This window comes from Mustela nigripes, chromosome 14 (assembly GCF_022355385.1).
Source record: "Mustela nigripes isolate SB6536 chromosome 14, MUSNIG.SB6536, whole genome shotgun sequence".
NCBI lineage: Eukaryota > Metazoa > Chordata > Mammalia > Carnivora > Mustelidae > Mustela > Mustela nigripes.
Genome location: NC_081570.1, coordinates 21,613,060 through 21,725,183, shown reverse-complemented (window position 1 = coordinate 21,725,183; position 112,124 = coordinate 21,613,060). Strand labels below are relative to the sequence as shown.

The window sequence follows — 112,124 nt, the reverse complement described above, 5'->3', positions numbered from 1 at the left end:
TTTTTTTTTTTTTTTTTCTTTTTTCTCTCTTCCTTTTTGAACCTCTTTTTATCCCCTTTCTCCCCACTCACGATTTTGGATCTCTTCTAATTTGGTTAAAGCATATTTTCCTGGGGTTGTTGCCACCCTTTTAGTATTTTACTTGCCCCTTCATTTACTCTTATCTGGACAAAATGACAAGACGTAAAAATTCAACACAAAAAAAAGAACAAGAGGCAGTACCGAAGGCTAGGGACCTAATCAATACAGACATCGGTAATATGTCAGATCTAGAGTTCAGAATGACAATTCTCAAGGTTCTAGCCGGGCTCGAAAAAGGCATGGAAGATATTAGAGAAACCCTCTCGAGAGATATAAAAGCCCTCTCTGGAGAAATAAAAGAACTAAAATCTAACCAAGTTGAAATCAAAAAAGCTATTAATGAGGTACAGTAAAAAATGGAGGCTCTCACTGCTAGGATAAATGAGGCAGAAGAAAGAATTAGTGATATAGAAGACCAAATGACAGAGAATAAAGAAGCTGATCAAAAGAGGGACAAACAGCTACTGGACCACGAGGGGAGAATTCGAGAGATAAGTGACACCATAAGACGAAACAACATTAGAATAATTGGGATTCCAGAAGAAGAAGAAAGTGAGAGGGGAGCAGAAGGTATACTGGAGAGAATTATTGGGGAGAATTTCCCCAATATGGCAAAGGGAACGAGCATCAAAATTCAGGAGGTTCAGAGAATGCCCCTCAAAATCAATAAGAATAGGCCCACACCCCGTCACCTAATAGTAAAATTTACAAGTCTCAATGACAAAGAGAAAATCCTGAAAGCAGCCCGGGAAAAGAAGTCTGTAACATACAATGGTAAAAATATTAGATTGGCAGCTGACTTATCCACAGAGACCTGGCAGGCCAGAAAGAGCTGGCATGATATTTTCAGAGCACTAAACGAGAAAAACATGCAGCCAAGAATACTATATCCAGCTAGGCTATCACTGAAAATAGAAGGAGAGATTAAAAGCTTCCAGGACAAACAACAACTGAAAGAATTTGCAAATACCAAACCAGCTCTACAGGAAATCTTGAAAGGGGTCCTCTAAGCAAAGAGAGAGCCTACAAGTGGTAGATCAGAAAGGAACAGAGACCATATACAGTAACAGTCACCTTACAGGCAATACAATGGCACTAAATTCATATCTCTCAATAGTTACCCTGAATGTGAATGGGCTAAATGCCCCTGTCAAAAGACACAGGGTATCAGAATGGATAAAAAAACAAACCCCATCTATATGTTGCCTCCAAGAAACACATTTTAAGCCCGAAGACACCTCCAGATTTAAAGTGAGGGGGTGGAAAAGAATTTACCATGCTAATGGACATCAGAAGAAAGCAGGAGTGGCAATCCTTATATCAGATCAATTAGATTTTAAGCCAAAGACTATAATAAGAGATGAGGAAGGACACTATATCATACTCAAAGGGTCTGTCCAACAAGAAGATTTAACAATTTTAAATATCTATGCCCCCAATGTGGGAGCAGCCAACTATATAAACCAATTAATAACAAAATCAAAGAAACACATCAACAATAATACAATGATAGTAGGGGACTTTAACACTCCCCTCACTGAAATGGACAGGTCATCCAAGCAAAAGATCAGCAAGGATATAAAGGCCTTAAATGACACACTGGACCAGATGGACATCACAGATATATTCAGAATATTTCATCCCAAAGCAACAGAATACACATTCTTCTCTAGTGCACATGGAACATTCTCCAGAATAGATCACATCCTCGGTCCTAAATCAGGACTCAACCGGTATCAAAAGATTGGGATCATTCCCTGCATATTTTCAGACCACAATGCTCTAAAGCTAGAACTCAACCACAAAAGGAAGTTTGGAAAGAACCCAAATACATGGAGACTAAACAGTATCCTTCTAAAGAATGAATGGGTCAACCGGGAAATTAAAGAAGAATTGAAAAAAATCATGGAAACAAATGATAATGAAAACACAACGGTTCAAAATCTGTGGGACACAACAAAGGCAGTCCTGAGAGGAAAATATATAGCGGTACAAGCCTTTCTCAAGAAACAAGAAAGGTCTCAGGTACACAACCTAACCCTACACCTAAAGGAGCTGGAGAAAGAACAAGAAAGAAACCCTAAGCCCAGCAGGAGAAGAGAAATCATAAAGATCAGAGCAGAAATCAATGAAATAGAAACCAAAAAAACAATAGAACAAATCAACGAAACTAGGAGCTGGTTCTTTGAAAGAATTAATAAAATTGATAAACCCCTGGCCCGACTTATCAAAAAGAAAAGAGAAAGGACCCAAATAAATAAAATCATGAATGAAAGAGGAGAGATCACAACTAACACCAAAGAAATACAAACTATTATAAGAACATACTATGAGCAACTCTACGGCAATAAATTTGACAATCTGGAAGAAATGGATGCATTCCTAGAAACATATAAACTACCACAACTGAACCAGGAAGAAATAGAAAGCCTGAACAGACCCATAACCAGTAAGGAGATTGAAACAGTCATTAAAAATCTCCAAACAAACAAAAGCCCAGGGCCAGACGGCTTCCCGGGGGAATTCTACCAAACATTTAAAGAAGAACTAATTCCTATTCTCCTGAAACTGTTCCAAAAAATAGAAATGGAAGGAAAACTTCCAAACTCATTTTATGAGGCCAGCATCACCTTGATCCCAAAACCAGACAAGGATCCCACCAAAAAAGAGAGCTATAGACCGATATCCTTGATGAACACAGATGCGAAAATACTCAACAAAATACTAGCCAATAGGATTCAACAGTACATTAAAAAGATTATTCACCACGACCAAGTGGGATTTATTCCAGGGCTGCAAGGTTGGTTCAACATCCGCAAATCAGTCAATGTGATACAACACATCAATAAAAGTAAGAACAAGAACCATATGATACTCTCAATAGATGCTGAAAAAGCATTTGACAAAGTACAACATCCCTTCCTGATCAAAACTCTTCAAAGTGTAGGGATAGAGGGCACATACCTCAATATCATCAAAGCCATCTATGAAAAACCCACCGCAAATATCATTCTCAATGGAGAAAAACTGAAAGCTTTTCCGCTAAGGTCAGGAACACGGCAGGGATGTCCATTATCACCACTGCTATTCAACATCGTACTAGAGGTCCTAGCCTCAGCAATCAGACAACAAAAGGAAATTAAAGGCATCCAAATCGGCAAAGAAGAAGTCAAATTATCACTCTTCGCAGATGATATGATACTATATGTGGAAAACCCAAAAGAATGCACTCCAAAACTGCTAGAACTTATACAGGAATTCAGTAAAGTGTCAGGATATAAAATCAATGCACAGAAATCAGTTGCATTTCTCTACACCAACAGCAAGACAGAAGAAAGAGATATTAAGGAGTCAATCCCATTTACAATTGCATCCAAAACCATAAGATACCTAGGAATAAACCTAACCAAAGAGACACAGAATCTATACTCAGAAAACTATAAAGTACTCATGAAAGAAATTGAGGAAGACACAAAGAAATGGAAAAATGTTCCATGCTCCTGGATTGGAAGAATAAATATTGTGAAAATGTCTATGCTACCTAAAGCAATCTACACATTTAATGCAATTCCTATCAAAGTACCATCCATCTTTTTCAAAGAAATGGAACAAATAATTCTAAAATTTATATGGAACCAGAAAAGACCTCGAATAGCCAAAGGGATATTGAAAAAGAAAGCCAACGTTGGTGGCATCACAATTCCGGACTTCAAGCTCTATTACAAAGCTGTCATCATCAAGACAGCATGGTACTGGCACAAAAACAGACACATAGATCAATGGAACAGAATAGAGAGCCCAGAAATAGACCCTCAAATCTATGGTCAACTAATCTTCGACAAAGCAGGAAAGAATGTCCAATGGAAAAAAGACAGCCTTTTCAATAAATGGTGCTGGGAAAATTGGACAGCCACATGCAGAAAAATGAAATTGGACCATTTCCTTACACCACACACAAAAATAGACTCAAAATGGATGAAGGACCTCAATGTACGAAAGGAATCCATCAAAATCCTTGAGAACACGGGCAGCAACCTCTTCGACCTCTGCCGCAGCAACATCTTCCTAGGAACAACGCAAAAGGCAAGGGAAGCAAGGGAAAAAATGAACTACTGGGATTTCATCAAGATCAAAAGCTTTTGCACAGCAAAGGAAACAGTTAACAAAATCAAAAGACAACTGACAGAATGGGAGAAGATATTTGCAAACGACATATCAGATAAAGGACTAGTGTCCAGAATCTATAAAGAACTTAGCAAACTCAACACCCAAAGAACAAATAATCCAATCAAGAAATGGGCAGAAGACATGAACAGACATTTCTGCAAAGAAGACATCCAGATGGCCAACAGACACATGAAAAAGTGCTCCATATCACTCGGCATCAGGGAAATACAAATCAAAACCACAATGAGATATCACCTCACACCAGTCAGAATGGCTAAAATCAACAAGTCAGGAAATGACAGATGCTGGCGAGGATGCGGAGAAAGGGGAACCCTCCTACACTGTTGGTGGGAATGCAAGCTGGTGCAGCCACTCTGGAAAACAGCATGGAGGTTCCTCAAAATGTTGAAAATAGAACTGCCCTATGACCCAGCAATTGCACTATTGGGTATTTACCCTAAAGATACAAATGTAGTGATCCAAAGGGACACATGCACCCGAATGTTTATAGCAGCAATGTCCACAATAGCCAAACTATGGAAAGAACCTAGATGTCCATCAACAGATGAATGGATCAAGAAGATGTGGTATATATACACAATGGAATACTATGCAGCCATCAAAAGAAATGAAATCTTGCCATTTGCGACAACATGGATGGAACTAGAGCGTATCATGCTTAGCGAAATAAGTCAAGCAGAGAAAGACAACTATCATATGATCTCCCTGATATGAGGAAGTGGTGATGCAACATGGAGGCTTAAGTGGGTAGAAGAATAAATGAAACAAGATGGGATTGGGAGGGAGACAAACCATAAGTGACTCTTAATCTCACAAAACAAACTGAGGGTTGCCGGGGGGAGGGGGTTTGGGAGAAGGGGGTGGGATTATGGACATTGGGGAGGGTATGTGCTTTGGTGAGTGCTGTGAAGTGTGTAAACCTGGTGATTCACAGACCTGTACCCCTGGGGATAAAAATATATGTTTATAAAAATAAAAAATTTAAAAAAAAAAAAAAAGAGTGAACATTAGACAGTGGAGGACAATGATCCCTGAAAGATGAGGCACAAAACAGTGAGACCAGGGAATCCCCAGCTTCCCACCTAAAGAGAATTCTAGGCCATAATGGAGGGAAAGGAAGCAGGTAGAGCTAAGTTGAAGAGACAGAGCTAAGAAAATAGGAAGAACAAACAAGACAGAGTTCATTGGACAGAGTGGCAAGAGGAAAGAGAGGAAAACAGAAAGAACTCTGAAGATCTGCAGAGGGCCCCTCTCAAGTATTCAGCTGAATGCCCCCATTTCAGGAAACTGTCAAATACTGGGGAAAGAACAACTTAAAAGGATGAAGTGTAAGAATGCCAACACTCACACAGTGCTGGAAATAGAACCTGTTCCCACTAGCCAGACTGGAAAACTTCATGGTTCACAGGGATTTGAGAAAAGTACACAGAAGCATCTTTGCCTAGACAGTGGGCAGTGAATAGCCTTAGATTAAGGACTATTTCAGTTCCTTCTTGCTTTGGGGAATTAAAATTTAATTCCTAAAAGCAAGACTGAAAAGATCAAACTGTTAACGAGTAATGACGCCCCAAAATATAGCTTGAGAAATTTTATAGAAATACAAAACCGTCCAGTATCCAGCAAGGTAGATTCATGATGCCTTGGACTCAAATAAAAATCAGCAGGCATTCAAAGAAGTGGGGAAAAGTAACCCATAATGAGGAGATAAATGAATCAATCAAAACCAACTCAGAAGTGACACCAATAATAGAATTCGCTGACAAGGACTTTAGAAGTTATTATAATTGTATTCCATATGTTTGCAAAATGAAGTAGAGACATGGAAGATATTAAAAAGATCAAGTGGAACATTGAGAGGTGAAAACTACAATGTGTGAAATGAAATATACACTACATGGAATTGATAGCAGATTAGAAATTGCAGAAGAAAAGATTAATGAACTTGACACCACAGTGGTAGAAACTGTTCACACTGAAGCAGAGAAAAAAAGAATTTTTCTAAAATGAACAGAGCAGCAGTGAGTTGTAGAAATAATTCAAACTATCTAATGTACGCATAGAATTGGGTCCCCAAAGGAGGGCAGGGGAAGAAAATATTTGAAAGAATAATAGCAGAAAATTTTCCAAATTTAATGAGAACTATGATCCCACAGATCAAAGGAGCTAAGCACCAGAATTATGAAGAAAGCTATAGGCTTTTATAGAAATTGACAAATTGATTCTAAAATTCATAGGGAAATAAAAAGGAATTGCAGTAACTAAAACAACCTTGGGGGAAAAAAAAGAACAAAGTTAGAGGATTAACACTCCGTGATGTCAAGACTTATCATAAAACTACAGTAATTAGGACAATGTGGGGTTGGCATAAAAGGAAGTAAAAAATAAATCAGTGGAACAGAATTTAAAGTCCAGAAACAGACCCACAAACAGATAAAGACAATTGATTTTTGACAAAAGAGCAAAAGCAATTCAATGGAGAATGGATAGTCTTTTCATCAGATAGTGCTGAAACAACTCAATGTCCATACACACACAAGAATGAACTTCAATCCATATCTTATACCATACATAAAAATTAACTTTAAGTGAATCATAGACCTAAACATAAAACCCAAAACTATAAAACTTCTATAAGAAAACATAGGAGAAAACGTCCATGATCTTGGCTTAGGCAAATATTTCTCAAATGTGACATCAAAAGCAAGATCTATCAAAGAACTAATTGACAAGTTGACCATCAACATTACACACTTCTGCTTTTCAAAAGACACTAGTAAGAGAATAAAAGGACAAGCCACTTCCGGAAGAGAATATTTTTAAAATCATAATCTGATAAAGATTATATAGAACTCTTATAACTCAATAATAATCTTCAAATTGTTCACTATTAACAACTGGTTCAAAATTTTTAAAAGGCCACACTGGATGCCCTTAAGGTGAGCCCAAATTCAGTGAAAAGATGAGGCATCTCGAGGAAAGATGGGCAGGGGTGGGGAGAACCAACCCCACCATACCCCTGTGGACACCCACACTGTTTTGAGAATGGGTGCATGGCCTGGTTCGGGGCGCCTCCTTGTACTTCATTAGTGGGATGATCCTGGAAAAGTCCTGGTCCCAGTGAGTCACAGAGTTGAGCGAGAGGTGTGTGTGCGCAAATGGTCAAGAGAAATGCCTGGATGGTGACCATTGTCAGCACAGCAACCAGACACCTGACCTGGTGTTGATTTGTGCCCAGCTTTGTCCTAAGCCCTTTACCTACACTATCTCACTTATTCCTCACAAAGACATTATGAGAAAGATATATTATTATCTTATTTTACAGATGAGAAAACTGAGGCAGGGAAAGATGAGGCCCCTTACTGAAATCTCAGCACTGGTACAGCCCAGACAGGGGTTGAGGCCAGCGGATGGACTCCCAGGTCCACACCAGCCCCCCTTCTGTGGAGTGGAATATGGCTGCACCCTCATCATGGCTGTCCTCCATGAATAACATCTGTAGTCATGTTACTTACTCTGCACACCCAAGTGAGGAGGAATCCCTACTTTCATTTTACAGCACCCTCCCCTTCCTGACACTGTACCCTGAAGGCTGCAATAGCAACTTTGAGAATAGAAGCATTGTTTGGAGGTCCCTGGAGATCCCTTCAGAGCGAGTGGACCTACCTTCCCATCCACCCCCTCCAGGGGTCCAACCCATCAGACCCTGGGGCCTCGGCCCTAATAAGGTCAATGCCACTGCTCTCTCCCTCCTGCTTAGAATTCAGACTGGCTGAAGAATTCTGCTGACCCCTTAGATCAGCAGAACTTTGGGCCCCAGAGGCCCCTTATTCTGCCAAGGGCCTTCTCCAGACAAGAGTTATTAACTCATTAACAAGCAAACAGCCGCACTGCTAATAATCCCAGGACATTTGAATCATCTGCGCCTGGCACCCTGGCACGGGGCCACTCAGTCCTGCCAACAGAACCATACCCTTCTCTTTTCTGAGCCACAAGGAGGCAGAAGCTGCCAAACCATCAGGGCTTGCTCTCCCTGAGGGCTCAGTCCAGTGTCATGGGGAATTGGAAGAAATCTGGATGGAAGACCCTGAGAAAGTGATCTAGGCAGGGATAAGGGAAACCTCAAATGGGCCAGAGGGGAGAATTCAACTTTTCTGAATACCTACTATGTGCCAGGCACTTATCTACACCATCTCACCCAAACCTCATCACCTTGGGGGCAGATGTTGTCACCAACCCTATTATGTGATTACACCCATTTTGCAGATTAAAAAAATTGAGGCCCAGAGAGCTTAAGTGACCTGGCCAAGACACACAGCTTGACCATGGAGAGACAGCCTCCCTGTAACCCCTAAGTCCATCTTCTCTCTCCCAACCACACTGTTTGCTCCTCACTGCACAGGTGTCCCCTTAGCTCCTCCACCTCTGTTGCCTCACCAAAGCCACCTGGCCACCTTCTGGGAAGAAGCCTCAGCAAATCCCAGCCTTCAATGAGGAGGGGCCCAGAGGATCCCTCCTGAGAAGCAAACACTTCCCAGCAGAGTAAATCACCAGAAGTGGCAGCCACCCTCCCTCCCCAGCAAGTTTGTAAATCAAACCTTAGACCTGGGTTTGCAGCATCTGCTTCTGGGAAGTGAGGCAGGAAGCAGGGAGAAATGCAGAGAAAAGAATAGGGTCCCTGCACCCAGGTCCTGGGTGGCTTCTGGGCTGGAGGGGAGAGGCGCAGTGTGGCCACTGAGGGACAATTGTCCCCATCTGTGCCCCTAGGGGGGATGGACCAGACACTTCCTGGGGCCCCTGCCAGCCGGACATTCTGTAGGTCTCTGACCCCTTGTCAGGGGAGCTGGAGCAAAGGGTCTGGGCTCAGGGATGAAGCTGAGCAGGAGATATGGGGTCCAACAGCATCACTGAGCTAAGCCCTGGGTGGGGGTTTTTAGGAAGAAAGGGCTGGTGGCCGCTGAGGATAGGCCCGGGGTCGGTGTGCCAGCTGGGGGCCTGGGCCAGGGCAGCAGGAAGGAAGCCAGAGGGGCAGTACTCCACACCCTGGGCTGGGAGACAGAGCCTGAGTCTTTCCTGGTTCTGAGGCTGACCCGCTGTGTGAACTTGGGCAGGTCACGTGGCCTTTCTGGGCCTCACTGCCTCATCTGCACAATAGAGATGTCCTCCTCTCCCTACTTCTTCATCAGTCCTGTGACTTTGGGCAAGTCCTTCGAGTCTCTGAGTCTCAGCCTCCTCCTCTCTTGAATGGGAATACGCATGCCCATCTCATGGATCTGTCCTATTCATGGATACAGCCCTGTGGTCCTTAAACACATGTTTCTTGGGGGCCTCCTGGGTGCTAGACCCTGTTCTGGGTGCTGAGGACAGGGAGATGGGCAGTGGAGACGAGGCTCTGCTCTCTATGAGCTTCCATCGGTGGGTTGGCAGGTGGCCATGGGGAGGAGCTGGCCAGGAAAGCATAGGTGGCCTAGAGTCGGGGCCATGCCGAGTAGGAGGGTGACACACCCAAAGTCATAGGGTGGGTCATGGGCAGAACCCAGGCCAGGCTGGCAGCAGAGCAGACAGGTGATTTATCCCCACCAGGGGATCCATGGGTGGATTTCCTGACCCACAACCCCGTGAGGATGCCCCCTCGTGCAGGGACAGCTGGGTCCCATGGCATCAGCTCAGGGTGGAGGCTGAGAGGCCTGGGTGCCCTTATTTCCTTGGGCCCAGACACAGACTCTCGGGCCATACCTGGGATGTTTGTCTGGTCATGTGGGTCCCTCTGGAAGAATGACCCACAGCTTCCCCTTCCTGAACTTGCTGTCACCCTAGCCAGTAGCACCGAATGTCCAGCAGTCTCATCTTGAAATTTGAGGAGGTTTGGAACTGGATCTTATCATCAGAACATTCTGCCAGATGATCAAGCTGCAGCTGGCTGTGCGGGCAGCCCCTTCCCCCCACCAACGACAACAGATGTTTTAATTATTATAATTATCCCTTGAAATATTGCTTTGTTGGCACTGATAAGTGAAATGAAATTTGGCTCCTCTGCCTCTCTCTTCCTCTTTAAAGCTGATGGCGAGTTTCGTAACAAACCCAGAAACGGGGGTTGGTAAGAGGAGGTTCCTGAGGGGACTTCATGCAGGAAGAAGTCTGGGGTTAATGGGTGTGAATGTGGACATGGAGACGCCTCTGGTGGGGGAGGGGGGGCTCATGCATGCGTGAGCCTGCACGAGTGTATGTGCAAGCACGTGCCTGTGGGTACGGGCACTGAGGGAGGTGCTCACAGAGGGCAGGGGGACCCTCCTTGAGGACAGGGTGTGGGGGCAGGGTCAGCTGAAGATACCTGGGGAGCAGGTAGTGGGACAGGTGGAAGTCTGTTCCTGGGGGTGACAGCTGGAGCCCTGGAAGCAGGTGGGCCTGTGTGCCTGCTCTCTTATTGCTCCCCACCTTTCCTCATCTCCAGCCAGGCACAGAGCCGGTTCCTCCCACACTGGACCATTAGCTGTCAAATTAAGTGTGAGTCGAGCCTGGGTGACTCAGCTGGTTAAGCTCTTGATCTCAGCTCAAGTCTTGATCTCAGGGTCATGAGCTCCACATTGGGCTCTGTGCTGGGAGTAGAGCCTACTTAAATAATAAAGAATTAAGTGTGATGGGCCATGAACTCAGCAGGCACAGGGTGAGCGCTCAGGGGGGTTAGTTGTGTTTTAGGCGGGGTGCGGGGGTAGTGTGGTGACCGCATGGGTGACAGAGCACAGCTGTGGGTGATGAGGACTCTGGTTCAAGGGTCCAGGCAGCGGGGCCCAGGCAGCAGGTTTGCCTTGGCTGGAGGCCCTGCTGCCCTCTCTAGAGAGACCTTTCCATCCTCCCAAGAGGTGGCTGGTGGACTATGGCGGTTTGCAGCCCAGCTTCTTCTCCTGTCCCAGCATCCCCCCAGTGAGAGCTTAACACCCCATAGACGGTACTAAGAGACCCCAGTGTTGGGCTCTACCAGAGCCTCAATCTCAAGGGGGGGATGGGAAGGCACAGCCATCCCTGAGGACCTACTATGTGCTAAACACCTGTGCCTGCCTCGGCCTCCATCTTCCTGACAAGCTGCCACTGCCCCCATTTTACAGAGGAAGAAACGGAGGCTCAGAGCACCTGAGAGACAGACCCAGGGCCACAAGCCACTGAGTGGCCAAGGAGGAACATGAGCCTAGGTCTGTCAGAGAACAGGAACCCACTACTCTCCCAGGGCTCCTCCATGGACTACTCACTTGGGGTGGAACCCTGAGCATCCTCTTCTTCTAGGGTTGGAGTGATAGAGAGCATGTGAAGAGGGCAGGTGCCCCCTCCCCCATCCAGGGGACTTTCCAGCGTGACCTGGGGCAGGTCTCTCCCCTCCTCCCCTCCTCCCTTCCTCTTAGCCTCAGTCTCCTCACCTGTCCGTCGAGGAAGAGGACCCCCACTTTGGGAGACAGATAGGGCTCCTCAGAGATGGTGCTGTACCCAGTGCTTATACCCAATAGCCTGGGTCCAGAGCTGGCTCTCAGCACCCGGGGGCTGCCTGGCTTTGAGTAAGTTGCTTGACCACACACTTATCTTACCCATAGAGTAGGAGGATCATAATAAAACCATAGCTGTCTTGCAGAGGTGTCACGAGGATCCAAGAATTCGGGGACAAGGTGGAAACAGTGGCGCCAAGTGCAAGGTGGAAATGCAGTGATTTGACGCTGGGTGATAGCCCACATTAAGCATAATGGTAACGGCAAACCCGTAAAGAGTGTCTGGAAAAAGATAGGATGTTGGTGAGCATTTTATTCAGGACGAACTCCATGAATGTCACTGTCCCCGTCACTCCCCACCCACCTCTGCCCACCTCTCCAGGCCTCAGCACAGCCCCCCGCCCTCAACCCCAACCAAGCTCCTGTCACCGGATCCCATTCACATGCCCAGGGTCAAGCTCCATGTGCCTCCTCCGGGGCCCCACACTCTGAACTCCAGAAACAAGAAGGACCTTTCAGTCTAATGTGCTCTCTAGCCCCACGTGCGTCCCAGAAGTCGAATGACTCAGACCTTCAGGGTCCTTGCCACCCTGAGCAGCATCTCTGCAGCATCTCTGAGCCCCATGGCCCAGAGGCTAAGGGCTGAGCTTCCTCTCCTGGGCTGACTCCTCTCCCACCGCAAAGTCCCCATCAAGAGAGGGAGGGGGCGACGGCAGGCCCTGGCTCCCAGAGGTGGGATCTTTGCTTTAGAATGAAGCATTTAGATGATTGAATTCAGAGTCCCCCCCACTCTCCTTTCCATTTACAGATGGGGAAACTGAGGCCCAGAGAGGGCCAGAAACTCCCCACTATAAATCAGCTGAAAGCAGAAATCAGAACTCAGGTTCTCTCTCCAGCTGGGCTCTTCAGATCACTGTAAGAAGGATTAAAATAACTTGAAGTCTTGCTTAAGGGAGAACAAACAGATCAGTTTGCTGCTGTGTGGGAAAAACAAATAAGAAGGGGGCTTCTAATCTGACATTTGTCAAGATGAAGACATCAGACTAGATTATGTAGGCAACAGGGAGCCCTGGATGGTTCTTGAGCAGGATAGTGACACAGTCAGAGCAGGCTTTAGGGAGCCTGCTCTGGAAGGCTCTGGAAGCCCCATGGGGGCACCATCAGAGATGATGAGAGCAGAGGCAGGGAGGCTGGCGAAGAGCTTGGAATGATGTCAGAAGAGTAGTGACATGGTGTGACCACAGAATAGTGATGTCACAAGAGTGACCATGTATTGAACACTTGCGGGTCCCAGAAAATGTACATGCTCCATCTTATTGAATCTTCAAAACTGTCCCATTGAAGATTCCACTTTTCAGAACTTGAAGCTCAGAGAGGTTAGACTAGTCCCCAAGAGTCACACATCGACAAAGTGATGGAGTGCAGGTTTGAGTCCAGCACCACTGGCTCCGCACAAGGCTGACATATCTTGGACTATGTTGGTGGGTGTGGGGAGGAGAAACACTCACACAGAGATTGGAGATGACGAACTGACAGGGGAGGGAGGCAGCCAGGTTGGATGAGGGTTGGAGAATCAGCCTGGGAGTTTGAGCTCTTGAGGGGATATTGGGGAGGAGCCTGAGTTTGGGGAAAAGGTAGAGAGCCTGTTGGATTATGGGTAGCATGAAGCAGAGACCTTGAGGGCTGTGGATCTCCCTACTCTCTCTCCCAGTGTCTTCTAATCTAAAGGGGTTTTCAGTCAATGGCTGATGACCCCCCAGAATCACATGAGCTCTTCTCTGAGTTCCAGAATCTGACCTTTGTATCCATCAGGTTAGGTGAGGCTCTGCTGTGTAACAGACATCCCCCTGAATCTCGGGCCCTTCTTCCTCACTCGTGCCACCTGTCCTTCTTGTAGGCTGGGCCCTCTGATCCACATTATTCTGTCTCCAAGCTTCAGGCTGCTGGGTCTTAATGGGGTCTGGTGGGTCTGGTCATTCGGGCAGAGAGAAAAAGGAACACAGGGAATCGTGCCCAGATTCTTAAGTTTTAGTCTGCACAGGCTGCTTCAATTCACACTTCACTGAGCAAAGCAAGTTTCTTGCGTGGGCAGAGAAGTGCAATCCACCACAGGTCTGGGAAGAAAAAAGGAAATTTTGGTGCACAGTACAAGTGTCACTGGCATGTCCAATATCCCCAGCTGTGCACCCAAGAGGCAGCTCAAACTTAGCATATCCAGAGAACTTCCTCTCCTTCAAACCTACCTGCTCCAAGCCTTTCCTGTCCCTACAAATGGCACCTCTGTCCACCTGGTCAATCAGTCTGAGCACATGAGAGAGCCATTCTTGACTCTCCCCTTTTCCCACCACCCACATCAAAGCCATCACCAAGTTCTGTTGATTCCGTCACCACAGTGTGTCTGCCTTTCATCTGCTTCTTTCCACCTGCCCTGCCCGCACCCTGGTCCTGGCCACCAGCTCTCCCCTGGACACCTGAAGTGGCTCCTGCCAGGTCCCTCTGCTCCTTCTTGCCCCCTCCGCACTCCAGTGTCCACAGCAGCAAACATGACCTTTAAAAGCATACACAATGGCCGTTTCCCTGGGACTCCCGCTGCTCCCAGAATAAGCTGCAGAGTCCTCACCATGGCCACGAGGTTGTGTGTGACCCAACAGCTGTCTTCAGCCACTTCTATAGCCTCCTCTTATCCCAGAGTCCCTTGGGTCCCCCAGCTCAGCCCTCCAGCACTTTCAGACGCCTCTAGAGGGTGCCAAGGAGTTTGTATTCACCATCCCAATGCCTGGGAAGACCATCTCATCCACAGACCTCAGCCTGGAGTCAAAGCCTTCCCAGAACCCCTAGCAGAAGGACCCAAGCCCAGGGACCCTTTGCCCAATGATCTTGCTTTATCTCCATCACAGCATCAGCTTTGGAAATGATCCCTTCACTGGTGTGTTCTGTACAGCTCCCTCACAAGGCTGCAAGTTCCATGGGGCAGGGACCTTGTCTGTGTTGTGCCCTGCTGCATCCCCAGTTCCCTGCATGGGGACAGGCTGGTGCTCACCGGACACGTGTTGAATGAATGAATGCATGGATGGGTGCATGGATGGATGGATGGATGCATGCATGGATGGATGCATGGACGGATGCATGGATGGATGGGTGGGTGCATGGACAGACGGTTGGATGGATGCCTGGATGGATGCATGGATGGATGGGTGGATGGATGGATGGATGGATGGATGGATGGATGGATGGATGGATGCCTGGATGGATGCATGGATGGATGGGTGGGTGGATGGATGGACTGACGGACGGACGGATGGATGGATGGATGGATAGATGGAGGGATGAGCTGGACTGAAGAACAGACCTCCTGCCTCCAGGGCTGGGCTCTCCCTGATCCACAGTTATCAGGAAGAAGGGGTTTAAGCATCGTCAGGGGCCATCTGGCCCTGCCTGGTTCCTCCTAGGCTGGATGACACAGTGGTGGCCTGTCCACATGATCCCTGAACCTTAGTCCTCCTGACAAAGACCTTCCCCTGTATCCAAAGGGTTTGAGAGGCAGCATGCGGCTTCCCCTCCATTTCCAGCTTCCTGCTTATGCTCTGTCTGCAGAGCCAGCCTGCCCACTGGGACTTCCACAGACTCTGCCCACTCTAGCCTTGTTAAGAGGGCTGAGGAGAGGATGTCTAATGGGGGAGGCCTCAGGATGGTAAGGAGAAGAGACGGCTCTTCTCCATCCTAATTTTAGGAGATCCTAGTCTAAGGAGGAGACACACAATTCTTAGAAGCCACCACCTTGGAAGAAGATTCAGAGTCCCCAGTCAAGTGAGGGAGAGCCCTGCCTTCAGTCCTACCCCAACATTCTGTCAAATGGGAGAGTCCTAGTTCTGATTAGGAACAAGAACTCTCCCACAAGGGAGACCCCAGTCTCACAGAGGCATGAGCTCACATTGTATTGACAGACAGCATTGGTAAGGTGGCCCCCTCATAGGTAGACACCCCACCCCATCCAGAGGCAGAGGAATAGCCTGGGGGCAGATAGAGGAGCAAACCCTGGGGCAGAGCTGATAAGAGCATCCCTCTCCTGGGAGACAAAACTCCCCATGTCCCCTAGCCTGGGGGAGGGAGGAGGGAGCCCAGACCGAAGTCACACTGTGCCCCATCCTGTGTCATCATGGACTGGTCCCTGCCCTCTCCAGGCCCACCTTCTCCCCTGGGGCTGGGCTGGGTGACACCAGACGCTGCCCCCACCTCCATGCCGGAATCTCTCTCCTCTCCTCATTTCACGTCTCACATCCCCTTGCCCCCAACCCTCTCACCCATCTCCCCCGGTTCCTGATCCTACAGTTGTGGGGGATCACAACCTGGTTAATTTCTGGGGCCCATAAATCGTCCAACGGGGAAGCCACATAGGCGGCCCCACTTCCGGTCCATTACCCAACCTAATGCATCATCTGACACTTTCAATTTATTTTTTAATTCCTTTACCATCAGAAATGACGATTGAATTTCCAGCGTAAATACTGCTTTACCAAACTGAATTAATCACGGGTGAGGAGGGGCTGACTGGCCCTAGCAGCCAGCAGAGCATCGCAGACATTAACTCTTCGGTCCTCACCGTGGCCCCCCAGGGAGGGCAGAGGCTGCTACGCAGACTCTCACTGGGGGTCACCTGACCTGGACCCCTCTACCCTCCTGCCTCCGGTCTCTTGCAGGCAATCTATGAAAAGAGTTTTGTCCAAGGTCACTTTCCCTGTCAGGGCAGAGTCAGGGACGCCCGTCCCTCATCCCCCAGACCAGCTCCTTCCTGCCCTGCATCCAGCCTGACCCAGATGGGGGCCGCCCAGCTGAGAGAGAGGGAATGATGTGGGGAGGGTCCGGGGCTTGGGGTTATCCACGCCATCTGTGAGGCCGGGGCTCCTGAGGGCATGAGGGTGGGGTCCCCAGAGGATCACAGGACCTGGACTGACAGGGGTCATGGAGGGGCAGAGATGGGGGCCTCTTCCCCATCATCTGGTGATGATACTAATAAAGAAGACGCTAGTCCTGATCCCTGGCTCTGTCAGGCACTGTTTTAGGCATGAACTTTGCTCTTGCCCCCTCCATTGTAGCCATAGATATCAGCCCAGCCAACAGCTGCATTGACATCTGTCTCCCCCTGCCCTCTATCTCCCTGACCCCGACCACAGGCTCCTCACTGATCTCTCTACTTCCATGCCTGCCCCCCAGTCATTCCCCATCCATGGGCAGAGTCATGATCTCCCAGTGCAAATGTTGCCCCATCATTTTCTGACTCAGAGCTCTTCCTCACTTTCCTCTGCTCACAGATCAGGTCCCCACCCTCCGTGGCCACTGGGACCACAGGGACCAGGCTGTGACCCCATTAGTGGTCCTCCCACCTGAAGGGTCCCCTCTTTTCCAGACACCAAATTTGATGTCATTACCTCAGATAACCCTCTCTGACCATCACCCCCCAATCCAAATTAGTTTCTACCTCCTAAGATTTTTTTCTTGAGGTTTCTATTTCCTTTACTTCAGAGCACTTAACACAAATGATAATTATGTACTTATTTGTGGTTTATTTGTTTAATAGGCTCTTTGGTGAAAGGATTCTGTCTGACTCACTCAGTGGTGCAGCTGAAGCCCCAAGAACAGGACCTGGAATGTTGCAGATGCTTGGTGCAGACTTCTGCATGAATGAATGAATGAATGAATGTTAAATACCTCCTGTTAGCAGGCTGAGCTCTGATGCTGAAATGGGCATAACCTCAGCACTCACACTCCTCACTGTCTTAAAGGATGCCAAGCACATAATGACAGCCCAGCCCCGAGGCCGCTGATGAGGGCTTCAAAGAGGATCTAAAATCCAGCTGGGTTCTGAGGGATGAGTAGGAGTTTGCTTATCACTGAGGTCATGGAAGGGCATTTCTAGTAGAGGAAACAGAAGACACAAAGGGCAGGATTATTTGGAGAATAACAGGTTGGGTGAAACTGAACCTTAGGTGGGGTGGCAGGGTAGGGGGACAAAGGGTGGTCCCCTCCATGATGCTAGAGAGACTGCAGGGGCTGGACCTAGAGGAACCCTAAGCACCTAAGCACCAAGCTGAGGTATGCAGATTTTACCCTGAGGGTGAGGGAAGGAGAGAGGTTCTTGGGACAATTTTCAACTGGGAAGTGCTCAGACAGCAGAGGTGCAATGAATCGTTGTAATATTCAAGACTATAGAGGCAAATGTCTAACATAGTGCCTGACGGAGCAGGGGATGGAGGATTAGTGGCTTCTTTACTAGTATCATCACTAAATGATGAGGAAGAGGTCATACTGGCAATTCTCGGACCCTTGGACCGACCCTTGGACTCTGCCCCACCTCAGGGCCTTTGCACATGCAGTTCCCTCTACCTGGAATGCTCCTTCCTCCTTGTAGCCTTGCTAATGTCTTCACATCTTTCAGGTCCCAGCTCAGCCATCATCTCCCCCAGAGAAATCTCTCCTCGTTCCCTCCTCCCTGTGACCCCTCTCACTGCACCCTCTCTATTCGCTGGTGGGCAATGATTTTCTTGGGTGATTATTTCTTTCACATCCATTCCCTGCTGGTTTCTGACCTCCAGGAAGGCAGCAATGGAGTCAGCTTTGCTGTCCACAGTAATCCAGCACCCAGCACAGTGCCAGGAACATGGAGAAAAGGTCGCATGAATGGAGCAAAGAGATCAAGAAGCTCGTTAGAGAAAGTGAGTTTTCCAAAAGGCATTGACGTACATCCTGCCCCAGCCCAGGCAGTGAGCAGACCCCGACTCCTGGTCTTGTTGGCATTGTCTCCCGCTCCCCACTTGCCTGCATGTGGCACTTCTCAGTGACCAGCTGGCGCAGAAGGAGTTAATGGCCCAAGTCACCAGATGGATTCCATGGGGCCTGCCTGGTGGGCTGAGTCTTGTAATTCAGCCCCACACTCTGAGCATCCTGCAGAGAGCAAAAGCGAGCCCCCTCCTGGAGCCCCAGCACTGGCTCCTTCTTCCTTGCCTCCTTGGAGGGGGCTCTCCTGTGTTTACACACACAGGCAGGTCCAGGGAGGGGAGGTCACAGGCTGGAGGTCCTGCAGCTGCTTGGTGGAGGAGCTGGGACCAAGATCCCCTTCTCTGAGCCATGCTGCGGCCTTCGTCTTCCACCTGCCCCCAGCAAGGCCGCCGATGGCTGAACACGGTGATTTCAAGCACTTCCCCCGCCCTCCCACCTCCCTCCGGGACACTCTGCCTGCCTGTCCCCCAGTCTGCCTCCCAGACCGAACTGCTCAGCCCCAGGCCCCAGTTCCCCACTCTGAAGATTCCCCTAAGAGCTGTCACCGCAACAAAACCCCTAGAGAGGAGTCGTAGCTCCTAGTTCAGTTCCTCCATTCGGTAACTTTCATTAATTCGTTCGCATCATGCCGATCCACCCTCCCAAACTCCCGCCCTCCCATCATTTGATGAGCAGCTATTCCAGACGCTGCCCGAAGCACGGGAGGGGGCAGGCAGGGGACAGAAGACACCCAGTCCCTCCTCCCAGCCCATGCAGTCATGGGAAGTGGTGACAGACACACCAACAACTGACCGGCTCCGTGACAGGCCTGCTGGTGCGGATCATGCAGGGAGGACTCTGAGGGAGACAAGAAGAGCCCCGTGGACAGGACGGGGACATGAACAATGTGAGGGTCACTGGGTGACCGGAGGGGCCATGACCTCAGGGAGAGGTCAGGGGGGACCCAGGGAGGGCCACTGAGCTGAGATGGGAAGTGGAGGAGGCAACATGCCCAGGGGCCCGGGAGCAGGAGAAGGTGGAGTGATTGTCCAAGCCCCTGACTCCCCGAAGTGTTCCAGGTGTGACATAGGTCGGGAAGTCGCCTCTGCCATAGGGTTAGCCGAGCTCATGTGCACAAAGCTGACCCCAGGGTGGCCCGTAGTCCGTAGTCTGTTGGCACCAGGACAGGAGAGCTGTGACGTTCTCACCGCTGTCACCACACACTTTGTTTCCTTCCATCGGAACTCTCAGGCTTCCCAGCCACCTGCTGTTTCGAAGTCTCAGAAACCGGCAAGGAGGGGTATTTGGGGTGAGCACTGCATCCCCTGGACACCCCCCACCCAGGGCTGTAGGGGGAGCCTGAGTGCCCGGAGTTCCCACCCACAGGGGTGCTCCCAGGTGCACAGGGTCAACCCGTCCCTGTCCCCACAGACCAGGGTGGTGGCTTGTGCTGACAGACCATCCTGTCAGAAATGTGGGGAGGGCCTAATTAATTATGATCATTGACACCTTCGCCAGATGCTACCATGGGATGTCTGATCTGATGGTAAAAGGCTCAGGTAATTCTGCTGGAATAGCACTTTCCAAGCAATGTGCTTTTATCTGGCTCATTAGGAAGCTAGGTTTATTTTGGTCCACCAAAATAAACCTAGCTTCCTAATGAGCCAGATTTTCATCCGCCAAAATAAACCTAGTGGTCCCAGCCGGTGCTTGCTCACCTCCTAGCAGGGTCAGAGGGTGCCTGGGCATCAGTCTGTCTCACTCCGGCACAGCGATGTCTGCTGGGAGAAGGACATTCTTCCTGGGACCTCAGCGCAGTTCAGCTCAGGAACTCTCCCATCTCCCCTCTGCTTTGTTGTCCTGTGGTCTGCAAAGTCACCTAACTATGGGGGGACCTCGCCAGCTTTCAGTCCCTTTCCTCCCGCCCTTGCCCCTCATCACATGGATCTGGGTCTGTTTTGTTCCTGATGTGCCCCGAGCTCCTGGAACAGTGTGTGGCACACAGTAGGTGCTCAATCAATGAACACATCTTTAATAATGACAGAACAGGTGCCAAAGTCTTGCTAAGTGATTAATCAGAGTTACGTGCTGGCACCATTCTAAGCACTTCCAAGGGACTGACTTCCTAATCCTCACAAAGCCCCCTGGGAAGGGTACTATGATCCACTTCCATTTTAAAGTGACTTAAGTCCTTTGACAAAAGCCACATGGCTGCAGTGTGGCAGAGCTGAACCTTGAACCTGGGTGTCCTCCAGGCGCCAGAGTCTGCCTCTGACCAGTTGAGCCCACAACTCAGCGCTCTGATTCTCTACCGTTGTGAAATGAACCACTCTAAAACTTGGTGGCCATAAAGAGCCCCCATTATATTTTGCTCATAATTTTCAGAGCGAGGATTTGGGCACCTGGAGGACAGTTTGTGTCTGCTCCGCAGGTACAGGCCTTTGCAGGGTGGCCCACAAGACTCTCACAGCGATGGCACAATGGGGCCTCTTACTTGGGTCTTAGCGCTGGCTGTTGGCTGGCTCCTCAGTCTTTCCCCCACCACACCGGCCAGGGCTGTGACGTCTGTCACATGCAGCCACCTGGCCTGGCTCGTTAGCCACCATGGGGTCACTGGGCATCTCTGTCCCCGTAACATCTTGGCTTCCTCGAGGCCAGTCGCACCTGTTCTACTGGCCTCCCCACAACAACTGGAAGGCGGAGCTGCCAGTTGTTTAAGTCCCACTCCCAGAAAGCAGCACAGCATCCCTGCTGCCATAGTCTACTGGTCACAGCCAAAGACCACAGGGGGACAAACCACACAGGACTACAGCCATGGAAACATGCACCCTGAAGTCCATGTGAATTCTGAAGGACAGACAGAGGCAGGTCCCATGTGTCCCCAGAGTCTTGAACACCCATGCTGTCCCATCTGTCTTTCCAATAAAGCACTCTTCTCCCCACTCCGTGAGACTTCCACACCTTCACCGGTTCCCTGCCTTGGCCCTTGGCTGCTCTGTGTCCTCCAATTCCAGCCCTAGGCCTGAGACAACCCCTAGGGGCCCCCAAAGTGTGGCTGACCACCTCCTGAATGGGGGAGGGTCTTGTTAACATGCTGACCCACAGGACCCTCCCCAGACCCCAGAACTAGTACACTGGGGTGGGGGGCAGGAGATCTGTATTCAACATCCCCACCCTGGGCAAGTCTGGCACTCTCCAGCATCTAGGAATCACTGTCAGAGTTTATGCCTCCTTGCCCACCACCCCCAGACCCCCGCATCTGTGCCAGGACCAGGCTGACCTCTGCCCCACGCCACCCCCCACCCCAGCAGCACTGGGCCCAAACCGTCACTGCTCTTGCATGAGGTGTCAGATGGGGCTCAGGACAGAAGGACCTGTCTAGTCTCTGCCCTTGGCTCCAGCCGCATCACACTGCCCCTCCCCCTAGGACCCCAAACCCCAGGCCCGAGGGCACAGATGGGTGCAGCCTCTGGGGGGCCCTGGATGGGGAGGCCCTGCCAGCTTTCACACTGGCTCCTCAGGAGGGACTGAGGGGCTGGGCTTCGAGTGCCCAGGCCAGGACCCTCAGTCCTGGAGTAGCAGGAAGGAATCCAGAAGCCCCCCATGTATCTATAACTGAAATGACCCCGCAGTGAGTCACCTGCCCATCCACAGCCCCTCTCCATCCACACCAGGCCCCAGTCCAGCCATAGGGCTGCACCCCCCAGCAGACCTGTGGGAGCTCCCACAATCAGAGCCCACCCGGTGCCTCGCAGGCTCCAGGTGGGCAGCTCAGTGAGAGACAAATTCAACTGTCCTATTTGTCTCCAGACTGTCTGCTGTCAGGAGCCTGGGGCGTGATGGAAAGTTCTGGAACCCCTGAGTTTGAGATCCCTGAGAGCTGGCTTTGTGCCAGCACACAGACTTCCTCTGCCTCCCCTCACCCAAGCATCACAACAGCCCCCGCCCATTGCTACCAGCCCATACCATGGATGAGGAAGCTGAAGCAGGAGAGATCCAGAGCCTGGCACCCCACCAGCAGGCCGAAGCTCCGACCTCCCACCCCCCAGTGCCGCCCCAGTGCCACCAGCTCTGTGGGCCTGGAGCCATCACCAACCCTGGGGCAATGACTTCGGGGCTCCACCACCAGCACTCCTCGGAACCAGAGGTCATGTCCAATGGCCCCACAGACACATCTATACCTGGGGTCCAGGCACCGTGTGAGCTCGGGTGAAAGTCATTTCCAACGGAGCCACTAACCAGGACCTACGGGCGCCAGTCCGAACCCATAACTAACTCTAAGTTTGCGTCCAGCCCATGCTGTGCTCTGTGAATGCTGAGTGGCCTTTGGCCAAAAGCAACAAAATTCTGACCTAGAAACGTGAAAAGGACTTTGAAGTTATGAGCCCCGAGCCCTGGCCTGCAGTCTGGCTGAGGACACGAAAGGAGAAAAGCAGAGCAGCCACTTCCCCTGTGCTCCTCCCTCCAGGCCTCCAGGAACCTCTGGGATGGAGAATAAAGGAGAAGGAGGTGCCCAGCACAGGGAGGGGCCCTGGCAGGGTCACCTTGCCCTTGAGGACTTCCAACCATCTCCAGCGGAGCAGCCCAGGGAGGAGGAACAAAGGGGTGGCTGAGACCCTGCCAAGGTCACTGTGTCTCCCTCTACACTTAGGGATAGAATTATCTAGCTTAGGCTCAAAGCTTAGATGGGGCCTCTTACTCCAGTCTGATATGAGTTTTGAGATCGGTTCACCTCTGGCTGACCATAGGAGGAAAGAATTTCAAGAAGGGAAGCAGAGAGCCATAGGGCTAAGCTTGCAATCTCTGACCTAACTTACCCACGCAGTGGTTTCTGGGACAAAGTGGAAGAGTAGAGGCAGGTCCCGTCTGCATGCGCTCACAATGCTGAAGATGCTGGGGTTCGGATCCCGTGGCCAAGAAAGAATTCTGGAGATGTCTTCTTTGCAAAAACATGGTTTTATTAAAGCATGGGGACAGGACCCTTGGGCAGAAAGGGCTTCACTTGTGTTGTGACGGTAACTGATTCTATACTTTCAAGTTGGGAGGGGGTTAGGGACAGCACATGCCTCCCAGGTATTTTGGAAACAAGGTTTCCAGGCCCCTGAGGGGGCTAGCTGTTGTTAGAGAAAGGTCATTCATTACTGTCTAGTCCAACCCTAGTCACAAGACCCCTCAGCTGCATATCGGTGGGCCCTATGCTTGGAGGATGACTGCCAGGATGTATCTTGGGGGGTAGATAAAGGATGTTTCCGAAGCAATCTTTATACATTAAAGATGACTTCCGAGATCCTGGAGGTCAAGATAATGTTAAGCTAAGGTTGCCTTCAGCCTTTAGTTAAGTATTAACTCAGAGGCAGTTGAGTTCCTACAAGAATGTCACTCCGCCTGTTTCAAGGACTTGTCAGTGGCTGTGAGTAGTAAGGAAATTCAATTTTTTCTTTTGCTTTTGTTTCCCAAGTCACTGACCACATATCAGTGGCAAGAAGCACAGGAAAAAACCTGCATGGGCTCCGGCCTTACAGCACAGTGACCTTGGCCCCAGTAACCATGGCTCTGATAAATTAGATCAGAGCTCCTCCTCCTTTGTGGGTTGGGAGTGGCCAGGGAGGCAGAGGTGGGCAAGGCAGGAATGAAGGAGAAGGCCCACTCCCCCTCCGTCAATCATACACTGTGGCCAATGCTGTCCACATCCCAGGCAGAGCCCCCCTCAACACGCCCCATCCCAGATCTTACCACTAGAGCATTCCAGCAAGTGCCCATGAGTCTCCATTTGAGGCCTCCTCTCGGGCGCATGCCAGGCAGACAGCCTTCTGCCAATGACAGGGAAGGACCCAGTAAGGACCTGGAGGACACCCCCCGTGGCTCCCTGACCCATTGGTGGGATAGCTGGGAGGGGTGTTCTACAAAGTCTCCTAGCATTCCCCGCTGGGAGTGAGCCCCAGTTGCCCTCAGTGGTAAGTGTTCAAAAAATGGACTTTGGCGTGCTGACGTTGAACCCTACCTAGCGGTGTGGCCTTAGGTACGTCATCGCAAGTGCCAACTGCAATATCCTCCTCTGTGAGAATGCTCACCGCCCCCGCACGTTGCTGGGGAGATTTGTGATCACTGGTGCCAAATGCTTGAACCAGCTTCTGTGTGCAGCTGGTGCTTCATCCAGTGTGTGTACCCTGGGTGGGGGGGGACATCCGTACTTTGCCTCCCCAGTACTCATGTCCTCTTATTTCAACAACAGCCCTTGATTTGGGAAAGGATCAAAGAAGGATACCCCCAGTTCTTCGACCCTTTGTCTGTGGTTCTGGGTGAGGCTTCCCCCCAGGCCCCAGCTAGCCAGGCCATGACATTAACTTGGCCATGGTAATTGGCTCAGGAATGGTCACATGGCCTAGAAAGAGCCAACAAGGTACAACAAAACAGTGGCGAGGAAAGCTGGGACAGAGGTGTGTGGTCTTTGCTTCCAGAATTGAACCTGAGGGGACAGAAAGCCTGCTGGTAACCTCCTGCCAGCACACAGTATCTGAGAATGGAGGCAATGGGACAGAACCAAGGCAAAGAGTGAGAGAGACTCAGAATCAGGGACATTGTCTTAGCTCCTTCCTGATTAAGCCATTCCTGAAGCCCCACTCTTCCACGTTTCACTCACCTATGTTAATACCTCCCCTTTGTGCTGAAGCCACGTGGATGTGGATTTTCTTCTTATCATCTGCAACCAGATGTACTGACACAGACACTTATTATTACTAATATTGTGGTTGTTGCTATTATTTACCATCAGTCTTGTTTCCCGATCTGTGTGAACGGGCTGAGCCTGATGGATTCCTAGAGTCCAGCTCCAACATGCTGGGATTCTAAGGAACCTGAGGGCCTGATGAGGCTTGGAGCTCCCAGAGGCATGAATGGATTTTCCTTGCTCAGTCCACGGGGAGGGCAGCAAGCAGTGGGAGGGATATTGATAAAGACAAGTCAATCACAGCTTTCACTTACTCTCCTGCTGGGGGATTTGGTTCAAGAAAAGTGGTGTCAGGGGAGGGAAGAAGAACACCTTGCTGGGTCCCAGGATTGCTAGAAAATAAGAGGAGGTCCTGGTGACAATGAAACCCACAGGCTCATGACCGTCTCCCCCAACTCTCGGGTTTGTAAAATGTATTCTTAACCATTTGAACCTTCTCATTGCATCAGAGCCCAGGAGAAAAAGGCAGCTCAGAGATGTTAAGTGGCTTGCCCAAGGTTGTACATCCCTCAGAGAGCTAAGCCAGCACTTGCCACCTGCCCAGTCCTCAGTCTCCTCAGATGGCTCTACAGCCTCCTGTCTCAGGTGTCCAAGGGCAGCTGAGCTGATGATGGACACTTCTGGCTGACCACACACGGCTGCTAGGTGGAAACTTCCTGCTATCAATTTGACCTCCCAGGGGCTTGTTAAGTGGGAAGAGGGCAGGAAGAGAGTAAGGGGGGGTGTCTGTTGTGTGCAACAGCACTGTGGCGTCCTGAAGCTAAGAACTTATGCACTGGAGCCCCGGAGATCCTGGCTCCGCCACTCAGATCAGTGGGACCTGGGACCCGTGACTTAACCTCTCTGTACCTTATTCCCTCCCCTGTAAAATGGGCACTAAAACAGTCCCTACCTAACTAGTCGGTCACCTAGTATTTACAGAGCTTCTCAGGGGTGCCAGGCCCACAGTGGGTGCTACATAAGGGTCCATGAGTAACCTATTTGTAGAGAGAACATGCTCCAGGATAGATAAGTCCCCTTGGGTCTCAGACGTCCTCTAAAACCTTGGCCCTGACTCTGAAGCCTTCACCACCACCCCCCCACCCTCCCCTCTTGACTATTCTGCACAATCCAAATGGCAAACAGCCCTCTTTTCTCTTGGGCTTTGTGCCTGAGCTCATCTCAGCCCTCGGGTCTGGCCTCCTTTCTCACCAAGCCTCATCCTTTTGGTCCTCTTAACCCAGCCGCTGAGGCTGCCTCTTTCAGGAAACCCTCCCTGATTCACCCTTGAGCCTGCATTCCTTCCTTCAGCTTCTCTCCAGTGTTCCTGAGCTCTGAGGCCAAGCCTTCAGTCCTGCCTCCACCCCTAGACACACACACACACACACACACACACCCTGACTGGCTCCAGTCAAATCACTGCCTCTCCCTGGGACTCAGTTTCCTCATCTGACCAGTGATGATGATCATGCTTGCCTGATGCATTTTACAGGATTTGGATGAAGAACAAATGGATGAGCGGCTAGGTCAGAAAGTGCTCTGAAATGCCAGGAACAATGCGGGGGCTGTGGTTGCGGTAGAGCTCTTATGGGGCTGAGGGTCCTGGCCACAGGTCCTGGGAGCTGACAGCTCCATGGTCAAGCCTGGGGGAGCTGCAGGCTGGTCTGGCGTGCATCTGGGCTCTGGTGCTAGGAGACTGGGTGAGTCACATCCTTTGCCTCTGGTTGGTTATTTCTCATCTCTGCAAGGGGGAGACCTTTTGCCTGCCTCCCAGGGGAGGCATAGCGGGTGGCGGCCAGGGAGGATGAGGGAAAGTCACGGACTGGGACAGGGAAGAGCCTAGGCGGAGCAGCATGGGAAGTGTCTGGTTGCACTGTGGGAAGAGAAGTGGGGCCAGGCAGGAAGGTTTAAGTCTGGTTACTTAAGGCGCTGGGGCCTGTGGCAGGAAACAGAGAGCCTGGGAAGGCAGCTTTCTGAAACGTTCACCCCGTATTCCACCCTGTCTTTCCTCTCTGTCTAAGGTGGGGGAAGCAAAACTGAGGTTAGGGGCTAGTGCAATGCAAACTAGCCATCAACTAGCCATCTTGCACCCTTGTCTCTGTGCAAAAGTGATGTGGCTGTTAAGAAGGTGATCCCAGGAATGCCGAGGGGAAATGTGTTTCTCCCCACATTCCTGCTTCTCAGGGCAAGGCAGCCCCAACTTCCCTCTTCCATGGCCTGGGAGGGAAGAGGGGCCAGGAGCCGGGCTGCCTGGACTGAATGTACCAGGGAACACACGAAAAGGCATAGGGACGCGTTAGAACCAGCCAAGTGCCGCTGCACCTCAGCCTCTCCCCCCCCATTTCCCTCAACGCCTCCAGCTTCCTCTCCAGCCTCCCACCTCCTTCTTCCACCAGGTGGCCAGGGCAATGTCTGAAAAAGTAGATTAGATCACATCCCTCCAGGCTCAAAATCCTTCCAGTGGCTTCTAGCAGCACTTGGGGGAAAACTTGCCATGACCTCCTGTCCACCCACAGTCTGGAATGCCTTTCCCCAGCTCTCCCTGCCCCCCCTCCCCAGCTTCTCCCATGTCTTTGATGTCTCCCCTGAACCAGATTCAGCCCCCACTATGTACCTATCATTCTCCATCCGGGCCCCTGGGATCTGGCTCCTCAGCACCCTGGCACCCTGGGGGGACAGGGGCTCTGTCTACCACTGAAACTCCAGTGCCCACCACAGGGCCTAGTAGGTGTTTGATAAAGTTTCATTTAATATGCAAGTGAAGGAATGAGTCAAGAGATTCATGTAATAGCGCATTCCTGTTTTACAGAGCAAGTCTTACTGGGTCACGGTACTGGGACTCAAATTCTTGTCTCCCAGGCCAGCCTCTGACTTACAGTTGCTCCTAATTTCACTAGGAACCCTGGGGAGAAGGTGGTGAGAAAGAGAGGGGCCAGAGGAGAAACACCAAATCCATTTATCTCTTCCTAGGTGAAGCTCCCCCAGCCCAGCTCTCCCCAGCATAAGAAGAGTTGGAGGACATCAGACAGGGGTGGGAGACAGGCTGAGGATCTTGGTCTTTGCTAAGTAAGTCCACAGCCTCTGGAGCCAGACTGACCATATTCAAATTCTTCATCTTCATCCCTGCAACCCTCTGATGCCATCCTATATTTTTAGCAAAGATAGTCCCCAAAACCCCACATTTGTCAAAATCCAGATTGGAGTCCATTGAGCAAGGCAATCTGAGATCTGACTGATACCACTGAGATAATTGAAAAGTAATGAATTTTAATTTTGTAAAAATGAATTTTAGTTTTGTAAAAAATGGCAAATGTATAGTGTAAAATATTCAAGGAATGCTGAATGTTACCAAGAAAAAGCTCAATATTTGCTGAATCTCATTCTAGGCACTTCTCCATGCACATATGCAGCATAGAAGGAAAGATGGATGAGGAAAAATGAAATTGTACATACTATTTTTAATTAAAAAGTACTGGAAGTAATTTTACTTAAATTTAACAGAAGGATTAAAAATTACAGTGAAATAAAATATTAACTTCAGATAAATGTTGCTTATACAAGAGATTTTTTTCCTTAAATATAGTTAAGAAGAAAACATAAAATATTAAGATGTTGTGGACATGCTTAAAAAACTGTTTTTATTATTACACTTTAATTTTAAATTGAATGTATTGAATCCTTGGTAATAAGGTTAGGAAATTAGCACACTTACACTGTTCCTTAAAACATTATTATTACCTTGACAGGATTCATAACATTTCATGCTGTTCTGGAAGCACAATTATCATGGCAACTTAGAGTGAGTTCTGCATTTAATGAGAATCCATTCTCACCCCTAGTCATCCCTTTCTTCCTTTTTTATCTTAACTTTTAACCCTACCTTTACCTTTCCTTTTTTCTATTTTCATTTCAAATTTTTGTTAATAGATTTTTTTTTCCCCAAAGACTCATGAATGTTGTTTCCTGAGCTCTGCACCGTTGTGAATGTCTCTATTGCCTTTTCACTAGAAAGACAACTTGGCTGGGTATAAAATTTAGGGTTGTACTTTCTTTCCCTTGGAACTTTGCAGACATTATTCCACTGTCTTCGAGCATTACCATGAAAATGAAGATATTTGTACCAGCCTGATTTTCTATGTTCTGATTTCAACTTTTTTACCTGAACAACCAAATGAATCTTTTCTTTTTGAAGCCCAGTGATTTCATTCAGACTTGTCTCAGAGATGATATTTCTTTGGCAATTTTTCCTTCAAGACTACGTGCACTTTAGATCTGGAAATTCCTATTTTTATATCAAGGCTACTGTCTTAGTATGTCTTTGAATATTTTTATACCATTTGTCCCAAGCAAGGCTGTCTTGTTGGATAACCTTTGTTTTTCTTTTATGCTTCTCATCATTCCAATCTTTGATCAAAAAAAGCTCTTCTTTTCTATGTAATGTTGTATCTCTTTCTCTAGCTTATCCACAATGTTCCCTATTGTAGCTTTAGCCATACTCATTTTGTTTCTAATGTGGTTTTCATCTCTTCTGTTTTTTTCCTCTCTCTCTCTGTTTCATTCTTAAGAATAGCCAGCTTGATATTCATCTCATGATGGCATTTTATAATCACTTTTTTCATTCCTCTTATTTCTTATTTGAGTCTTTCTAAAGAGACACTGTGTCCTTTGAAATTAAAGAACAAAGAATTTTTCCCCATTTCTTTGGGCAATTCCTCTTGTGATATATTTTCTCATCTGTCTTTGCTTATGTTCCCTTTCTCCTTTCTGGCAACATCCATACACATTCCTGTGTTGGTTTCTTATCAGCTTGTTTTGGATGGGACCAGCTTTCTGTAGAAGTGTAGCATGGAAAGGAGTGGGAGGACAGCCTCAGGAAGACTACAGCTTCCCTTTGGGTTTGTCATCTTGGACTCTCCCTTACAGAAGCCTGTGTCATGGGAACACAGCTTGGTGTTTGACACCCAGCAGTCAGCGTGAACCCAACAAAGTCCCTGGGGCATCTCAGTACTCTAAGCTAAGGATTTCTGGATAAAGTTCTCAGGTCTGGAATACTTCCTCTGGGATGTGTCCCATAAAGCCTCAACTTTTCCAGTCCACAAAACATATGGGGAATATTTGTGTGGATTCTCAGTTTCTTCTGTGTGCTGGTCTAGATTTCACAGTTTGGGGGCAGAAAGGCTTCAGGATTTGTGTTTCGGCGCTGTGACAATTTCTGATTTCAATAAAAATTCATGAAAAAAAATTTTCCCCTATCTACCATTTGTTGTCAATGACTTTCATCAATTTCAAGAGAGAAACAGGATTCAAATGTCCTTGGGCCATCATTTCTACCTGAAAATTAATATTTTTTCATCCTTTCTCTCTCAATTCTGACACCATCCCTAAGAGGGTCACTCTGGGCTGGATAGTGATGGCAGCAGGACTGATAGCTAGAGGACTGAGGGCTTGACTATAAAGCCAGCACACTTGGTCATTTTAGGTTAAGAGCAGGAGGTGCTCACAATCACCCTGCTCTGCGTTGGTGACAAATCCTGATATGTTTGTCAAAATTCTCTCATACTTTAGGTTTTGGTAGACTCAAGACCTACATGGTAAATGAGTAGCACTTACTATGCTGCTCCCACACTCACCACTGGTGGCAGACATCACTAATCAACCACAGTACTCTTTATTGTTCCTCTGCATCTTTCAACACTACCTTACAAGCAGACATTATCAAATGAAATAAAACCTAGTTGCCACTCCCATATTAGAAATTCTTCAGTCACATTAAACATTGACAGAAAAGTCATAAAGACCTGGATTGAATATTAGCTCTGTGACCTAAGCAAAGTGACCTCAAGCAAGTCTTTACTTTTCTGAGTCACAGATTTTTCATCTGCAATATCACATATTGTTATCACATATTATTATTGAAGTGGGAGCACCTGGGTGGCTCAGTCAGTTGAGCACCCAACTCTTGGTTTCTGCTCAAGTCATGATTTCATGGGTTAAGGGATCGAGTCCCACATCAAGTTCCATGCTCAGTGTGGAGTCTGCTTGATATTCTCTCTCTCTCTGCTCCTTCCCAATAAAATAAATAAATAAATCTTTTTAAAAATAGTTTAAGGGAATACATTAGCTATATTAGTCATGCCTACATTTAAAAAAATAAAACCTCCAAAACCTAGCAACTTAAAATAATACTCACTTATTTAGTTCATGAATCTGCAGCATGACTAGAGGATTCTTCAGGTCTGCACAGGCTTGGTGCATCTCACCTAGATTAACTCACCTGTCTGTGGTCAGCTGTCAAGTCAGCTGGAGTTGGTTAATCTTTGATGTCTTTACTCAATGAATGACAGTTATCTGGCTGTCACCTGGGGTGATGAGGGTGATTACACTATAGGGTCTCTCATCCTCCATCAGGCTAGCCCAGGCTTATTCCCATAGTGGTGATAGTATTCCAAGGGATCCCAATAGAAGAATTCAGGGTCTCTTGGGGCCCAGGCTCTACATTGTCATACTATTATTTCCATCCTGTTCTACTGGACAAAGGAAGTCAAAAAGCCAGCCCAGGTAAGGGAGGTAAGGGACAGGAAACAAATTTCACCACTTAATGAAAAGAGCTACAAAGTCACATCAAGGACTTGATTACCGGACGTGGGGAAGATTGTGGCCATTCTTGCCATGAGTCTATTGTGATGTTTTTACACACTAACAGCCATAGCTGATACCTAATAAGGGGTTTTAGGAAAAAATTAAAAGTCACAAATTGCCTACTTTTTCTCTTGGGGAATAGAGCTTATATAGTCTAGGTATGGCAAATAGATTATATCTCATTAATTAACTCCAGTATTGAAAGAGATTGCAAGGCCCACCTTTGGTGGGAACAGTGATGAAACCAATCCAGTCTTCATCAGTCTGTGACAGGGTGTGGTGTGAAGTGTGCCACCATGTGTGTGCTGGACAGTGAGACATGAACTTAGAGGAGTCAGGCCCTACTTCATCATGCCCTCCCCACTGTTTCTCATGGATCACACAGCAATGAAAAGAAAGATCTTCTTTTGACAACAGAGAACTTTTTGATAACCCTATGACAGTATGGTTGTCCACATTTTTTTCACCAAAGCTGATAAGGACCAGGATTAATTCATGCAAGAGGAGGTCATTGGACATAGCACCAGAAAGCCTGGATTCTGATCCTAGGTTCCTGTGGAGTAGCTATGTGATGTCAGGCAAGTTTCTTCCTTCCTGGGAGTAGAAGGTAGTAGGGAAGGGATGGTGGAGGAGAAGGAATTTTTTCTGGCCTGGAAAATGGGGTTCACCCAGATGAACTCTGAAATGTATAGAATCAGTTTGTCAAAGAGAAGCTGTCACTGAATCACCACACATAGCCTTTACTCCTACCTCCACCTTCTTCCTGGTTTCCTAAACAAACCCCAGAAGATTACTGTCTGTCCCCATGAAATTAATGGGCATGGATCTGTCTCCTCATTTCATGCAAATCCCAGCCTACCTTATCATGAGGGAGGGTTTGTTCATCTGTACTTTTGGTGACACAATCCATCCCTGTCTCCAGCTGAGTCTTTAATCCCTGCAATTTCCATAGTGCTAGTAATTAGGGGAAAAAGTTTGAAACACAAAATTTTTCACCGTCTATGAGATTACACACTTTAATGGAGTTTATTAAATTTATTTTGCAGTTACTGAGGAGATTAGATTAAGCTCACTTTGCAGCTCCAGAGGGCAAAACAAGGACCGTTGGGAGAATCTTCTAGGAGGTAGACTGGAATTCAAAGAGAAGAAGCACTTTCTGATGTCAGAGCCAGTTGGCAGCAAGTGAGTCACCCCTGGAAGACAAGGAACCAAACCAGTAGGGTAGAGAACTTGGTATGGTCACTGAGGGGGGTGGTGAAGAATAAGATCAGTGGGTCATATCTGGGTCTATTTCCCAACTTGCACCTCTCAAGGGTCTGGACCAAAGTTACTTTTCTAAGCTCCTGGCTCCCCAGTTTCCTCCTATGAGCTGGTGACAGCAGTGCCCAGCACAGAGCAATGCTTGGCATGTGGGCATTCTCTGATTTCGTTATTTAGAGTTGGAAGGGATCTTCTTTCCACTCCAGGTTTCCCCAATAACAGTTGTGGAAATGGAAGCAGAGAGAGGTTAGGTAAATTATCAAAGGTCATACAGCCAATAAGTGGTGGAACAGGGATTTGAACCAGGGCACTCAGGTTCTGGAAACTTTAGTGTCCTTAGCCACTAGACTGTTCTTCAGCAACAGAGGGGTGAATCACTTGATTCTTGAAAGAGTCCTCTACTGACTAGTCTGGAAGTTAATTTGGAAACACAAAATATGAGTCCTGTGATAGATTTAGAAACACAAGACAATCATCTTATGAAGAATGACCCAATGACACGTCGCATTTACTGGATTGGGGCTAGCTGTGGAGCATTTGCTTGGCACCATCTCTGGACTCACATCGATGTATCAAATTTCCATACTGGCCTTAGACCAAACTACTGGGGAAAATGGCATGGGAATTCCCCAAGCCAGTGGTTAGTGACAGGTATGTCACCGGGAGCAAATGTGCTCCTTGGGACCACTGTTGACAAAGACTCGGATTTAGGGCAAACACCAGAAAGGCCTATGTTATAGGGAACTGACATGAGGAGACAGAGTAGTGTGACCAGAAGCATCAGGGACTCTCAGAAGCAAGGACACATGAAACTTAGCCAGGCAAGAAGAAAGATAACAGAGACCTTCCTTGGAGGAAAATGTGGATAAAGTATTTTCACTGGTTGCCTAGGGAGGGAACATCAGAAATTCAGAGACTTTGTTCAGCCATTCATCAGTGAATTTTTTAGCAGCATCTACATCTGCCTTATGTGCTGGTACCACTGGGATGAACACGACAAGACCTTGCCCATGGGGCTTACATTGTCCAGAGCTTCCATCCCTCACAATAATGAATGCTGACCACTGCCATAGACACACCCCAAAATCTCAATGGCTTAAGACAGTAAAAACTTTGTTCTTATTCACATCACAGTCTGACGTGGGACTTTTGTGCTTCTTCATCTTATATATACACTGTCTGAAACAGGTGGACCCTGAGGTTTCCTGAGTGGGAAGAGAGAGATGGAGAAGTCACATTAGCTCTTTGTCCCTCAGTGACACCTGTTACTTCTGCTTGCAGACCATTGGTCAGAATAAGTCACATGGTGTGACCTCAACCACATGGGAGGCTGGGAAATGTAGGGCATATAGGCTATTAGGTGAATAAGGTCTTGGCCATGGGCTCCACTGAGATCGTTCAAGTTACATTTAGTCTTAAATTACCTGTACAATTATTGTCAACAGCTCTCTTCTCAGAGGTTGATAAGAAGGAATGTTCTCAAGGAAATATCCATTCAACATCCTAAAGCCATAAGTGTAGGAGCTCCTAAAGGCAATTTCACACACAGTCCAGTGGATGGGGACAGACCCACAGAAACATTCAAATGCCAAACCAGAAAGACAGCCCCTTAGAGAATTTCCCCTTGGCCAGGCTTAGCGTGTCCTCCGGCTGACAAGAAACTTGAATGCCACCTTTCTTTGGGATGTGACAGGAAGGGGAAGAGAAACAAGATTGAGGTGAAGGCTAAAGTCCCCAAGAAGAGCCTCACTAGTGGAAAGGATCCAGGGGCCGGCTCTGAGTGGGGTGTTCGATGACAGTGACCAAAGCGCTAGACTCGAAGCCCGATTCAAATGTGACAGCAAACAAACCAGGAGACATGGTCCATTCATCATGTCCCTTGATGTGAGGAGTGTTAATGTTTCTGAATGACCAGGGCCACTTTCCCAGGAGGCTTCTGGAGCCAGGAAAGCGAAAGGCACAGAGTCATGGGTGGCCTGTCTGGGCTGCCTCATCTCAATGACAACCTCCAACTGTGCAGTGTTCTCACATTCATTACATCAAGAATCTATGTTGAGAACAAGAGTTGGCGGTGGTGGGGTGAGGGGTAGGGTTAGTCCTTGTTATCCATACATATCAGAAGCAAAAACTGAGCCACAGAAATGGCAGTGCTGAGTCTCAAACCACGCAGCTGGTGTGTGAAGGAATGGGCTGAGGAAATGTGTTCTGTGGTCCTCCACATTGCCATATTCCTCTCCAAGAACCAGAGAAGTGACCAGGCCTGAATTCAAACAACAACTGCTATTTGGAGGTTGATACAGAGAAGAAGGTCTGAGCCCTCAAGTTATCAAACACAAACCCAGCATAGACACTTCTCCAGAGTACAAGGCCAGGCCAGGCCCACTGTTCATAGCCCTCTAGTGCCTGTCTCCCAGGCTGGTGGCCTGTGGGACCAGGCCATTCTGAACACACTCATTAACAAAGATCTAAAGAGAAAACGTGCAAAGACAAGCCTTGGGACACTGCTAAAGCCAAGTGCAGACAATGACCCAAGAAAACACAGGGAGTGGTCTAGGTAGGGCAGCAGACTCAGGGAATGTTCACCAGGATTCATCAGAATAGCCAGAGCAATTGATAAAATCCAGAAACTTATCTTTATTTGTTGGTGTAGTATGCCAACCTGAGCTCCGGGTGTTTCCATACTGTGCCAGTTCCTCTCCCGGTACCCTCCCACTTCCTTACTGACCAACCCAGCAGGGGCCTCTGGGGCTCTGGCCATCTCTAACCTGAATGGTCAGCACCCTTGGTGTACTGGTTGGTAAATATTTTCAGTCCTACCCTTGCTCAAAAGACTATTTTTGCCTGTTTGAAACCTACTAGAAACTCACTAGAATACCATCTCTTCTATTTTTCTTTGAGAACCCATCACCTCCTCCTCCTAGGTCCTCAGTGCTTTGGGTTCCAGAAGATGGACTCATAACGTTGGCCTGGCTGATTAGTAATTGGAAATGTTGAACATAATGTCTGGTCATAGTAACTGGCTAAAGGATAGGCACATGACTCAGAACTGACCAATGAAACTCTATCCTGAGACTTTTTCTGGAGTTGCTGGACTAGTGAAGCTGTTCCATCCGCTGGAACTTCTAGGGGCCTCCAAGAAGAAAGAAGCTATGAGGTAGAGAAGTGAGGAGAAAAACAAAAGCCATATTAGAGGGAGAGATGGATTCCTGGAGATCTCATCTGATCACCTGGATCCAGCCATACCTGAAATTCTCCCAGACTTTTCATAAAAAAACCTAAATTCCCTCTTTTGCATTCCTTTCCCTTATAATAAAAATTGTCCTGACTAACATAATTATTATCCCAATGAAATATTATTCCCATAAATTAACTTATCTAGTCACACACCTGGTCAAGCACAGGGATTCAAGCCTCAATCCAGTTGTCTCTAACAGTAAAGATCTTTCCTCAAAGCGTTAAGACTGGAAACCAAGGGAAGCAAAGTAACAAGCCCTGCTCAGGATGCAATTTGCAGAGTCTGAAACCACTCAGCAAGGCAATCTAATTTGAGGTGGTCCAAATTGCAGACAATCTCCACAATTTCCTGGAATCCTCGCCGCTTACCTCCTAGGGCCAGGCTATCCACGGACCATGACAGTTCTGTTATCAGGCTTGGCAGGACACAAGCTGTTGCTGTGACTGCCAGTCCAAAAAGGTAGTGAGGTGCAGTAGAAGGTAATTTTCCTTCCTCTCACTTGCTGGGGAGCAGCTCCCCAGCAGCCATTAAGATAGTCTGGTGGGGGGTGCGAGAGTCTCCAGGAGACCAAGAGCTCAAATGAACCTTGACAGGTAATCATTCCCCAGAGTAGCAAGTGAATTGTGATTAGCACTCCTGACAAGAGAAAAAAGTGGCCTTGTCTCCACCAACTCCCTAGGACTCCAGCCAAGAAGTTGTTCAAACCAGTGCAGCTTGAAGCCTCCAGGTGCTATGGGATCCTCTTTCTGTTACAGTTCAATATCCACAACCCAAAAAGCCCTTCTAGATTGTTCTCTCCTTGTGTATTGGGGCCTAAAAGTCAAATGAAGCACAGACCACGATCCCTGAATGGTCCCATCATCTGCCTCTCCTATACAGTGATGCCCTTGAAGATGGGAAAGGTCCCATGCCGCTGTTGGCTCATCAAGCCCTGGCAGAGTGCCAGCACTTTAGATGGTTTCGTTATCTATTTGTTGAATGGTCGAAGAAATGAAAACCTAACAGAACCAAACCGAGCTTCACAGGTGGGGGAACAGAGAACCCATAGTTCATTTGTGGTCTGGACTTTGGAGCAACCACCACCAGCTAGGAAACAAGTGGGTTGGGTCACTCTATGACCCACTTTGCCCAGGACAGTAGGGTTTATGCCCATTTCCCTGGTAACATCACTAATAGCACTTCCTCTCACTCTCAGAAGTGTCCCCATTTGGATGATTTTTCAGGGTTACCAGGGGGTCGGTCTCTGGAGAGAAGGTGGAACCATTATCAACTAGTAACCAAGAAACATGGATGGGGTTCACCTTCATTCAGTTAGTCCTCACAACCAGCATCCATTCTCTGTGGCTCTCTCCACAATGTGAGCTTTCAGGTGTTAATAGAGGCTCCATGATGAAGATGTCCTATGACCACATAATTTTTGGAAAGCCTGAGTTAAACGACAATAAACTGGTTTACACCACAGCATTTGTCATGCCCTTGCTACACTAATAAGAGCAGCAGCAAGAAAGAAAAGTCTTTCCCAACACCAGGACTCCAAAAAGGAACTGGGGTGGGATAAGTCTTTTTACTTTTCCCCTCTAGTTTATTCCTTTACCCAGACACATTACTGTGCTTCAGAGTGTTATTGAGTTAACAGGAAGGAAAAACACACACACAAGTATTTTATGATGCTAAAGAGAAGCTCAGAATGATGCGTTTTGCTCAGTCAAGCAAGGCAAGGGGTTTTTATTATGCAAACATGAGCTCTAAGCTTAGTGTGCAGTGAAATGGAGAGGAGAATGGACATAGGAAGGAGATGGATAAAATTTAGCAGGAGAAGGAAACAAAGAGAAGCAGCAATCAGGAGACCCTAAGCCCTGGGGAATTTGTGGACCTCTTAGGGATTCCTCTGGGCTTTGCACAAGGCATGGGATGGGGCTCCATCCAGTTTACAAGACACTAAATGAGAGGGTGACACTAGTTATCTGGAGGACTTGGGCCAATCCAGCTGGTGCTGTATGAGGTGTGGGTATTGTGTGATTCTGAGTCTGCAGTGTTACAATGGTAGGTTGGATTTTGGTTCCCAATTCTTCACTCCCTTCTGCCTCTGCCATGTGGCCTTACAGTGCAATGGAGCAGAGAGAATGTATTTGCCAGCTTCACTGGTCTTGGGCTTGCTCATATGACTTGCTTTGGCCAATGGAACCAGGGTGGAAGTGAAAGTGGCAGCTCCAAACTGAAACCTTAGGAAGTAAGGGGGCTCCTTCAGAGTCAGAGTGTATGGGAGAAAAGCAGAGGGAAAGGGGAGCTTGAGCCATTCAACAAAGCTATGTATGAAGTCCTGGACCTATCCCCAAGCTGTGTATATAGGACACTGACCCAAAACAACATACTAAAAGGCTTTGAGAACTGCATAACAGTGGTGTGTATCCTCTGGGATACACACACATGGGGAATATTCTAATAGGACTGCAAAGTCTTTGAAAATTTAACTGAAACTGAAACCACAATCCACAGGAGATGGATGAACACTTGTGGCCCAGACCTTACCAAGCTGACTGTTTACTTGAAGGGGAAAAAAATTCTGAAAAAAAAATTTTGAAAGAACCCGAAGTTTCAAAACATCCGGCATATAATCCAAAATTACTCAATATACAAAGAGTCAGGAAAATCTCAACAACTTGCAAGAGAAGAGATTATCAGTAGATGACAATTCCAAGATGACAGATATGTTGAAATTATCAAAGATTTTTAAAGCAGCTATGGTAACAATGTCCCATGAAATAAGGGAAAATCATCTTAAAACAAATGGAAAGACAGTGGGGTACCTGGGTGGCTCAGTCAGTTAAGGGTCTGCCTTCTGCTCATGTCATAATTCTGAGGTCCTGGGATTGAGCCCCACATTGGGCTCCCTACTCTACGGGGAGTCTGCCTCTCCCTCTCCTTCTGCCTGCTGCTCCCCCTGCTTGTGCTCTCTATCTGTGTCAATAAATAAAATGTGTTTTAAAAATGGAAAAACCAAAATTCTCAGCAGAGGAATAGAAGCTATAAAAAAGAACCAAGTTATATTGGTCCTAAAAAGGAAGAAAATTCTGACTTATCTATAGCATGAATGGACCTTAAGGACTTAGGCTAAATGAGATAAAACAATCACAAAGAGACAAATACTGTCAATCCACTTACAGGAGGTACTTAGAGTAGTCGATATCATAGAGACAGAAAGTAAAATGCTGGTTGCCAGGGCCAGGAAGAGGTAGAAATGAGCATTATTATGTAATGTACAGAGTTTTACTAGATGAAAACCGTTAGAGATGAGTGGCTGGGGTGGTTCCACAACATTGTAAATATATTTAATTCCACTAATGTACATTTTTAAATTGTTAAGAGGGTAAATATTATGTTATGTATACTGTACAATAAGAAAAATGGGGATAAACATAACCAAAGGGGAATTTTAGGGAAAAGGGACAGGACACAAATTACTGACAATAAATGAAAGCAGGGGCTTCACTATTGGAATAAACAAATACTACAAACAACTCTATGCCCATAGATGAAATGGACCAATTTCTGAAAAGATACAAACTATGGAAGCTGACTCAAGAGGAAATCAACAACCTGAGTAGCCCTATATCAATTAAGAAATGAAATTTGTAGTCAGAAAACCTTCCAAAAAGGAAAATTCCAGGCACAGATGGTTTCACTAGCAAAACCTACCAAGGTTTAAGGGACATAATAATATCACTTCTATACAATCTTTTCCACAACATAGAATAAGACAGAAAGCTTCCCAACATACTTTATGAGGTTGGCATTGATGTGATAACAGAACCAGATAAAGACCATATAAGGAAGCAGAAGTTTAATATTCCTTGTGAATATAGATGTAAAAATCCTGCACAACTCAAACCCAAACATATATAATAAAAATAGTTCATCATGTCCCTTTTTTTTAATTCCAGGCATGTAAGACTGACTGAAATTTGAGGATCAATCAATGTAATGTACTATATCAACAGACTGAAGAAAGAAAAACAATATGATCGTATCAATCAATACAGAAAAGACATTTCATAAAATTCAGTATCTGCTCATGTTTAAAAAGAAAAACTGTTGACAAACTAGGAATAAAAAGGAACTTCCCTAACCTGGTAAAAAGACATCTACAGAAAATGTACAAACTAACATCATACTTGATGGTCAAACACTGATGGCATTTCTCCTGACTTTGGTCAGGAGACTTTGGTCTTATTCAGTAGCATACCAAAAGCCCTAGCCAGAGCAGTAAGAAAAATGAAAGACATAAATTGCATAATTTAACTAGGTATTCATATATCAAAACTTCAGGCAGTACATTTAAATTTACATAATTTCTGTTTGCCAATTATACCTTAATAAAGCATTAAAAAGGAAATAAAATTATCCTATCACAGGTGACATTATCTATGTAGAAAAATCCCAAAAAACCTATAAAACCTGGCTCCCAAAACTAACAAGTTCTGTGAAAATCATAGGATTAAAGTCAACATATACAAATCTCTACAAATTACCATGAACAGCTAGAAATCAAAATTTTAAAACCAGTAAATAATAAAATTCGCAATAGCTCAAAAAATTTTAAAATACTTAAGTATAAATGTAACAGAGTATATATAGGATCTACATGTTGAAAACTACCCCCTCCAAAAAAAAAGAACAATGAAAGAAATCAAAGAAGACTTAACTAAATGGAGAGACAAATTATACTCATGAATGGGAAGGCACTCTACGGTTAACATGTTGATTCTCCCCAAATTAATCTATAGATTTAACACAACTACAATGAGAATTGTAACAAAATATTTTGTTATATATAGACAAGTCAATTCTCAAATTTACATGAAGAGACAAAGGCACTGGAGTAGTCAAAACAATTTTAAAAAATAAGAACAAAATTCTTAAGGATCCAACCTTGCTGATTTTAAGACTTACTATAAAAATACAATAATCAATCCTGTGCTCTTGGTGAGAGGATAAGCATCAGATCAATGGAACAGAATAGAGTCCAAAAATACACCCACACAAATATGGTCAATTGATTTTTTTGACAAAAGTGCAAAAGCAATTCAGTGGATAAAGGATCTTTTTTTTAATAAATGATGCTGGAACAATTGGCCATCGTTTGCAGGAAAAAAAAACCTTTAAAAGTTATCTCACACTTTACATAAAAATTAACTCAAAATGCATCATAGACTTACATGTGAAATGTAAACCTATAAACTTTAGAAAACGTAAGAGAAAATCTTTGTAAACTTGAATTAGGCAGAGTTCTTAGATGTAACATCAAAAGCACAGTCCATCAAAGAAAAAGTTGATAAACTGGACATCATCGGATGAAAAACTTCATCATCGGATGAAAAATTTCATCATCGGATGAAAATCTTTCGCTCCACAAAAGACATGGGCGAGAGAACTCGTCATCAGAACAGATGAAGAACTCTCCAAAGACAACAATGTGAAAACAAACAACCCAAAGAAAAAACAGTCAAAAAATTTTAATTGAAGCTTCTCCAAGGCAAGTGTAGGAGTGGAAAAGGAGCACATGGGAAGATACACAACATCCTTAGTCCTTTATTGTAGTGTCATTAGGGAAATGCATACAAAAACACAATAGACAGCACCATCCATCTATCAGAATGGCTGTTGGTTTCTTAAGTCATGGTACTGTTGAGCGCTGACAAGCACGGAGAGCAACTGGGCCTCCCCTACAATTCGAGTTGGAACATAAAGCAATAAAATGCAAAATGGTTGGAATGGAAGGGGGGAAAGAGCTATGCAGTTTCTTCTGAAGTTGAACATACACTTAGCATGTGACCCAGCAATGCTAATCCTAGGTCTTTATGCTGGCGAAGTTAAAAACTTGGCTTCATACAATAATCTTTCTATGAATGTTCACAGCAGTGTGATTTACAATCACCCCAAACTGGACACAACTCAAATGTCCTTCAACAGGTGAATGGATAGAAATCCCAGTACAACCTGTCAGTGGAACAGCGCTCGGGGGGACCAGACCCCTGACACATGCTCATCATGGATACCTGTCGGACGAAGCCAGAAGCAAAGGGCTTCCTGCTATATATCTCCATGTGAATGACATTCTGGAAAAGGCACAGCTTTTACACACAGCAGGCCAGTGGTTGGCAGGCTTAGAACTGGGGCAAGGGTGTGGCCACAAATGGGTAAGTAGGGAATTTGGGGGTGATGGGAGTGTTCCATCCGAACCTGACAGGAATCACAACTCGGAAACCTGTACACCACAAAAAGGTGGATTTTACTGTATGAAATTTTTAAGTGTTTAAGACAAAGTGATATTTAAAGCAGAGTCATTGAGAGTTCCTCTTATGGTCTTGTCCTTGGTCATAGAAGAACATGCTTAGGGGAGCTACTGTCTCAAGGAGAGACCTGAGGACAGACCCGGCGCACACCCCACCCTGAAGAAGAGCTCCCTCACCTGCCATGAGCAAGAAAAATATGTTTCTTATTATAATGAGTTTGAGTTTGAGATGACTAATTATGTAGCAAAAAAAACCTGACTAATACAGTTATACAATTTGATTTGATTATGGAAAACACCTGTTAGCATCTCCCAGCACCCCACGTCCCTTGGAACTGGCTGCTCAGCGAAGGGGACATTATTCTCCTGGAATCAGAACATCTCACAGCAAGACATGAGGAGGCCAGTTTAACGTCAGACATCCCTTCACCCACCTGATGAGCCCTGACCCTCACTCCCTGCTCAGGTCCCTCTCATTATCTGTGAGCGGCCAGGGTGCGGAACACACACTCAGGCCTCCATCCACCCTCAGCCACCCACACTGCCCTCTCCGTGGACCGCCAACCCCTCCAAGCCTTCGAAGTGGCCTGCCACCCCCGCCACCAGTGCCCAGGGTTCTCCCTGTCAGAGGGCCAGTGAGCTCAGAAGGCCCTATCTCCGCCCTGGATGTGACCTGGGTACCCTCGCAGCAGTGTAGGGGTGCTGGGCCTCATGCAGCATCTCCTGACACAGCCAGACTCCAGGCCTCACCCCTTTGCCTGGGGGGATGGGAACCCTGTCCAGGGAACCGGAAAGGAAAGAACACAAGGCATACATCCCTGCCACCTCTGTTCCCTCTTTCTGCCCAGGCACCTGCCTCCTGAAATAAACCCCTCCCTCTGTTCATCCTAAGCATTTAACTCAGACCAACAAATACTCAGGATGATACCTAACTGCACACCAGAAGAACCAGGGCCCTGTTCCTATCCACCCAGAGCACCTCTGCCCATTTAACAGATGGAGAAACTGATGCCCACGGAGGCACCACGAGTTGCCCAAGGCCACAGAGCTGCTGAGGGGTAGGGATGGGGTGAGCCCCAGCTCCTGCACTTCCAAAGATCTTTTCCATGTGGGAAAGTCCAGAGGGGTGAGGTCGAGAGGTGGGGGCAGAGCCCAGTGAATCAGGGATAAGTGGAAAGTCCTTTGAACACTGGTGTTTATCCTAAAAATGCTTGTGACTCCATGATATCTCTATCTTGGTTTTAACAAAAAAGTATTTTGTATTTGCCATAGGGATAAGGTAGGGTTTATATCTGCTTATTCGTGTTCCTCCCTTGTGGTGCAGATCCTCAGGGGGGGAAGCCTCCCTAAAAGGGGGGAGCCTCCCCAAAGTACGTACCCGACACCCTACCATTCCCTTCTGGGATTGAGGGAGAATGTGTCAGGGGCAGGGAGTGGGGGGCAGGGGAGCAACCCACCTGCTGTTAGAGACTCAGGAGGATTAGGCTTAGGGGGACGAGGGAGGTTCGGGGTATCACCTGCCATCACCAGGGACAGAGACCGAGATAGTCAACATAGAAAACCAAGGAATGTGTCCTGGATTCTAACGCCTCCATTCTCTAGCTGGGGAAACGGAGGCTGAAGTGGGGGGCGGTGACCTGCTTAGTCACCCAGAGAAGTGGCAGCTGAACATGGGCCAGAACTGGGTCTTCTCATGCCCTGTCCAGGAATCCTGAGTCCATAGAGTCCAGAGCATGGAGGCCTCCCTCGCTTGACCCCCCAGTCCCCGCCCTGTGCCTCAGTGGCCTTGCTGGTGCTGGTATTAACCAGAGGTGGGTGGGTACAAGCTCTGTTCTCCAGGAGGGGAAGAAGGGGACCCAGCCACCTGGCCAGGCCCTGCTCAGCCACCTCCAGGCTGTGTGACCTTGGGCAGCAATGACCTCTCTGAGCCTGGGTTGCATCAGCTCTGAAACAGGGACAGTAATAGATGTGTATGTGTAGGATCGAGTGAGATGAGCCAGACGGACACTGACCATGGTGCCCAACGGAGGGACCACTCTGCCTACGTCACCCTTTATTTTCCTTCTGAACGTGACTTTTGGCATCATGGCCATTCCTGGAGCTAAAATCAGGCTGTGGGATGTCCTGGACAGAGCTTCAGAATCAGGCAAGTTCGCCTGGTAGGGGTCTGGGGGCTGCATCTGAGGCAGGTCCCAAGGCACTCGAGGCAGGAACAGAATCTCAGTGCCAAGGGCAGAGGAGCCCAGCATAGGCTCTGAGTGTGGCAGGCCGGGGACAGGCACAGCCAGGGAACTGAAAAAGATGCCCACGTGACCCGGCACAGATACCATCCAGTACCTGTCATGTGTAGACCATGATCCCGCTCCCTGCTCAGAGCAGCTCCTAGAAGCAAGCATCCCATGTAGGGAAACTGAAGCTCTAAGTGGAGAAGTCCATGTATAAGCTCAAGCTTGCATCTGTTTGCCTCCAGATCTTGGCCCTCTCTCTTTGCCCAGAGATTGCAGATCAGCAGCCTCAAACAGAATCCTGCTCCCAGATGGAATTTGTTTGACACCTACAGTGTAACAAAAATCTGGAAATTTCATAGAAAAAGGAAATCTCTGATTTTTCTTGAAAAATCAGGAAATCAGGACACTGCATCCCAAAGTCCCAGATGGCAACCATTACCAGGAGCCAAGCTCATCTTCAAGAATAGCTCAGGCTTTGAGCCAAAGTCCTGAGTGGCCTTGAGCAAGTGACATATAACCCAAGGCCCCAGCTGCATCATCCATGCGATGGGTGTTTCCCTAGCACCTACCTCGAGGGTCGCAGCAAGCAATAGATGAGTTTGACAGACATCAAGTTCATACAGCCGCCAGCAAGGGTTACCACTGTGTTCGCTCAGTTCTCCTCAGGTGGCAAGGAGACTCCCAGGGAATAGTCCCTGGAGGACCCACCAGTACCCTGGGGTGACATCAACGTGACCACAAGGACAAAGTCATGTCACTACCCATGTGTTCCCAACTGAGTGCCCCTGGGGCCCCTGGCTGCTCTAGCCAAGCGATAGCCAGGCCTTCCCTGAGCTCCCAGCAGGAGCTCCAGGCCAGGAGAGGAAGACGACCCCCAGCTCCACTGTCCTAAAAAACACCTGTCACCCCCGACAGGACGGCGTGAACTGTCCATCAGCTCCCATGGACACTGTCAGTGGAGCCAAGCAGGTCGCCTGGGTGAACTTGAAGGAGAGAAAAAGATTGATTTTCAGATTATCTCCCAATCCATAGTTGTCAAGGAAGAAAAAAGACCTAAACAATCGTGAAATTAAATCAAATGAGTTTCTGGAATCTCTTGCCCGCCCACAGACGCCTTCTACATGTCCCCAGGGAGGAGATGATGAACGGGTTCACTCTGTGTTCAATCCCCCACCAGTCCCTCTGTCATTCCAGGTGTCTCTGCAGTCAGCAAAGGCTTCTTGTGCTCCCGCTGTGTGTCCAGCCCAGCACTTGGTGCCAAGAATCTGGGGATGAATGGGCCAACAGAACCCCTTCCTCATGGATCTGCCGACCAGGGAACAGTCAGACCCTCAAGGAGCAGTTATCATCCAGGACTAAGGCTGTGCTCAGGGAAGTACAGGGCTTCTTGGGAACACTCCAAACTGGCAGGGTTGCGGGGTTTGGTGCTGAGGGAAGGGGTGGGGAAAAATGGAAAGGCCAGGAGGACTTCCTGGAGGAGGCTGAGCTCCACACTTTGAATGGCAGCAAGCTGGTCAAGGCAGGGCCAGATAATAGGCGGCTCCAAGTAGCAATTTATCAAGACTTCGTTCTGAGGGCAGTGGAGGATCGTGGGAGGTTTTAATCAGCAAAGTGACACCTGAGCAGATTCGTGGCAAATCTTCACTCAGGCTGCTGTGAAGAGAATGGATTGGAGGGGAGCCGTGCTGGGAGGTGGGAAGGACGGACAGGAGAGTCTGCATACTTCAGCTGAGAGGAGATGGAGGCCCAGATTCACGTTGCAGCAAAGCATCACCACGGAGCCAAAAGCACTCCCTCTCTTCCTATGAGTCTGCCCACCAGCCTCCTCGATGAGCCCGCCCTCACCACCCCACTTCAAACTGCCCCCTGCCCCAGGCTCTTCCAACCCTCCCCTTTATCCCACTCTTATCATCTTTGAACATATAGTCTCATTCACTTATTTGCTAATGGTTTGTTTTCTGTAACACACACACACACACACACAAATGTAAATTCCAGGGCAACAGTCTTTGCCGTGACTTCTTGGATGCATCACCTGCACTTACAATGATGTCTGGCACATAGTAGGTCTTTGATAAATGCTTGTTGAATGAATAAATGATCACCAACCTAGTCCCCATTATTGTCTCCTGCCAGCAGCATGGCAGCTCTGAGACCAGGGGCCTGCGCTCAGTCCAGAAGTGGGTGTCACCTTTCTCAGATGCCACCGGGGGGGTCAGTGGTGTACGGAATTTGCAGCTGCAGAGGGTAGCAGAGGGCTGGGGGCAGAGAGGGTTAGGGCGGTGATACCATTGGGAGGGGACTCTTGGATTAGAGGAGGAGGGAGTTTCGGGGCGCACGCAGGGGAAGGGGCGTGAGAATGTGGGACTGACAGGTAACAGTGGGTTCAGGGAGGTGCTAGGTCTCAGCAGTTCTGGGCTAGGAGGTGAGGAGTGAGGGCCGGTCCAGGCCAGGGCAGAGATGGGGCCAGTAGAAACACTCTGCTCCCCTGTGAGGTCCTCTCTCACCCTGTACCACAATATGGGGTGAAGAACTGCTCCCCACTCCTGTCATCCCCCTCCCTTGGGATGGTCTGCACCTGACAGCCAGCCAAGGGCAGCAGGTCCATCACCTAGCTTCAGATCCCCAGACGGCTGGGGTGAGCCAGGCACCAGGGAAACCCTCATCTACACACCACTGCGCCCATGGAAACCTGGAGCTCCAGCAATGGTGGGAAATACCCTGGGTCATTTGCCTCCCTTTCTTTTTTTCCTGCCTTGGTAGAGTGGTAGGGCCCAGGATGGGAGGACAAGAGGCCTAGACACTCTTCTTGCCCTACTTATCCCCTGTCCCTGCACCATTAGGCAAATCATTACACTGGCCTCAATCTCCCCCTCTGCAAACTGAAAGCAAAAGGCAATGTCTTACTCCTTGGAACAGTCACAAAGCTGCACCCTCCAACTTCTACTCACACCAGGCAATAATATGTCTTTTAAACCGAACAGAATAAGCCTTCTGTTTTCCCCCTTGCTGGAGGAGACAGAAACTCAGATGGACTGAGGAACTCCTACCTGCCAGACTCATTCACATAAGTTCTCTTACCTACTACAACCGTCCTGGGAAGTTTCCCATTTTATGGATGGGGAAACTGAGGCTCAGAGATACGAAGCCACTTACCCAGCAACACAGAGCCAAGAGGATGGGCCCACCTCCTTACTGCCTCCCACTCCATTCCCAGAGTGAGAGTTGAACTCCCTGTCTGGCTCCCCCTGGTCCCGCTTGGCTGGCTAGGGGGGCTCCTCCCCATGGGAAGCATTTCCTCCCTGTGACTGAGTCCTCGAGGCTTGCAGGGCCCTTACAAACAGCTCAGAAATCTGCAATGTGGGATTCCCTTGCTCCAAACTCTGGCCTCTGTTTGAAAAACATGGATAAGGAGCATCCTATTATGGCCACACTGGGATTCAGTAGGGACTCTTCAGCCGTCAAACCCCAGCTTCTGCTCTGGCCTGGCTCTGGGAGGGCTGAGGGGTGCAGGGGTGTTCCCTGCCCATCAAGGATGCTTCATTCTGCCCTCCTGCCCACGGCATCCCCTCAGAAGAGAAGAACTCTGATTTCAGAGTTCGAATCCTGCCTCCAGCACACAGTGTAAAGGTCATCTTGGGCAAGGCAGGTTAATTCCCTGGTCTCACTTTTCTTACCTGTGAAATAGGGGTTCATGATAGGAATCATGTGGCAGCACTGGAGGCGGGTTGTACAAGACACTGCAGAGAATGTTTCTGATTCCATTGTTTCTTCATTCAAATAGTCGTTGAGTATCTACTCTGAGCCAGGTCCCATCCGGGCCCTGGGAACAGGATCCTGAGCAAAACAGACCTCGTGGGTCTCTGCAGAGAGACAGATGATGTCTGTGTGATTCATAGGATGCCAGGAGCTGTGACACAATGACGCGCGCTCCGAAGAACTACCTTTGCCACTCACAGGCCTGGGCGAACCACCCTCTGAACTTGACACTCGGTCTCCCCATCTGAGGATGGGGGCACCTAACACAGCGCTGGTCCCCAGGGCTCCCCAGGCAGCCCACAGCTGACCTCACAAGGGCCCCTTTGCTGTAGACCCAGGCCAGAGCCTGTCCTCCCCAGGGCCCAGAGCCATCACACCAGGTGTGGGCCACAGGGATTTGGAGGGTAGCAACTGGTGGAGAGACCTGGTGACAGGAGGTATTGAAGGAGCCAAGGGACCAGAGAACAGGTCTCCTAAACCAGCCACAGGCAGCAGCCCCAGAGGCCCCATGGGGGCCGCCACCTTCTGGGCTGGGGTAAAAAGCCAGATCCCCCACTCAGTCACCCAGAAGGCACCCCCAGCATGGAGCTGCAGCCCTGCACCAGGCATCTCTCTTTCCTGGCTTCTTCCAAAGAAGAAATCCCTCACTGTTATTGCTCTGATGACCCCGCTTGCTCAGGCCAGCTCCTGGCAAAACCAAACTCCGGAGGCAGAGTCTGACACTCAGGGGACCCACATCCCAGTCTCCTGCCCCTGAAATGGGGCAGCACAGACACTACTCCCTGGGTTCCAGTACCGCTTGCCACAAGCATTCTTGGGCCTCCATTTCCTAATCCATAAAATGGTATGATAACAATAGAACTCACCTTAAAAGGCCATTGAGAAGGCTAAATGACTTAACATGCCTGGAATAATATACGGGAAAGTTCAACAAATATTAGCTAGAAACGAAAGTATTCAGTCTCTATAGAATGGAATAAAGAAAAGACACTAGCATTCTCTCGTGACCCTACTACCGGGGAATGGCTCCTGTGACATCCACATTTGGGGACATAGCCTGCCTTTCTCCTGTGTATGGAAATATGCCTATTATCTATTTCTTTAACATAAAAGGGGATCATACAGTAAGTATTGTTTTGAAACCTGTCCTCTCCATTTCACAATATACAGCTTTACACAATCTCCTTAATTGGTTTCTTCTCCTGCAATTTTAGCTAAAGACCTACTGTGTGGCGGGCCCTCCACTAGGTGTGGGCCCTGCCCCGGAAGTGTTGTCGGTGTTGTCGGTGCTGTCTGAAGGGCTTCTCTTGTCCATGACTGGAAAATGTTCATAAACCGTTAGCAGATCCCCGCATGGCCACGTTTGGGCCCATCTTCCCTGTCTACACAGGATAAACCCACCAGATGGAATTTAATTTCTGGGCCAATGCATGGGCACATTTCTAAGGTTCTTGATACATGGAGTCAAACTGCACTGGGAAGACTCTGCCTATTTATCCTTGCAACCACCGGGTAGAGTCTTAAAGGACCACCTGAGCTTCAGGCTCGCAGGGGCTGTGGGCATGGTGGACCAGCTTCAGGATACCCAAGAGCCATGCACAGGCTCCCAAGACTCCCCTGGAACATCTTCACCTCTGTTGACATCCCCTGAGAGGACTCAGACTCTGTGCTAAAGGTAGGACCCCAAACACTAGGAAAACAAGGCAGATTTGTCAAGACTTGACCTTCACTCCACCTACCGTCACTGCCCTGGCCTTTGCACTAGCCACAGCTGCCACCCCAGGACTGGACAGTTCCAGAACTGGGCAAGACAAAGGCTGGGGCCCAAGGGGTCACGTGGTGCAGTGGTTCCCTGCTTGGACTCGGAGTTCACTGATCCAACATTGGAGTCCCTACCTCAGAACTCTGAGATGAATATTTTATACAGTGTTTAGCTTATATTATACAGTAAACTTGACTTTTTTGGCACCCAGTTCTATGAATTCTAGCAAATTCTAAATTTGTGTGACCACACCCACAATCTAGTTACAAAACAAACCCATAACCCCAGGAAGTCTTTCCGTGGTCCCAAAGCTCAGCAAATACTGATCTGTTCCCTGTCACTGGATAGACTGGAGCCAAAACCAAGAGTCAGACACCTAAATGACTTCAAAAATGTCATAGGGGGTGCCTGGGTGGCACAGTCAGTTAGGTGTCTGACTCTTGGTTTCGGGTCCAGTCGTAAGCTCAGGGCTCATGAGATCGAGCTCCAGTATGCAGTCTGTTTGAGCTTCTCTTGCCCTCTCCTTCTGCTCCTGCACCCTCCTCCCAAGTAGACAAATAAATCTTTTTTAAAATATCATATCAAGGAAATCATGCTGTAAGTAATGTTTTGAAGTTGGCTCTTTCCCACAACATAATGTCTTTGGGATTCGTCCTGGCTGTTGCATGAATAAATAGTTCATTCCCATTGCTGAGCAGTATTCCATGGTGTGGATATACCTGCCTTTGTTCCAAACAAACCTTTGACTTAAAGGCTATTTAAATTGTTTGAATGGTTGATGATTATGAACAGGGCTGCAACAAACATTCATGTACAAGGGTGGGGTTGCTGGTTCTGATGATAAGTACGTGTCTAATGTTTAAAAAAAAACTACCAAGGTGTTTTCCAGAGTGGTTACACCATTTTGCATTCCCACCAAGTGTAGAAGAGTCGTTCCTACACCTTGTCGGTTGTTCCACATCCTTGTCAGCTCTTGTTACTGTCGGTATTTTTATTTTAGCCATTCTAATGTTATGTAGTGGTATCTCACTGTGGCTTTAGTTTGCATTTCCCTGGTGGCTAAGAGTGTGGAGCATCTCTTCATGTGCTTATATTTCCCCTGTATCTCCTCTCTGGTGTTTGTCAAGTCTTCTGTTCATTTTCTAATTGTTTTCTTCCTATTAGATTTTGAGAGCTCTTTATATATTCCAGTTACAAATCTTCTGTTGAATATGTGATTTCAGATATTTTCTTCCCATCTGTGGCCTTGTCTTTTCATCCTTTTATCAGTGATTTTGCAGTGCAAAAATTTTTTTCATTTTGATGATGTTCATTCATCAACCTTTTGTTTTGTGGATCCCGCTTTTGGTGTCATGTGTAAACCCTTGCCTAAACCCAATCATGAACATTTTCTCCCATGTTTTCTTTTAGAAGTTCCATTGTACATTTTGCATTGAAATCTATGATTCGCCTTGAGTTAATTTTGTATAAAGCATGATGTTTACTTCTTGCATGTGGATGTCTGCTCGTTCCAGCATCATTTGTTGAAATGAGTCAGGCAAGGTGTTCAACCTCTGTGAGCCTCAGTCTCCCCCTCTGTAAGATGGGGTTGGCAACAATAGCACCTGCTTCAAGGGTTCTTACGTCATAATCTTCCCCCATCCCCTTCTAATCTATAAAGTAACCAGGTCCTGGGTGTGATAGGATTTTTATGTTTTTCACACACTGTTTTATCATAGTTAAGTCTGTGATGAATAAAAGGATGTTTATCAAGAAGTTTCTGGTATCCAATAGATACACAGCATCTAGGGAAAAGTCGTGGCCAGGCAGCCTGGGTTCAAATCCCAGCTCTGCTACTCCCCTGGTTGTGTGCCTTGAAGAAGCTACTTAACCTCTCTGGGCCTCAATTTCCCCACTGTAGAACAGGGATGAGGACAGTAGCACATAATGTCTGGGACAGAGCCTGGCATGAAGTGTGTATGAATGTGTTCATTGTCCCTGAGGGCCCTTGAACCTCCTGCCAAGGGCCAGAACCTTGGACACCAGCCTCATTTCCTGCATACGTTGAAGAATGTGGGCAGCAAATCTTGTGGAAAAAAAGCTAAGGGAAAAGGATTTCAAGTTGTGCATGAAGACTGACACCAGTTACACATACACACACGCACATTGGCAGCGGCTGGTGAATAACCAGCAGCATTCTGGAGAAGAACCAGCTGTGAGAGATGAGTATCTCCCTGCAGCTGCTCCTCCTTGCGGAGCTGCCCAAGTGAGAAGCAGCTGACCGTGGACAAGTGCACCTGTCCCTGTGACTCATGACAGGGGTGGGGTGGGAAGAGGGGCATGTGTGGACTGCCCCCTGCATCCCAATTCATCTAGAGTCACTTGCACCATTTGGCAGCTGTTAACATTCTTGAGGGGTCCCTTTCAGCTCGCACCAGTGAATTTTGAGAAGACCCAATTGCTTTTAAGTCAGACCCTCCAAATGAAGCCATTTTCATCTTCTGGGCTACCAGACAGACAGAAGTTTAATGTGATTTATAGTAATATATGTAAAAGGAAACTTGAAATATGCCATAATAGGAACAGTGATTATCTCTGAGGAACAGGGTTATGAGTAACTGCTACTTTCTTCTTCAGAATTTTCCATGTTTTCCACAAGAGATGTGAATTATTCCTCGAATAATCTCAAAGCAAACGATACTAGTTAAAAGCCTGCCTTGTGGTTTGTGTTTTCCCCCACTAAGCCAGGTGCTCGTCCCCACCAGGTAATCACAAACAGCTGGTATGGACATTCATGGGACTGGGCAGATGTCAGGACTGGTCTGTACTTAGGTCAGGATTTTTCCAGAAAGGCAGGTGTTACCTGCATCTTTGCAACCATGCTTCTGGCCCCTGAGGATGCTGGACAGCGCTAGAGGTGGCTGCAGCCAAGGCCACAGTGGCTGCTACAGGCCCGCCTCTGGGACCGCCATTGGCCTGGGCCCTTGACAGACCCCATCTCATTGGGCCCTCCAACAGGAGGGCTATATATATAGGAGGAGATATAGAGATATAGGAGGAGATACAGGAGATATAGCTAGACCAATTTGGCAGATAAGCCAGTTAAAGATCAGAGAGGTGAAGTAACAGGGCTGAAGTTGTACATCTGGGATGAGACAGAGTGGAGATCCCAACCAGTGGCCCCCAAGGCCTGTTGTAAGGCTCAGAATGCCCCAATAATCTCCATCATCATCCCCGAGGCTTCTTAAGTGAAGTTACCAAAGGTAAGGTAGCTTGGAGACAATAGCTCTAGCTTCCCCAGGCCCAAGGTGCCCCCGAGCCTCACCCCTCATCTGAACCCTGGAGCAGCCCAGGGCTCCATCTCAGAGTGCCTTGTTCCAAAGCCCAGGGTCCTCCCTCCTCTCTGGGGGACCTCTCAGATTCAGCCCTCACCAGCGGGCAGAGAGCCCAGAGTCTGGTTGTGCAAGGCCTGTGCCTGCTCAGGTGAGGGTGGGGAGCAGGGAGGTATGTGGGGGGCCCTTTGTTCCTAAATGCATTGATGATGTGGAGCCTGAAGGGGACAGGGGTATCATGGGTGGTCTCCAGGACAGCTGGTCAGTCAGAAAGCCTGCAGTGTGTGTCTAACCACGCCCTTTCTGAGCCCTCTTTGCCCTTCTAAAGACCATCTTGGGGAAACTGAGGCAGCCCACCTCAGTCATCTCTCTTGTTACCAGCCCAGAGAGCAGAACAGGGTTTCTGGCAGTCTTATGTGAACTCTGTCCCCATCCCATCTCCAGGGCCAGTGAATAGAAAAAGTGGGAACACAGACCCCCAGCCTCCTGGTCCTTGGGGGGGGGGCCCAGCTTCAGCAGGATGGGACAGTAGGGAGGGAAAGGGATGAGGTTCAAGCTTGCATTTCACTGAGGGACACAGGATGAAGATGGAGCTAATTGCGGCTCACTCGGCAGCTGGGCAACCCTAATGACATCAGAGGTCGTGGTTTCTTTTCAGAGGAGTCTCCCTTGGCTGGACCTGGACCCCCTCATCCTGCTTTCCTTGAATTGGGGAGAGAAAGATCCCATCCAGATTAATCCTAGCATCAGAAGTGAGAGTCACCTGAGGGTTTCAGGTGTCCCCAGGGAGTTTAGAAACTCAAGTGGAGGAAGGGCATGGCAATTTCTATTTAGGGAGGGACGGGAGATTTGTGTTACCTGTGTTCTTAAACCAGATGCCTCATGAACCCTCCCCATAACTGGAGTGGCGTAGGGGTTATCATCGCAATATCTCCATTTTAAGGATAGGGAAACTGAGGCCCAAAGCAGACATGATGCTGTGGGTCAGGTGACAGCAGCAGCAGCCGCTGAGCTGCCACTGGAACAGAATGTCTCCTGTACCTGCCTTGTTGTCACTCTCCCACCCGCATGTGTCCTGAGGGGTGGGCAACCTGGAGGCTGGCCCCCTCACCATCATATAGACAGCAAAACTGAGGCAAGACAACTGGAGTGACCTGTCTACGGTTCTGCAACAGACTTGCAACAATGCTTATTCTAGCCAAAATTTAGCCAAAAATGCATAATCGATTATACGGCACCCTTAGTCTCTAGCTCAGTCTTTAGGTTGCCAAAGAATGGAGCTAATTGTTTAAAATATACATTCCCAGGGATGCTTGGATGGCTCAGTCGGTTAAGTGTCTGCCTTCAGCTCAGGTCATGATCCCTGGGTCCTGGGATCGAGCCCCGCATCAGGCTCCCTGCTCTGCACGGAGTCTGCTTCTCCCTCTCCCGCTGCCCCTCCTCCCCACTCAAGCACACTGTCTCTCTCTCAAATAAATAAATAAAATCTTTAAAATAAATAGATAATAAAGTAAAGGGCATATTCTCAGTCCCCACCCAAAGACTTGGCTTTAGTATTTCCAGCACTTCTAGCAGATCAGGTGTGTGTAGCCCACCCTCAGAGAAACATTGGCTCAGGGCCCCATACGCAGTTCTGTGTGGGCATTTTTTTTTCTTTTTAAACATTCTTTTTTCTTTAAAGATTTTATTTATTTATTTGACAGAGAGATCACAAGTAGGCAGAGAGAGAGAGAGAGAGAGAGAGAGAGAGGAGGAAGCAGGCTCCCCGCTGGGATCTGACTCGATCCCAGGACCTTGAGATCGTGACCTGAGCCGAAGGCAGCGGCTTAACCCACTGAGCCACCCAGGCGCCCCTGTGTGGGCGTTTTATATCCAATGCTTAAGATCAAAGACTCTGGATCCATCCAGTCCAGACTCTAGGACCAGCTCTTCCACTCTCCAGCTTGAACCCAAGAGACATTATCTAATCATTTATGTCCAGTGTCCCCAGCTGAAAAGGGGGACAATAATAGTACCTCCTTATAAGGTCTCTGCAAAGAACACTGAATGAATACAAACAGAGCATTTAGAATAGTGTCTGCACAGAGCAAAGCTGAATATTGACAACCCCCAGGGGCACCTCAGTGGCTTAGTTGGTGAAGCATCTGACTTCTGCTCAGGTCATGATCTCAAGGTCCTGAGGTCGAGTCCCACATGGGGCACTCTGCATGGTGGCAAACCTGCTTCTCCTTCTCCCTTCATCAGCTGTTCTACCTGCTTGTGCGCTCCCTCTCTCTCTGTCAACAAAAATAAATAAAATCGAAAAAAGATAATAATGACAATCCTCAGGGGCGCCTGGGTGGCTCATTCGCTTAAGTATCTAACTCTTGATCTCAGCTCAGGTCTTGATCTCAGGGTTGTGAAGTCAAGTCCCGCACTCCACATTGGGAGTGGAGCCTACTTAGAAAATAATAATAGTAATAGTGATAATCCTCAAAACAGCCTTACCACGTAGAGATCCGAGGTCCACTCTAGAAGAGGAAATGTGGGCACAAAGATGAAGTAACTCATGTAAGGACACACACACACTGTAGTGAGTGACAGAGCTGGGGCTCCATCTCTCTTCCATCCATCCAGAAAATAGCTCCCCTACAGACTAGGTTGCGGGGCCCCAATAGCACAAGCTCTCTGACCCTGCCCTTCGCACCTGTACCCACACTGGAGGGGACCGGGACAGACCACGTCAAGCACTTGGCGTAGTTCTCCTGCAGCATCCCAGAGACCTGCTCTGTGGTTCTGTCACTGGTGGGAGAGGCTGCGTTGTGTGAACAGAGGTCTCAGTTCTTGGATTCTCCACAAAAGATTGATACCAACATAAAGACAGCCAGAAGAAAAGTGGCAAGCACAAAGCAGTTTATTAAGGACAGTATGCTCTCAAGGAGGGAGAACAGGCAGGTCCAGAGGTGGCCCCCCTGCCCTGAGGCTACAAATGGGTCCTTTCTTCTTATGTGCATGGCGTGGAGGCCATGTCTTGGTCATGGACAGGATGGTCTCTAAGGGAAGCTGCTTCCAATCATTTGGGGCCTCCTCCCACTGGTTGGGAGTGGGAGTTTCTGACCCTACAAGGTTTGTACCAGAACCATCATGGCTGCCTTTCCCCCATGGAGGGGGGGAGGGGAGAACCACAATGCTAGTGCATTAGAATGAGTGGAGAGGGGACCGTGGGGCCAGGAGGGAGGGTAGAGCCCACGTTCTGCACCTGGAGCTCTTGGTCTATTAGCTTCGGGGTCTTGGAAGCCACAAAGCCAGACTGTTGGGCCCCCGGGCTTCTAACGTGCAACGTATTCATCATGGCCCTTGCCTCCAGCTCTCATCTAACTAACTGCTCCCCCATCAGTCTCTAACTGGGGCTGGCCACAGGCTCCAAACAGCATCCTCAGGCCGCAGTTACTCTATCATCGGCTCTGCTGTCTCCTAAAGTCAAAGGGAGAGCACAGTCTGCACCCAGCCTGGAATCATGGCAGACCTCTCTTCCTAGGTTCCCACAAAACCGCCAGCTTCAGGATGACCCAGTTGTTGGGTAGAATTAGACCAGGGGAACATTCTGTAGTTTGTCAAGGCGGCCAAAACGACATTATGAGTTATTACGAGCAGGAGACTTGCCACGCCCCCCCCCCCAGTAAGATTCTGACACTATATACAGTCGGCCCTGCCAGGTCACAGAAAACTGCCTCTGCCTATAGAATCAGCTTAGAGAAAAAGGCACCAGCAAGGTCCAGTTGCCAGGGGCCATACTGATTTGCTCTGGCAGAAAGACCTCTGGAAAAACAGCTGCATGTGGAGTAACCACGGGACTGTTCACAAGAACACAGTCGTTCTCTGAGATCCATCTAACTTTTGGACAAGTTCATCAGACTGGTCAGCATGTCCATTTAGATGCTCTCTCTAGTTTTGATGGTGGCATTAACCCTTACAATCCCTCCCACCGCTGCACGTACATGAATATACACTTACAAGGAATCATTAGCACATTGGGTTCATCACTTTTCTAGGGACAGGAGCTTCCAGGGACTTGTCCTTCGTCCTTCCCTGGCCAGAGAGCCCAAGTAGAAAATCGCCCAGCTGCCATTTATGCCTACTCAATCATCCTTTCCAAACTAGGGAAATAACGGATGTGGTTCACTGCCAGATGGCCCTGAAATAAGACCTCATCTATCACCTGGCCATGGTAGACCTCCACTTCAGTGGCACTTTGGAGGGCCATGGTGGTGTGTTGGATCCCCAGGATTTTGCACCCATTCATAGCTGATATCCAATAATCTCTAAAAGGTCCAGGTCTGGCCTCTTCTCTAGCAGACAGTCACTCTAGGACAGGGACTTGGCAAGCTCGGACCTGCGGACCAGGTCTGGCCCATGGCCTGTCTTTGCATAGTCCACAAGCTAAAAATGGTTTTTAGATTTTGAAAGCTGTTAAAAAGAGAATACCGTCTTCGCTGGCCTCTATCCTGGGACCAGTTCTGGGACAAATTCTCTATCAGCCAGGATCTAGACAGAAACCAAGATCACAGAAGAGTTTTAGCAGGAAAGGTTAACATAAAGAATGACTGGCTAGTCATGGGATGAATTGCTAAGAAGTAAAGAGGCATCTAAATTCAACAGAAATCGCTCATATATGGAGTTGAGGGATGCAGACGTCTTTGGAGAAAGTGTGGCTGGACGGTGTGGTGGAGAAGTCTGCCGGGGTCCCACAGGCTGGGAAAGCAGGAAACAGCCTGCAGTAGGGCCAAACCAACTTGCCAGGCATCTGCTCTCTGAGACGCTGCCCAGCCTCGCTGGGAAATCCACCTCCTGTGCGAGACGGAGATGAGCGTCAACAAGCCAGTACACGCGGAAGTCCCAAAGCAAGTGGTGTTTTTCTACGTGCACTGAAGTTTCGGTCAGCCCCCAGGAAATGTCAATCCTCACGCCATCACCAACGTCCAACATCATCACCATCATCGTCATTACCTTTGTTATCATTATCCCCGTGGGGAGAAAGCTGACCTTGGAGAAGTGACCTGCCTGAGGCCACCCCAGGACACAGGCACCAGCTCTGCAACAGATACACGGAGAGACAGGTGCAGAGAGCAGAAGGGACATGGCTGGAGTCCCACAGCGAGAAAGGCCAGGATCTGGCCCAAGCGCCCCTCAGCCTTCTCTGGGCAGAAGCCAGGCCACAACAGTAAGGAGGCTCACCTGTCAAACATTCACCCCCTGGGCTAGCATTTCCTGCAGCTCCTGTCCTTCCTCCTCCTCTGCCTCTGCCTCCCCCTCCTCCTCTTATCTGATGCTGATTTAACCTGTGGTTTTATGTTTAATCATCTCATAGTAAATCTCTGTCTTAATCTCCCATGGGCCACCCAGGCTGTCTTTTTATTAGGAAATAAATAGCACAGGCAGTCCGAGCTACACTGCGGCCAACACGGGGAGCTTGGCGGTGGGAGGAGAGGCTGTGCGAGTCTGGAAGAGTCTTGAGGCCCTGGAGACAAAGAGAATATGAGAATAATTACAAGACGGTAGGTGCGTGGGCATGGTTTGCGCAAGATGCAGAGGGTGTCATAAAATCGGCTTTTGCTCCAAAGCTCTAGGTGAGGTTTAAAATCAGAGGATCAGGTCAGGGATGCTGGCTTGGGCTTGGAGACAAGGGTCTTTGCCTTAAGTCGCTGCACTGCCCCTTTCATGCTGTGCCACCTGAGGCCAGCCAGGCCCTCTCTGGGCTTCAGCTTCCTTGTCATTGGGGGTGATCCAGCCGTGGGAAGAGTGGCCCAGCTTGGAAGAAGTCTCCATCCAATGAGCCCTGGGCTGCTGGCCTCTGAGTAGCCCTGGGGTCAGCCATGGCCAGCCTGAACAACCATTTGCAGTGTGACCTTGCACAAGGGTCTTCCTCTCTCGAGGCCTGAGATATTGTGATTGATTTAAAAAAAAAACATATTTTTGGTCTTTATCCACTGTCTCTGGCACAGAACAGCAAAAAAAAAAAAAAAAAAAAAAAAAAAAAAAACTTTGGAATTTTCAATGTTCAAAGCAACCAGAGTGTCTTTTGTTGTGTTAATGAGTTGACTTTCAGAAAGCCCCTAGGTTAACCCAAGGACGGGGCTGGTTGCCAGGAGAAGCAATCTTGTGATTAGAGGGTTAGAACTTTCGGTCCCTTTCCCTGCCAACCTCCCAGGAGGGGAGAGGGGCCGGAGATGCAGTGCCAGAATTGAGTTAATTTCCTGGTAATGTGGAAAAACCCCACACCATTGAGGGCCTCATCTGTCAAAGAGGGACTTGCGGGGAACACGTGTTCTTTGCAGCATCCCAGGTTCAGAGATCTGCCCCAGGCTGGTCCCTTCCATGGGAGAAAGGTGCAGGGGGCACCTGGATGGGACCTCTCTGCCCAGCTGCCTGCTGCCTCACCCCTGCTGCCTCGGCTCCTCCTCCATGCCTCTTCTCTTCCTTCTCTTCTCTCTGGGGGCCCCATATGGCACCATTCTCATTCCTGCTCCCCAGATGCCAATGGAAATATTTCAGCGTGTCTCAGTCGGATGCAGAGAACGGAGTCTCTCCCTCCAGATGGCGATATCCTCTCCTGCTCCAAGCCCTAAACTTAGCCATGTTAAAGATGAAAACCAGAGTCTCTAACTACTCCTCCCCATAGCTGTCATCCTGCAAACTGTGCTCCAAAATGCAGTGCCACAAAAGAACCAAAGGTGGGGTCTAGAAGAAATATCTGCACACCTGTGATCAGAGCAGCCTTGTTTGCAAGAACTGAAACATAGAAGCAAGCCAAATATCCATTGACAGACGAATGGATAAGAAAGATGTGGGGTAAACACATACTGGAGTATTATTCAGCCTTACAAGAAAGGAAATTCTGGGTGCCTGGGTGGCTCAGTTGGTTGAGGGACTGCCTTCAGCTCAGGTCATGATCTTGGGGTAAGAGAATCGAGTCCCACATCAGGCTCCCTGCTCAGCAAGGAGCCTGCTTCTCTCTCTGACCCTTCCCCCCCCCATGGTCTCTCTCTCTCTCAAATAAATAAAATCTTTTTGTTTTAAATGGAAGGAAATTCTTACATATGCTACAACAGGAATGGATCTTGAAGACATGCTAAGTGAAGTAGCCATCCATGCAAAGACAAATGCTGAATGGTTCCACTTAGATGAAGTACTTAGAGTAGCCATAGTCATAGAGACAGAAAGTAGGATGGGGGTTGTGGTGGGGGGGGGGGGGGGGCGGGGGGGGGGGGGGGGGGTGGCGGGAGGGAGGGGGCATGGGGAGATGCTATGTAATGGGGATTGAGTTTTTGTTTAATAAATGATTTACCGGATGGTGGTGGTGATGGTTGCCAAACATTAAGAACGCATTTAACGCCACTGAACGGTACACTTAAAAATGGTCAAGATGGCAAAAGCTGTATGTATTGCAGGGGAGGAAAACTTTTATCCTCTCCCTTCTATGGTTTTCCTTTCACTGGTCTAATAACCAAATTAACATAAGACAGATTAACAAAAGAAAAACAGGAGCGCCTGGGTGGCTCAGTAGGTTAAAGCCTCTGCCTTCAGCTCAGGTCGTGAGCCCAGGGTCCTGGGATCGAGCCCTGCATGGGGCTCTCTGCTCTGCGGGGAGCCTGCTAACTCCTCTCTCTCTCTCTGCCTGCCTCTCTGCCTACTTGTGATCTCTGTCTGTCAAATAAATAAATAAAATCTTTTAAAAAAAATACTTAATTTCATGCCTGTAGGAGCCTATAAAAATATGAGACACAAAGAAGTGACCAAAACAGGCAGTTTTTTACCTTTTAGACAAAGAAGCAATAAATTTGTGAAGGGTGGACGAAACAAAGAGGTTTGGGCTTGGGTAGCAGATCTGTGTGTGAGGAATAAGTTTTGTTTACACAGCCTCCTCTGCCTTAAATTCTCTATCTCTGGTGACAAGGATGCCCCATGCCCTCCTGGCAGAGGGAGGACATCTTTCACAGTGACACTTATTTCCTGCTTTCATGGGGACAGAGGAGGTGAAAGAGTCCTTCTTAGACCAGCTGTGTCTTAAGTAACTTCAATTCAAAATAATTAATACACTAAAGTGGCACATTTGGGATGGCCCACTCTGCTCCCCTTCAGTACGTTACCACAATTTTAAAAGTTGAAAAGAAAAAGCAGCACAAAATAATAGCAACTACTACTCTATTGATCAGTGAACACTTACCACCTAAGTACTAGGCACATCTTTAAGTCACTCATATGCAGGAATCCATCTATAAGCCTCTGAGAAACTATTATCCCCATTCTGCAGATGTGGAAACTGAGGCGTAGAGAAGATAAGTAACTTCTCCAAGGTCACACAGCTGGTCATGGCTAAGCCAGAACTGGACTAGACACTGGCCCTTGAATGCTCAATATTCTTACACCAAACAGGATTCATCTCTTGGAAGGCGAATCAAAAGACACACCCAAGCCCAAAAGAATAGGAGAAGGAAGTGTTTTCCTTGCAACAAGTAATAGAGAACACTGGGGATATTTCCCAAAGCAGTGGAGAAGCTAAGGGTGCACACATACTCGGGAAGGGGTTTGCCTGATGGGGAAGGCAGTGTGGAATCGCGACAGGAGTCACCTTAAAGTGACAGAGCCCAGGTCAATATCACAAGGGCAGCAGGGGTCAGCACCACAAATTCTTTGGCTTTAGCTGGTCCAAAATCTGAGTGCTCAGATGGGGTTTAGATCCTACAAAGGTAACTCACCACCAATGTGTGACAGACAGTCTTTACTTTTGAACCAGCACTGGGAGTTTTACCACTGATTTGTTGTCCCTGCTATCATGAGGCTGCCTCCTGGCCCCAGAGTGGCTGTTTGTTCTTACCTGCTTTCACAAGATGTCCCAGGGCCCAAGATGACTTTTCTTATGTCAAGAAAGCATCTGTCTTTCTTTTTCTGGGGATCCCTAACTCTTTCTGCTTACAATAATGACCCACATGACAGGTCTCATTAGGTCTCATTAGGCCTGATTTCCTGGGCTTTTGATGGACTTGCCCAATGAGACCCCAGAGGAAGGTTCTGGGGAGGCTGAGGTCAGCAGAGAGTTCCACTGGAGGGCAAGGACTATCCCGCATTGGCCCCTTCCATGAAAACCCCAAAGTCACCAAGGGGCCATCCTTAAGGAGAATGAGCTACACTCGGCCCTCAGGGTGCCACCAGGCCTGCTGCAGTGGGTCCTGGGCTCATCCACGGGTATAGAAATGGGTTCTGTACTGGGAGGATGGGTGCCGCACCAGGAGAAGCCCAAAGACTCCAAATCCCTTATTATGAAAATGGGCCCTTGGGCTCTCAAGCAATAGAACTTGACAGGTCAAATGGGTGGCTCGGGCAAGGCTTTACTGGGCTTATGCTCTCATACAAGGAGACAGCACAAGAGAAAGGAAAGCTGATCCCCTGTGGAGAGGTCGGTAGAGTTTCTTAAAGACACTTGAGTGGGGAAAGGGTGACTTGTAAGCATGTAGAGGCAGGATGTATTAGCACCTGCACGCTTAAAAGTCATGTTCCTGCGTGTGTCGCAGGTCTAATTGGCAATTAAATCTCCACCCCCGGCAAATGATTTTCAGTCAGTATAATGAGGGGGAAAGTGGGTGAAAGGTCAGCACTGGGGTCCATTTTGGCACAGACTGGTTGGTCTTCACCAGTCTTCCTCCTCCAGCCCCTCCTATGGGGTAAGCATCCTGCCCCCACATTCCAGCCACTCAAGGGCATAGAGTTTGAGCTTTATTATTTTCCTTAGGGAGGCAGCCAAAGGACACTGGACTTTGCAGTCAAGATTAAGGGGACTCAAGTCCAGTCTCTGCTCTGTCTCACTCTGGAAGGAAAATCACTGAGAGATTCAGAAATTTCCAGCTCTCAGCAAAGGGAGTGGCCAGGGCTGTCTGGGTTCAAGAAAGTTCAGGAGTTTGATCACCCTCCAGGAGGCTGGAAGCAGCTCTGGCTGAGCCCAGAGAAGTCAGAGGTCAACTCTTTATCTTGCCTGTCATCCTTAGGAGGGTCATGACCCCAGGGCTTGTCACTACCACCTTCTGGAAGCTGACCATGGCCGGGACTGGCTTCCTTCCCTGTGCCCGGCTGGTCCCCCGGAGACCTCCCCAACTTGCTTCACAAATAACACTGTCCTAAAAAATGGACACATGCAGAGCTGATTTTAGAGCTCTCAAGGGATGGAAGGGAAAGAGGAGGGGCTGGGAGACGGGCAAGTGTGGGGCATTTACGGGTGCAATGCTCTTGTGCCCTCACACAATTCACCAGCCACCTCGGAGCCTCTGTGCCCTTGGCAATAAATGGGAACAATGACCTGAACTCACAGGGCTCTGGGGAGGATTAAGTGTGATGACGTTGGTGGGGTTTGACACTCACAACTGTTCCATCACCTCTTTGCTCTTGATGGAATGAATGTCTTTTCTTTCTGGCCTTGATGCCATGTCTTTTCTCTTTGCTCTTGATGGAATGTCTTTTAAGTGACCTAGGGAGGGAGGGAGGTACCAGCCAGAGAAAGGGAATGAGAAAACATCTAAAAGTAAAACATTCAGTAAGCCTAAGCTTTGAAAATCAAACCTTCCCTCCAGGCTCAGACTCAGCCCCTCCTGCTGGGTCCTGCTCTGAACCCCTTCTTCCTGCACCCAGGGACTCCTATTTGGCTTCCGTGCCTGGGCCAGAGCGGAACCGACACCGGAGCCCAGCCATCCACAGAGCCATTGCCCAGAGAAGGGCCTGGAGCCCAGGCAGCGGAAAGGAGCTGGGAGAGAGGCCAGAAGCCAGTGGGGATGAGAAAGAGAGGAAAGGAGACTGGGACGAGAGCAGGGAAAGGGAGGGAGGGTCAGGGAGAGGAGGGAGAATGACAGAGGAGAGAGAGAAACAGGGAAAAGAGACAAAGAAGGACAATTAGCTGTGTGAATCCCTGTGCCTGGGGTCCTTCTTCTACCCCTGCCCCTTTGTGCCCTGTCCCTTCCACCCACACCACCTCTTCTGTGACCGCTGCTCTCGGTAAATGAAGGCTGATCACTCCTGGGCCCAGCAGACTCACAGTGAGCTCGCACAGCAGGTGTTCAGTAAAAGGTGGCTCCTACATCCCCTGCTCTCCGGGAAAGTTCTGTCAGAAAGAAGGTGGGCTGTGCCCAGTGGGGCCTGAGGGAATCATCCTGAGGAATCAGGGTCCGTCTGACACCTCCATCAGCTCATCCAGAAAACCCAGGACAGCTTTCCGTTGTTAATTTCTGATAAACATGTTGATGTTTCATTTATGAAATAGGGTTTTCCGGAGGCCTCTTGAAATAGAGACTGGAGTGAAGCATTTAATGAGGACTCGAGCCTGTGGTCCCTAAATAGCACTAAGGACCCTGTGCCCCGGAGGCTGCGTCTGCTCTCAGAGCAGGAATCCCACTCCCACAGAGGGGAGGAATGGCCCTCAGCCATGGGGTGAGAGCAGGAGTCACAGACTCACAGCACAGGAAGGCAACGTGAAGTCACCTCAACATATATACACACACACAGTAGTGAGGATGGGGATGGTAGTTGAGACTTTTCAAAGCACCTAGTAGGTATGCAATGAAGATTTATTGAATGAATGAAGGACAGCGCCTTCACGAATATGACTTGGTGGGAGGGACCGTGATGGGGAGGGTACTGATGGTGGTGGAAAGGATGAGGATGAAGATGATGAGGATGATATGATGATGGTGGGGGACAGTGATGATGATGGTGGTGAGGATGAAGATGATCATTGATCATGAAGATGGTGGTGGTGATGGTCAGGACAGTGACGGTGACTACAGTCTTGCAGACAGCAGTGAAGCAAGGCTAACAGTACCAGGCAGTGACACGGCATGTACCAGGCGGTGTTTGAGGCACTCTACAAACGTGAATACATTCACTCTTCCCAACAACTCTAAAAAGTTGATATCAAGATCATCCCCATTTTGTAGATGAGAAAACTGAGGCATAGAGAGGTTAAATAACCTGCCCAAGGTCATGCGGTTGGTAAGCGATGGTGCTGGGATTCCAACCAATCTGGCTCCAGTCTCTGTGTTCACCCTCAACACTATGATAATGAGAGTAAAGTAAGGGAGTTAGAAAGAGCACCCAGTCACCAGTAGATGTTGACAATGTGCAGAGGAGCTGTTCTCAGCACTTAGTATCGTCTCATTGAATTTTCATTATATTCCTGTGACAAAGGTAATATTTCATGACAGATGGAAAGCTGAGGCTCAGAGAGGCAGAGTAAGTGGTCCAGTGGCTCAGTGATGGAGCTGGGATTTGCACATAGCTCTGTTGGACTCCAGAGCCTGTGCTTTTAACAATTAGACATGGCATAGGTTACAGTTGGGAGCCCTTCCCTGGATTTGGGACTCAGGATCAGGTTCAGCTTTGCTTCTCACTCACTGTGTGACCTTGGGCAAGCTTCTTGCCCTCTCTGGTCCTCATCCCATCCCTCCCAATTACTCTCCCACTTCACGGCTGCCTTGTGGACCCCTCCCCTACCATCCCCCACATGCCACATGACCTTTGAAACCACTCATCCAAAGCCTACTCCCCAGCTGCTTATCCCTGCCCCCATTCCAGGAAACTGCCCACTTGAGGTCCAAGCTCCTGGGTCCTCAGGTCTCGTGAAACATCCAGCCTCCCTCCCAGTCATCAGAGCAGAAACCATGGTACCGTTACCGTGTCTGCCTTTTCCTCTCTTGTCCTCCCCGTCCCCACCCCCATATACACAATCATTGAGCCAATTCTTCCAGCATAACAGAGTCTGGAAATACCCGGTGCTGGATCGTAGCAGACCCAGTCTTGAGAATCTCAGCTCTGTTGCTTTCTGTGTGATTTTGGACAAGTGTCTTTACCTTTCTGAGCCTCAGAAATATGCTTGTCCATTGTGGATAGCAATACTACCTACCTCATGGAGTGGTTGTAGGAATTAAGTATAGTAATGTAGGATAAAGTGCCAGAGTGGTAGAAATTCTCAATTAAGGGTAGCTATAGTATTATTATTATTATTACTGTCTGCCTCTTCTCTGCACTCAGCCCCCTCCACCCTGGCTCAGACTCGCATCTCATCTCTGTCCTTGCCTAATGACATGGCCTAGGTCCCCTGCCTGAGGTGATCCCCTCCACCCCGCCCTCTCGTCTATCTTGCTCATTGCTGATCTTCCTCTGCTTCAATATTCCAGTCTTAACCTGGCATTTAAGGCCCTGCCTCTTTGCCCCACCAGCCCCCATCAGCCCCCACCAGCCATGGCTCACATTGATCCCCTCTTGGTGACCAGTGCTCCAAGTGACCATGGCCCCACGATCCCTCACAGGGTTTTCCCACTGCCAGCCCTTTCTTCAGCCTGTTTCCTGGGCTGAGAATGCTCTTATGCTTATCTCCATACCCCATGTAAATGTCAAGAGCCAGTTTGAGTCTCTTCCAGGAAGTCTGCTCTGATTTCTTACCTCACTCCTGGGCCCTACCACATGCTGTCCCTAAGTAAGAGTTCTCCCTGTTTCCCCATCCCAATGTCCAGAACAATTCCCTGGTTTGTGCTCGTTTATAGTAACTATCACAGTCTGTCCAAACGTTCAGTGTACACACGCACACTGCATTATTCTCTGCTTCAGATGTCCTTCATAGGGCTCCCTTCTTGCTGGGAGGACCCTATGTTCCCTCCCCTTAAATGTGAAGTGGCCTGTTGTGCATCGACCGTGGAACACGGCAGAGATGACATCATGCCAGTTTAGAGCCTAGCCTGTAGGTGGTCTGGCAGTTCTGCGCTGGTCTCCTAGAGCCCTGAGCCTCCGTGTGAGAACTCCGTCCAGAAGGATGCCGCCATCCTGGGAGGAGGCCCAGGCATATGGAGAAGTTCTGGAGGAGAAGGCACCATGGGAGAGAGAAAGAGAGCCAAGAGCACCAGAATGCCAGTAAAGTGGGGGAAGAGGCCATTTTGGAAGGGATCCTTCCGTCCAGCGGACCCCAAGTGGCCCAGCTGAGCCCTCTCAAATTCCTGACCCACAAAGCGGCAAGCAAAATAAAATGGTTGTTTTAAGCCACTAAGTTTTGTAGTAGTTTTTTATGCAGCGTAAAATAGTTAGGACAGAATTCTTTTCCCCAGCTCAGAAGAGCTCAGCTCCTTCTCATCCTTCATGCTTTCATCTCCAATATCACCTCCTCAGAGAAGCCCACCTTGACTTCCAGGTGAGGTTAGACCCAGGATTCCGTGTGCTCATCATACCTACTCCTCCCTCATGGTGCACCATCCCCCATGTGCCCTGTGTGTGTTTGAATCACCTTGGGCTCCCACTCTAGACTGAGCTACCCCGCCACATCACCAGCACCAGCATGCATCAGGGCTCAGTAAATGCTTGTGAAGTGAATGAGCCTGCCTGTCTGAGAGGTCCTGCTGTCTGTCCCAGCCCCATGCGCCAGGTGTGGGCAGGATAATGGGTCCAGCCCTGCCTCCCAGTTCCCTTCTAATGACAGGATTCAAGGGGCTTGGTCCCCCTGCCAGCCCTAAGGCCCCACAGAGGAGGAGGAGGGAGGGCGCTGGCCGGACTGGGCTGCCAGGCCAAGGGAGAGGCTTCAGCCTCTAGCTGCCCTCCCCGACAGCACCCGCCAACTCTGTACCATCTCCCCCAACTCTGAGCCAACTCTGTACGTGGCTCACCCTGGACCACCAACAGCTCCTCCATCCAGCAGTCACCTGAAGGCCTTTGGCCACACTCAATGGCCTTTGAGTCTTGCCTCCTGCCCTGTTTATTGTGCCCCCACAATGTGCCCTGGGCTTCCAGTTCCACAACAATAAACTTGTTCCATCTTTGCAACAGCTTCATTTTACTAATGAAGAGATGGAAGATCAGAGAGGTTGAATGGCTCACCCAAGGTCACACAGGAAGTTAAAGATGCAGGATTATGCCTTGATCCTCTGGCTCTGGGTCCAGTGTTTCTCCTGCTACAGTGGGCGAGATGACCCCACGTTCCCCTCGGATTTGCAACATGACCCATCCCTGAGGATCAGCTGGGAGCTGCCTGCCTGCCAGAAATCTTATTTCTCCTTCCTTAGAACTTGAGGCCCCCAGATCTGAGTCTCCCAGATCCCCGGATTGGCATCCGCAGCAAAACTGGGATGGGGAAAGGGAGTAAGTTTGAGAAATAAAGATTGAGACATTAAGGCAGTCTTTGTGAACACACAGACACGAGGCACACACACACACACACAAGCACATACACACTCACAGAAGGAAAGACACACACACACACACACACACGGTGAGAGATGAGGCGTGGAGATGAGATGAAAAAGGAGAGAGAGGAAAGAAAAAGGAGGGAAAAGCAAATTCACACAGAGAAGGAAAAACAAAGAACCAGAAATAGCCAGAGGGAGAAAAAGACAGAAAAATACGAAATACAAAAAGACTGAAAGATACAAAATCACACACATGTACAAAGACCCAGGTAGACAGGTGCATGAAAAGAGCCATTGTGAAAGGGGTTGAAATTCAGAAAGAGACAAAGGCTCAGAGAGAGTTGGAGACACACACACCCAGGAGACAGGAAAGGTCGCCGCCAGACAGAGGAGGGATGGGGGCAAGGAGAGAAGACAGAGCGAGGGAGACAGAGCTTGTGGCTCATAGCTCTCTTCCCCCATCCCTCCACACCCTGGGAGAGGTGAATTCTCCCAGGCCCAGCCCTCCAGCCACGGTCCACCTTCCGCCCCAGGGCCCTGGATGAAGAGCCCTGGACACAGACATCATCTGCACTGAGCAAACGCTGCTTTGCCTTGAACACAACACACCAATGGAAGGAGGGACACTTGCCTACCACTACTCACCCAGCCCAGGCCTCAGAGCTATTTGGTTCTTCCCGCTGACTGCTGAGCCAGAGGGGCTGGAGGTGGGCACGACCTGCCAGCCCTCAGAGGGCCTCCACTAGGTGCCTCCCACCCCAGGGAGCCCCCACCTGGGAGGTAGTCCCCCCCTGCCCACCCCCCCGCTCAGATGGCCCTTCCTGGCTGCATGGCTGTGGTGGGTCACCCGACTGTCTAAGCCTCAACATCCACTTCTGTGAGATGGGGATAATAGTGCCTACCTCACAGGTTGATGAGAAAATAAAAAATGGGTGCTGGTAAAACGCCTGACACAAAATCTGGCATATAGTACGTGCTCAATAAACACGGGCTTTCTCGCATTGGGAAAGTCTGCAAAACACAGAGACAGAGGCAGGAAGGGAGGTCCAGCCAACAGGGGTCAAGGGTCCTGGGAAGGGAGAGGTCATTTCAGCTGCCCTAGGGCACCTGAACCAGGCCTTGGAGCATAGGGTACACTTAGAAGTGAGAGCCAGAGATGAGTGGAGAGGGACAGGAGGCACACTTGTTGGTGGGAATGGCACACACCAAGGCAGAGAGGCAGGGATTATTTCCAGAGCAGAGACCCACTCCATTTAGCCCAAGTGTAGGATATGTGTGGGGCATAGGGGGACCACCTAGTGCAATGCGCATTTCACAGATGGGGAAACTGAGGCCTACCAAGGTTAGGTGACTTCTTTAAGCTCACACAGCTGGCAAGTGACAGGCCCAGCATGTGAAACCAGGCCGGGGCAACTTGGAAATTCTCCCTTTGCCAAGATGCAGGTCAGCCCCGTATAGGTGAAAGCAGAGACTCAGCTGAAGGACTCTCAGGACTTCAGAAGTTTGGTGTTTTTCTAATAGCTAAAGTCCCTGAAACCAAACCTCAGGTGAGAGAGAGTATGTTCCTGACTACAAGGGTCAATGTCTCCCAGAGGAGCAGGTGGAGGGCATTATGAAAAGCCCAAACTTTGGCTGTGGATGTCACTGGGGTGGGTAAGGTGGTCCCGCCAGGCCTGGGGACTGGAAGATGAGGCCCAGCCTGTGCCTGTGAAATCCTCTCCATGTCCTGCATGAGGCATGATGGGGGGGGGGGGGCTCCTAGTGAAATTCCCAGGAGCCCCGGGAATTGTCTGCCTTGGGTAAGAGCTGGTGTTGTTAACCTATGGTTTGAGCATGAGAGAAAATAAGGTTCAGGAGACCAAAACCCCCTGAAATTTGGTCCGACTTACCACTACAAATACATACACAGACAATTTCAAATGCAATAATGCTAATTCTGTTCCCCCGTGCCACCTATGGAGGGCGGGCGCTGGTAAACCAGGTGCCCCGTTCTCCTGACCAGCTGATTCGGTTTAGACCCACACAGGCAGGGGCAGGCGCAGGAGCTGCATTGTTCTGCATGAAGAAGAGAGAACCTGAGGCTGCCAAAGGCCACCCGTGAAGGGGAGCCAGGGAAAGCAGGAGGGATAGGAGGAGAAGGCTGCCATGGTCACACATCCAGTCACAGCAGGTGTCACGGGTAGGGACTTAGGCCAATCTTTTCTAGAGCTGAGGGAGAAAATGGAACACTGGAAAGGTAGCCCAGATCTTATGATTACACAAGTGTACGTTTTCCTCAAGAGAAAATCCATAATTTTGATCAGATTCTCAAAGGGGTCTGTATTCATCAGGACAGGCTAGAATGATGCTTAGTAACAAACATCCCCAAATCTCTTCAGCCAAGAGTCCCTCTCTGTCTCGTTATCTCTCACTAACCGCACCAGGGCCAGCTGACGCCAGCTCCATAGTCTCCCGTGTGTTGACTTGCTCTGGTCCAGACTGCTCAGAGCCTCTGCCTCACCCATCTCCACGTGCTGCCTCCATGATCTCCGATGAACAAGAAAGAGCTGGAACATCTTACAGGGGCTCTCCATGCCCACAGGCCCCAAGAGTCACACAGCTCGTTCTGTTCACTATTCACCAGCCATAAATAGCAGTGTGGTGCGCCTAACTGCAAGGGAAGCTCGGAAGGCTTCCATGTGCCCAGAAAGGGGAGGAGAACTGGATATTGATGAGTACTGGTTATATTGGGGATCCCACAAAATGTTAGCAACATTAGAGCAATGAGTCCCAAACTCGGATTTATAGACCAACTTTATCAGCCCTCTCCTGAGAGCTTTAGGGAAATGCAGATCCCGGGCCACCCCCTTAGTTACATTCTAGTGTCGCAGACTGTATTGTTAACAAGGCTCACAGGTGCAGAACAGGTTTGGCAAAGCTTGGAATGGAGGGTCTTCTGACCACAGGGCTAGGAGGTCATCCCGGACTCACATCTTTTAGAAAAAAAACCTCCAGCCAGCTTGCTTTCCTCTCTCTACCTCCCTTCATCCTGCCATGGAATTGCAAAGTGGAATTACTAAGCTCTCCGCAAGGATGACACCAGCTATCCCTTGAAATTCTAGAACCTCGGCCTACATTCCTCCCACCACCACTAGGATTGGGCCCGTTTTATTGGTGGGATGACTGAGGCACAGAATGCTGCACCAGACGTGGGATTGCTGATTCTCATCCCTGTCTGGTCTAAGGAAGAAACCAATCTCTTACCCTGAATACCCCCAAAGTCTATCCCCAGGAGATCTGCTTGCCTTGTATTTTCTAGGGCAGTGGGGCTTTAAGACACAGGTGCTCAAAGGTGCTCAAATATCCCCATTCTGGTCAGTTCTTTCTTTGCCACTGCTGTTTAATTCCTCTGGAGAACAAGATTGGAAAGACAGTGCTAATTTAATTTCCCAGAATGAATAAAGATAAGACAGTAACAGAGGGTGATGAAGGGCTGGGAGCATGTAATTCACATCCCAAAACCCGGCTCCTTGCATCACAATGGCCCTCCCCATGCTGGAGCTGATTAAGCCCCAACAACTGCAGTTAATTACCTTCCTCTGTCTCCAAGGGAGGCTGGCTTCCCAGCCAGGGGTGGGCATGAGGGGGTTAGTTTGTAACCAGGCAAACGAGATATAGGGAAGGAGGGAGCCAGGGTTTCTAGACCCCTCCATGGCTCACAGATCGCCCTCGCGGTGGGGGTGGGGGTGGGCATTAGGAGAACAGGTCATTAGCTAGTGGGTCACCAATGAACCTCCAGGGCTTAGAGTCCAGTATTTCTGGAAGTTGTATCTGGGTCTTGCTGAATGTGGGCTTACCAAGAGGCCGTCAGGCTGGGCTGGATCCAGGGTGCCGGCAGCAACATCATTTGTGTTCACAGGACAGCATCTTTCTGCACTGGGGGCATTCATCTCCCTGAGCCCAGGAGGTTTTCATCCCTGCACACAACAATGTTGCCCATCAGCAAAGCAAGGAGTCTTTTCATAAGACCTGCTGGGGTGCACTGTGGTGGGTGGGCATGTGGGATACTTAGGAGCGGGTTTAGCTCTGTACACATGGGTGTGATATAGTTAGAAGCAGCCATATTCATGCAGACCTCAGGGTAATTTCCTACCCTACTGCTAACTAGTTATGTAACCTTGGCAAAGTTTCTTCTCTAAGCAAGACAGTAATAGCATCCCTGTTAAAGAGTTCTGGTAAGGACTTGAGAGATGATGCCTGGGAAGAGCCCAGCTCAGCACCCAGCCCACAGGAAGAGCTCCATGATCATGAACTACTGTCAATGTAGGATCCTACAATGCGAGGATCCTACAGCTCCTTCTCGGGTGAATGTAGGAGTTACATTTGCCCATGAACACAGGGAGTGAGCTCACAGGGCCGGTTCATCATCACAATGGCATCTGCAGCCACAGGGAGAGACCTTTCCGACACAGCCAAGGCCCCAGTCCCACCTCCCTTTGTGGTCCCTATGACAAGGACTCGGTGTCTGGCCAGAAGGGAGGGAACGGAGGTGGAAAGCTGTTCCTCCAGGGCCAGGGACGCTGACTTTTTACAAAGCCAGAGACCCACTTTCCTGGAGCTAAAAATGCTTGCAGCAACAGGAAAGGAGGCCTCAGTGAGAGAGCAGGAGCCCCAGCATTGACCTGATGGGGACTGACAGTGGCAAGTGATTTCAACGCAGACAAAGCCTGAACACACCTGCCGGGGAGCGGGCTGCCATTCTCACTAAATGAAGAATCTGCTGGTTGTGGGGGAGGCAAACCCCCACTGTCCTGAGACTTTGTGGCTGGGTTTTAATGTCCTTTGTTGTGGAGACAAAAATGAAGACAGCTTATCTGGGGGCCTGGAAGAGAGAGATCCTGGCTCTGGGTCAGATAGGGCTGGAATTTTTCTGGGGGTGAGGGAGAAGGTGGAGTCACAAAGATGGAAGGGATTTGGGGCTAGGAAGGCTGGACCAGGTCAGCGTTCAAGAAGGGACCTTGGCCATGAGTTGGGGGTTCAGGGAGCAGGAGCAGGTGGGACTGAGGAGAGCGAGATGATGGGGAGCAAAAGGGTCAGGATCAGACTGTGAGCAGAGGACAGTGGAAGGTGGTGCCAACTGTGTGAGGGGCTCAACCCCAGGTCACTGTTGGGTTCCATGGCCCCTCGGAAGTCTGGGCAGTTCTAGATTGAGGAGATGGAATGAAACTGCACCATTCCAGAGCCAGAGAATCACAGAGAGTTGGGGATGAGAAAGCTCCTGAAAAGAGCCAGCCCCATAAGTAGATAGAAGGATTCCACCTCCCAGTAGGAGATGGGAGGGATTTGTCCAACACCTCTTGAACAGTTGGATTCTTTTCAGCAAATATTCGCAGACCTTGTTCCTGAGGCAGAGTGCAGTTCTCCACCCCGCTGATGTAAGGCTTGGCCATGTGGCTTGTTCTAGCCAAGACAATGCAACAGGACATGATGTCACCCACTCTGAGCCAAGTCCTTAAGAAGGTGTCCTGTGTTTCTGCTTACCCTCTTGTGCTTGTGCCATTTTGGATTAGAGCACATCCCAGGAGCCACTGATCCACAGAGAATGAGAGACACGTGGAGTGGAGCAGACCAGACCCCCACCCAAGGCACGTCTGACTCATGCTCTGAGACAACCTGCTCCAGCGAGTCCCCAGACCCAGATTAGGACAGAGAGCCACCTCACGCTGTAAGCCACTATGCTTCAGGTGGTGTCTTACACGTCATCACGGTGGCGATAGCTGTGGGATATTTTGACTTATAATGAATAGATATCTGGTCTTCAGACCCATTCCTGGCACAGAACTCCCCAAACTCTTGAAACTGTATAAGCGAAGAGAGAGATAAATGTAACTTTTGTCATGCTACCAATGACTTTGGGAACACATCTAAGGATGGGGGCTGGTAGCCAGGAGAGCCAACCATGTGACGAGAGGGTTGGCATGTCAGTCCCACCCTCCTGACCTCTGAGCGGCAAGAAGGGCTGCAGTTTGAGTCCGTCACCAGTGACTAATCGAGTATGCCTAGATCACGAAACCTCCATAAAAACCCAGGAGAACAGATCTGGAGAGTTTCCAGGTTGGTGAGCACCTTGAGATTTGGGACAGGGTCTGGAATCTCCATGTCCTTCCCGCACAGCTTGCTCTCTGCATCTCTTCCATCCCGCTGTCCCTCTCATTATAAGCCAGCTTGCTGGGGAGTACGATGTTTCTGATGAATTCTGCGAGCCCCTCCAGCAAATTAAGTGAACCTGAGGAAGGGGCCACAAGACGCTCTGATCTACACCAGTTTGGCCGGACGCTCAGGTGACAACCTATACTTGTCATCTGAGGTGGGAAGGCAGGGAGCAGTGTCGTCGGACGCCATCTCCAGATGAAGTTGTCACAGGACAACCGGCTGGTGCTGGGGAACTGTTTAGAGTGGGGACAACACCACACGCATCAGAACTAGGAGCAGAAGCTGACAGCCACACAGCAAGTCAGGAGCTGAGCTGAAACATATCCTAGGCCACTCACAGAGAGCAAAGAACACCTCCTGATGCCTTGGTTCCACCAGGACGTCAATCAGTCTCTGAACACATCATAGCTCAGGTCTCACTCCTAAGAGGCAGTGTTGGCCACTCCCACCGGGTGTGCTGAGGACTCAGTGTTCCCTGTCCTGGCCCCTCTCCATCAGCCCTGGGATGTGGGGCAGGGGGCCGTGGTTCCCTCTCCGACCCTGCAGGACAGTGGCAGGGTCACTAGGCCACTGTGAGGCATCAAAAGCCGCAAGCTGGGGAAGAGGAGGGCTGGACAGCAGCACAGAAGTGGGGGGATGCCCAAGATCTGGCGGGTCCCCTCAGGGAGAAAGGGGCAGGTGCGTGGCAGATACTGCCCCCTGGGGACCAGTCCTCTGCAGGGATGATCTTGGGTGTGGAGTGAGCAGTGGGGATGGCCCCTGCTCCACACACACTTCTCCGTGACCCCAGGTCGGTTGTCTCACTGCTCTGAGCCGGGGAGTGTGACACGGCTCCCAGGGCCACAGAGGCGAGCAACACATCCTGAAACACACACCATGCCCAGCCCAGAGCCAGGCTTATGAAGGTCTCAGGTAGACGGGGCTCCCTTCTGCCCACACCCCCACCCCAGGGTCCCAGGAAAGTGGGCTCCGCAGTCACACTCGTGTCCTGCTCCAGTGCCCCCATCTAGGGGACTCTGGGCAAGCCCCGCTCCTTCCCTGGGCCTCAGTTTCCTCATCTGCAAAATGAGGATAATAACAGTACCTCCTTCCAAATCAAGTGAAGACGGAAAATCCGCATAAAGTCCCTGGCATGAGGATCAAAGACTGCCTCAGAGATAGTAGGTGTCACCCCAAGCTAGGGGGACTGCAGGAGCCTTTTAAACAGTGAAGCCCTGCATCCCCAGAAGGGTTGGTATTCCCACAACTGTCATCCACCCCAGGGGCCCCTGCCGAATTTGCCATGGGCGGTTGGTGGCTGCCCACCTCCTGCCCCTGACATCTCTCTCTCACTCCATCCAGCTTTGACAGGGCGGGTCTAGCTCTCTGTGGAAAGGGATTCCCTGTTTACAGAAAAATCTCATGGAAAACAGTAATATCTTCAACCTGACGAATGACAAGAGCAAAAGAGCTTCAATTTTCTTCCATGAACAAACAACCTGTCCCTATCTATGAGAAGCTCATTAAAAGCCATATGGGCAAGGGGCACCTGGGGGGCTCAGTTGGTTGAGCATCTGATGTTTGATCTCAGCTCAGATCTTGGTCTTCGGGTTGTGAGTTCAAGCCCTGTGCTGGGTGTGGAGCCTACTCAAAAAATAAAAAGAAAAAAACTGTTTGGCAACACATGGCTCCTCCTTTTAAGCCACAGTGCGTTAAAAGCAGTTCCCTCTCCACTCCCTGTTACCTTTTGCCTATCTCTTCTTTTAAATGAGAAAAGACAGACACCTGACTCTCCTCAGAGGTAAAGGCTCTGGTCCTTCACTCTGCGAGCTGGGATGCTAGTAGTGTCTTTCTCCCCATGAGCACACACACGTACACTCACACACCCACACCCGTGCACGTCTGTGGCACAGATTTGGTGCAGCCCTCAGAAGTCCTGCAGGGAGACACAGGAAACAAGATGGCACCTGGGGCCAAGGACCTGGAAGTAGGGCTTTCAGGGTGAGAGTCTCAGTGACCAGGAGCCTCCATCTCTCCTCTGAGCAGAAGCAGGTGCTGACATCCCTGAGACTATTATCTGGTGGTCAAAGTCTGTGGCATTGGTAGCAGCTGAGAGGCATGGGGGGGAGGCAGGAGGATGGAGGGGGGATGGCTTTGGCTCCTCCCACCCCCATGAGGTCTGACATCTTAAAATTCACAGCATCACAGCATCACAGCTTCTCAGGGCTGCAGGGACTCCCCTAGGCACTTACTGATAACCTGCCGTGGCAGGAGCAGGATTTATTAGGGTGTGTGTATTTGCAAGCATTCACACACACACACACACACACACACACACACACACACACACGAGAATGTTATCTTTACCCAGCCAGCTTCTCCCTTTCCCCTGCCCTCCAGACAAGAATATTATCTGTGCGAGATGGTTTCTAATGTGTGTGTATACACGTGCACAACGTCCCAGCAGGAGAATCAGCAATGGGGAGAGAAACAAAAGGAGAAACCAAGACCACGGTCCCGTAAAGAAATAGGGGAGGCGAAGAGAAGCATAGAAGAAGACAGGGCTCCGCAAATCTACCGCCTGGGGAAATTTATGAGGGGCTCTGCGGATCCCTGATGCCAAGGCATGAGGCCCTGAGAAGCTTGTGCAGGATGTCCATGGCATCTCCGTCCGTTCTCTCCAGCCACTGCGAGCAAAATGGGAATTCCTTTTTAAATGACTGTTGGTGGGGCGCCTGGGTGGCTCAGTGGGTTAAGCCTCTGCCTTCAGCTCAGGTCATGATCCCAGGGACCTGGGATCGAGTCCCGCATTGGGCTCTCTGCTCAGCAGGGAGCCTGCTTCTCCTCATCTCTCTCTCTGTCTGTCTCTCTGCCTATTTGTGATCTCTCTCTCTGTCAAATAAATAAATAAAATCTTTAAAAATAAAAAAAATAAATGACTGTTGGTTTGGTTGAGAATGGGCTGCACAGAACCGTTATGAGGTCACAAAGGAGCAGAGCTTTCCCTAAGGGCAGAGGCGGGGCTGGATGTAAGATGTGTGGCCCTGGGGGGTGCCCAGGACCTGGCCTGTGCCCTTGGGTTTGGAGGAGGGGGTAACAGTCAGTCATTGCCCAACAAGGAGAAAGAGGAACAAAGAGAGTCTACTTACTGCTAGGAGTTCCTTCTCTGGTCAGAGAGTGTGGGAGACAAAAGTAATGAATAAAAGATGGTCCCGAGGGGAGTGAGCAAGTCAGCACTTCCCAGGTGTCGCACGGAGATCCGAGATCCCAAAGAGGACCCGTCTACCTCCATTTTGACCTCAGACATTCTAACTGATTAAAGTTCTTGCCAGCCTATCTTTTAACTTGGGAGGAAAAAAAAAAACCGACAGGCAAAGCATCCTGTGATAAGAACTAAAACAAAACAACCTCTTAGAGCAATAGGGACAGCCCTGACCCCAGCAAGACCCCACGTGACTGACCCCAAGACTGAACAACTTGACCGTTACTCTCCCCCTGCTCTGAGCCACCAGCCTCTGTCCCACATTCTCCTAATACAAGCCTAGAGATATTTCAGCACTTTGGAGACAGTCTTTGGGACACTAGTCCCCTGTTCTCCCCGTGTCGATCTCACTGCAATAAATCCCTTTCTTGTCCCACAACCACTGTCTCTCTCCCTTTGGATTTTTTCAGTGGCTGGTGGCCAAACCCGGTCTGTTTGGAGCCCTGGAACCACCCTTGGGCCACAGTTATGTGGCTACAGTCGGTCAGTGGGTGTCACCTCCCCCACCCCACAAATGAAAAAGTAGACTGACCCAAGGTCACCCAGCCAGGCCGGCTGGTGCTCAGGACAAACTCTCCTTGCCTAGCTCCATGGGTACACCCTCTCTACCCACACTCGGGAGGGCAGAGGAGGGAAATGCAATGTGCTGTTTGGGGGGATCTTGGCAGGCTTGAGGGGAAGGTCACATGAGCTGAACTTAGAAGGAAGCTAAAAATTCTGACAGGCAGAGGTGACAGGACCCAGTTCATAGGGGACCAAGGGACATTCCAGGTGGAAGCAGCCACAGGAGGAATAGCCAGGAAGTGAGGAAGCCTAGAACGTCTTGGGGAATAGAGAGAAGTGGGCTTTGGTAGGATCAGCAAGTAACGGGAAAAGCAGGGATGGGAAAAATCCCCCAAGGTCAAGGCCCTACAACTCCCCCAGCTGGCCTTAACCAAATATACTGACTCAGTTTGAATATGAGTGCTCAGATCTGTCTTTTCAGCCCCTCAGGCAGTTACTTGCGCGCTCTGTCAACCAGTAGCCAACTCTTGGCCTTCCTGCGGCACCCTGACTTCTCCTCTAGGGCCCCAGTTGGCATGTCCAGCCTCTGCATGCCCTGCAGACTCCACCAGGGCCCACCCTAAGCCTATCAGCCAGTCTCCTCTAGCCAGAGGAGTGCCCTGGACTGCTCTGAGCCAAGGCAGGGCTGGGGTCAGTGATGAGAATGGCTTTTCTGAAATGCTCACCCTTCCTGCCCGTTGTTCAGATGAAAGCCACATCTCCTTACACACCATCAGAACAAGCCATTCCCCCTGCTCACCATCCACCAACTGCTTGCCATCCCACTGCCCATGGCCATCAAAGCTGCCCATTCTCCCTTACTTCCTACCACCACTATGTCTCTCCTGACATTCCCACCACGGGAAGAAATATAGTTCAAGCTGTGAGGGCACTGACCTCCCATGCCTAAGCTACCCACCAGCCCCTGCCACTGGGCACAGGCCAAGGTTGCAGACAATGTCTCTGTCTGATCACTACCAGGACGTTTCTTCATCTGCTCCCCCCAGCCACCGCCCATGGCGCCATCATCTGCTTGTGGCCTACGCTCTCTCATGGAAGCTGGGGCTCATGCTTTCCTCTAGAGCACCCAACTGGGCATGGCCATTACTCACTCTCTGAGACCCAGCTCAGGGCACTCCATTTCTGTCTGTGCCTGAGTTAGAGGGAGCGCCCATGTCAGCTTGGCGGACACGCTCAGCAACTCTGGGAGAAGGAGGAAGGTTTCTAGCTGGTTGGCAGCCAGCACCTGCCAGATGCCTGGATTTCCATGGCGAGCCCACTGAGCCATGGGTTCAGCATTTCCCGGAGCAGAGCAACCCTTCTGGAATGGAAAGCAAGCGCAACCTGCTTCCAACGTTCTCCAGTCTCCCTCCCAATCATCTGGGGGTGCTGAGCCCTGGACTCAGGCCTCATCACCGGGCTCAGATGCTGACATTACAGACTGCACAGACTCTGGACCCAGAGGGGCCTGAGCTCAAGTCTTGTCTTGGCCACTCACACCCTGAGTGACCTGGAGCCCGTCCTCGATCGCTCTGGACCTCGGCCTCCCACATGCTCCTGGGGCAAAAGATGTGAGTGAAAAACGGTCCCATGAGAGGGAGAAGAGAATTCACCTACTGTCTATTGAGAGCCTACTATGGGCCAGGCACTGTGATAAAGGCTTTGGGTGCACCCTCTTATTTCTGTCTCACAAGAAAGTGAGCTCAGCACTACAATTAGCCTCAACTTGCAGAATCACAAGAGGGTTCGACAGTGCCAGAGAGGAGAAAATTCAGGCTCAGCCATCAAGTCGACCTGCGACTTGAATCCCTGCTCCAGCCCTTGATGACTGGGGGGTCCCGAGCGAGTTACTGAGCCATTCAGAGACTTGGTTTCCTCATTTATAAAATGGGCAGCAGCGATCTCACCGAGCACTTTCGAGAATCCTGAGAACAAATGGGTCCTGGTGTGTTGCCGTGTCCGGGCTTGGGACGCTAATTGCTGGCACTGGGAGGAGGGTACCTCAAGCCTGGGTAGGCCCGGGGTCCTCACTCAGCCTGAGGGGCCTGTCCAGCTGTAGCTACCTCTTCTTGTTCTTCTGGCCTCCACTCCTGCCCTAAGACAACCCGTTCTCACATTGACAGCTAAGAACCCTCCCAGCCCGCAACACAGAGCCTGGCACAAAGGAGACATACGGAAGTACTCAGTGAACAAAGGTACAGATACGAAGATTCTGTAATTCTAAGACTGTGAATTCTAGGATTCCATGGCTCAGCAATTCGAGAATCTTAAATTGCTATTATTTTTAACCCAGGGTCCCAAACTTGAGTGCCCACAGAGGCCAGACAGGGAACGTGTGTGAGTGACCCAAGCCAGATGTAAGTGTAAACACACACACCGTGTGAATAGGACAGGACGGGAGGGCCTGGGGGGGCCCAATTCCAATCACATCTGCGGCCCGTTCTGAGCCCAATGTGGCCAAATCTCCGAGTTTTCAGGACATAATGGCTAGATTTTTTTTCTTCTCATTTTTTTTCTTTCTTTTTTTAAAAATTGTTGTTGTTGAATACCTTCATTTTTAAAAACCAGCATATTTTTTAAGATTTATTTATTTTAGAGAGTGTGTGGGGGTGAGCAGGGGGAGGAGCAGAGGGACAGGAAGAGAGAGAATCTCAAGCAGACTCTCACTGAGCACAGAGCCCAACACAGGGCTCAGTCTCACGACCCAAAGATCTTGACCTGAGCCTAAATCAAGAGTCTGACACTTAACCAACTGAGTCACCCAGGCACCCCCCAAACTGCCATGTTTTTAAAACTAATAGTACAGGAAACTAGATGTGGGATTTATGGAAACTCTGAACCATCTTTGCAATTTTCTGCTGATCTAAATCTCTTTTAAAATAAAAATTTTTTGTTAAAAAAAACCCACTAGGGCCAAAAGAAATGGATGGGAGCTCTATCAGATTGATGGGCAGCTGTTTGCAAACTCTGTTCTCAATCCCACATACACTAAGGCTGTGCACACAGCCAGTGCCCAGGTTCTGCTCACCAGCTCCCTCACACTTCCTGGTCTGGCTAGGAGGGAGGGGCCCACACCCGGGGGCAGAACTGTAAGGACAGAAGGGGAAAGCTGAGTAGAGCAGAAATGTCATGGTGTGCAGCAGGGCAGTTCTGGGTAGACACGCTAGGTTGACAGAACCACACACTAGGAGAAACAGGAGCTCTGGTGCATTACAGGTGGGAATGTAAATTGGGTCAGCCATCACTGAAACAGGATGGAGGGGCATCTGGGTGGCTCAGCTGGCTAAGCATCCAACTTTGGGTTTTGGCTCAGGTCATGATCTCAGGGTCACAAGATGGAGCCCTGCCTGGGGCTCCAGGCCCAGCAGGGAGTCTGTTTCTCTCCCTCTCCCCTCCGCTGCCCCCACCCACCCATACTCTTTCTGTCTTTCTAAAACAAGTAAATAAATCTAAAAAGAAGAAGAAGAAGAAGAAAGAGACAGAAAGAAAGAAAGAACGAAAAGAAAAGAAAAAACAGGATGATGTTTCCTCAACAACTTAAAAATGGAACTACCCTATGATCCAGCCATCCTACCTCTGGGTGCACATCTGAAGGAAATATAATCACTATCTTCAAGAGCTATCTGCACCCCCACGTTCACAGCAACATTCTTCACAAGAGCCAAGAACAAAAGCCACCTAAGTGTCCATGGGTGGATGAATGGATAAAGAAAATGCAGTATATATATGTCACATGATATGTAATGACTATTATTCAGCTACAAAAATTTTAAAAAAGGAAATCCTGTCATTTGCAATAATATGGACTGACCTCAAGGACATTGTGCTAAGTGAGATAAGTCAGACAAATACTGTATGATCTCATTCGTGTGCAGAATCTAAAAACAAACAAACAAAACAAAACAAAAAAAACCTGAACTCATCAAAACAGAGAGCAGAATTGTGGCTGCCAGGGGTCGGGGGTACAGGAATGAGATGTTGGTCAAAGTGTACATACTTCTACTTAGAAGATGAATGAGTTCTGGGGACCTAATGTACCACCTGGTGACTATAGTTAATTATATGCCTGAAAGCTGAGAGGTGAATAGATCTTAAGTATTCTCACTGCACAGGCAAAAAACAAACAAACAAACAAACAAACATGTAATTGTGTGAGGTGAGAGATGTGCCAACTGACCCTATTGTGGTAATCATTTTGAAATATATCTGGTGGATCAAATCATCACACTGTACATCTTAAGCTTACATGGTGTTGTATGTCAATCTCATGTCAATACCACCAGGAGGGGGAGAGGAGGAGGGGCAGAAATTGAGGCCTATGGGGCATCCACGTGGAGAAATACAGTTGCCAACTGGTGTATGAGCCATTTTCAGGGGAAGGGGCCATTTTAGGGAGTCAGTGTGTAGGTGGTATTTCTACGGGACTGGATGGTCTCCCTTTGGGGAAAACATCGATGGAGAGGAAGAAAGGATAAAGAAGAGCCCTGGGCTCTCCATTATTGAGAGGACAGGAAGGTGGGAAGGATCCAGCTGAGGAGACTGAGAAGGACCAGCCCAAGGGATAGGGGGAAGCCCAGGGCATGTGCCCTGGACACATGGGTGATGGCGGGGGCAGGGTAGATTTTGCCATCTTGGAACGCTCTTCTATCAGATGAGCACTAATTCTGAGAGGATTCTCTGAGTCTCTGACTCCAGCAGGTGAGGCCAATGATTAGGGTCTTCAGCTTTAGATTCAGACACGTCCTGACTCTGCCCCTGTCACCAGCTGTGTGACTTCAGGAAAACTACTTTCCCTCTTCAGAGCTATTTCCCGATCTGTGAGGTAATAATCCCTTTGCCTCACCTCACGGGCCCCCAGAATCTACCTGGTCCCCGTCATGTCAGGAGTGAGGCTACACGGCATCTCTGACTCCAGCCCTGCTGACAGCCAGCTGCCCTCCCACAGGACACTACCCACGTTACCGACAGCTCAACTCTGAGGCTTCTCTGCTTCTCTGTTCCAGGCCTGCCTTCCCTTAAGGAGTTTGGTTCTGCCCCTTGCTTGCAGGTTGTAGGCAGAACCTTTTATTGCAAGGAGCAGAACACGAAGAGTTAAAGGAATAGTATAATGATTGTTGGCCCACATAACTGGGAAATCAAGTGGGTGGACCTGGCTTCAGGGATGGCCGGGGCGGGGGCAGAGGCTCAAACCATCTTCCCAGGGCTCTGTGTTCTTCCTTATTTCTCTCAGCTCTGCATCCCTCTGTCAACACCCTTCACAGACTGGCTTCCTCCTCACTGTGGGGAAGATGGACACCAGCAACTCCAGATCCTTAGAGCTTTCAATCCCAGAGAAAGAAGGTCTATCTCTCTCCCAGGGTCCATATGTCCAATCAGAAGATTTTGTTAATAAGAGAGAGGGGGAGGGTCTGGAGAAACACCTCAGAAGTCCTCTACATGGCCTGATGCCCCCTTTACCTTATAGGCCCCTGGGAGAACAAGGGTATGTCTCCCTGGTGTGACCGTAGCCCCAAGCAGAACGCGAGAGTGGGATCCGTGAAGTCAGCAAGAGCAGAGTGGGGCTTGATCAAAAGGCTAAGAAGACACACAGAGTGGAAAATTCCAGGAAGCATAAGAGATGGGAAGACTGCGAGGACTGAACCCCTTATCACGGTCTCCATTGTCCCCACCCTCCCCAAGGCCCTGTTAGAGCCGATGCCCCAGGTGCTCTCCAAGGCTCTGGGCTGCCTCCTGCAACTGGGGGCAGAGTGAATAAACAACCGGAAGGCAGATGCCTTAGAATACCCCAACCTCCTTCAACAAGGAAGCAGATCGCAAGAGGAACCAATCAGCAGGATCTCCACTCAGCTGGACCAATCAGCAGGGATCCCCAGTCAGCAGGACCAAATAGATGAATTCATCTGTTCGGCCAATCACGTTGAGCGTTGCTATGGTCTCCTATTAAGAAGCAGGTGGGCTGGCCTTGGTGGTACCTCCATGTTCCCAAAGAAAGACCTAGGACTTCCGGGGATCTCCCCACCTCTCTCCATAGGGGGCACATCCTACCCTCCCCAGGAAGGAGGAAAAGGTCTCCCACTGGGTGGCAGCCTTTAGAGGCATGAAGGGAAGGGTACTCTTGCCTGACATTCAGTGGCGTGTGGATACCCTGGCAACTCCAGGCTCCTGAAGATGTCAAAATGTTATGATCTTCCTGGGAGAAGTGATGAGTGGAACCAGGTAGAAGTAGATATAAGCCTGACTGGAGAGATGGGCTGTTAAATATGTTGCCATGGTGACTGCATCCCGGCTACCTTCCCCACTCGCCAAGGGGGACACCACCCATTGGAAAAGAAGGTGCCTGTCACGTCCTCCTGGGGGGGCCACTCATTTAGTGTCAGTCTCATTTAGGACTGAGAACCTCCAACTTTGTTCATCCATTCCCTCACTCAGCCCATATATATATATATATCCAGCATCTGTTCTGCTTTGAACACCAGGGACTGTTCCCTGTCCTCAGAGAGCTTATAGTCGAGGGAAAGAAGGAGACATAAAGAAACAATTGAATATAAAGTCAGGATGCTTACTGTGAAGCGAAAGAATGAGAAAACAGGAGGGAGGAGAAAAAAGAGGACACGATTTGGGTGTCCAGGGAGGTTCCCCTGAGGAGCCATTTGAACTAAGACCAGAAGCATCAGGAGCCAGGCAGGCAAAGAGGAAGGATAAGCGCTTTCCCAGTGCAGAGGAAACTGGGGTAAGAAGGAGACTGGAGCATCCCAGGAGCAGAAGCTACTAGCGTGGCTGGAGGGAAGCTGGAAACAGACAGGGACCCAGTCAAGAGGGACCCCGCGGCCGTGCCAAGGGCTAGTGGCTTATCCCAGGGCAGTAGGGACCACACAAGTGGGTGTGATGCCACTGGCAAGTTTTTAAAGCTCTTTAGTCTACACTGTGGGAAGCGCACTGGGGAAGGGGCAGGAAGGGAGAAGAATGTTCTAGGAAGGAGGAGCAGCTCAAAGGTGGGTCAGACCTGAAGGAGGAGACATGTTTTAGGAACTGCCAGAAACTGCTGGCAGGCAGCATAGAGGGACGGAGAGTTGCTAGAGATGAGGGTGGGGATTTGGGGCATTATGGCCCCAGCTCTGTCCTTCCCAGCTGTGTGGACTTGGGTGAGCTCCTGAACCTCTCTGAACCTCGGAGCCCCAGAGAAGGGAAGTGACTGTCCCAAGTGTGACAAGTGGTGGCGGCAGACAGCACCTGGAAGACTGAGAGCTAAGGACGGTAGGTATTAGGGTTGGCACTCTGGAGCCTCATGGACATGGGTTCAAATCCCATCTCCCACTCACCAGCTGGGTGCCTTGGTCAGGCTGCCTAACCTTGTTGGGCCTCCTGTCACCTCATCTGTAATACAGGGTTGTCCTCACATGGCCTCCCTCCTGGGGTCGCTGTGAGAGCTGCAGTGGGTGGTGGTTTCTGGCACCTTCATTTCATGCTTGGTAAATGGTGATTGTGGCGCTGGAATCTGGGACTTTCCCAGTCAGTCAGTGGGTTCAGAATGACTGAGGCCTTCCCAGTGCAGAGCCTAGGACTCCGACCAAAAAGAAAAGCATTAGGGCAAGACAGTGAGGCACTCCCTGGGGAGAATCACCACCCCTCTGCCCTTTTTCTGCCCAACTCACAAAGCAGCAACCACAGTGACCTCAAACAAGCTATGCATATCCCAGCCTCAGGCCCTTTGCACTTGCTGTACCCTCTGCTCTGCTCCTGCTTCTCTCTGCTTTAACTAGGTTCTTCCTTTCATTTCATTCAGGTCTTAGCTTAGACATCCTCCCAGTATTACCCACCCCAGCCTATCACTCTCTGACCCCTTGAATTTGACCCCCCCAAATGATATGTTGAAAGTCTAACCCCCAGTACCTCAGAATTTGACTGTATTTGGAGATAGGGTCTCCAGGAGGTAAGAAAATTAAAACAAGGCTATTAATTGGTCCTAACCCAATTTGACCAGAGTCCTTTTAAGAAGAGGAAATTAGAACACAGAGAGATACCAAGGTATGTACATACAGAGAAAAGCCCTTTGAGGACACAGCAAGAGGGTGGGCCTCTGCAAAGCAAGGAGAGAGGCTTCAAAGAAACCAAATCTGCCAGCACTTCGATCTTGGATTTCTAGCCTCCAGAATGGTGAGAAAAATTTCTGTTGCTTAAGCCCCCATGGTGGTATTGCATTATAAAGCCTAAGCAAACTAATACACCCACTGATCCTGCTTTATTTTTCTCTCTAGCACTTATCAGCCGGGACATGATTAACCTATGTATTGGTTTATTGTCTGTCTCCTCCCCACCCCATACACTACAACAGGAGCTCACAAAGCCAAGACTTAGCCTGTACTGTCCCCTCTTGCATCCCCAGACCACAGGACAGCACCTGGTGCACAGCAGATCCTCATCAAATTAAAAAAAAAAAAAAATGGAGCCAGATATCCCTGAGCACCAAGGGTCTCATCTGCAAAACGAACTAATAATCATGCCAGACTCAGAAGGAGTGTGAGGCTATGGTGGATAAATGTAGGCAAATTGCCTAGCACCAGGGCACCTGGGTGGCTCAGTGAGTTAAGCCTCTGCCTTCGGCTCAGGATCCTGGGATCGAGTCCCTCATCAGGCTCCCTGCTCAGCAGGGAGCCTGCTTCCACCCTCCCTCTGCTGCTCCCCCCACTTGTGCTCTCTCTCCTTCTCTCACTCTCTGTCAAATAAATAAATTCTTTTTTAAAAAATTGCCTAGCACCATGCCTAGCACATAAGGTACACTCCAGAAATAAGACATGTAATTGTTGCTGTTGCTATCTTAACAATAGTAAGGTCAATCATTCATTCATTCATTCAACTCCTCCACAAACACACTGATAACTCTTCAGCTGCCAGGTGCTGAGGAGACAGGAAATCAGACTTGGCTTTTGACCTAGAGATGTTCAAGGTTTAGTGGGGAGACAGACCAGGGATCAGTATGTAAGGGTCACGGATTTCACAGAAAAAGGGATGTTGCCTTATGTGTACCCACCCATGCTCTGTGTGGTTGGTGTGGAGCTAAGGATTTTGGATCATGACTTAAGGTACCTGTAATGCCTGGGAAGGGTTTCTCGGGTAAAGGAGGTGTGGGGGGACCCAACCAGTTTTGTGCTACTGAGGATCCCTCTGGGGCAGAGTGATGAGTGGGCTGGAAAGGTCTGGCTTAAGAACAGAGATGCTGTTGGTGCATAAAGCTGGGGCACTGCGGGGCTCGGCCAGAGACGAGGGTAGGACCCAGTGGTCAGGACGGGCCCCAAGTCAGCTTAGAAGAAGCAGCCAGGTCCATGGGCTTGACATAGAAATGTCTGAGCTTCGCAGTGGGTTTCCCCTGCCAGGCAGAGCAGGGCTGATGGGTAGGGCTTGGTGACTGTGGGGTCAGAGAGCTGAGGAGGGTCAATCAAGGCATCATTTTCACAATTCACAAAGATGTCAGGAAGGAACCTTCTGTAACCAGAACCAGGACAGAAAACCTGACAGGACTAGAGAAGTTTCCTCCTACCTGAAAGCCAAAGGGAAACACATTTGTTTCCATGACACACTTATGTTTTCAGAAGACCACGTGATTGTTTTTGCACTAGAAGTCTGTGAATGGAAAATTCCACCTGCCGTTCCTCCTCCAGGCACTAAACAATAGAGGAAGTTTCTGTCCGCAGCTTACTGGTGCCTGAAATTCTACCATTGGAGCTTCATTCCTATGGCTTGAGGCTTTGTCCTTTATTAAAATGCAAACTGCATGGAAGTTATGTCTTCAACACAGACTTATTTTCATTAATTCAACAAATATTTATTGACTTCTTGGTCTAAACCAGCAGTACCTAGAGGCTGGAAATAAAGAGATTAATTAAGACTTGTCCAGTTTTTTACCTTTGTTAAAAAATGATTATAAAGACGACAACTTAGGTGATACAAACTTTATTTAACGCTTCATAAAGCAGGCAGTCTCTGTTCCCAAGGGCCAAAGAACCGCAAAATAGGGCAGAAGGCAGGAAACTTTTATAGGATCAAGAATAAGGAATAAGAAAATGAAAAAAATAGGAAATGAATAAGGAAAAAGAAAATGAATGCAGAGCCCAGAGATGGTGGCATTTGAGGCTTGGCTGACTGAACATACTGCATTTCCGGTCAAGGAAACACTTACAGGCACACGACATTTTTCTGAGTTTCTGTTGGCTGACCTGGCACCCTGGTCTAGAACAGCTCCATCTTGGACTTGGAAATTTATTTCAGTACCTTCAAGGAACTGGCAGACTCTGTGTATGGGGGCTGGGGTGGAGGATAATGGAAACCCTGACCTAATGGGACAGTGAATGATGGTGGTGGGAGCCAGGGGCTGTGGGGGCCCCCCAGGAGAGGTGATCCATTTCATAGTTACAAAATGTGGAGCTTGAGCTGCAATCTAGCAGAGGAAAGGCGGGTGAGAGGTGGTTGACAATCCCAGAGGGAGGGCCCAGCCAGGGCAAATGAATGGGGTCATGGGCCAGGATGATGGGGTATGGGTACTACCTGCCACTCATCCAGCTTGGATATAAGGTAGGACCTGACAGGTGGGACCAGAGGGGTAAGGAGGGCTTCTCATTGATTGGATGCTACACGTCATCTCAGGCGGTGGCCTCTGTCCCAGCGCTGTGCTACCGCCCCAGCTTCCTCCTCACCTCCTCCCACCAAGCCCACCAGACTCTCCTTTGCGGAACTGCCCTGTGCCCTCTCAGTCACGTGGTCTGAATGACCCACCTCCAGCTCCAGAGGTGGGCCTGATTGGTTTAAATAGTCTGCCTACCCCCATCCTGCTGGTACTTGATGGGTTCAGGAAAGGGCGCATGACCCCAAATGTTTGCAGGGGCTCTGGGAAAGGGATTCGCCCCTCTCCTTCAAGAGTGCTCCCGGATACACCTGCTCTCTTCTTCTGGCTCCACAGAGGGAGGTGTTGGGGGCCAGGGGTGAAGGTGACATGGGGAGGAGGGCAGAGAGGAGAGAAATGTCAGAGAAATGGGTTCTGGGTAGACCCACCCCTGCTGTCCTCAGCTGAGCCAGCAAATTCCCATTTGTTCAGCCCATTTGTTGTTACTTTCCAGTGAGGGCCAGACCAGGTTTATTCCTTAAAAACATCAAAGCCACTGTCCTACCATGCTGGCTGGCATGGGCTGCATCTCAGAGTGCAGGATACATGTCTGCATTTGTAGGCAGGATCAGGGAAGGCAGTGGTAGAGGGACTCATCTTCTCTAATGGAGGCAAGATACAACCTGAAGGCTCTGAAGGGTGAATCAAGGGTTCAAGAAGATCTTATGTATGTGTGGGATGTGTGTATGTGGTGTGTAGTTCTTGTGTGAGATGTAAGAGTGGGTCAGCGGTGAAAATAGAGAAGGAAGAGGAGGAAATGGTGGATGATTATATGAATTCTAAGCTAAAGATGTGAATTTCACCCTGTGGGCAGTGTGTCCCACCACACACACACACACACACCAAAGAAATCTGACAGTGTGCCCAGCAGTACAAGAAGCCATATGATAGACATAGAGTATCCTTCCTCTGTGCCAATTTTACTCCAAAACCATGGAAAACGTCCATTATATTGTATTTTATCCTGAAACACTCATGGATATGTGATAGAAGGTAAAATATGCATAGATTTGAATGATTAAATTGGAGAATTCAAAGAACCTGTGAAGTTGTGGCCAGGGTCTAGATGAAGCACTGTCTGGATGCAGATCTTAAGGTAACCCGGGTATCCCCATGTCCCGACACCATTAGCAGGAAGTTCCCTGTTTCTCCTTTTTTTTTTTTAATTTTTTATTTAAATTCAATTTAGTTAACATATACTATATTATTAGTTTCAGTGGTAGAATTTAGTGATTTATCAGTTGCATATAATACCCAGTGTTCATTATATCAAGTACCCTCCTTAATGACCATCACTCAATTACACCATTCCCCCACCGACCTCCCTGCCAGCAACCCTCAGTTTGTTCCCTAGAGTTAAGAGTCTCTTATGGTTTGCCTCCTTCTCAATTTTAATCTTATTTTATTTTTCCTTCCCTTCCTAAACTTGTCAAAATCAAACTTTGTTGTCCCTTCATGAGGGGAAGCACTCTGTCCGTGGTGCTGAAACCAGATAAAAACCATCTCAACAGGTGAGTTCAGACTTTAATGTTTCTATTCTGTCTCCATCTCTTGGAAGGTTATGAAAGAGGTAGGCTCAGAGAAGAAGCTAAACACCCCCAAAGAACCAGGACAAATATTCTTTATTATTTCTGAACTCTTCAGTTCAGGAGACAGAACCTCAGGGTAAGATAGGGCTAGAGGGTGTCGAGGGATGCTGGAGGAACAAGATTACAATTACTATGTATGACATTCACAGGTTCCAGAAAAAGCATTTTCTTGAGTTTGGAGACTTTTTCTGCTTCTTAAATACCAAGGAAAACAGCCTCAAAAGCCTCCTTTCATGGGCTCTTGGCTGGCTCAGTCAGTTAAGCGTCTGCTTTCAGCTCAGGTCATGATCCCAGGATTCTGGGATCAAGTCCCACATCAGGCTCCCTACTCAGCGGGGAGCATGCTTCTTCCTCTACCCCTCCCCCAACTTGTATGTGCTCTTTCTCACTCTCTCGCTCTCAAAAGTGTGTGTGTGTGTGTGTGTGTGTGTGTGTGTGTGTGTGTGTGAGTGTTTGTGGCTATGCATGCAGTAGATTCTGTGGATGTTAATACATCTCTCATATTTAAAAAATTAACATCTTATAATTCAATTACTCAAGAGGGAAAATCTAGGACAAATATTTAGCTGACATTTTATCCCAGTTCAAAAATGTGTGCATCCTAAGTTGTTTCATCTCCACCCACAGCTCTGTGGCCATAGCCACTTGGGCAAATCTGCTAAGAGAAAGCTCTGGCATCCATGTGGATAGGCTGTGCCCCTACTGAGGCTTTCTGGGGGGTGGGGGAAGCCTGCAAGGATCTCATAATCCCAGAGAGTTGGAAAGCCAATAGCTTGGCACATCCATCCATCTGGCCCTGCAGACATGGTCCGTGGTTATACTTCCTGTCCAGCCCCTTAGGGCTACAGGGAAAGTATCCTCATCCCGGGCACAAAACTCTTCAGTTTATGGCTGCTCTGTCTCCTAATCCTGCTGGGCCAGAAAGGTCTGGTAAGGTCCATTCCAAAGACCTTGTGTTGGCCAATTTAGATGACTGGTCAGAGTCCCAGCTGTAGACTCAACCACTGAGGGGTTTGGGAGATGTTATTTCACCTGCTGTGCCCCATTTGATATCAGTTGCCAACCCCAGTGTGTGCTCCAGTGTGGCTGAACACAGTCAATGCCCCATCACTCCCTCTCCCATCTCTCTAATGTCACACCCATTGCTTATACACATGACAGTCATTTGATCATGGTTCTCCATTGACATTTCTTTGCAATTGATCTAATGACATGAAGTGTGCCTTATTATTTTTTTAAGTAGGTCCCACACCCAGCATGGAGCTCAAAGTGAGGGGCTCCTGGGTGGCTCAGTTGATTAAGCAACTGCCTTTGGCTCAGGTCATGATCCTGGAATACCGGGATCGAGTCCTGCATCAGGGTCCCAGCTCCATGGGGAGTCTGCCTCTCCCTCTGACCTTATCCCCTCTCATGCTCTCTCTCACTGTCATTCTCCCAAATAAATAAGTAAAATCTTAAAAAGAGAGAGAGAGAGAGAGAGAGAGAGAGAGAGAGAGAGACTTTTTAAAAAGTGAGGCTTGAACACATGACCCTGAGATCAAGACCTATACTGAAATCAAGAGTAGGATGCTTAACCAAATGAGCCACCGAGGCACCCCTGAAGTATGCCTTATTATTATAATCAGTTTAGCCACCATTAGCACATAAATTGTCCTCAATAACATAATTGTTATTAGACAGATGAAGATAATTTCTACTACCATCAACTTAAAAGTTTGTTCACTCTGTTCCTTTGTGTGATCTAAGTTTTCATGCCTCTCCAGGCTTCTCTCAACTTGGACAAACCCCCCTTCTCTTCTGCATGAACAAGCTCACTTGTCTTCCTGCAACCTGTCAGTGGAAAGGATTCTCCAGCCCCTTCCTGAAGAACACACTAACTTACAGATTTACAGTAACTTGCCCTGCTTTGTTGCCACTCTAATTACTTTGTATTGAGAACTTACTCTGGGCCAAGCATGGTACTAAGCACTTGGACAAAATTATCCCTAAGTAAGAGATACTATTCTCATCCCTATTTTTAAGATGCAGAAATTGAAGTTTCAAAGAGTTGACTGATTGGCCCAAAGTCCCCTTCCCACCCCCTGCACTGAGTGGTGGAGCCAGCCTTTGAGCTCAGGTCTTTCTAGAGCCCACACTTTCTGCTTGTATTTTGTGTCATGGAATGAAGATGGTCATCCTCTTCCAGATGTCTCTTCTCCTCTTCTTTGTCTTATTCTTCATTTTCTTCCCCTCACTCTTCTTTTCTTCCTCTCCATCCCTTTGTAAATCCCCTTTTTCTCCCCTCCCTCTTACCCAAAGCCTAGTTCTACCAAAGTCCCTATGGACAGAGGCAGCCTGAGATCTGATATTTCATATCACTTGCTGGGACTGAAAGGGAGATATGGTTTCAGAGACACTCTCCTTTATGGGGAAGAAGTTCAGGGTTTCTAGACTTAAACCTACCCTGAGACACCCCCCACCCTGGCTCCAAAGTCACTTGGCTAGGAGATGGCACACTGGTTTTCCCTTCACTCAGATGTGCACATAGTGCAACCCTGAGCCTCCCCTAGCTGTAGACATGTGAGTGATGACAACACTGTTTGCAGGTGATTTGGACACAGTTGTATCAAGGAGCATCTTCTGGGCTTCATGCTATCCTCAGGGCATCCTGAGAAGGAGAGCATTAGCCCCCTTGAGTGGAGAAACAGGCTAAGAGTGATTTTTGAAGCCAAAGGACTCTAGATCCTTCAGCTTCTCCTTGACAGATAAAGAAGCTGAAACCAAGAGAGCAGTGACCAGCGAATGTGGGGCAGGACCAGCCCCCGATGCCAGGGCCTCTTGTTCTCAGGCTACTGCAGACACAGAATGGCGGGCACGACCCGTGAGTCAGTCTGGGATGTTGGTTATTTTTTGTTTGGTTTTGCCTTTAGCTTCGGCACAGTTCTCAGCCTGCGTGCTCTTCCGAGAGTTTGGAGGGAGGGAGCAGATCTGTCTGGATTCTGATGCAGCTCCTCCATGGTCTCAGGCTGTGACCTTGGGCAGCCCCTCCTTAGCCCCCACAGGCTTGGCCTTCTCGTCCCTGAAACCTCTCAGAGAACCAGGGAGTCAAGTGTTCGTCGCTGGCATGCTGGATGTGCCCTGAGCATCCCATTCCCCCAGGGCTTTCAAAGCTGAATGCAGTCGACAGGACTGCTTGGCTTGACAGCAAAAGCTTCACTTCTCCGGCCGTGACTTTAATTCCTCCTACCAGAAACTTGGCTCCATGAACTTGGGCTGAATAAGTTGATTTGTAGAAATTACCATTTCCTGGGGCTGCTCACAGCGGAAGCAGCAGGTGGGTGCTCCATGTGCTTCTGAATGAGCCCTGGAGTCCAGCTGGGACAAATCTATCCCTCCAAAGCGACATCTGCTGGAAGGTGGCATTGAATTATGTCACATGACAACAGCCTTTCACTGGGTTCTGGTAACCTTTATTTAAATGGAGGTGGGATCTCCCCTCTGGAGGCCCGCTTCCCTGTCTGGGGACTTTTCCTGGCAGAGAGGACAGAATGGGTGAGGACGGCAGACTGAGGGGCCTTGGAGCCACAGTAGGGGGCAGGGATTTGTCCCCTGATGGGAGAGAAGAGGCTGGCTGAGAGGGCCACACTGATGGGAAGACTGGTGTTGCCGGGCCTGTCACCCAATGTAGACGCCCTGGAGAGTACTTGCTGTTCATCCATTCACTTTCTCACACACTCACTCAACACACACTAGTTGGCCATGTATGGGCCCAGGAATGTGCCAGGTGTAGGGGATACAGAGGTGAATAAGACATGGATTTTTACCTTCAAGGGATTCAGTCTGACACAAAAGACAGACTCTGCCTCAAGAATTACACAGATAGGGTGCCTGGGTGGCTCAGTGGGTTAAGCCTCTGCCTTCAGCTCAAGTCATGATCTCAGGGTCCTGGGATCGAGTCCCTCATCAGGCTCTCTGCTTGGCGGGGAGCCTGCTTCCTTCTCTCCTCTCTCTGCCTACCTCTCTTGTCTACTTGTGACCTCTCTCTGTCAAATAAATAAATGCAATCTTTTGGGGGAAAAAAAAAAAGAGTTACAATAAGAGACACCAGGGTGCAGGAGGAAAGAGCATGAACTCCCTCTGGGTAGGTGTGGGGCAGGTGGGACAGGTGTGGGGCTCACAGAAAAAGTGTGTGGGACAGGTGGGGTAGGTGTGGGGCAGATGGGGCAGGTGTGGGGCAGGTAGAGCAGTTATGGGGCAGGTGGGAAAAGTGTTGGACAGGTAGGACCGTCACATACCTGAGGGTGGGTGCCCAAAGGCAGACCCTGAGATGAGGGCTCTGATGCCTATAGTTTATCTGGGAGGTGACCCCAAGTGAGGGCATGGAGAGACTGAGCAGGGAAGAGAGAAAAGCCAACAGCACATGGATAAAAGTGAATCACAGCAATGGGCACCTGGGACTCAGTCCTGCTGGGGGTGCTCTGAGAATCATGTGGAAGATGATTCAGAACCATCCTCCTGGATAAGAGGAAATGGCATTTATCCCAAGTCAGGGCATTAACTCCTCCTGTCTTCTGTACTTCTAGGTGGGACCTACTACACACACCTGTCACACAGAAAAGCAAGTTCTCCAAGTGCTAGAGAAAGAAGAAAAGAAATGCAGGCACTTGAAGTGGGGAACAGTCAGCATGCCCTGAGTCTTCTGTAGTTACAGGAAAACTCAGAAGGTTGAGGGCAGGTGGGGTAGGACATTAAAGCATCTGCTGTGGCATCTTAGAGAAGTTGACATTTGAGCTGAGTTGAAGAGTGAGTAGGACTTTTCTAGCTGGAGTGGGCATGGGGAGAGGCTAATCCATGTAGCTGGAGCAGTATAGGGATGGGAGGGGAAGACAGGAAAGTGGCTCCATGGGCCCAAGGATTTTGAGAAAAGAATTTATTTTAGAATTAATTAGTGGGGAAGATTTGAGCAGCCTTTATGCAAGGAAACCTTAGGTGGTAGAGTTGGAGAAGCTGACAAGGGGAAGAGTGACTGAGAGAGAGTAAGAGAGAGAGAGAGAGAGAGAGAGTACTCATTAGGGACAACCCCCTGCACAGGCAGAAAGGAATGGATCCAGAGGACAGGAAGAAACTGGCCTTCCACAGGAGAGAAGAATTCTTTTCCTGAGCTTGTTGACAATAGGTTTAACTGTGGGAGAAAAGGGAGTACTCAGGGAATTCAGCTACCTACTGAGAATGAAGGAGTTGATGGCTGGTGGTAGAGGGTTTGGGGAGGATGGAGGATTTGACTAGTCCTTGAAGGTGAGGGGAGAGGGAGCAGACTGCAGGAAGGTCAGAGGAAGGATGGATGATGGTGGAACCGGCTTATGTTGGCGCTGACTACTTGGCAGTATTGCTAGCACTCACCGAGCGCAGTGTTCCCAGTGGCTTCCCAGCAGTTCAGAGCAGGAGTTGGGAAAGCAGATGGTTGCATTGGGAAATGGCGGAGTTTGGCAGGGCAGGGGTGGCAAGAGGAAAATGCCGTCCACCTGCAGACACGGTATTTCTAGGGGCAGGAAGCCTCTCTTTTCCTACTCTTGCACCAGGAGGAAGAATGAGTGAAGGTAAGAGCTGAAAAGACCCCAGCCCAACCCCTGGGCTGTCATCCAAGCTCTGCTGCTCATTTTCTGTGTAACCCTGGGCAAGTCACTTCCCCTGTCTAAACCTATTAATTTAGGACTGCTCAACCTCAGCACCGCTGATATCTGGAGCTAGATAATTCCCTGTTGTGGGGAGCTGTCCTGTGCAGTATGGGATTTCCAGCAGCAGACCTGGCTTCTCCCGACTCAATGCCAGTAGCACACAGACACACTCATTATGACAACCAAATGACCCCTGAGAAGCAAAATTGTTCCAAGTCAAGAACCACCGTATTTATTGGAATAATAATAAGAAGAAGACCTATCCAGCCAACCCAGGAGGAGAAAGGGGTCTCATGAGCAACACATAAAAGAATGACAACTACAGCGGAAGAGGGACCTTTGACAACTGATTAGAGCAGTTTGGATATGAGTAGTTATTTATCACAGCTTCTCTTCCATTTTCCCATCTGTAAGATACATGGATCAGTGGCTGAGCTGGGTCTACAATCCAGGCACTCTGCTCCCAAGATGCAGGCTCTTTCCACTCTACAAGCCTTGTGAAATTCCAGCTTTTTGCCCAATCTTTTGAGAGGATGCCACATCCTTGTCTTTGCACGGTAACTGGATTGTTCCCAAGATGGATCTGAAAGAGCAGAGGTGAGGAGAAAGGTCAAGATGAGAAGAACAAGAGGAAACCCAAATCCTCCTAGGACAGCGATGGAGGCTACCAAGGAAACCAGACATCAGGATGGAGAGTGCTAAGTCAGGGTCCCCTTAGGAAACAGAGAGCACACCAGTAAGCTGAACGTGAAAACTTCATATAAAGAAGTGATAATTAACAAAAGGGGGTTAATTACTAAAGGGAGTAAAAGAGGACTCTAAAAAACATAGGAACAGCAAATGTAGAGGAAACTTACTACCCCTAGCCATGCCTGAGGTTGTAGGTGAAAAGGTCTGTGGTCTGTGAGAGTGGCCACTAGGTGAGGAGAGCATAGCCTGAGGGTATGGTGGAGCTGGTCCCTGACGGCTGCTGAGAATGTCCTGGACATTTCCCACACCGAATAAAAGAAAACAGAAAGAGTTCCAACACCAGGGTGAAATGTGCCTTCCACTGCTAGCATCTTGCAGTAGTCCCTACAGTGCCCTCTATTGACAGATAATAACTTTGTACCAGCTGGTGAAGAAGAAATGTTTGTAGGGTCCTGCTCTACTATCGCTAGGCAGGGCAAAGAAGGGTAGACTCGGAGCTGAGAGAAAATAAAGTACTAGTCACCACAGTCCTTGCCTTTGGCTAATCAACTTCCACATACACCTTCTACACACTTTTGAACTTCCATTCACAACACAGCAACTCTGTTTCCACCTGACAAGACGCAGTTGTCCTTTGTACAAATAAAGAAGCTCTTGCACTTGCCTCAAAACAAGATACATAGTCCCAACACCATTGTATCCATCACTGGCTATGGGAAAGACTCCTCAAATTCAGTACAGTCAGGTTATCTTGTTTCTAAAGTTAACCTCCATTAATCTGTATATAAATAATAATGGAAAGGAGAGAAAAGAAAATGGTTAACATACAAATATAAATTTAAGAACATAACAGAGAAAATATGCAAGCCTACAATAGTCCTCACTTCTGTAACTGGTCACAAAGCATTGTTTCTATCAATGGCTTCTTTCTTCCACTCCCCATTCCACACTTCCCCCACTCTCAACCAGAGCTTCAGCTAGTTGGGTTTTTTTTTTTTAACCAGGAAGAGTGAGCCAAACCTTTACTCCTGAATCACATGAGTCATCAACTATCCTGCTAAGTTGGGCTGCCGAAGTTTTCCACTAACCTTTACGCTTGAACATGGAAGAGCTAAGAAGTGCTCCAGAGAATCCTAGATTCTCCTAGATCATTCCATCTAGTACAGTAACCCTTTTCTCAGCTTCCATGTTTGTTCAGTGACACAACGGCCTTAAATGAGTAGATGGTAGTCTCATCCTTCCATTCATTGGAACCATCATTGTGTCTTCTCATATGCCCTCCTTGGGAAAAAAGTTCTCCAAGCCAGCAGAGTTCAAATTTGCTGAGACAAGAAGCAGAAATTGTGCAAGTGGGTGATTAAGAACAATAGTGGGAGGGGCTTGTGCCAGTTGTCATCTCTTGCTTCTCAGCTTCCAGCCCACCCTTCAGGGCTTGCTTGTGGTACTAGAACATTTCTCCCTTGCAAGCATCATGTTAATCTTTGTCAACAGATGGCACTGGTGGACACTCTATCTGATCCCAGCACACTTTGCTTCTAGTTCCTGCAGCACTAGGTGTGCACAGGGCACTGAGTGAAGCACATTCCTAGTGATTTCAGCTGTAAGCCCGCAGCTGGCTTCCTGAAGGCAAGATTGTTGGGAGCCTTGGCTCATTTCCAAGCATCCTATTCCCTGCCCTCCCCCAGACTCGGTGAGAAAAAAATTTTTTTAAGATCTTATTTATTTATTTGACAGAGAGAGAGTGCGCACAAGCAGGCAGAGTAGAAGGCAGAGGGAGAAGGAGAAGCAGACTCCCTGATGAGCAAGGAGTACAAGGCATGGCTCGATCCCAGGACCCTGGAATCATGACCTGAGCCAAAGGCAGTCGCTTAACCAACAAGCTTCCCAGAAAGTTCAACAGCAGCCCCCATGAGCAGCTTCTGAATTTAATCACCTCCTCAGCAGTTCTCTGCCCACTGACCTTGACCATCTCTGGCCTGGACAACCTAGTGAAGTTTCCTGCCAGCCAATAGGCTGCACCCACACCCTCTCCAATGTTCTGTATCTCAGCCATGGAGAGGATTCCCACCTCCTTTCCATATTTCATCTCTTGCATATTCTCCTTCAATTAATGGTATGCTTTTATTCCCCTCTAGTAGATCTGATGTGGTTTCTGTCTCCTGATTGGACCTTGACTGACACAGAACCACTCCCATTTCCACATATTGATTACTGGACTCATGTATTCTAATAATGAGGGAAAGAGCACTGTATAATGGCATCTGAGTCAAAGTATATATGGCTACAATATGGGTTTGTCTTCCAACTGACACAGTAAGCCTTTCCACCTTAAAATAGCCATTCATTTCCAGATAATGAGTTATGTGGTAAAACCATTTAATACCATAGCAATGATCCCACGGCTGCACTTGTTTTGTTATGAAATTAGTTCCTTGGGAAGAGGCCAGTCTGGGTAGAATACCATAATGGTGGGTAAGGCTTTCTGTAAATACATGGATGGTGGTATGGACAAAACCATTACAGGTAGTAATTGCTAAATCCAGACTCAGAAGATGATTCTATCCCATAAAGAGAGAATCTCTGCCCTGTGCATGATGGAAGAGATACAATGAAATCAACCTGCCACCAGGTAGATATCTTGTCCATCTGGGGTATGGAGCCATATTGTAGGCTCATGTTGATCTTTTCTGTTAGAAATTGAGCACCCAGCAGTGGGGTATACAAGGAAGCTCTTGATAAGGGGAAATTCATGTTTGACACCATGAATATCCTCCATTTTTACTACTATGGCCACTTTATTAATGGACCCATTGGATAAACATAGGGACAGTTGGATAAAGAGACTAATCAATAACCACAAAGCACATATATTGTTCACCTGATTACTGCAAGCCTGCACTGCAGCTGATTCCCTTTAGTGAACATTCACATGGAACACAAATCTTCACAGTCTATGCCCATTCTGAAGAGTCCATCTACATACCTTTCCCCAGAATTCCTTTTACCAATCTTCTAATTATATTTCCTTCAGGCCCCCAACAATCTAGCCAAACCATCCCATTCATAACTGCTCATAAATAAACATTGGACCCTACTTCTGGCCATCTCTAACTCCAAAGTGGACAACCAAATGTACTGCTTAAAATTTTGCCCACTGGAAAGACTTTTCCTTACCATTGTCCTTCAAGGTCACCACTAATGGGATTGTGATGCTGCAGTCTTCTGTTTTAGGTAGCACTAGCATATCAGGCATCACCATCCATAAACCAGGGTTGAGTTTTTATTCCTCAGTCACCTGGTCGTAAGGAACTCTTCATGAAGCCATAGGCATGATCTGAGAAATAGGAGGCAGTGAAGCAAGAGTGTGAATCACTGGCTCATACAATTTACTCATAGCTTCCAGGCTTGCCCAAGCATGGTTTCTTTTATACCATTCCCACCTGATGATAGACTGCTGCTGCACTAAAGCTAAATTTATGGATAGTGGTGTCAAGGGACTCCTAAGTGAAAATCTCAGGCTGCATGATCACCTGATGTTCTATAGTTAGGCAGTCAGTCTCTACCACAGTTCAGAAGCAAGCTGGAAGCTGTTTCTCAGGGGGCAGGGGGCAGTGTTATCTGCATAAGAAGGAATGTATTTAATCTAAAATCCTAGAGGTCTCCATTGTGGTACCCCTTTGGGGTCTTGTTGCAACATACCTATTTGCTATGAAACCTTTGAGAATCATTGGAACTACTGTATTATAAGGACCAACTGGTAGAAGGAATTGTACTGAAGCCTCTTCTTGCTGCAGAGCCTTCTTGTGCTATGGCCCCCACTCAAAATTGAAGTCTTACAGGATTTTGCCATTGGGGGTCAAAGTAGTACACACACAAATGTGAAGTTCCCTCCAAAATCCAAAAAAGCCTACCAAGTGCTATACTTCTTTTCTCATGGTAGGTAATATAAGTTACAACAACTTGACTTTCACTTTGGAGGAGATATCTAACACATTCCATACCTTTGAACCCTCAGAAACTTCACAGAGACAATAGACAGATAGATCTCTGAGATTTGCTGGGACTTATTTCCCACTTCCTTGTTCACATGTGTTGTAGTTGTTACTTCCTATTCATGAGAAACAATCAGCTTGTCATCGATGGAGTACACCAGTGTGATGTCATGTAGCGTGTAGAACATCAAGATGATCACATCATCTGTGGACTATATAATGGCAGAAAGCAAGAGAATGGAGTTCGCTCTGAAGCAAGACTCTGATAGTATACTGTTAGTCCTTCCAGGTAAAAGCAAAATATTTTCGGTGATCCTTCCCAACTGGTATAGAGGAAATGGCAGTAGCTAGGTCAACTGCTACATACCAAGTGCTGTACTAAGTTGCCTGGCTAAGGACACCATATCTGGGGCAGCAACTGCAACTGGAGTCACTACCCAGTGAGACATACAGTAATCCCCATTCCCCATTCCCCAAAGCCCATCCAACCTCTGCACAGGCCAAAGAGGCAAGCTAAAAGGGAATGGGACAGGAATCATCACTTCTGGGTATTGTAGCCTTCATCAATATCTGAAAAATCCCCACAGATAGAGAAGTGCTTCTAGTTTACTATCATGGTAGACAGAGGAAGATTCAAGAACCTCTGCTTAGTTCTTCCTTTCATAATTGTCTTCATGAGTCATATGCCAAGCGGGAATTCTTCAGGTTGCCAGCTATGTCTATTTCAATTATGCGTTCAGAAACTGTGGGGAATGACCCACTGGACATACCTGAGCTAAATATCTATCACCTGAATACCTAAGTCATCACTTCAACTGGTAGGTTATGGTGTTATTTTGCACCTACAAGAATTATCATAAATTCAGAGACATGGGGCACCTGGGTGGCTCAGCCATTAAGCGACTGCCTTTGGATCAGGTCATGATCCCAGAGTCCTGGTATCGAGCCTGGCATCGGGCTCCCTGCTCAGTGGAAAGCCTTCTTCTCCCTCTCCCACTCCCCCTGCTTGTGTTCCCTTTCTCACTGTGTGTTCTCTCTGTCAAATAAATAAATAAAATGTTTTAAAATAAACTAATTAATTAATTACCTGTTAATTAGTTCAGAGATGTGTCTAGTAATCTCCAAAGGCCTGCATACCTTCTTTACCCAAATAGCAGTCACTCTAGTAAGTAGCCATGGGTCCTTTTGGTGAAGGCTTGGAAGAAGAATTTGTGGTACATACTTATAGTACTGCTGCAGGAAACATCTTTAAGGGGCCTGGCCTCCTCTTCAATCAAGGGGCTCTGATCTGAGAACTGACTTAGATCTTGAGACTGAAGAGAGGCCACAACTTTTCAACATGGTGATTCAACTCAGGTCCACCAGTCCCAGAGGCTGGGTGGTTGATTGGTTGGTTGGTTAGTTTTTCTGCTATATATAGATCAAGCAATACTCTAGTAGGCTATCTGTCTATTTCCTTCCTAGAAATACACTGATCAATTAATAACCACTAAAGACCCTTGTGGGTTAAGGCATTCTGATTGCTAGTACCTCCCTGCTGCCTTTTATGATAAATGCACTCTCCTTGTCTTTGGCTATCAAGTACAATGGAGTGATACCCTCCATCACTCCAGATCCTTTCAACCCCATAAAATCAGGGAGCCCATCTTAATGACAACATGCTCCTGGCAATATCTGAGCTACAAAGCTGAACATTTACAGAACATGTTAAAGATGTAGGTTCTCATCTCACTAATATATTTCTCAATATCTTAGTCAGGAGAGTGTCCTGTGGGAATTTTCATGGAACATAGTTTGATGGTGACTGCGCAGGTCACACATGATAAATTCATTCCAACATATGATATGCTTAAGTCTTTGGGTTCCCTCTTCCATATCATTCCATAGAAGCTCTGGCATCTCCATTCATTAAACAAACTTGGACCTTCAGGTCCAAGTTTCAGTCAACCAGTGAAGTAAACTTTTGGATCCACCTTCAGGTGCATAAGCTAACACATTAAATCCCAAATCCACATCCATGAATTCAAAATGATTTAGTATTATGCTCCGCCCTTAGAATCAACTTCCATATACATTCCCCAATATTATGTTAAATCTTGTCATTAGCAAAAATCTTGCCATTCTTCTATTGCATAAACTCTCTCCTCCTGGATCCTAGTGCATACCTGACCTCTTGAAACATGCTGAAATTTGACCTTTGTTATGGAAGGTCAACAAAGGGTGGCATGTCTTGAGAGAAAAGTCATCCCCTTCAAGGCATCTGCCCCATGGAAGGTTGTCACAGGGTTGTGTTTTTTTTTCTTTTTCTTTTTTTTTTTTTTTTTTTTTTTTGACAGACAGAGATCATAAATAGGCAGAGAAGAAGCAGGCTCCCTGCTGAGCAGAGAGCCCAATGGGGGGCTCAATCCCAGGACCCTGGGATCATGACCTGAGCCAAAGGCAGAGGCTTTAACCCACTGAGCCACCCAGGTGCCCCTATCACAGAGCTGTCAAACAAAAGAAAACAAATCTCCCCAGATACAAGAGGGAAAATTCTTTCCACTGATAAAAGGAGAGTCAGAGTGACTTCTTCTGAGTCCAACCATGCATCTGTATCTCAAGTTTCAGGGTCCCATTCTTTCCTAATTTGTGCCCAAACTCTCACGTAAGCAGATTGGTGGTGTTGTAAACTTAACTGATGTTTAAATTCTGTGACCCACACTTAAAATTTATGTTTGATTTTCAGCAGTATCAGACCTGTGGCTACATGAAATAAGAGATTCTTGTAAGGATGCCAGGGAAGTTCTGTGGTTCTCAAACCATGATGTTTTTAAGATTTTATTATTTATTTGATAGAAAGAGCACAAGCAGGGGGAGCAGGAGAGGGAGATGGAGAAGCAGGCTCCCCACTGAGCAGGAAGCCATATGCGGGGCTCAATCCCAGGACCCTGGGATCATGACCTGAGCCGAAGGTAGACACTTCACCCACTGAGCCACCCAGGTGCCCCAAACCATGATTTGAGCTAAGAATTAAATGACCCAAACTCATCATTTTCTCTCTAGTAAGTGCTTCAGTACATTCGAGAATCCATCGCACACCACAGTCCTTGCAGTCATAATTACTGATGTGATGATCGGGTGCAGGAGTCACCTGGGCTCCCAAGACACTTGCTTCAGTTGGCACTGCCTCCAAATCCATCACAGGTGATCATATAATTATGATGCCACTATGCCGTGAATTATTAGCATCCCAGGTGCAATTGACAAGGCGCTCAGCACTGTGCTCAAGCCCAAGAGAACAACAAAACCAGTCAAAATCCTACATTTGAGACTCTGCTCCCTAGGACTACCCCTACTTGGAATTCTATATCAATTATGATGCCGTCGGGAGACAGAATTCATGTTTTGAACATGGAAATTTTAATATAAATAATTGTTAACAAGCAAAGGTAGTTAAGTAAAATCTAAGGGACCCCCCCCCCCCAGAGCAGCAAGAAAGAAGCACCCAGAAGAAAGAATGTTCTGGGAGGGGGATGGGGGAAGCAGCTATGTCTACACTGATGGAGAGTGAATAACAAATGAACTAAAGCCTGAGGAGAAGGTCTCGCCCAAGACTGACGTTCAGACCTTTTTAATGAGGGAGTGGGGACTGCAAGAATATTCAGCCTCTAAGTAGCTAAGAAACTTGCCAGAGAGAGTGGGCTAGTTCTGGTCTGTAGAAATGGAGAGTGGAGCCGGAGGGTACATCTGGTGCTGGGCCACAAGGGCCACTAAGGTCTTGGCTCCTGCGCTGAGCTTTTTTGGTTTCTGTTTTTTTAAAAAAGGAAGGAGGACCAGAACTTGGAAGGGAAGTAATCACCTTACAGTGTCCCTCTAGCACCCTCTACTGACAAAGTCTAGCATTGCTCCAGCTGGCAAAAGACAACTGTTTACAGGGTCCAGCTCCAGTATCACAAAGCAGGGCAAAGAAGGGTGTATTTGGAGCTCAGAGACAATAAATCAGTAATCACCATGGGGCAAGGCAAGGGAGCAAAGTGTTTGTTAGGGAAGGCAGCTAAAGGAGCAGGATATTCTCTGCCTGTTGTGGGGGGGTAGGGAGCAGGCAGGGACCGGAGCCTGGGAGAGAGACATCTGTCCTCCGCTGTCTTCAGAAAGAGAATGCAGTCACATAAATACACACAGCTTGAGAAAGCCCCATTGTCAGCTTTCAAATGAACAGAAAATAAAATTCCTGGACAGGTTCCCTCTTCCCACCTCTGGGAATAAGTAGGAAGTGATTTGAGATGCATTTCATTTTTCTCTAAGAGGCTTTCTCAACTCAGTGGCTCCCGCTGACTCAGGCCACCCCCACCATCTGCAGATTTGACAGATGCTTGAACACTCATTCAACAGCATTTTCTGCAGACCTACTAGGTGCCTGCCTGCAGCCTAGGAGGCTGTTTGATTGCGGGCTTCTGCCAAGCCTGTCTGCAGCTGTCAGCGGTTGAGACAGGCTTAGTGTTAGGAAGGCAGACTGATTCATGGACAAGACAAATTGCAAGCAGATGATGTGGTTCCGGCTCCAATTTGCCAGGATTTCTGTGATGACTGAGGAGCAAAGGCTTTGGAGTCAAGTGACACGGCTTCTAATCTTGACTTGGTTCTTTTCTAGCTGTGTGACCTTAAACAGTCTGCCTCACCTCTCTGGCCTGTTTCCTCATATCCAATGGTCTTGGTAATATCTACATCTCGGGACTGCTGGCGGGATCAGGGACAATGTCTACACTAAGTATAATGCAGGGACCTTCCAATGTAGGCACCCAGCCTCATCAGACTAAAGCCCAAACCAAGGTTTAACCAGACTCAGAGAGTAGATGCTTAGGCCAGTGGCCTGGTACCACTGAGCCATGTCAGCTCCAGTGTCACTGATGTGCGACTAATGGTGCCCTACTTAGAACGGGCTCTTAGAGAGCACCTCATCCCTCCTCCTCACTGGAGAGATCAGAAGACTGAGTTCCAGAGAGGGGAGATGTTTGCTCAAGGCCACACAGCATAGTGGAGGCCTAGCCAGCATCAGAACCCAATTCCATGGCATGAACATCTGCAAGACTAAAAGTAGCATGCTTAGGAGGATGGGCTTCAGAGGAAAAAAAGCTTGAGTACCAGCTCTGCACCTGTCATTCACTCAACAAATCATCACTGTGCAGGAGACACAGGGGGACCGTCCTGGCGGGGGAGGCAAGGAACAACCAACCCATGAAAAGCCAGCCAGTTACCCACGGGGAGAAGGCCACAAGGGGCCTACACAGGCAAGGTCCTGAGAGTGACAGGAACAGTGGGGCAAGAGGCCACCTCAGTGCACTCAAGGAAGGCCTCTCCAGGACACACTGTCTGAGCTGGACCCAGACACCCAGAAGGACCAGCTGAGCAGAGAGAGGCCAAGGGCATCTAGGCAAAGAGCTTGGGTCGAGGAGGAGAAACGAGGCCCGAGCAAGCAGAGGAGCGGGCAGGAGGGACACGGACGGAAGCAGGGTCGAGGCCACATTGGGCGGGGCTTTGGAGGTCACGGCCAGCCACTCAGCCTTCACCCCCGCAGAACCATAGGTCACTGGAGGGGCTGAGTAGGCGAGTCGTGTGATCTGGCTTGTTTTTTCCAGACAGTGGCTGTGGCTGCTGCGGTTTGTGTGACACCTGGTGGTTCTGTGACTCTGGGCAAGTCACAGGCTCCCTGAGCTTCACTCTTTCCATCTGTACAATGGCGATGCCGGTACCGACCTCAGCAGCTTCACTGGAAGCTGAGACTTGACCATCCACACGGGGCTCTTGGTAACAGGCCCTGGGCCTGGTGAGCGCCAGACAAAGCTCCGCTCTGCTCCCTCACCCCATCCAGAGCTCTTGTCCCCCTCCACCCCTGCCCCACACCCACCCTCACCATTCAACCCCCACACCCCACCCCACACCCCCACCCCTGCAATGTAGCCCGCAGACACCTGCAGAAACCAGAGCTCCCCGCCCCCATCCACACCACCCAGCCTCCCCAGCCCTGGGAGCACCGTGGGCCTGGTTGTTTCTCCTCCCACGTCTCAGAGGAGGCATGAAGGTCCACCGAAGGGGAGGACGGCCCCCCTGCCCCCATGAGGAGGAGGGCCTCTGGCCCAGCCTGTGGACGCCAGAGTCCCTGCTCTCGGCACCATGTGGTGAAATAGGTTCTGCCCCAGCAAGGACCCTGGGACCCCAGCCTGGCCCTAGGCCCCAGCATGTTGGCTGGGCTCCAGTCCATCCCAGGCCAGCCAGGGTTGGGGGGTGGGAGTTGGCAGGGGTCCCAGCATGGCCTGCTGTCAGTGAGGGCCATGCAGGCGGCTTTCATGTCCATCCCCGCCGAGACTCCGTCTCCCCGGCGCCTGGGATACACAGCATCTCCCAGGCAGGGGCAGCCACGGAGGCTGTGAAAAGTCATAATGGCCTCGGCCGGCTCCCACAGCTGGATTTATGATGACGCGGGAAGCAAACTCAGCTTCCAGCGCTAGTAGACAGCTGGCCTGTCTGCACTTCTAGAAACGCTTTCTGCAGGGATGGGCGGTGGGGGGCTTCTACCCCACACCTGCAAGGCCAGTGGACCCAGGCAGAGCCAGGCCGGACCATCCGTCCTCCTCCGGCCACCGTGTCCCACCAAGAGGCCACCCCCGCCAACACGTTGCAGAGCATTGGAAAATCAATGTTCCAGGCCATGAATTAGCCATTCGGTGCTGCATCAAGGGGCCCTCCAGCTTTCAGCAGCACCTAGAGCAGCCAAGAAGCAGAACAGTGAGAGGCCCAGGCTGGGAGTCAGTGGAATGTGGGGTCGACCTGGAGCCCCAGTGATAGAATGGCTGTGACCCAGAATGAGCCCAGTGCCTTCCCAGGCCTCTGTTTCCTCATCTCTGGAATGAAGGGACAGGATCCCTACTTTGAAGAGCTGTTGTATGGATTTAGAAGGAGGTAAGGGGGCCGAATGAAAGGTCATGCAGGCCGTGTTTATTAGTCAGGACATCAGTATCCTGTGATGGTGTGTACTAAGAGCCAGTCAGGTCACTACTGGACTATGCTAGTACTTTTAAACACTTTGTCTCTAGACTACCTGCAAGTAGCGATTGTTATCTTGATTTTCTAGATTAGGGTGGTTCTGAACAGGTGCAAGGTCACCAGCTGGTGGCTATGCAGAGCTGGGGGAGGGACCTCAGCTCATTCTGGAGCTGGCCTTCCTCCTAATACACGGCCTGCCTTCCCAGTTCCTCTGAAAGGCCAGGTAAGGCCATCAGACAGACCCATACTCTCTCCTTCCTTCCCTCTCTCATGTCAACGTTTCTGGAGCACCAGCTACAAAGACCTGCCTTTGGCTGGGTAATGCATGCAGTAGGATGAAGGCAGGAACACTTCCCACCCTTTAGAAGCTCAGTACTCAATGTGGCAAAGAGTAAAGCTGCATCCACACCGCCCAGAACATGTATGTATTGGTCAGCTTTTGCTGCATAACAAACAATCCTAAAACTATGGCTTAAAAAAAAAGAAAAACTTATTATCTCTTCCAGTTCCACAGTTGGTTGGGCTGTTTCTATTAAGTTCAGTCATGCAGCTCTACTTACCTGAGAGGTCTGCCAGGCTGGAAGGCCCAAGACGGCCCCTTCTGCAGTTCTGGTAGTTGGTATTGGCCATTCATGGGATGTGTTTTTTGGGCTCTTCCCCATGCCCTCAAATCTTCCAGTAGGCTAGGCAGGCTTCCTCACATGGCAGAGTTCCAAGAGGACAAAAGCAAAAGCTGCAATTCCCCTTGAGGCTTAAGATCTGGAACTCACCTGACATGACTTCTGCCATCTTCTATTGATCAAAGCAAGTCACGTTCTGTTGCTTGGCTAGTAGCTGATAGACATTTGTGATCCATTGTGTAAGGCTTAGTAGTCGATACATCCTGAGTGTGTGTGGGGTGAGGGGATGTCTCATATACCCTAGCTACGTGGGATCATAATAAATTCTTAATTCAGATTAAAAGATGTTAGATCCTGAAGTCATTGAAACGGGTTGTATTCTCTTGCCAAGGGAGAAACTGAGGCCCAGGAGTCAGGCAGTGTGAGAACAGAATCAGTACATCAAAGAGCCAGGTTCCATATGAAGAAACTGAGGCCTAGAAACACAACTTGTCTTGCCCAAGATGACACGAGTTTATGACAGAGGCGGGAGTGACTGGGATCCCTGACAGCCGGCCCTCTCCTCCTCCACTCCACCCCTAGTGGAAGCCCGAGACTGGCAACGGCTGGGATGACCATCATAGAGACAGCATGTGTCTGCCTCTGTTGTGTGTTTATAAACGGAGCCCTTTTGGCTTGCCTGGTATCATGCAAGGCTCTTAACATGACCTCTTCTGATCCAAGCAGGGTCATCTCCAGTTTACAGATGGGAACCAAGGCCCAGAGAGGGAACTGACCTACCCAGAGTTTCACAGGTGGTGAGGCCCATCCACCTGACCCCAAAGCCTGAGTCTCCCGGGCTATCCCCAAAAGAGCCCGACTCAGATCCAGGCCGCTGGGGGTGAGAGGCAGCTCTGTGGACCTCAAGGGTCTCAGGATAAAGCCCACTGCCTGAGAAGCTGCTTCAGAGGCCTGGGTGGAGGCAGCAATAGACAGAGTTCTCTAGAACCTGCCCCTGCAAGAACGCCCCTGAGCAAGGCTCTGATCCACACCTGACCATTGTAATGAATGGAAGAACCAAGGCCTGACTGGACCCAGGACTCTGCCTCCCAGCTGGAGCCATCCCCCTGCACTAGGAGACTGGGGACAGGGGAGCAGGCCCCACTGGCTGGTTACACACACACAGGCTGCTCTGTGGCATTCAGAGAGCACATTTATTTACAAAGTGCTTTACAAACATCAGTTTATGCCTCCCCACAGCCCCCTGCGAGGTAGGTCAGTAGTCATATCTACAGTTTACAGATGGGGAAATTGAGGCACGGAATGGGGGTGTGGCCTGTCCCATTTTAAAGAGATTTTCCCACCCACCCATGAAAAAAAATCATAAAATTAAGAAAAAAGAATTTCTCCTCCATCCCAAAATACATGTTCTTCCTCTGAACTGTAGAGGTTGCAAGCACCCTGGATCTAGCAGGACCCCGTCCCCAGGGGGCAGCCTGACCAGGAGCCATGGAGACCTCAACCCCAAGGGCTGTTGTTCAACCTTGCAGATTGTCACTGGGCTGGGTGGAGCAGGACCCGGAAGTGAGGCCTGAAAAGTACAAGGGCCCAGGTGCCTTCCTTCTGCAGATGTTGGGTCAGGCAGGGAAGAGACCCCACGGAGAAAAGGGCAAGGGATGATGGGAAGATCCCAGTTCAGAAGCTCAGAGCACACATCAAAGAAGTCATAGTGGGAGGGATCATGAGCAAAATATCCTGGGGGCTGAGAGGGGGCAGCAGGGCAGAGGAGGGGGCCCATAGTCCCCTCTGGGGAGGACTAGTCTGATGGGTCCAGTCTCCCCAGGACCCTCAGGGGCAAGGCCAGGTGGGATTCCAGACGCCAAGCCCCAATGCACCCTCTATCCGTGTCAAAAGGAAGACACGCTGGGTGGAAACTTTGGCCGGCCACAGGCTCTGTAGGGGCTCAACTCATCTCTGCCAAAGGCTGGGGCAGAGTCTGAAGCTTGAGCCTAGAGTCAAGGAGCTTGAGCCTGGGTCCTCCCGAGCCAGCAGCCCTGAGCCCCTGTCACTCTGCCAGGCAGTGCCAGACTCAGAGCGCAGACTTGCAGGGCCCTGTGGATGGGGGTTGGGCTGCGGACGCTGAGCTCCTCCTTGGCCCCTGCAGCCTGCCCATGGGACACGGAGAGAGGTCCCGCCCACAGCGGAAGGGGGCACCAAGACACTCCAGCTCACTCTACTGCTTTCCCCGCGGGAGTTGTCCTGGAGTAGAGTCAGGGGCCCAGGTGTTACTCATCGGTGCTGGGCCTGGCCCTGAGCGCACAGTGCGAGCGCCAGGCCAGGGGCCCCGCTATCTTGACTCCAGCCCTTCCAGGTACTCCAGCGCCACATCGTAGCAAAAGTGGTACTGATCCTGGGGAGAGGGAGAGAAGGACCCATGAGCCTGGTCCCTCTCCGGTACAGGAGAAGGGAAGAGTGGGGGGCTAGAGGGCAAGCATGAGCCCTAGCCTATCTTTGGGAGGAAGGGCAAGTGAGTTTAACTCTCTTGGCACCGCTGGATCAGAACCCAGAGCCCAATGGCAGGAACCACATAGAGGACAGTGGTGTGGAGGGACATTCCCAGGCGGGGACAGGGAAGTTGGAAGTGGCCGGGCAGGGGGACAGGGCCTCTCACCAGGGTTTCCACCATATTGGGCTTGTAGTTCCTAAGCGTTTTGGCAGCAAAGAAAACATCCACCAGGTTGTGGCAGCGGATCATCTCCAGGACTGTGGCACAGGCGCAGAAGGTGCCACTGCGGCCGCCCCCGTTTCTAAATGAGACACGCATAAGGTTTGGGGTGGGGTTCAAGAGGGGGAGGCCTGGGGCTGGAACACCAGGGAACCAAGAGGAAGGAGGGTCGGGGCCTGGGAGCCCCAGAAGGGAGGGGCCAGGGAACCCCCAAAGGGGAGGGGAGGGGCTTAGGGAACCCAGGAGGGAGGGGTTTGGGAGCTCAGAAGGGCGGAGCTTAGGAAAGCCAGTTGGGAGGGGTTTGGGAGCTCAGAAGGGCGGAGCTTAGGAAAGCCAGTTGGGAGGGGTTTGGGAGCT

At 49.0% G+C, this 112,124-nt stretch overlaps 1 protein-coding gene and 1 long non-coding RNA gene across 10 annotated transcripts in view; both read right to left on the bottom strand.

Annotated features, from left to right (window-relative positions):
• Positions 1 to 32,996: 32,996 nt before the first annotated feature.
• On the bottom strand, positions 32,997 to 78,317 carry LOC132001654 (uncharacterized). The gene is made up of 3 exons (XR_009399648.1): positions 78,189 to 78,317; positions 72,705 to 72,824; positions 32,997 to 33,029 (listed from the first exon to the last, which is right to left on the bottom strand). It is a non-coding gene; the product is annotated as an uncharacterized LOC132001654 (long non-coding RNA).
• Positions 78,318 to 110,237: 31,920 nt separating this feature from the next.
• Positions 110,238 to 112,124, bottom strand: part of PTPRU (protein tyrosine phosphatase receptor type U) — a 77,265-nt gene continuing 75,378 nt past the window's right edge. For all 9 annotated transcript variants that reach the window (XM_059376920.1, XM_059376921.1, XM_059376924.1 and 6 more), the window contains 2 exons: positions 111,714 to 111,849; positions 110,238 to 111,452 (listed from right to left, as the gene is read on the bottom strand). In XM_059376920.1, the coding sequence (XP_059232903.1) occupies positions 111,390 to 111,452; positions 111,714 to 111,849 (199 nt within the window). In that variant the 3' untranslated portion in view covers positions 110,238 to 111,389. The remainder of the gene's footprint in view (positions 111,453 to 111,713; positions 111,850 to 112,124) is intronic.